Source organism: Balaenoptera musculus, chromosome 3, assembly GCF_009873245.2.
Source record: "Balaenoptera musculus isolate JJ_BM4_2016_0621 chromosome 3, mBalMus1.pri.v3, whole genome shotgun sequence".
Taxonomy (NCBI): Eukaryota; Metazoa; Chordata; class Mammalia; order Artiodactyla; family Balaenopteridae; genus Balaenoptera; species Balaenoptera musculus.
The window spans coordinates 60,794,828-60,916,723 of NC_045787.1; the positions used below are offsets into that span (position 1 = coordinate 60,794,828).

The following is a 121,896-nucleotide window of genomic DNA, read 5'->3' on the forward strand; positions in this document are numbered from 1 at the left end:
TGATGGACACATAGATTGCTTCCATATCTTAACTATTATAAATAATGCAGCTATAAACATTGGGGTGAACGTATGTTTTTGAAGTTCTGTTTTCATTTTCTTCAGATATATACCCAGTAATGGAATTGCTGAATCATATGGTAGTTCTATTTTTAGCTTTTTGAGGCACCTCCACATGTTTTAAATAGTGACTGTGCCAATTAAAATTCCCACCAACAGTGTACTAGGGTTCCCTTTCTCTACATACTCGCTAACATTTGTTATTTGTAGACTTTTTGATGATAGGTGTCACCTGTTCTGACAGGTGTGAGATGATAGTTCATTATGGTTTTGATGTGCATTTCTCTGATGATTAGTGATGTTGAGTATCTTTTCATGTGCCTGTTGGCCATCTGTGTAGTATATATTCTTTGGGAAAATGTCTATTCAGGTCTCCTGCCCATTTTTTACTTGGGTTGTTTGTTTTTCTGATATTGAGTTATATGAGCCATTTATATGTTTTGTATATTAACCTTTTGTCAGTCATATCATTTGCAAATATTTTCTCCCGTTCAGTAGGTTGTCTTTTTGTTTTGTCAATGGCTTCTTTTGCTGTGCAAAAACTTTTAATTAAGTCCCATTTGTTTACTTTTGCTTTTGTCTCTTTTGCCTTAGGACAGAGATTAAAAAAAAAATATTGCTACAATTTATGTCAAAGAGTGTTCTACCTATGTGCTTATCTAAGGGTTTTATGGTTTCAGATCTTACCTTTAGGTCTTTAATGCATTTTGAGTTTATTTTTGTATATGGTGTGAGAAAATGTTTAATTTCATTCTTTTACATGTAGTTTTCAGTTTTCCCAGCACCCCTTATTGACGAGATTGTCCTTTCTCCATTGTATATTCTTGCCTCCTTTCTTACCTAGATTAATTGACTGTAATTACGTTGAGTTTATTTCTGGGCTCTCTATTCTTTTCCATTGATTTATGTGTCTGTTTTTGTGCCAGTACCATGCCGTTTTGATTACTGTAGCTTTGTAGTATAGTCTGAAGTCAGGGAGTGTGATACCTCCAGCTTTGTTCTTTTTTCTCAAGATTGCTTTGGCAATTCAGGGTCTTTTGTGGTTCCATACACATTTTAGGATTATTTGTTCTGGTTCTGTGAAAACTATCATGGGCATTTTGATAAGGATTGCATTAAATCTGTAGATTGCTGTGGGTAGTATGGACATTTAAACAATATTAATTCTTCTAGTGCATGTACATGGGATATCTAGGAAACTACAGATAATTTGGACATTAATGATAATGACAATAACATACTTAAAACACATCAAAGTGGTTCCTATATTTAAAGGCCAATTTGTAGATATAAGTGCTTTTATCATTTAAAAGTTTTTTAAGATAAATAACTAGGCATTCATCTCAAGAATCCAGGAAAATAATTGCAAAATAAATGTAAAAAATAGAATTAATAAAAGATACAGACATTAATGAATTAGAAAGAAGAAAAACAATCTATAAGCTCCCTTTTAAAAGGTCATATGTTATGTTTTTGTTCTTCAAGATAGTCCTTTATGAAGACTAGTAAAATAGACATATTTTGGTCTAAGTCACTGTTTTGTAGATAAACTAGGCCATATCTAGGACTTTACATAGGCTACACTACTATAATTGCTCTTCTAACATAATAATGCTTAATATTCAATAGTTTCTATTTCATAACATTGTTGTTTCATTCACACAAATGTTGTTGGAATAAGCCATATAATATCAATGTGCCTGTATTTTCAGTCATCTCTAGGGTGGAGGTATGTTTATAAGCATTTCTATAGCAGAATCAATTAAATATTAATAGTATATTGTTGGAAAAGAAGTACTAATTGAAATAGAAAAACATATACATGTTCTTCACTCTAACTGGGGTTTCTGGACTTTGGACTCTGTACAACTAACTGAGCTTCTGGACAACTAAACCACAAGAGAATTCAACCAGCCAAGACTCAGCCAGACTATAATCACACCCCAGTGTAAATGGTGCCTTGGGAAAATTGTTGAAACTGGAAAACCATTTGGGATAGTGGTGAGCAGTTTCTACATTCTTGAACTCTGGAATTTGTCCTTGAATCTGGAACCTCTCTCTTCCTTGTTCTGGTTGTGGCTGCTTTGGTGAATTTTTAAAATAGTTTTGCTGTAGACAAGTACCTGGCCATTGTGCTTATGGATACACTGAACCAAATGCAGATATTTCTGATTTAAATATTAATTTTTGTTTAGCAGTAAAAATTGCATTATGTCTTTCTAGGATGAGGCCACTTCAGATTTAGGGGAAAAAATCTTTCTACTAATTCAAAGAGAATTGTTTTTGAGAGATGAGTGCCTTTCTATTCAGTTATTTCCTCACAGGAAATCATGAGACTAGGACCACACCAGTGGGGATGCATGGGTCTAATTTCCTCCTTTCTGCATACTGAAAGAAAGACTATGAAATGAAACTGCACTGGATATTTTTTTTTAGTTTTGTTTTTAATAATTTTTTTTATACAGCAGGTTCTTATTAGTTATCCATTTTATACATATTAGTGTATATATGTCAATCCCAATCTCCCAATTCATCATACCACCCCCCCCCCCCCCCCCCGCCACTTTCCCCGCTTGGTGTCCATACATTTGTTCTCTACATCTGTGTCTCTATTTCTGCCCCAAACTGCACTGGATTGTTGCAGCCTACCATGTACTGAATAATTAATGTCTCACATGAGGTACCATTTATAACTGAATGAGTCAGAGTTTGGGACGTGTACTTTGAACTACTGTACTTGTTTACTTTGTATAGGTTAAGGGGTCCAAAGGATCTGAAGTGAGGGTGGGGATGTCTCTCCTGAAGAAAATGGTGGACCCATTGTTAGTTTCCTGGAGAAAGAATAAAAATAGTCGTGGATTAAGGAAGGGAGGACTTTATCCTCTCTCCTGGTTGGAGGCAGTGGGATGTAACTCTGGTTAAGGAGGACATGATAGAGATAAATGACTGTGGAAGATAAGATGGCGTTGGCTACTTGTTTCATGCTACGGGCTAAAGAGGGAAATGGCTCAAGTGGATCCTCAGTGCAGAGCAATGGCTGATTGACTCTAGCACTAATATCGAAATTTCTATTTTACATTTTTTCTTTTGTTTGTTCTAAGTCTCCATTAATATTTTTCAGCCTTCACTAAAACTTCAAGTGCTACGGTCCAGTGTTATTCATGTTGTGGGGCATTAAGAATAAGTCTGTGTTCACTGCTGAAACAGAGTGGTGGAGGAATGTGAGTTTTCCCCCATTCTGCCCTCTCCTCTGAAGTCAGCTTGGTGGTAGTTGTCAGAAAATTGAATGGACCTCTTGACTGAGTAGAGAGTATTTGTCATACACCAGGCAATAGCTGAGTGCAAGTGGCCACTATATTACTAATGTAAGACATCTTCCCTGCTAATATTCCAAAAGGAGGAAGTTGGTCAGCGTTGGGAGATATTCTGATATCATATACATGAGACTATCTAGCCAGTAGATATTTTAGTTACAGTACGTCCATCACATAGATAAAGTCATTCATGCCAGTTAGGATATCTTGGCAATTAAGCTGTACCAGCTTGTGGTATTCAATAACTACCACAGAAAATTCAATGAAGAACTAAATTACTCATGGTTAATAATTAATAATAAAATAATGAGTTTATTACCTTCTCAAAAATGTCTCATGTTGAGAAAGAATATGACAAGAACAGAAAATTGATTTTATACCAAAAGAAAACCAGATTTAAAGTGAATGCAACCTGTTTCCCATAGGATTTTTTCCCTATAATCTCTTTGACTAGAATAAAGGAACATGTTGACCAAGACATGTGGACAAATGTCTATATGTTAAAGACAGATGTTGTTTGGCGTCTCTTTGTTTGTGGGCCAAAGGTATAAATTCTTCCTGTTTCCTAGGAAAATTCTAGAACACTCAAGATTGTTAATAACCCAGTGTTTTCTGTGCTTTTTTTTTTTCTTGTCAGGATTCCTATTATGCTGTTCTAAACACATGCTGAGGGGATAATTTGCTTACTACAATAGCACTGTGGGAAAGTTAGGTTGATTTACAAAGTATTATAGTTCTTCAAAAGCACAAACACTAAAAAAATCTAATTGGAGATGGGCAGCAAAGAGATGGGCACATACTAAAATCTATATATTATTTTGTTTTCAGCATCAGTTTTGTCACAAAAATGTTGCAGTTCAGTTACTCTGTGTATACATAAAATATCTGCAAATTTTGACAATTACAGATTTTACTTTGATTGGTAGAATATTGTACTTGTTTGGACACAATTATGCATCACAGCAAAACATATGTGCGGAACTTTTGTTGTACAGCTATTTTAATGAGCTAGAACAGGGGTTGGCAAACCCAAGGGCCAGTACAGTCACATCCATTTGTTTACATATTATCTTCATGCCTGGAGTTATTCAAACTGCAAAGTTTGAAGGCACAGCCCCTAAGGACTGCTCTCAGTTCTGATGCCAACTGAAAGTTTGAGAGGTTCCTAAAACCACCCTCTGGTTTGATAATTCATTAAAAGACTTCATAGAACTCACTGAAAGTTATTATACTCATGATTCTGGTTTATTACGGGAAATGACACATTAAAATCAGCCAAAGGAAGAGGCACATAGGTCACAGTTTGGGAGAGCTCCAAACACAAAGCTTTTGTTGTTCTCTCCCATGGAGTAATGACCCACTAACCTCCCAGCACTGATGTTTGTCAATATGCCGGGAGTATTACCAGGGAAGATCAGCTGAGCTTTTGTGTCCATAGTTTTAATGGAGTTTTATTCCACAGGCATAATTGACTGATTTCTTGCTTATGTGGTTGAACTCAGACAACTGATACCGTGTGACTCAAATCATGTGGTTCGTCTCTCTGGTATGGCCAGCTTACATCCTAAACAAAGACAATCCTATTAGTTATGACATAGATCACCTTCTAGAAGCATTTTTGTACCTGTTGATCAAAAATTAATTAATTAAAAATTTAAAATATAGTTAATGCCAGTATCAGTGTTTCATTCTAAGACATTCACAGGCAAATGATACTGTAACAAAAAGGATGATACATAGGGAGTCTCCTTGCTAAGGCTGGATTTAAACCTCTGAACATTGTTTTGTTTTGTTTTGCACCGAGTAGGGTGATTAAATTTTGGGAAAGAAGCAGGTAGTAGGGACTTACCATGCCGTGAATAAATGTTTATTGAGGGCCTCCTTTCGGCAAGGTAACTGCCAGGCATACAATTCCCCAATCTTTCACATATTTGTTCCAGACAATGCAGGAGAAAAAGGTGATTTTCTAACTAAGGCACAGAATTATTTGATTCAAAACGGTTTATTCTAGAGCTGTAAAGTCATTTTTTCAAATCTAAGCCCTGTGAAGATTTGGTGTTTTTTTTTTTACACAATCATTTAAGTTAAAACTAAGCCATATTCTTTCTCCTGTGCCTATTTTCAAGTTGTTAACATAATGGATGATCATTGAATAAATAGAAGGCAAAGTAGAAAAAGAAAACAAATAGTCCATTGTCTCATCTATCTTCTAATTTTAGGTTTTAAAAATGAAGTCGTAAAAAAAAAAAAAAAATGAAGTCGTATCTCTACTCTTTATATTCAGTATATCTTATCTTTCCCCCATTCATCATTATACTTGTTTTTTCAAGTTATTACACATTTTTAAAAAACATCATTTTGATGGTTATATAATAATTCTTGCATGGATTTAGCATTGTTGATTTTACCATTTGACTTTAGTTTTCTATATTTTTCTCAAATAATGTTTTTATTTCTTTGTTTGGTGGGATAATGCACTAGAATGCCACTTCAAACATTTTTTTTCAAATCTATGCAAACCATAGGCTAATCCAGAACCTTTCTTCTAATAGATATCAATTGCTTATATAATAAAACACATGTATTTACATATGAATTAAATTTAATAATCAAGTCAAATAAGCTTTCTTATTTATAATTTTCTTCACCTTGACAAAAGAAATATTTAATGCTATGTCTCATTTGTATGTTTAATCAAATCGAGTTTTCAGAAGATTTCCACATAAGGAAGGAACAAAAATCAATGTTGTCTAGTAAGGAGTGATTGTCTTGGGCAGTGTGGATTGGCCTGAGATGGGCAGTCACAAGGTTAGAGGGTAAGAGGGTGTTCTTTATGATTCTGCCACCCAGAAGGCAGGAAGTGGGGTTTCGACCTCAGCTCTGCCTCCTAGCTGTTGGCCTGGATACCTCCACCCTTCCTCTTGATGTACTACTTTTCTCTGTAGGTCATTCCATCATGACCTCCCTCTTCTTCCGCTTAGAAGTACATGACGTTGCGCCCCTGTTGCTCAGCCTAACGCCTTCTCTCCGTTCTCCCAATGTTGGCAAGGTTCTTGGTTCTGAAGTGAGGTTATTTCTTTCCTCACGCGACACAGAGCTATCTGTTCTCAGTGTCTTGCTGTGCTTCTAGTGATAATAGTTCTTTATTTAGCTTCCTCTCTATTACAGCTTTTCTCTCCCTAGGAATTTGGCATGAGTTTCCGAGGGCTGGATGGGAAGGCAATCAAGTGCTGCCTCTCATGCTGCACCCAGATTTGTCCTCCTTCTCAGACCTCAGCCCTATCCACTTAACAAGCCTGGTTCTCTCATTCCCTCCTCTGGGGTAGAACTCTTTCCCCACCAAGTACATTGCCTGTCAGAGGATAAAGGAAGAGTTTCTGCTCCCCAGTGGTTTCAGGGCCTCAGGCCTAGAGGTTGGCTGTCAGCATCTCCCACTGTTCTTCCCATGATTCTCCTTGGTCCTCTTAAAGTTGTGCTCTGGCGAGCCTGTCTACAGGCTACCCTGACATGTTTAGACCTGTCTGAGTTCTCAACTTCTCAACTTGAGCTAATGTTCTGGGACCCTCACTCCACTGATTTAGAAATTATTGGACTTGATTATTCCTTTGTTAACACTAATTTAAAAATCTCACATCACTAAATCTCCACCGAGTTTATTTTTCAAATTCATTTGTGTACCAAACTACAATTTAATCGGGAAACTGGTCTAATACCCTTGTGAAAATGTGATTAATTTCTTTGGAACCTTGCCTGACGAAGTAGATGTTTACTGTTTTTATTTTATGTTCACTCTTCTTCTCATGCCCTTTATGGTGAAAAGTGGGTGACAAAGCAGGCAAAAGAAGGGAAATAATTTTTTAAAATTTTTATGTAGAAATTTCATTGTTCTTAAAAAATCTTTTTAGAAACTTTTCCTACAGCTTTTATGTACTATGATAAAATGTAGCCTTTATGGCAAAGCTTCAGAAGGTATGGTAAAAACTACTATTAACAAAGCAAGTAATAAAAAGAGGTTAGAAAAGCTGTTAGGTGAGTGCAAATCTCATGTGAAAGAAACTTCTTTCTTAACTCCATCCATCCATCCATCCATCCATCCATCCATCTATCCATCCATCCATGCATGCAGTCAGTTAGTTTTCACATTATGCCAGATGCTGTGCTGGGTATCAAGGATATGAAAATGATCAAGATATGGTGTGTGCCCCAGAGAGATATATAATCTAAAGGGGGACAGAGATGTGTCAAGAGGTATTATAGACATTGTTGATGCCCCAGGTCACATTCCTTTGGCCACCTCTAACTTGAGCTGTGGTAGACAGTGCCATGTATGTTGAAGCCTTCTTTTTTGTTTTAAATTAATTAATTAATTAATTTTTGGCTTAGTCGGGTCTTAGTTGTGGCATGTGGGATCTTTCGTTGCAGCACACAGGTTTCTCTCTAGTTGTGGCGCATGGGCCCTGTAATTCCAGAGCGTGTGGGCCCTGTAATTGCGGCATGTGGGCTCTCTAGTTATGGCACATGGGCTCAGTTGCCCTGCGGCATGTGGGATCTTAGTTCCCCAACCAGGGATCGAACCTGCGTCCCCTGCATTGGAAGGCAGATACTTAACCACTGGGCCACCAGGGGTGTCCCATGAAGGCTTCTCACTACTAGTGTCAACTGAGTTTCTCAGCTTTACTGCCTCAGGGATCTCCCTGAAGCTACTCTCTGACTCTGTGTGTGTGTGTGTGTGTGTGTGTGTGTGCGCGCGCATGTGTGTGTGTGTGTGTGTGTGTGTGTGTGTGTGTGTTGGGATTGAGCCCTAACTACCCACAGTTGTAAACTGCTTAATAATTCCTCCTTTATTGGCTTTCCCTCTTTAGCTGTCTCATCCTTCCCTCTTCCTCACTCTGGCTTCCTGGGAACACCACCCAAATAGACTATGTGTACTCAAGCTTCTCATCACTTTCACTTTCCACATCCTGCTTTTGGTCAAACCCAATTCTTGTATTATTAATACAAAGTAATAATATCTGTAGATGATGAAGGTATAAACAGAGTTCTCTTGTTCTACAGAGGATGGAGCAACTAATTCTCTCGGTAGGAGTTGCCAGGAAAGACTATTTGCAGGAGCCAAAGAAAGGGAGAAATTCGAAATTGGTAGTTGAAAGATAAAGCTCTCCAATCTCTTTAACTATAGCTCAATATGAGATATATAGTTCTGGGATGATATAATAGAGGCTACTTTGCATATCTCCTGTTATTTGCGTGACTTATACATGCCTGAGCCTTTCTAGGCTTTCTGGAGGAGTGAATAATAAGGTGGAGCTAATGCCCAGTTCTCAGACTAAGTAGCTTTTAGTCTGTTCCTCAGAATAGGAACAGTTCTAGGCTTTGACCTTTGAAAACAACCCTGGACCAGGGAGGATGCTTCGAGGTAGGAGAATGTCAAGATATCCAGGCTTGGTCCAGGGATAATGGTTGTGGTCAGGGATGAAAGGACAGTTTGCTTGCAACACTGTGTGGTGGCTTTCTGTTGTCTTGTTACCAAGCTCCCAGGAGAATGTGTGTCAGGTTCCATGGGAGAAGGGCTGTAAAAATTTAAAGAGAAGGTCAAAAGGAAAAGTTGTGATTCATCAAATCATTGTAAAAAAACCCTAAAATTATGAGAACCTCCCTGGGGAAGACCCATCCCCCAGGAAAACCCAGTGCTTTGCCTGAGACCTCTGGAGAGTATGAGGTCTGAGCAGGTCCACACTGGTGTTGATGGGAGGAACAATGTATTCCCTCGGCTCTAGAGCCTCTAACCATGCCAAAAGGCAGGCAGAACCATCAAAGTTCCTGAGGCCACAAATGGCGGGAAGCCAACTGTGGCAGCTGCCCCATGAACTGGGCAGATGAAGGCAGTTATGCAGTGGGGGTTGGGTGAGAGTTCTGGTTCTCAGACTCAGAGACTATGAATATGGTTATCCACAACCCAGTCACCATTTCTCCCTGGTCATCTGGTAGCTGGACACTGGGCAAGCATGAGTTACCATGTCATGCTTAATGAACCAACAAGACTATGCCACTTCTTTAAAAAAAACCAACGTGGACTTCTCCATTTGGGCAATATAATAAAACCTAATGTAGAATGCAAGGACAAACAACACAAACCCCCAGCTTTAGGCCTCAATTTCTCAACATAATCTTAAATTAAAAAAAAAAGGGAAGTTGCAGAAGAGATGTATAATAAGGTCCAACATACATAAAAGACGTGTGTAAGAGTGTAAAGGCGTTGAAAGGGGACTGGAAGGGAGCCGTCTGTTTGTTGACAGTGATTACTTGCAGGGAGGCACTGGGAGCTGGGCGTGGGAGGGAATGGTAAAGGGGACTTTATGTTCTGTTCTGGATTATCTGAATCTTTTACATATTATTTATGTAACCAAATAAAAAGCACACAGTTAAAAAAATTACTTTCAGATTCACTCACTTCTCTGACTTTCCATTTTCTCATTTGTAAAATGGAAATAATAATACTTACCTCCCAAAGGTATGTTGCATATGAGAAAATGTCTGTTGAGCCTCCAGCATCTCAGTGCCTGACATATGCCAGGCATTCAAGAAATTTTAGCTGTCTCTACCTTCTCTTCTCATGAGGTAAGGACGAGAATAGCCATTTTAAATAAATCTGATTTCTTTCTTAAAATTCTCAACATTAAAGTAAAGGGAGAAACTGAAAGCAATCTTTCTTTCCTTAAAGGCCTAATAATCAGGTTTGGGGTATTTCTTTCAGGAGATCAGAAAATGGGCCATACCACCGTGAACATACCCAATCTCTTCTGATCTTGAAAGCTAAGCAGGGTCGGGCCTGGTTAGTACTTGGATGGGAGAAAATGGGTTAGATTGCTCTGATTATTTCCTCACTTATAAGAGTCCCCTGAAAATTTATGCCTAATTTTGCAATCTAAGAATTATAAACTGTCCTTACTTTGAAGACTTTTATGAAATTGCATAGATATTAGGTCATATCAAGTATGATTATATAATTCATGGTTCATGAAAAAAACAAAATCAGTTTTCTGAAAATGTACCTAGATAAAAACAACAGTAGTCTTCTTTCTGTCTGTTCACAGAAAAAACAAATAGTATATCCAAAAATGTCACAGGACTGTAATGCTTCTTTTACTATTTTACTACATTTATATGTTACTGTATATATTACTACATATACTATAATTGCTATATTTATATATTTTACTATTACTATATAATTTACCACATATTATAGTATACATTATATACCATACAATTTACTATATAATTTATATATTTCACTATAATACTGTTTTGCTTTTTTAAAAATAGTATTTTAAATATGATTATTGGTAAATGCCTCCTTAATATTAGGTATACGTATACATGTTGTGTGTTACATAATGTATATGTATGTGCAATAATGTCTTTCTGTCTTGCAAAATGAGGATAATTTCACCATAATGTTCTTATGCAGAATATTCTAGGTAATAAAATGAGCTTCACAGTTAGTTCTTACATCTCACTGGTCCATACCATTTGAAATATTCCACGGTCTTTCTATGAAGTCATTGTTTAGATTTTCAGACCAGAAGATTTTATCACAGTAGCTGCACAATTCTGTTTGTACTGACTACTAAAATGCTTACTCTTAATTTTATATTTGAACTTACTCTGATCAAAGATGTTAAGTGGCAATCTCTTTTATAAGCTAAGACATTTTAACAGTAAACACAATTATCTCTTGAGTACCTCCTTTGAACAAGATGCTGTGCTAGGCTCTGTAAATAATACAAAGATGAAATTTCTCCCTGCCTTTAGAAGCTCACATCATGGAGAGAGACAGATACATTCATTCACTCCAAATATTGAGAGCGTGCTGGGCATATACTAACAACTTTATACCCATAGGAGATGGTACATTGTGAGTTCTTTAACAAAGATACAGAATCGTTTAGATACTATGGGAAAGGAGAGACAAGTCTGGATTAGGGATAGCCAGTAAGGATTTATTCAAGGCATGTTATTTGAAATTGGCCATGAATGACTGATTGGACTTTGACAAGTGAGAACTGAGTGGGAGAAGGACATTCTTCATAGCAGGGACTGTATGTGCATGTATAGTCATAGGTAAACTGAGACTCAAAACATACATTTATTTTTGGTAAGTGTATTGTGTTTCCATACTACACAATACTTTTATCCAATGAATCATAAAAGAATGCCACTATGAAATAATTATCTGAAGGATACTCAGACCATCAGCCTCTTCAACAGCGTATAATCACAGGGGGAAAGGTGGTAAGAGATAGCTGGTTGGGCTGGGTTTAGCTTAGGTGGTGAGTTTGGAAGGCAGTGAGCTGGATAATGGGTGGCGCTGTGAATATGTTTATGGGTCTCATGAGGCTATAATCAAGGTGTCAGCGGGGCTGGGTTCCTTTTTGGACACTCTCAGGGAGAATTGTTTCCTTGCTCATTAGGTTGTTGGCAGAATTAGTCCTCATGATTTTAGGACTGATGTCTCCATTTCCTTGTTGGCTGTCAGCTGAGGGTTGTCCCCAGCTTCTAAAGGCCACTCACATGTCTTGGCTCATGAACACTTTCCTCCATATGCAAAACCAGCAACTCTTCTTCCTTCCCCTTCCACGTTTAAGGACTCATGTGATTCCACTGGGTTTACCTGGATAATCCAGTATAATCTCCCCATCTCAAAGTCCTTAACCTTAATCGTAAAGTCCCTTTTGCCATGTAAGGTGACATATTCACAGGTACCAGAGAGTAGAGTGTCAACATCTTTGGGGATCATTATTAGGCCTACCACACAGTGCCTTCAGCTGCTTGGATAACTCATGGAAGTGTAGCCAGTGGCAGAACAGAGGGCCACATATGTTCCTGTTAGTGTGTGGCGGGTATCAGTGGCAGCAGTCACAGCAGCATGGCTGGAGACCGTCTTCTGCAAGAGATGATGGATTTCAGTTTTAACCCATTAGTGAACCCAGAGTCCAGTGCAACTTTTGAGGGTAAGAAATATAACTTTCTAACTTGACGTTTTCTCAATACTCACCGGCTGTCAGTATAGAAACATAGAATTCAGATTACAGCCCTTGCCCAAAGGATTCACAAATTAAATTTGTCAGACTGAGGGAGAAGCAGCATGATGGTGGGGTGAGGCACACCCTAAGGAGAAAAAGAAACAGAGTTAGGGAGGGGTGGGTCACTGGCACAGATTAACAGAATGTTCTAGTTGTTTAAAGGACCCGAGATACCATTTAGCTATGTTCTGGGCCTTTTAGTAAGTTTCTTGGGAACAGAGCCTCCTCTTACAGCTTGTTCACTGCTTTATCCCCAACACCTAAAACAGTGTTCACCACTTTGTAGGTGCTCAGTAAATACTTGTTGACTGACTAGTGCGGAAACTCAGGTCAGAGAGGTGAACTGATATGATCAAGGTCACTCAGCTTGTTTATGGTAGAGCTGGATCTAGCAACTAGTTTTTTTTTTTTTTTTTTAAAGCTTCTTTTTAAAAAATTATTTATTTATTTATTTATTTATGGCTGTGTTGGGTCTTCGTTTCTGTGCGAGGGCTTTCTCCAGTTGCGGCAAGTGGGGGCCACTCTTCATCGCGGTGCGCGGGCCTCTCACTATCGTGGCCTCTCTTGTTACGGAGCACAGGCTCCAGACGCGCAGGCTCAGTAATTGTGGCTCACGGGCCCAGTTGCTCCGCGGCATGTGGGATCCTCCCAGACCAGGGCTCGAACCCGTGTCCCCTGCGTTGGCAGGCAGATTCTCAACCACTGCGCCACCAGGGAAGCCCCTAGCAACTAGTTTTGACTCTTCATTCTTTGCTCTATCAAATTTAAGAGGCAGCTCCTAAAAAATGAACTACTCCAGCCAATGAAGCCTCCTGTATGCTTTCTCTCTGCCTTGCACATAGCATTTCTTCTTCCTATATGAAATATTACCAACCAAATATATCAATTTAATGTCTGAAATGTGAGTTGAGAGACTCGAGTTCTGTTCCTAGTTCCTCCGTTCACTTCCTTTGTAACTGAGGCAAATGACTTAACCTGTTCAAACTCAGTTTCTTTTTTGGTCGTGAGAGGGGCTAAAGGTTCTTTCAGTTCTCCTGTCCTGTGATTCTAAATTTATGAAAGGTTCTAATAAGCTCACCTGTGGACTGTATGTCTGAATATCCTTATATCAGTGTCCTTGAAGTGTGGTCATTGCATCACCTCTATCAGAATCACCTGGGGTCCTTTAACTATGCTGATTTTGTAATTGTTAAAAAGAATAAATTAGACATGTAGTTGTTGATTTGGAGGGATTTCCATTAAGCTATGCTTCCTAACAGTTTCCACCTTTATAGTAATGGTACACATAAAAAGTGATAATATTTATGTGGTGTACTGGGGTAAGAAACTTTAGACTGTCTCTTTGTCAATTCCCCTCTCACTGAGAAACTACCACTGAGTGAGAAAAACAAGTTGCAAAAAAAGAAAAATGATCCCTTTTTTTTCAAGACAATACCAAAATTCTGTATGACTATGTATAAGCATGTCTGCATGAATATGTATTATATGTTTGTATATGATTATGTGAGTTAACATTATGTGCTTGTAGATATATAGTATTATAAGAATATTGAAAGGAACATACTGGGTTGTTAACATAGGGAAGAGAGGAAGGAGGACAAAAATAAAAAAATTTAAAAAGATGAAAACACTAGTGTGTTATGATATGAACCCATTTATGCATTTATGTAAAAGAATATATTCATATATAAAGACATTTAAAAATAGAATAAAAAATGCAGATCCATGGCCCCTACTGTAAAGTCAAATCTCAGGGATAGGAGATATGGAGAGGTGCATCATTAACAAATATTCCAAGTGATTCTGTAACAATGAAATCTGTAAATCTTTGCATTAAGTGCTAATATCATTAGCTGTAAACACAGCATGGTTGGAAATTTCCATCCTGCAATGCAGGCTCAGCTGATCTTCATTGTCTTGGAACATAGTAGATGCATAATAAATAGCTGATTATTTGAGTCATGTGGAGGACAGGTAGAGGGAGTGAGGGCCAAAGTGGTGGGAGAAGTCGATCAGCTGGGCAAGGTCAAGCTCAGGAGCCATGAGGAAAAACACATAAGAACAATGGACTGGGCTCCCTTGGCATTTTCAAACATTCAACAGTATTTGTTAGGCACTATATACATGCAGGACACTTTTCTCTATCTTACTTCATTTAATTCTTAAATAACCCTTTACAAACTCAGAGAGGTGACGTGGGTAGCACAACTAGTATCAAAATTGGGATATGAACCCCACGCATATTTTGAGCACTCAGCTATAAACTAGACTCCTGGCAGCTGCTGAGGATAGGAGGGCAAGCACAATAGATGGTTTGCTCTTTTTCATGTCCACAATCTTGCAGCTCGGCCACGATCATTCCAGTCTGTTGTCACTTATTAGTTGACAGTCCTAGTCGGCTGCCTAGAAGCAGCTTCTTTGTCATATATCCCAACCTGGATCCCACCAGAGAGATTACAGCAAATGTGCTTTTTTGTCTATCGTCACTAGCTAGTGTTTTCACAGTGGGGAGAAACTATTTCCCAGATGATTTTGAATAGTGCAAGAAGACCAAGAAGACTAGTTCCTTCCAATTCTTAGGTACGTATCAAGTGAAAATAATTCTGGCTTTTTATAGCTTTATCTGCTAAGTGTTTTGCTGTTAGAGCAAAAGGAAGGTGGCGGTGGGGGTGGGGGTGGGGGGAAAGAGATGCCCCCTCATTAAGTTCAAGGGGGGGGCAACGAATGGTACAAATAAATTCCACACACATACTCATTTTTTGGTAATCTCTGGTGTTGGGTAGTGGATAGGAAAAAATCAGAAGTGTATATTTTGCGCTTGAATGCTTGAAAGAAAACAAAAACGGCATCTTTTTTGTCATCCACTAACATTAACTTACGGGCCTTGATCTTTGGACCTGTGCCACCCCGCGATCATTTCTGGAGAAGTAGCCATTTTGCAGATTCTGGAGAATGGTACCAAGGGCCGGACCCTGGTACTGAATCTCTCTTTCCCAAACGTCTGCGGAGCCAGTCCGAATCGATGGCACCAAGGCTGGTCTCCGTGATTTAGCAGCAACCTAGAGTCGGAAAAAACCGGAAGACGGGAGGCAGGGATTCCCAGGTGGAATCAGGGGTGTGCGAAATTCATTAGTGAGGACAAGGCCCCAGCGGGCGTTATCTGTGGATACCGGTGCGGAGCTTCTCTAGGTCTCCGCGCCTCTGAGCCCAGTTAAGCTGCCACTCCTTCCCCAGGTGTGCAGCCTGCGTCCCAAGCTGCCTTCCCAACCTGGGGAAGTGGTCTCAGTGTACGTCTTTCTTGCCCACAAAGTGCCACCTCTCCCCTAAGTCATGCTCGGCCACACGGCGCCGATTTTAAATCGATAACACAACCAAGTCCAGCCAGACGCTCCGCTCTTCAAAATGCGCTTTGCACAGAACACCTCCGCGCTCCTCCCACCGTTCCCAGCTTCCTCCGCCCCTAGTTCCTCCTCGGTCGTACTTAAAGCCCGGAGTGCTGGAGTGCGGCCCGGAGGAACGGGATGGCGAACTAGGAGCGGCGCCGGCGTCCGGCAGCCCGTCGCACCGGGCATGCTCAGTGGCACGGCCGGCTGGGTGGCCTCGCGAGCTGCACCGGATCTGCTCGGCGGCGGCGGCGGGCTGCGGCGACGTGAGCGCGCAGGGGGGCGGCGGCCTCGCCTCCTCTCTCTCTCTCTCTCTGCGCCTGGGTCGGGTGGGTGACGCCGAGCGCGAGATGTCGGATTTTGATAGTAACCCGTTTGCAGACCCGGATCTCAACAACCCTTTCAAGGTGAGCGTTCGTCCCCAGCATTTCCCGCCACCGTGACGCGTCGTTGTTGTTAAACCGACAAGTTCCTTCGCGCCCGCCACTCGGCCCCCTCAGCCCCTTAGACAGGGGCTCGGGGCCGCCGCACCCCTCTGGGGGGTCGCGCTCGGGCCCAAGCGTCACTCCTTTTGGGGTCGGAGTGGAACCTACCAAGCTCCCCATACGGCCGGCCCTCCCCGCGTCCCGACTGGAGAGGGTCGTGCCCTGGCCCGGGAGTGAGGGTTCCTGGGGCTTCGGGGTTCCCGGCCCGCCTCTCGGGAGCGGGGAGAGTGAGAGCTTAGAGCAGGTGGAGTTGTCACCTCTCAGGTAAGTGTGGCGGCCGGGCAGGGGCGGGGGGCCAGGACGCGGCGGAGGGGGGCTTTACCCTCGGGAGGGGTTGTCATGGGGACCCGAGGCAGCGCTGGAGAGGAGCTGCGTGGGTGATGGCAGAGATGTGGAGGAGAGGTGAGGGAACCGAGTACGCTGCAATTAAAAATAAAAGGTTTTTGTTTTTATTTTTTAAACTTGTGTTGCGCCCAGGTGCCACCAGCGGCGCTGCCATCCCTCCTCCCCGCCATTTGCCTGAGGTTGAGGGTACTGATATCAAAGCATAAGTTAAATATAAATAAACACACCTGGAAACAATAGTGCACGTGGACGATCATCTTCCTTCCTAACCGCTCTTAGTAAGGTAAACGACGGGATATTTTCCAAGCTCCTTGTGCGTCAGCTGTTCTCTGGGCTGTATGAGGATACCATTTCCCACATGAGCTTCTTTCTTTCTTGGAGTCTACCTTTTGGATCCCAGCTTCGAGAGGGCTTGGCATAGAAACCGGCAAAGGAAGACGGCTAAGGTGTTCATTATCTGCGCCTAAATTAATGCAACGTCTATATAAATATCTTAAAAAGTACCACTCCAGGTTTCTTAATGAGTGCTGTTGTTTAGCACGTGTAATTTGTTTCTAGTGCTCGAAGTTGGTTAATTTCCCCTGGTTATGTACAATAGTAACTTTAATTCGTGGTCATACAAGGGTCACTTCTGGCTTGTTGAGTTTACATCTCTTCTTTTTACTCCTGGTTTTATCTCTTACTAAGAATTCTAGAAAAGGAAAAACATCCCTCTTCTGATTGTTCGCCTGTTAATTTCATGGAGGATTATCTTAACTAAATGATTCTGATTATTATTGACAGCTTGACTCACTGTAGAAATGTAGAATAGACTCAGTCAACTATTGCTTTGCCTCTAATATCACTTAAGAAAATTCTCTACACCTGGCCTGAAAGTTTCAGGTTTTAAAGATGATATGGTTATACTTTGAGTAGAATTTTTTCCCCCTCAGAAGTTTAATATTTAGTATTCCATCATCCCATGTTGTGGAAAATCGGATTATTCTTAAATCATAAACATTCTAAAGAGACATCTCATAACTTGCCAAACGGGTTTTATTTTAGAATATTTTGAGGTATAACATTAAGAACCTGTTAGCTCTTCCTAATTCAAATAATTCATTGATGCTGTTTATTCAGCATCTGACAGTTTGGCTATTTTCTGTTCTGTCATTCCATTTCCTGGCTTAATTTACATAGCTAGTTCTCTTGTTAGGGCAAGACATTGTCGGCTTCTCAGCCCAGACCGCTTTTTTGTGACATGTAATGTTGCCATGACACTTTCCTCTTCTGCTGTACATACGGTTGCTGTAATAATTCTAAACCCAAAAGTAGCTTTAAATATTCATTCATTGTGGCATAAAATTATAAACTTTTTTGTTCTTTATAAGTGGGTGCATTCAGAGGACAGTGATTATTTAGGTTCATAAAATGCCTCAAAGGATGGATAATTTAGGCCTAAAGAAGACTTCGTTGTACACGTTTCTGTTTATGATCTTTCCCTATTTTCGGTGACTGTCAGAGCATTGTGTATCTGACCTTTTTCTACTTAAATTCAGCTGCCCTTCCTCCTCTCAAAGTAAAGCTTACATTTATAGCATAGTCTTTCTTCTTTCTACTGTTGGTTTCCTTCTATGTAAATGTGATTTTTGAAATAGCATTTCTGGTCCTCTCTACTTAAATATAAAAAGTTCCCAGGTGCATCTTTGTGTTACCTTATCGTCATCTTTTTTTTTTCAAATCTGTTCTTATTTTCAATATTTGAAATATTTCAATATTCAAAAGTAAAGTTCATATTTTCAAAATATATATTTCACATTTGGCAACCATCCTAATTTCTTCTTCATTAAAAACTATTTGATTTCCATTGCTAACTTGCTAACTTGCCCATTGTCTTACATCGAAGTGTAGGTAGTGCAGAATTGGCATTGGAATTTAGATCACCTGATTCCTAGTCAATTGCTGATGGCACTATATATTCTCTCTGTTTGCATTTATTTCACCAAAATTCTTGTTTTGTGTTTGGAGCTTGGACTTGAGGCTCTCATGTAGTATTTAAAAGTTTTGGCTCAAGAGTTAAAAAAACAAACAAACAAAAAACCCAAAACTGCATTAATCTTGGCTTTGTCACTGACCAGCTGTGAAACCTTGGAAAGTTACTTAGCCCCTCTATACCTTTAGTTTACTATTATGTAGAATAGAATAATATCAATAGTACCTTCTGCATAGGATTGTTAATAGGATTAGGTGAACATACATTTAGTGTGTTATCAGTGCTCAGTGCATGGTGCCTTTAATTAGATAATAATAGGTAGTATTAATAGGAATTCAAGGAACTGTATTTAATTATAGTTGATGATATTGTTCTTAGCTTATTAATTTGGTGAAGTTCATGTTACCTTTGAATCTTCTAGAGTGCTAATAGTAGCTAGTAGTTTGGCGGGTCATAGTTGAGGAATCAAGGCTAAAAATAATTAAGTGGTTTGCCCTAGGTCACCCTACTAAGAGTAGACCCAGGTTGTCTGACTCCTAGTGCTTTGTCACTTCACATGCTTCCTCCCTAATAAAAGAACTCTATATTAAAATTGAGCAACTGTCCATTTTATTTTGGCCTCAAAAGTTATTTCTACTCTATTGAAATAATCTATTTAAAATGGCGTACAATTCAGTGTTCTTATTTATCTTTTTAGTTGCAGTAATATCAGTGGTATCCTAAGAGTTTAGTTGAAGTTGAAAATTGAAAACTTTGTCTTAAAAAGAGACCCATGGGCTTCCCTGGTGGTGCAGTGGTTAACAATCCACCTGCCAATGCAGGGGACACGGGTTCGAGCCCTGGTCTGGGAAGATCCCACATGCCACGGAGCAACTAAGCCTGTGCACACAACTACTGAGCCTATGCTCTAGAGCCCGCAAGCCACAACTACTGAAGCCCGCAGGCCTATAGTCCGTGCTCTGCAACAAGAGAAGCCACCGCAATGAGAAGCCTGCGCACCGCAACGAAGAGTGGCCCCCACTCGCTGCAACTAGAGAAAGCCCGCGCGCAGCAACGAAGACCCAACGCAGCCAAAAAAAAAAAGAGACCCATAATTCAAGGATGTTACCCATTTTGTTTTCATTTACAATAAAGTGGATGCCACTCTTCCCTTAGCCGTTTAAAATTTTAAGACTGGAGATTGGATAGCAACAGGAAAGGATTTTTTTCTTTATCTTTCAGCATTAATCTGGAACATAGCGGTAGTAATTTATGGTCTATGGTATTTTATGTCATGTGAACTGCATGAGTTCCCAGTCTCTTTTCCTCAGGTCGATATTTTAAAAAGGAGTCCATTGAGCTGCTGATTATATTTCATCAAATTAAGATGCATCATTATTTAATTTACCTCCGAGTTATCTATTGCTGTGTAACAAATACATGCAAAATCCGCAGATACGGAGGCCGACTGCATTACACCAGTTTATATAAGGGACTTAAGCATCTGAGGATTTTGGTATCCAAGGGGGCTCCTGGAACCAATACCCTGCTTATAGCAAGGGACGATTGACTGTAATCCCAAAATGTAGTGGCTTGAAACAAAAATTATTTGCTCAGTATTTTGTTATTTGAGCTACATTTAGCTGGACAGTTTGTTTTTAAATGTTATTGTCTAGAGTCACTCATGTGGCTTCAGTCATCTGGCAGCTTGACTAGGGTGGGATGGTTTAAGATGTCCTCGCTCAAGTACCTGGCAGTTACCTGGGGCTGTCAGCGGGGGCAGCGATTGGTGCTCTTTCATGTGGCCTTTCCTAGGAATAGCCTGGGCTTTTTACGTGGTAGCGGCAGTGTTCCAAGAGGACAAGAGTGAAAGCCACAAGGCTTCTTGAGTCAGTTCACTTCTGCTACATTCTTTTTGTCGAAACAAGCCACAAAACCAGCCCAGATTCAGAAAAGGAGTGGGAGGATTAGACTTCACATCTTGATGAAAGGAACTCTGTCCCTCTTGATATAGACCTAGGAACTGAAAAGATAAACCCAGTGTAAAATGGTGAGACAGGTACAGGATAACCTCAGTAGAACTCCCATCAAATGGAGGAGGAGTGGGAGGCACGTAGCAGTCGCTGGTACAAATAGCAGGTCTGAAATCCAGCCAGGCTCATTAGTCAGGGTCCCCTGCTTTGGGGGCAATGAGAGTTCTTTGATTAGGGCCCAGTTCTACTGCCTTGGAAGTCTTTTTCTAATCTTATTTTCTTCTGCTTTTGGCTCTACCCTCTGAGAAGTCTTTCTTTTCTGTAAATTACCGCAGTTTGTAACTGAGTAGTATTTTCAGTCTGCTTTCTTCCCATTGAAAATTGGGAGTCCAGAAACCTCTTTTCAATTTGAAATGTCTCTGTTTCTTTTAGTCCAGGCTGATACAACTCTCTTAACAATTTGTTAATCTTATCTGGGTTCAAACTATCGCTTAAAACACATCTGTAATTCTTTTTGAGACACTCTTCTTTATTTAGGGTATAGTGTCAGGGTGCTGTGGATCAATGCTCTTAAGATATGTGAAAACCTTTTGTCTAGATTGAGTATCTCCTAAGGCAGTGTAAGCTCCCAGGCAGGTACAATGGGAGGCTGCTAGTGTGGGCGGGGTACCTCTCACAAATGCTAAATGACAAACAAAACTAGTGTTTGAGCGTGTTTTATTTTGGTCCTTGGCTTTAACAATAATTGTAGCAGAAATGATGGTGAGTGTGAAAATTTTGAATATAAACTGTTCTTTTGCTGATCCCCACCCCCGCCACCAAAGGTTTTTTGGAGTGCAGTTAATATTTACTAGTGTCGAATGCAGATCCAGGAAACTTACTGGATATTTTCTTAATATGAATCACAGTGTTATGTAGTTCCTGAAAATATATATTGGATTAATGAAGTTAGTGACCAGTTCTTAAAAATGAATCTACAGTATTCTGTTCTTGTCCATCCAGTGAATATTGTCTTCAGTTCCAAGTGCGTATTTAAAGACTGGTTTGAACAAGATAGGTTGTTCCCAAGAAGAAGACAGAATGACCATGGGTCTGGAATCAAGTCCTAGGAAAATTAAGTTTACTCAATGGGTTTAGTTTACAGAAGGCTAAAGGGAAGTTTGAGATATACAGATGCTTGAAGGGTTCTTGGTTGGTTGAATGAATAAATTTGTTCTTGCTTCAGGAAAAAAAGGCCAATTGGCAGAGTTTATGTGAAAATAGATTTTGTCCTAACATAAAGATTTTTAAAAATCTATTAGAATAGCCTGACAATGCTCTTTTGGTATGGAGTTCCCCAGTACTTGAAGGAATTCAAACAGAATTTCAATGACCTGTCACAGATGCTAAGGCAGAGATTTGTGTCTCAAGTTTTTTTTCTACTTTAAAACTCTCTAATTGTTACATTTTTGTACCCTTGTGGATCATTTTGTGAATGCATAAATTCTCTCATGTTTTAATCTACTGGATATTGGAATTGAGTCTGATCATCTCAGGGAAGAGGGTTTATGTTCTAGGACGTTATGCTCTGAGCCCCAGCATCTATTGAGGGAGCAGCCTGAAGTGATTACTTACACATAGGTGATCATGTCCTTTACCGTGTGATGCTTGCCATGCTGGGCTTAGCTGACTGATCTTATCAAGCAGAAGCCAGTCTTTGAGCTGATCAGGAGCAGATAAGATCGATTGGTCCAAAAACTTTGCCCCAACAAGAACAGTGATAGTTAACTGAGCTATCTTTCTCAGGAACGTGAACTGAGAGCACAGAGAAAAAGTCAGGTAGTTGTAGTGGGAATAACCACGGAAAGACATGAGGAAAGAGCCAAATTATCTATCATGCAAATCATGAAGCACTGCAGTAGGAATCGTCTGACCAGGGCTTCTGAGGTCATTTTATAGAATTCCAGTCCCTTATTCGAGCTGCTCTTGAACTACAAGAGATATTGCCATGTTTTGAAGAATTCCAGCCTCTGTGAAACCTGGCATCCTTCTTTCTGTGTGCAGAGTCTGTTTCTTTCAACCAGAATTGCCTAAAGGTAAATGCAAAGTAATATCTTCTTGCCCAAATAGTGATAGAATCAAACCTGTAGGGACTTCCCTGGTGGCTCAGTGGTTAAGAATCTGCCTGCCAGTGCGGGGGATACCGGTTCGATCTGTGGTCGGCGAAGATCCCACATGCTGTGGAGCAACTATGTCCATGCACCACAACTACTGAGCCTGCGCTCTAGAGCCCACGAGCCACAACTACTGAAGCCCGCGCACCTAGAGCCCGTGCTCCACAACAAGAGAAGCCACCGCACTGAGAAGCCTGTGCAGCAGAGTAGCTCCCGCTCGCCACAACTAGAGAAAGCTGCGCACAGCAATGAAGACCCAATGCAGCCAAAAAAAAAAGAATCAAACCTGTATTTAGGGACTTCCCTGGTGGTGCAGTGGTTAAGAATCCACCTGCCAATGCAGGGGACACGAGTTTGAGCCCTGGTCCGGGAAGATCCCACATGCCACAGTGCAACTAAGTCTGGGCGCCACAACTACTGAGCCTGTGCTCTAGAGCCCGCGAACCACAACTACTGAGCCCACGTGCCACAACTACTGAAGTCTGTGCGCCTAGAGCCCGTGCTCCACATCAAAGACAAGCCACCACGAGAAGCCTGCGCACCACAACGAAGAGTAGCCCCTGCTCACTGCAACTAGAGAAGGCCTGCGCGCAGCAACGAAGACCCAACGCAGCCAAAAATAAATAAATAAATTTATGAAAAAAGAAAAAAACCTGTATTTAGACCGAATACAGATAAAAATGATAGAAGAGCTCTACATGATATAATTAAAGTTGTACTTAGTTTTTGGTGGTAATGAAAGTCCAGACGCTATGGGATGTTTTTAAATCACAAGGAAATTTCCCAACTTTTAATAGGTATGGGCATAAAAAACGATGTGGAGGTTGGTTGGATTTGACTTTGTACCAAGTTTCTTCCCTGTGCAAGAAATGCCACAAGAAATCCTTTTAACTGTGTATGCAGATAGCAATCTCAATAATCTCCTTCTCCCTGGCGTTTGGCATGGGGTGCTTATAAGAATTAGTAATGCCAGTTCATCAGTTGATGGACATTTGGGTTGTTTCCACCTTTTGACTATTATGAATAATGGTGCTATAAACATCTGTATACAAGTTTTTGTTTGAACACTTGTTTTAATTTCTGTTGGGTATATACCTAGGAGTAGAATCTCTGGGTCTTCTGGTAACAATGTTGAATCATTTGAGGAACTGCCAGACAGTTTTCCAAAGTGGCTGCACCATTTTATATTCCCGCCAGCAGTGTATGAGGGTTCCGCTTTCTCTACATCCTAGTCAACATTTGTTGTTACCTGTTAATAATTCTAGCCATCCTAGTGAGTGTGAAGTATCTAATTTTGGTTTTGATTTGCATTCCCCTGATGACTATGTGATGTTGAACATATTTTATGTGCTTATTGGCCATTTGTATATCATCTTTGGAGAGATGTCTATTCAGATCCTTTGCCCATTTTAAAATTGGGTTATTTGTCTTTTTATTATTGAGTTGTAAGTGATTTTTTTAATATATTTTGGATATAAGTCCTTTATCCAGATATACGATTTACAAATATTTGCTCCCATTTTGTCGATTACCTTTTTACTTTCTTGTTAATGTCCTTTGAAGCACAAAAGTTCTAAATTCTGATTAAGTTCAAATTATCTATATTTAGTGGCTTTTGTTTTGATATTGTATCTAAGAATCCTTTGCCAAACCTGAGGTAATGAACATTTATCCCTGTGTTTTCTTCCAAGAGCTTTATAGTTTTAGCTCTTACGTTTAGCTTTATGATTCATTTTGAGTTAATTTTTGTATAGGGTGTGAAGTAAGGTCGAACTTCATTCTTTTGAATGTGGATATCCAGTTGTTCCAACACCATTTGTTGAACAGACTGTTCTTTCTCCTTTGAATGATCTTGGCACCCTCGTTGAAAAATCTCTATTCTTAATCTGTGTTCTTGCAAAAGAAATGAAATATTTTAGTTAAAAAAGCCCTTCGTATTTCATGCAGAATGGCTCCCAAATACCTGCTGAAGTCCCTTGAGTATATTTATTAGCTTTCCCAGCTTCCCAAATTGCCAGAGCTAGTGTTGCAACTCCTTCTAATCTCTGCTTGTTCCAAACTTAAAAAAAAAAAAAAGTGTAATAGTGGGTTTTATACTTGTTTTTAGAATGTAATTCTAAATACATCAATATTACCAACTTGATACTTTTCTTTTTCTTTAAAAGAAACACTTCCATTTATTTTACAGAGTACAGATGAATTACTGAATTTTTTTTTGCATATCAGCAGAACTGTTGGAACCTCTTAAAAGAATAAAGCAAGGAATAAGTGTATATTATAAGGTGTAGTGCATTTTGAGTATTGGTGAGATCAAACTAGGAAGAAAGGATTTGTGATAGGTATGCATTATAATTCTAAATTGATTGTTAATAGAAGAAAAATAAATCAGACATTTGAATGCAAGTGATTTAGTATATGTAGCTATTAAAGATTTTTTCTTATCAAACACAGCCAAAACAATGCATATCATAGAAAAAACAATATGTACACAACAAATACTGGATGTTTCCACTTTGTTCAAGAGAAATAAGCAGGGCTTCCCTGGTGGCGCAGTGGTTGAGAATCTGCCTGCCAATGCAGGGGACACGGGTTCAAGCCCTGGTCTGGGAAGATCCCACATGCCACGGAGCAACTAGGCCCATGAGCCACAACTACTGAGCCTGCGCGTCTGGAGCCTGTGCTCCGCAACAGGAGAGGCCGCGATAGTGAGAGGCCCGCGCACCGCGATGAAGAGTGGCCCCCGCTCGCCGCAACTAGAGAGAGCCCTCGCACAGAAACGAAGACCCAACACAGCCAAAAATAAATGAACAAAAATAAATAAATAATTTAAAAAAAAAAAAAAAAAGAGAGAAATAAGCAAAGGCAGAGTTGTATATATGCTACTGGCAGTCATTTTATCTGTGGGAACCCTCCAATGGTGGTTAGAATTCTCATATAGTGATGTGGAATATATGTGGAAGGTGGTCGGTGATAGGAAAAAAGCATCAAGAATATGGGCCAGTCACGGCAGGGGCTGGTGTATTAGTGTAATTTTACTACCATTTAGCAATTTTCCTGAAGCTGTTGATGCTTCTTTTGGGTTGATTTAGCCAGTCTTGTGGTTTTATTTATGGCCTAGCATACCTAATTTTTGGCATCTCAAATAGTCATAAATTTTAGTGAATTGCTTACAAGTAAGTGGCATATTATAAAAATGTAAATTAATGTATTCCCTAAGCTTCAAAGAAGTATGCTTTTTCTACTTGATTAAAAAAAATTTTATGGAAATGTTTATATTTGAATCTCAGGGGAACTTAACCACCATTTACAGTTCAGTCCATAAGAAAATATTCCATGAGCTATATATATTGCAGACAAACATTTCTGTGTTCTTAGCCTGGTGCTGGGGACTTAGAGGAAGAAGTTAATGAAGTTTACAGAGGTGGCCCCGGGGAGTTGGTAAAAGGGTGGCTTTGGAACCAGGCAGCCTAGATTTACTTGTCCGCCTCCTAGCTAGGTGACCTTAGGCAAATTGCTTAATTTTTCTGCTTTCAGTATTTATTTTTTTATTTTTTTACATTTCTTATAGTTCCAGAAGTTTAGCTTTTGAATTAAGACAAAGATGGGAAGCTCTTAAAATAACAGATAAAGGAAATAAATTATGGTGCAAGATTATCTTTGGTTGCAACATGTGATTATTTATTCTTCTCGTTTATTTTATTCCTAAATTGCCTATGTTTCCTAAGGCAGACTCTAATTTTTATTACCTTTTAAACTTTTGCTATTAACAGAAATAGCAACAAAAACAAAACATAGAAATTACTGGTTGTCTTACAAAGTGTGGGGATTTTAGAAGCTATTATATATCACAACTTGAACTGAGGGTAATAATAATGAGAGCTCATTTTATTTTTATGACAAATCACCTTGTGATGTAAACTTTGTTTAAATGTTGGAAAGTTGTACACTTGGTTGTTTAATGTTGATGATTTTTGAAAAGGATATCTAGTGTTCTTTTTATTATATTTGAGTCTAATATTTTTTAAAGTTGTGATTATGATTACTTTTTGACATCATGGGAAGCTAGCAGGAGATGAATCCCTGGTGTCACAGTTGGAACTCTGAACATTTTCTCCTCATGGATATATTGTTGTAGATTTGGATTTGGTGGTATGATTTTAAGTACTGGTCTGAAGAGCTTAACCACTAAGTTAACAAGAGTAGGTCATTTAGCCAGAATTCATTTCATAAGAAAATGTTCTGGGGGCTTCCCTGGTGGCGCAGTGGTTAAGAATCTGCCTGTCAGTGCAGGGGACATGGGTTCGAGCCTTGGTCCGGGAAGATCCCACATGCCATGGAGCAACTAAGCCCGTGTGCCACAACTACTGAGCCTGTGCTCCGGAGCCCACGAGCCACAACCACTGAAGCCCGCGCCTAGAGCCCACGCAACAAGAGAAGCCACTGCAATGAGAAGCCTGTGCACCGTGATGAAGAGTAGCCCCCACTCTCTGCAACTAGAGAAAGCCCCTGCACACTACATTTAAAAGTTGACTGCCGCAGCTCATGCAGCTCAATATCAAAAAAACAAACAACCCAGTCCAAAAATGGGCAGAAGACTTAAATAGACATTTCTCCAAAATGTATTGTATTGGCAACAAACACATGAAAGAATGCTCAACATCACTAATCATTAGATAAATGCAAATCAAAACTACAATGACGTATCACCTCATACCCGTCAGAATGGCTATCGTCAAAAAATCTACAAACAATAAATGCTGGAGAGGGTGTGGAGAAAAGGGAACCCTCTTGCACTGCTGGTGGGAATGTAAATTGATACAACCACTATGGAGAACAGTATGGAGGTTCCTTAAAAAACTAAAAATAGAACTACCATATGACCCAGCAATCTCACTACTGGGCATATACCCTGAGAAAACCATAATTCAAAAAGAGTCATGTACCACAGTATTCACTGCAGCTCTGTTTACAGTAGCCAGGACATGGAAGCAACCTAAGTGTCCATCGACAGATGAATGGATAAAGAAGATGTGGCACATATATACAATGGAATATTACCAGCCATGAAAAGAAACGAAATTGAGTTATTTGTAGTGAAGTAGATGGACCTAGAGTCTGTCATAACAGAGTGAAGTAAGTCAGAGAAAAACAAATACTGTATGCTAATGCATATATATGGAATCTAAAAAAAAAAAAAAAAGTTCTGAAGAAGCTAGGGGCAAGACAGGAATAAAGATGCAGATGTAGAGAATGGACTTGAGGAAACGGGGAAGGGTAAGGGTAAGCTGGGACGAAGTGAGAGAGTGGCATGGACATATATACACTACCAAATGTAAAATAGATAGTGGGAAGCAGCTGCACAGCACAGGGAGATCAGCTCGGTGCCTTGTGTCCACCTAGAGGGGTGGGATAGGGAGGGTGGGAGGGAGACGCAAGAGGGAGGAGATATGGGGACATATGTATATGTATAGCTGATTCACTTTGTTATGCAGCAGAAACTAACACACCATTGTAAAGCAAATATACTCCAATAAAGATGTTAAAAAAAAAAAAAAGTTGACTGCCTTTAATATGACCAAAATACTGAGACGTCTAAAATTTTTTCACAGGTCTTTGCTTGCCACATTTAGCAGTAATTGTTTTGCTATTTCAGTATTTAATATGAATGACAGAAAACTCATTAATCTTGGTGGAGAACCACTATGTATGATAAAACAAACTTTTTGTTGCAAAAGTCTCTTGAGAGTTTATTGGAAATAAAGGATGTCCTCCCATCCTTAGGATATCAGTTCAGTGGCTCATTCATTAGTGGTCATTTGAGCTTGGCAGTCAGTTGAACAGACATATGACCAATATTTTCCTGTTCTTTGTGATCAGCCTTTTTCTTTTTATGTCTGTGCATTAGTATTGGGGCACCTAGCTCTTTTAGCTACCCAATTTCTCAAATTTCAGAAGAAATTTTCATGATTCCATATAATAGAATGCTAAAATAAAGTATCCAGTTTGTAAGTATTCAAACTCTGGTGTCAGTGTAGTCTCCGTTTGCCAATCCCCCTACCCCATCCCTTTTTACTTTCCTAATGAGCGTTTCTCTATTTAATGAGGGCAGTGAGTGATTTGGTACTTAGATTTTGAAGACATATGGATTTATAGCTGGTTGGCAACATTTCTTCCAAGAAATGTTACATCTGATTATCTTTTTAAAACACAACTTTGAGATATAATTTATATACCATACAGTTTACCAATTTAACGGGTACAGTTTAGTGATTTTTAGTATTTTCACAGTTGTGCAGTCATTACTACTATCAATTTTTGAACATTTTCATCACCCCAAAAAGAAACCCCATACCCTATAGCAGCCATTCCCCATTTCCCTCCCAACTTCTCCAGCACTAGGCAGACACTAATATTCTTTCTGGACATTTCATACAAATGGAATCATACAGTATGTAGTCTTTATGACTGGTAGCTTTCATATAGCATCATGTGTTTAAGGTTCATCCATATTACAGCATGTATCAGGACTTCATTTCTTTTTATTGTCAAATTATAATTCCATTGCATGGATATACTACATTTTATTTGTGCATTTGTCAGTTGATATAAATTTGGGTTGTTTCCAACTTGCTGTTAGGAATCATGCTGCTATGAATATTTGTACAAGTTTTTTTACAAGTGGACATATGGATATATACCTAGGAGTGGAATTGCTAGGTCATTTGGTAATTGCCAAAGTATTTTCCAAAATGGCTGTACCATTTTACATTCTTACCAGCAGAGTATAAGGATTCTAGTTTTTGGACATCCTTGCCAATACTATCTTTTTTATTATAGCTATTCTAGTAGTGTGAAGTGGTATCTCATTATGGTTTTGATTTGCATTTCCCTGATAGCTAGTGATGCTGAGTGTCTTTTCATGTGCTTAGTGGCCATTTGTACATTTTCTTTAGAGAAATGTCTATTCAGATCCTTTGCCCATTTAAAAATTGTTGTCTTTTTACTACTGAGATAAAGTTATTTTATATATATTCTAGATACAGGTCACTTATCAAATATATGTGAAAATTTTCTCCAGTTTTGTAGGTTGTCTTTTTACTTTTTTAAAAAAATATTTATTTATTTATTTATTTATTTTTGGCTGCGTTGGGTCTTAGTTGCTGCGTGCGGGCTTTCTCTAGTTGCGGCGAGCGGGGGTTACTCTTCGTCAGGGTGCACAGGCTTCTCATTGCGGTGGCTCCTCTTGTTGTGGAGCACGGGCTCTAGGTGCACAGGCTCAGCAGTTGTGGCGTGCAGGCTCTAGAGCGCAGTCTCAATAGTTGTGGCATACGGGCTTAGTTGCTCCCGGCATGTGGGATCTTCCTGGACCAGGGAACAAACCTGTGTCCCCTGCATTGGCAGGCAGATTCTTATCCACTGTGCCGCCAGGGAAGCCCTCTTTTTACTTTCTTGATGGTGTACTTTATAGCAGGAAAGTTTTAAATTTTGATGAAGTCCAACTATCTGTTTTTTCTTCTGTTGCTTGTGCTTTTGGTGTTATATCTAAGAAGACATTGTCTAACCCAAGGTCATGAAGAGCTACTCCTGTGTTTTCTTCTAAGAGTTTTATAATTTTATTGCATATATTTTGGGCTTTGATTCATTTTGAGTTAATTTTTGTATATGGTCAGAGGTGTCAGTTCTCTATTCAAAGTTACTTAACGTTTAAAATCTTTCTTAAGGATTTATTATAAATGTAGGACACTTTGATACTATCTTAATGTTCAGTTCTTTACCCTGTTGGTTTAAGAAGTCATTTGTTCAGGTTTCTAGCCACTGCTCTTATCTTTAGACATATTGTCTTTTTTTGTCTGGCTTTCATGTAGTTCATGTAGCTCAAAAATGGTGCCACATAATAAATATGCAATTTGGAATTGTAGGACCCCTTTACTTTAGTGATATCTTATGGCATTTGCTAATTCTTTTGCCAGTGGACTGTTTCCTGTTATTTTGGTTAGATGGTTAATGTGGATCCAGTGGCATAATTTGAAAAACAAGCCAAGCATATTCTCAGTCTTTATCACCATTATATTTAAACTGTAGTATTTGCCAGTTTGATAAGGTCTTTATAGTTAAAGTTTTTGTGTAATTGCTGTGATCGTATTAGAGATTAAACAGTTTCAAATTCAGTTGTCTTCAAGAGGTTATTATCATTGAAGATGGAACAAGAGTAGATTATTTATTTAGCCAAAAATCTATGGAGCACTGAAAGTGAATCAGACACTGTGATAGTCACTAGGAATAGAGAGATGAAGAAGTGCCTGATGTTAAGGATCCACACTTGAGTTGGGAGACATAATGTGCGATTAAGTGCTTTGAAGGAGAAAGAAGAATTGGTCAGTATTATAGCCTCAGTTCTCCTGAATGCAGAGTCTGAGGCAGAAAGGTTAGGTGTTGTTATAGTTTGCCTCCCTTATTTTATAGGTGGGAACATTCAGACACAGAGGTTAATAGTTCCAAGTTTAGTCAGGAATTACAAAACTTGGACGAAAACTATTCCATGAATGGCTTTAATAAGGATAGAGGGTTTCTTAAAGCAACTGCTCAGAGTGCTGTTGGCAATATAAAATAGAACATATATATACACAATATAATATAGAATAGAAAGCACCAGATCTCTTACTTTCATTCTGACTGTGGGCTAAGAAACTAGAGTTTCTTGCTTTCTATATTATTTAAGTCCCTTCCATAGATCATTAATTATCTGGGTGAAATTTTCACCAAATTATATTAATGTTCAGAAATTATGTTTTGTTTCCAAAGAATTCTTCCTTTAGAATGTAGAGGGGCTAGATAGTGAAATAATATTTTTTTTTGGCACTTAATGCTGGTGTTAACATGGACAAAAATTGCAATTTAAGGTATGGTTTGTTAACTTTTAAGTTGCACTTATGAGGTAAATCTGCTTGGGTGTGTTTGCTTCAGTTGTTTCTAATTTACTAAGGAGAGATTTGGTCCATAAAAAATTAGTTTTGAGTCTCTTTCAGGTTTGAGTTAAGATTGTCATGACTTGCAGTGAAAATGAATATCAATTTTTCAACATCATGATTTATTGAATAATTCCTAGTGATTATTAAGCACTCCTTATAATGAGTTATAGCAGTTTTGCTAAATGTTGTTTTAGAATCTTGCTGAGATTTTTAATGGCTTCTTGTAGTAGTTCCCCCTCCCCCCTTGAAATTCTTAGTGTCTTTTAAATTCATATGATTACAATAGCTTTGAGAAGTATAGAGTAGGAAAAAAATTTTATTCTCTGAAGGTAGCACCTCTCATAGCCCCTAGTTTGGGACTTTTCTCGTTTAATCAAGTTGCCTAGTCTAGTGTGTAGTATTGATTGGATTAAGCAGAGCTATTGAGTATTTTAATTAAGTTTTGTGGAGCAATGCAGCGTTTAATTCAGCCTTTTTCTTTTGAAGACATATTGTTTGAAACATAAATTTGTTTTGTTTATCAGATTTTCTTCTAAAAACTTGGTCTTTGGAATCAGATTTGAAATTGAATCTTGACCATGCCACTTGTTAACGATATGACTTTGGGCAAATTACTTAAATATCTCTGAGCTAGTATTCTCAGCAGTGAAAGAAAGGATATAGAATCTAAGTCATAGGGGTGCTCTGAGGATTACATGAGATAATTAAAAAATCTAGTATTGTGCTAAACTAGATGAATTTTCTCCTTCAGTCTGTCTTTGCTTTAGCTGTCTTCAATTTCCCATAGGTTTCCTTGATAGAATTGTAAATATTCATTTTTTTCTAAATTTTTAAAAATATTTAAATTATTGTCTTCTGGTATCCCGTGAAAAAGTGTGAGGAAAGTGAAAAAGTATGGTGAAAGTCTGCTACTGTGTTGTATAAAAACGTTGGCTTGGAAAACTTCTGATCAGGTCTCTTGTCATCTTTTGTAATTTTGAAAAACTTCGAGGGAATTTAGCTTTAAGTCTGAGTTTGTTTTCCTTTTTGTAACATACTGAATTTGCCCAAATGGATGAAAGTGAAATTATTAGCCATTCTTGAATAAATTATAATGACTAGATCAGCACTGTTGAATGCAAATATTTGTGCCACATGTAATTTAAAATTTTGCAGTAGCCATATGGAAAAAAATCAGGTGAAATTAATTTTAGTAATATATTTAACCCCGTATATACAAAATATCTTTCAACACATAATCAACATAACAGTTATTGATATTTCACATTGTTTTGTGCTTTGAAGTCAAAAACATGGTATGTTTTATACTTTCAGCACATTTCAGTTTGGACTAGATATATTTCAAGAGCTACATGTGGCTAGTGGCCACTACATTATATAGCAAAGGTCTATGTGAGTAAAATATAATATTACAGCAGTAGTGGGCTTTAGCTGTGTGTGATAAAAATGTCAATGGTTATCACTGGTTTAAAGCTTGTCTTCATGCCTTAGCAGTCACTTATGTGGATGGTAAGAATTTACCCATCTTTGCAATCTCTATCCCATAAGTGATTTTACTAGTTATTCATTGTCCATTACCAAAGATTTGTAAAGTTTCATAGGCCCAAAATATGCTCTTCGATTATTGAGAGCATAAACCAAACTTAATATATGTTTGTTCTCTTCACATTCATCAAATCTGTAGGTGTGACATGAGCAAGATTGTATTTTGAGAAGCTCATCCTGGATCACTGTGAAGAATACGTTGGGGAAGGGGTCAGAAGATGGGGGGGAACAGTAAGAAGGCCATTGCAGTTTACATGTGAGAAATACTGGCAGCTAATGGGAAGGGAGTGTGGGGTGGGAGTTGGAGAAGTGGAAAGAAAGAAGGGGGCTGATAGTAGCTTGAGAGTGACTGAAGGAATGCTTTTGTTTTTCTTTGCTTGTGTGCATTTTAAAGATGATTGAGACTTGAAATGTAGATGTGAGGCATCCTGTTGAGAGGAAGCAGTTGAACATATGAGAGAAAAGGGTAACTGATAGGGTAATCCTGAGAAAAGATGGGAAGAGATGAAACTTGTATATAAAGAGAGGTTTGTTGTTTTTTTTAAATAGGTTTTGTCAAGTTGGCTTAAACTTTAGAACTGTGGGGAATATCTATCACTAAGAAAAATAAAGGCTAAATTAGAGTTGTACTCTCCTCCCTCTCTTTTAAATTGGAAGGGAGAGAGAAGGTGAAATTAGAGTTAAATTAAGAAGTGATAGAGAACAGACTTGTGGTTGCAAAGGGGGAGGGGGTTGGGAGAGGGATGGAGTGGGAGTTTGGGATTAGCAGATGTAAGCTATTATATATGGAATGGATAAAAACAAGGTCCTACTGTATAGCACAGAGAACTATATTCAGAATCCTATGCTAAATCATAATGGAAAAGAATATTAAAAAAAGAATGTATATATATATATGGGTAACTAGATCACTTTGCTGTACAGAAATTGAAACATTGTAAATCAACTATACTTGAGTAAAACAAAAGTGATTTAGCAGCAGTTTTGGATCAATAAGTATGTTTGAGATCAGTATGTATACTAGGCATCAGTAAATATTTATACTTATTAAAATCTTTCTCACCCAGAAGATTTTATTTAAATATAGTTAATGGCAGTAAACTGTTTTTCCATAAAGTTTTAATGGAATACAAAATGGCAAAGAACATTGGTTCCACCTGTTCTGGTTTTAAGGCATGGAGATGCACTCTTGTTACCTCAGGTGATGGAGGTTTTTTTGTTTTGGATTCTTGGGGAGGGAAGGAAGCCCAACACAGTCGATCTCTGCAGTTGTGATGAAACAGTTTCTGAGAGCTAACAAGGTGTTTCCTCAATCCATAGCCCCTGCCCTTTACCTCCCTCCTGCCAAGCAGTGGAAACCATTTTCAGGGGAAATCAATATTTATAAAACATAAAAATTGAGCTTCACTGATTCAAGTGAAGGTTAGGGGGCCGATCTCTGCCAGCCTTTTCCCCCTCTTCTGCCCCTCTGACACTTCCTTCTCCTTTTCCCTTCTTCCCGAGGCCCTTCTGAGGGTCTATAGGAACATGTGTAAACTCCTCTAACACCAGTCATTCCTCATCAGCTAGAAGAGCAGTAACTCTCTTGGCCCTCTTTTTGCTTTGGTGACTCACTGGCAACTCCAGTAAATGCCATTCCCCTCAGGTGCTGAACCTCCTGCCGCTTTTCTGGTCACCTTCTTATGACTTAGCTTCTATTTGTCTGTCTTTATACCATGAACTAGTGTCATCTTCTGCTGCTGCTACTGATTATAGTACAACCTTTATGTCTCATATTCAAGTGCCTCAACAAATAGGCTCTAATTGGATTGACTAGTTATTATCCAATATAGAGTCACCTCTCTTGGGGCCTGCTAGGCTCCCTCATGTCCAGTTCTAAAAATGGCTGCCGTTGGCACAGAGGCCCATTCTTCATCCTTTCCCATGTAGCTAAGCTATTGGGGTCACATGACACAAGGCTGGGTGGAGAACTTCCCTCAGATTCCCTCAGAACTTCCTTGGATTGCTTCCCTTAGAAGGTGGCTGTGGTTGTTTTTTGGCCTATTCATTACATAGGATGCTCTATACGTTCTTGATACCTCAGCTAATCAAAAATGGACAGCTTTTTTTTGTTTGATCCTATTTTGTTGGTAATAATGATAACAGCCTTGGCTATCACTCAAGTGTTTTCCTTGTGCAGGAACTGTATTAAGCATTTTACATGTAGTAGCTCATGAGCTATGTGATGCATTTTACTGATGAAAAAACTGAGTCACGCTGAAATATGAAGTGCCTGTTCAACGTTTACAGCTTTTCATTAGTGGGGTGGGGAGGGTTGAATACAGGCAGTCACCTTTCCAAACAGTAAAAGACTTATAGTCTATAGCATAACATTTCAGAGCTGCAACTGACCAGGGCAATCATCTGTCATATTTCTCCTATTTTACATGTGAGACAATTGAGAGTTTAGGTGACTTGCTTAAGGTTGCAGAGGCCAGTCATTTCCAGCGAACCCAGAGTTTCTAATTCCTAGACTAGTCCTCTTTCTGCTTTAGAACGAGTACCTAAGACACAAAGTTTTGAATGTTAATCTTGAAACCCAAACCTATTAAGTGTTAGCAGATACAGTAAGTGGATACATAATGTATGGTTGTACACAATCATCCATGTAGGCTTTTTTTTTTTTAGCTTACTCTTTAGCTTGAGGATGGTATATATATATACAGAGAAGAGACTGGAGTTGATTATTCACAAGAAATATTTATTGAAGAAACTTATTATTTTTGGCTGAGCCAGGCGGCATTCGGGATCTTAGTTCCCTGCAGAAACTATTATTGAATTAACGTCCTCATGTCTAGCTGAAGGTGAAAGTACTTTCTTGCCAGGTTGGAATCTTCCTGTGAGGTTATATGTGGCAGTGATTGAGAAAGTCCAACATAAAGCATGATGGAGGAAATCAATTGAAATACAGTGAAGGTGCACAACCCTGGAGGGTTTGGTAAAGAAACTTGGATTAAAGATAGAAAAGAGCTAATTATGCTAGATGTAAAATATTTACTTATTCCCTTCTTTGAAAAAGCGTTTACTTTTGTAATGCATCTTGGTTTTTAATGAAACATGACCATGGAGTTAAGTTGCTTACTAAAGGGTTAGCAGAATAGCCCCGGCTTGACTAAATGACATAACTTTATGGGTAGTCAGGTCCAAAAAGGATATTTAAACTCTAAAGAATGTCTTGACTCTTGAAAGTTAGTAAAATACAGAAGCCTAGTACATTCCTCTAAGTCAATAAAATAAGACCAGCTCAGAATGTTTTCCTTGGTCGAAATGCAGATTCTCAGCCACCATCCTGCACATCAAGATACGTTCAGAGCGGGCCTCAGCAGTTTGGGTTTTAACAAGCGCTCCAGGTGATTCCAGTGCTTGCGAAGTTTGAGAACCACTGTCATAGAAGCAACCAACTTAACAGTTAAAACAATTTCATTTTGATTGTGTTGGAGAAGAAGTGAGATATTTTCCTGCTAAAGTTTTAGAATCAATAAACAACGAGCTCAACTAGTGTCTTCTCTGGATAAAGTTACGATTGTGGTAAACTGTTTTTCATATATCTGATGGAAAGAGTATATATAGGCATTGGAAGTCCTGGCTTCGTAGTTTATCTCAGATATATGCTAATTAACCTTGAGGAAGTTTCTTTTTTAAGGCCATAGCTGCTGCTTCTGAAAAATGGGACAATACCATCCACCAGGGAGGATCATAGAAAGGGTTGGAAATAATGTAAACAAGTGCTCAATACTTAATAGGCATTGAAAGTTCATTCATTATTACTTAAATCATCAGCTTGTTGTTTTTCTCCCAGTTTAGAGACTGTAGCTCCCTCAACACTGTTTACATTTATTAAAAAATAATTTGAAATGTTAATTATTTGATAATTCAGAGATATCAGTTCTTTATCTTCCTAAATCATCCTTGGCTAGATCATTCTTGGCATATAGTCTACTGCTTGGTCACCTAATACTATGTTAGGGGATATTCCAGACCAACTAGAATTGAACTCAGTTCACTTGAGACAGTGATTTTGGCAAACTGCCAGTTAACTTTCAGCCTGGATTAAACTTTTCTAGAATCTAAAAGGAAACAAGATCATTTAAATTATTGTAGTCACAAGTAGAAAATTGGAAGAATGATTTCATTCTAAGCCTCTTTAGAACTAAGTTATACCTTATGTAGGATTAAAAAAAAAGAATTTAATGTGAATTTGAATTTTAGGACACTTGATAATTGGATATACGTATTTGTAGAATGAAAGTTGGAACTCATTGTACTTAAGTAGCGTTGAGAGAATGACACTGATGGCATGAATGTTGGCTAAGCAGGATCCATCTTTCCGACCCTACATTTTGCCGCCCCCCCTTTTTTCTTTTTGAATTAATTTTCTTCTGTAATTGTGGAAAACATTTTTATGGTTCCAAAGGAAAAACTATAAAAGACGGTACATTCAGAGAAGTCTAGCTTCTAAGTTTATGCTGTCTGCTAACTGTTCTCTTCCTCTCCCTATAGGCAATCATTTTTGTTTGTTTTTGGTTTATTCTTTTTTAAAAATAAACACACATTCATTTTTATCTTCCTTTGTGGATAAAAGGCAACATTATATTTACACTGTTCTGCACTTTACTTTTTCACTATTCCGTAGCGTGTAGATCTTATACCGCTTTACAACTGCATAATACTCAGCTGCATAGTACTTTGTCATATAGATGTATTGTAGTTTATTCAACCATCTTCTATTGATAGACATTTAGTTTGCTTCCATTCTTTGCTATTACAAATAGTATTTTGCAGTATATCTTTGGAATAAATTCCTAGAAATGAGATTGTGGGTCATAGTTTAAATGCAGATGTAATTTTGCTAGCAGTTGCCAACTTTCCCTCCATAGAGGTTGTAACAGTTTCTGTTTCCATTAGGAATGTGTGAGAATCCTTATTTCCTTACAGCTTTGTCAACAGAGTATGTCAGACTTTTGGAGTTTTGCTAATCTGATACGTGAGAAATGATTACATCAGCATCCAGTTGACTCTTGAACAACACAGGTTTGAACATTGTGGGTCCACTTATATGTGGATTTTTTTCAATAGTAAATTTTACAGTACTACACGATCTGTTCTTGCTTGAATCTGTGAATGCAGAACCATGGATGTGGAGTATAGGGAGGGCCAACTATAATTTATACAAGGAGTTTTGACTGAGCCGAGGGTTGGTGCCCCTAACCCCCGTGTTGTTGAAGGGTCAGCCGTAGTTTTAATTAGTGTTTCTCTTCTTATGAGTGAGAGTAAACATTAATTAAACATCTTTTCACTTAAACTTTTTGAATTAACTTCATATTTATGTTTATTTTTTAAGGAAGTATTTCTTGGTTATTACTGCTGCTACTGTTGCGAATAATTATTCTGGATTTTCCCCCCCAGAGGTCGTAATAATAATCACTCAAGAAACAGTGTTACCTCACACGAATGATTAAATAAAAAAGACCTATTTACATATTTCTTGTATTCAGAGATGTCACAATCTAATTTGGGAAAAAAGACTTGCATGAAGATCATCATGGTTCAGTCAAATAAATGCTGATGGAGATAAATACCAAGTTCTGTGGGAGCACTGAGATTGGGATGGAGTGATTGGATATCAGGAAGGTATCAGGAAGATTATTGGTTAGCATATGAGGTAGTCTTTGGGTTGAGTCTTTAAGGAAGAGGAGGAGATTTCTAGGCTGACCCTGCCTGGAAGAGTATTACTGCCAGAGGAAGCAATGCCAAGGAAGAATGTGGTGTCTGAGCATTCACAGGTCACCTGGTTTTGTGGTGGGTTGTGGTGGGCTGGGCGTTGTGACGTGACTGCAGCTGGACCATCTGGATTTGCTAGGTCTCCACTTCTTGACCCTGAGCCCACTTCTAAATTTAAGCACAACAATGCCAACTTGGTTAAAAATTTGATTAAAATATTCATGTTTCTATTTTCTTAATTTCCCCCCTGAAGCATACATCCCCTCTTGATAATCTTCCTACTCATTTTTGAATAAACTGGGAAGGGTAACCCTGAGAGGAGGTAGAATGATTTCTTTGCCCCCTTCCCATTTTATTGTTGAGCAAGCCTAAAGACTTTATTTTTCATCTCTGCTGTACTTTTGATTTATACTTACTGCTTGCTTATTGCCAAGTTCGAGGCTCCTTATATAGTAGCTTGTTGTTTTTTTAAATTAATTAATTAATTAATTAATTAATTTTTGGCTGCATTGGGTCTTTGTTGCTGCACGTGGGCTTTCACTAGTTGTGGGAGCCGGGGCTACTTTTCGTTGCGGTGCGCGGCCTTCTCATTGTGGTGGCTTCTTTTGTTGTGGAGCAAGGGCTCTAGGCACGCGGGCTTCAGTAGTTGTGGCCTGCGAGCTCAGTAGTTGTGGCTCGTGGGCTCTAGAGTGCAGGTTCAGTAGTTGCGGCACACGGGCTTAGTTACTCTGTGGCATGTGGGATCTTCCTGGACTAGGGCTCGAACCCATGTCCCCTCATTGGCAGGCAGATTCTTATCCACTGAGCCACCAGGGAAGCCCAGTAGCTTGTTTTGTTTGCTTAAGGGAAAGGACTGGCAAGGTGTGAGGGTGGTTATAAGAGAGTTGATAAGGCTGGAAAGGTAGGCAGGGGCTAGTCGGAAACTTTGTATCTCATTTTGAGGAATGTGTATTTTATAGTTGAGTCTCTAAAAATCTGAAATGGATAAGGGGCAGGGGAGAGGGATTGGAGGAGGGGAATGACAAGATTAGCTTTACATTTTTGAAAGGTAACTTTGATGACTGTGTTGAGGAAGATGGACTGGACAGTGTACAGTGTAGACAAGGGGGCAATGGTCCCCAGACCAGCAGCATCACCTGGGAGCTTGTTAGAAATACAGATTCTCAGGTCCCACCCCGGACCTACTGAATCAGAAACTCTGGGAGTGGGGTGCAGCAATCTGTGTTTTATTTGATTCTGGCGAATGTGAAAGTTTGAGACTAGGGATATGAAGGCTAATGAGGCTGTATATTATGGTTTGCAAATGCCTTTCACATTAATTATGTAGTTGATTTTGTTGAGATGATCATTATATTTGTGTCTTACTTTCACAGTCAAAGAGAAATAGAATAACTAGGATTTTGTGATTTAGTTACTTATACGAAAGCCTAGTATTAAGATTTGAGAAGCTGGGATAATGTGGTAATATATTATACTTGGAAGAGGGAGACAGTCTAGGATCATGTGGAACAATAAATACAGTCATGGGGAAGTACTGTAGTAGAATAAAACAAGTAAGAGGTGCTTAATCTTGAATGCTCTAGATGTTACCTGTACATGACATTGATTTGTATCGTGGTACTTAAATCTGCGGTGGGGAAAACTGAAGATATTATTTTTTAAAAAAGGGGAACATGAACTCTTTGTGGAGCCCAGAGGGAAGGATGGGTTTACTCAAGATTTGCTGAGATGCCCTGTGCAATCGGTTCCACACAGCTGTTATGAGGTGGTCTATTTTCATTCTTTAAATAATAGCTAGCAGCTGATTTGCATCTAACCCAGTTTTCATTTGTTTTTCTTTGAGAGTGTGAGGGCTGTGGGTTTAAATTTCAACTTTCTGGAAGTGGGACTGAGTAAATCTGATAATCTTCTTTATTTTCCTCTGTTAGCTTTGCTGGGTGACCAAAAGGACAGATAAAGCAAATGCTTTGTAAATATCATAATTGTATCTTAAAGGATAAGTAATCTTTTTTTTCTCCTTCGAATTTTATTCCAGGACCCATCAGTTACACAAGTGACAAGAAATGTCCCACCAGGACTTGATGAATACAATCCATTCTCGGATTCTAGAACAGTAAGACTATTCTTAATTGGACTACTTTTAAATATTAAAATGGAAATTAAATAGGATTTGTATTTCAATTATGGTTTCTTTTTAGTTGATTGGTTAAACTTATATAAAATAAGCTGTTAGTGTTTTATTTAGAATTTAGCAAGTTTATTAAAACAGGAGGGAATATTTCTAGTAATTGGAAATTACCATGATGGTTCTACAAATTAAATTGCTAATAACCCCTCTAATATGTTAAAATTACTACAGTTCTTTAAACAGGAGAGGTTTTTTGGTATACATGTTAGTTTCATGGTAATACAGGGTGATGTTTTCTTACAAAGAGAGATGTTCGTCTGGAACTGTACCATGAATATTTGTATGACTGTCATTTGAATTAGGTGATTCTGAATAGGACTAGCTTTCTACTCTGGTAGACTAGAACCTCTGGAACCTGGCCTAGGAGCATATTCTTCTCAAAATGTAGTCTTGGTTTATAAAATGAAGGAGTATGGAAAAACCCTTAAAGGATAGGGTTCTCTACCCTGAGTGCATATTAGAAGCACCTGGAGAACTTTATTACAGTATCTGTTAGGGCTCTAATCTCTCACAGGGCGGTTTTGTTTTTTGTTTTTGCTATAGCGCTTTTGATGATTTTATTGTGAGCCAGTTTTGAGGCCTACTGAAGGTAGGTTCTGTTGTGAATTCTCCCTCAAAATTTCTCTGGCAAATAATTTTGTCTCCTGTGTTTGAGTTTTTAGCTCAAATATCACACTCATGAGGCCTCCAATTTTAAACACTGTTGGCTCTTGAACTGTTAGTCATCCTCTTAAAGATTATTAAAATTCTTCAGTTTTGTGCTTGGATTTACATGTCATTATAAGGATCCTTACTTGATCATCTCTTCCTGATGCATGTTTTTCATAGTCTAGAAAATAATTCTAGAAGATCGTGTAGGCTTTTGCTTGGAAATTTCTTCAAGATGTATTAACTTTTTAGTTTTAAGAAGAGCTTTGTACAAAGTAAAAGCACTAAAATAACAGTGAACTTTAAAATTTCACTTTATTTCAAAGCCCTCATTTATTTTAACAGCCTCTGTTTATGTGTAGCAGCTGCAACCCAGGCTGGGATCATCAAGTGTTCTTTGAGCATGTCAGTTTCAGATTGAACCCTGTGAAATGGCCAATAAGTTGACCAGTTTTGACATGTAAAGATGGCAGTGTCGTATGGCTCAACCTTATAGTAAACTGTGAAAATGTATGAGATTGCAACTTGGTAGGAGTTGAAAGGGAGAAAAAGAAAAGCCCGGTGTATTTTATTCCACTATATGTAGTTTGATAATTTCTGGGGGGGTGGAGATGGGAACAAGACTGTTAAAGTTTGTTGGTAAAGAATAAAGGGAGGTTTTTATATATTTTTTTGGAAGATTTTACTAGCAAAAAATATTTAACCTTTTTACAGTAGCAGCTTTAGATTATTCTTTTTGGAAGTAATAATGTTCTTCAACAAGTTGTCTACTCTGTGCCATGTGCTTTACCTGTATTATCTTATCGAATTCTTATAACAGCATTCAAAATGGATATTTTTTGTTTCCTTTTACTGATAAAGAATCTTAGACACAAGTCATCCAGCTAGTAAGTGGCAGAACTGGTTTATGTAACTCATCTTTTTTCTGTAAAGCTTTTGCCTTTTCCATTTTGTTAGTGCTGTCTTTAGAGACAGATGCCTAAGAAATAGAAGATAATGTCCCGGTCTATGGAAAATTTCTCACCTAATTGGGATTTTAAAAAATTACACGAATTGGATATATCCAGGAAGAATAAAACAAAAATGTAAATTATGGTATAAATGTTGAGACTTTACAGTCAAGGAAAGGTTTTCTGAAAGAGAGTAGCTAGGCAATAATGAAAAGCCAGCTTACAACGAAACACTTCTCTTAGATTTGATGAGTAAGATAGTGTCAGAACCAGGAAAAATATTGTTACAAGAGCACTTAGGCATTTTCCACTGAACTTTTTACATGATGGAAAATACAGATGCAATAATTTAAAAATTCAAAATTCTTTTGTTTCCTGTATGTATGATTTTAGAAATTTGTCCCACCACTCCCCCCTCCCCGCCTGTTTTTGCAGCTGTGACTATTTTCTAAGAGCAGACGTACTTGGATAATTGATGTAAGTGATATGTCAGAACTCAGTCCAGATACTATTTTAGTTGATTGTTGTTATCCATATTTGTCTTAGAAAAGTATTTGTGAAAATGAAGCTTCTAGATTGTTGCAGAAGGGTGTGGTGAGCTACTTGAGGTCAAGTAGGAAGATCCTTCAGCAGAATGAGCATATAAACTTAAGATTTTAGAAAGTTCCTGTCTTTTTCATTTTTTTATTAGGTTTCCTTTTATATTTAGTTTTCTGTTTGAATGGAAACTTTAAGGAAAGTAACAATTAAATATTTAAATAATTTTAATAATTTACATATTAATTCATTCTGTATTATAAATTCAGAGAAAAGGAATCCTCATAAAACACCACATAGTTTAGACTTAGTCTGTTGGTAGTATACTGGAAAGCTATTCAGCAGTCGAAATGTGGTGGTCTGAATTGAGATGTGCTATAAAATGGAGGGTAGTCTTTGGTTATGAAATAATTTTTTTCTGTTTGAACTCAAAATGCATTTTACCACTGGAATTATGTTGAGCTTGGTGGGTAGCTTCCCTGGCCTGCCCTCTAAAGCTTAATGCATAAATTACTAGAAGAATTAGCTCATTCTTGAGAACTGTTATGTATTTAGGGGGAATGTTTTCCTTTTAAATTAGGCAACAGTTTAAAATGCCTACTGCAGCTTGATTCTCACTCGTTTCAGCCACTGGTGATGGCATTCACGGCTTCAGACAGGATGTCTTCTGGCGGGTGTTGAAGTACAGGGATAGGGAGACCTATGTGTGTTGCGGGGGGAAGTGTGGTGCTGTTGATAAAATCCTTAGTGATGTTTCTCAGGGCCTAGTTTACTGTCATATTTTTTTTCTTCAGGAATAAGTTGCTTGATTCCTTTTCTGTTCTGCTAGTTGTTGACATATATGATTTCTGTCATATAAAGCAGCAAGATCTGCAGAAGAACCAAGAGAAGAAGATTCCAAGTACTGGCACGCTCATGTGGTCATTTCTGACCATAAAGGACATAGATAAATGATTTATGTAAGTAAGAACTGCCTCTGACTAAGTTAATTCAGGACATGGAGTAGACTGAGAGTCATAAGACCCGGATTCTAATCCAGGCCTTGCCACTAATTAGCTGGTACCTTTAGACAAGCCATCTAACCTCTCTGGGCATCTTTTTTTTTTTTCTTTTTTTCAATGTGTAACAGTGGAGGCAGAGAGGAAGATGTTGAGTTAAATAATTTCTGATGTCAGCTTTTGTTTTGAAAATGGATAAAACTTTTAGCTCCAGGCACTGACTGGATAGTACATAGTAGCTTGCCTATTTTTAATACCACAAAAGCAATTCCTGTACTGTAATATCTGTCTTTCTTTTCCCTTGGCACGCATTTCCTTTTTTCTTTCTCCTTTGCTTCTTGTCTTTCTTGGAGCTCGTTATCGGTCCCTTCCGAAACCAGTCTTCTTTGTTTCTTGTCTCATTTAATGATAACTATTGCCTTCTGTTCTTCTAGTGTCATTGGCTGGAAGTACCTGAGTCGTCTTTGGCTCAAACAGCTTCTTTTCCTACATCTAATCAGTAGCCATGTCCTGTCATTTATACCTCCAGGAGATATATTACCTGTCTGTCCTTTTCATTCCTACTAAACTGTCCTAATTCAGGAACTCATGTGAGATAATACAATGACCTGTCTACTTACCTGTCTCCAGTTTCTCTTCTTCAAATCAGTTTTTTGCACTATGACTAGAATTATTTTTTTAAGGCAAAGTTCAGATTAGGTCTTTTCTCCTTAGAAATGTGTGCATTGATTATGCATTGCCTACATAGTAGTGTGCCATGTGGGGCCTCCATGATTTGACTTAAGACTATCTTTTTTTATTTTTAATTTTGTATAGTCTTTATTTTTTAGAGCAGTTTGAGGTTTACAGAAAAATTGAGCAGAAAGTAGAGAGTCTCCATAGACTTCTTCCCCAGACTGTCTGTTTAATCTTATCGTCTAAGGTGCCATTTGCTCCAGCTAAAGTCATCTACTTTCTAACCCACAACCCCATTGAGACCACCTCTCTTAGGGCATTTATTGGTCATTGAATGGAGTAAAGAGACACTGTGTGTGGTCATAATGCCTGGCTTCCCTAGGTTATCCTTACCTCCTTTAATGGGCCAAGATGAACCTCTCATACTAGGTATATTCATTTTCTATTGCTGTGTAACAAATTACTAAAAATTTAGCAGCTTGAAAAAGCACACATTTATTATTTTATCATTTCTGTAGGTCAGGAGTTTGGGCACAGCTTAACTGGGTCATTTGTTCAGGGTTTCACAAGGTTGTGATCAAGGTGTGATCTGGGCTGCATTCTCATCCAGAGGCTGGACTGGGGAAGAATCTGTTTCCAAGCTCATTCAGGTTGTTGCCAGAATTAATACCCTTGTGATTGTATGACTGGGGGCCCCAGCTTTTGGCCAGCTATCAGCTGGAGGCCACCTTCAGGTCATCGATGCTGTCTACAGTTCCTAGAGGCTGCATGGTTTCTTGCCACACAGGCTTCAACATCATGGCCACTTATTTCAGAGAGTCTGCAGAGAGTCTCACACTTTGCTACTAAGATGGAGTCCCTATGTTACATAATGTAATCAAGGGAATGATATCCCATCACTGTTAACCGAATTCTGTCAATTAGAAGCATGTCACAGGTCCTGCATACACTCAAGGAGAGGGTATTATATTAAGACGTGAACACCAGGAGGGTAGAATCATTGAGATTCACCTTAGGGTTTGTATGCCACACTGGGAATAAGATGGCACATTAGGGTTAGGACTGTATAACTTCATATCTCTTCATGCCCATTTAAAAGGATCAAAGTGGAGCCTGCAGAACACTTATCCCTCCCTACCCTCAACACTTGACTGCCCTAAGTTTATCAGGACTAATCTCGTTATGCCTTTGATTCCTGTTTATGTCATTCTCTACGAGAAGCCCCAGACTCCTCCTCATCTCCCGGATTTTAATCCTCATGATGCATCTGCACATTTCTTATTCTGAGCCCTTCTATTTCCTTAATTCCTGAAACTTGTGCTTTCTGGAAGTCAGAGTCCAACTTCATCAAAATCCCCTATATCTTTATCTTTTTCTCTGAATGTTTTATCCTTTGCTCTGTGGAAACTGACCTTTCTGTGAGGACACTGCCTCCCCTGTAACCTTCTCCAAAACTAGCTGCTTTTTCTCTCACAGTTCTCAGACAACTGGGCATAAAATTGGAGTAGGTATTGTCTTTGTTTCTAGTTGCTGCTTCTAGACAGTCTTCCTCCTTCCTGTCTGAAAAAAATCCCATGTCATCATTTGAATCTCATGTCATCAGATTATAATTGGGTCCCAGGTCTCATTGTGGCTGTCATCTACTGATCTCTGAATTACTACACCTTATTTCTCTTTGTTTTCATTTCTTAATTTTAGTTCTTGGTTCACTATTACTCTTTCCAACACTATTCCTATTTTGTAATTTTTAAAAACATCTTTTCCCTACTCTATTTTCCCCATCCACCATTATGTATTTCTTTTTCTTTTTTTTGGCTGCGCTGCACGGCTTGTTGGATCTCAGTTCCCTGACCAGGGATTGAAGCTGGGCCATGGCAGTGAAAGCTCGGAATCCTAACCACTAGGTCACCAGGGAACTCCTCCTGAATGTCATAATTTTTTTTTTTTTTTTTTTTTGGCCACACCACGCAGCATGCGGAATCCTAGTTCCCTGACCAGAGGTCGAACCCATGCCCCCTGCAGTGGAAGCGTGGAGTTTTAACCACTGGACTGCCAAGGAAGTCCCCACTGTCCTATTTTGAATTCTTAGTGATGATCTTTCCAACACCCTGCCTGTCATTGCCTTGACCTCATCTCTTCCATTGATTTTTGCATTCCATGTTATCTCAAGTCACTCACTCCCATTTCTTATATCTTTTCGGTTACTCTTCTAGTTCCTCAATTTCAACACATCTTTCAATTCCACCAGGACCTCTGGTTTGTTGATCCTACTATGTCACTGCCCTTTATCTACATCTTACTCTCTTCTCTCAGCCTAAATTCCACATCCAGTTGTCATAATCACTCTCCATGTACTCTCAACTCCCTTGCCTTCCCCTCTCCCCCTTACTTTGACATAATCTTTTGGCTAGAAGCCAAGCCCTGGTTAAAGACAACTCTGTATACTCTCTGCCCTTACCTTGCAGCTAAATATGGAGAAACACATGTAAACATACTGAATGGCCTCATTTTTAGTTCATAACCAGCTCTAAGTTGTACTGAATGTCCTAGTTATTTAATTGTCCACTCTCTTCTTCTCTCTCCTCATCTTTAAAATCTGTCCTCCTATCCTCATTCTCAGTTGATGACCTTACTTCTTATTTCACTGAGAAAATTGAAGCAACCAGTAGAGAACATCCACAGACTTCCACCATCACGTCTACCTACCTACCAGCGTTTATACCCATGTGTTCTGTTTTCCTGCCTTTTGCTTATAGATGAACTGTCTGTGCTTCTATCTAAAGCCATTCCCTCTATTTGTGCAGTAGATTCCATGTACTTTCACTTAAGAACTTTGCTGAATTGCTCCTCTCCAACATCACTAGTTTTATCACTTTCTACTGGATCGTTCACATCATCATAAAAACATGTTTTCTTCTATGTTAGGAAAAAAAAAATCACAAATATTTATTATTCATTTAACAGCTTTATTAGATAATTAATATACCATACACCCATTTAAAGTATACAATTAAATGTTTTTAGTGTAGTAATAGAGTTGTACAACCATTACCACATTCTAATTTTAGAATATTTTTGTCTCTTCTACCCCTGAAAGAAACCCTGCATCCTTTATCAGTTACTTCACATTCCCCCCTCCCTCTCCAGCCATAGGCAAGTATTATTTACTTTCTGTCTCTATAGATTTGCCTATTCTGGACATTTCATATAAATGGAATCGTAAAATGTGTGGTCTTGTGCAACTGGTCCTTTTACTTAGCATAATGTTTTCAAGGTTCAACTGCGTTGTGGCATATATCAGTACTTCATTCCTTTTTTATGGGTTTTTATACCACATTTTATTTATGCATTCATCAGTTGATGGGCAGTTACATTGTTTCCAACTTTTGGCTGCTCTGAACCTTTGTGTACTAGTTTTTGTGTGGACATATGTTTCCATTTCTCTTGGATATATACATAGGAGTGGAATGGTAGGGTCATATGGTAATAATATGTTTAACTTTTTGAGGAACTACCAGGCTGTTTAACAAAGTGGCTGCACCACTTTATAATCTAATCAGCAGTGTAGAAGGGTTCCAATATCTTCACATCCTTGCCAAATTTGTTATTGTCTCACTTTTTGCTTACAGCCATCTTAGCGGATGTGCAGTGATATATCCTTGTGGTTTTGGTTTGCATTTCCCTGATGGCTAATGATGTTGAACATTTTTTTTTCATGTGCTTATTGGCCATTCGTATGTTATCTTTGGAGAAGTGTCCAGATTCTTTGCTCATTTTAAAATTGGATTTTCTTTTTGATATTGAATATGTGATATTGGATACAGGTCACTTACGAAATAAGTGATTTGCAGATACAGTTAACCCTTGGACAATGCAGGTTTGAACTATGGGGGTCCACATACACGTGAATTCCTTTCACTAAATAGTACAGTACTACACAATCAGTGGTTAATTGAATCCCCGATGCAGAACCTCGGATATGTAGGGCCGGCTCTAAAGTTATACGTGGATTTCTAGCTGTGCGGAGGATCAGTGCCTAACCCTTGCATTATTCAAGTATTTTCTCCGATTCTGTGGGGTGTCTTTTCACTTTCCTGATAGTGTGCTTTGACACACAGAAGTTTTAAATTTTGGTGTCACATTTATCTATTTTTTCTTTGGTTGCTTCTGTTTTTGGTGTCATATGTAAGAAGCCATTGCCTAACTCAAGGTCATAAAGATTTACTCCTAAGTTTTCTTCTAAGAGTTGTATAGTTTTAGTGCTTACATTTAGGTTTATGATCCATTTTGAATTAATTTTCATGAATGGTATGAGATAGGTTTACAGCTTCTTTCTTTTGCATGTGGATATCCACTAGTTCTAGCACCATTTATTGAAAAGACTCTTCTGCGTTGGATTATTTTGGCACTCTTGATGAAAATCAATTAATGGTTAATGTAAGGGTGTATTTTTGGACTCTAAATTCTACTCTGTTGATCTGTGTCTATCCCTATGCCAGTCTCACACTGTCCTGATTACTGTAACTTTGTAACAAAACCTTATGTTAACCTTGTTTCCCTTTCGAGTCTAATTCTCACATCTCTGCCATTGAAAAACTTTCTCTGCTCCCAGTTGCTGCAGAACTCCTCTGAAGAGCTGTCTACTTCTCTTTCCCCTCAGCCCTTTCTCCTGAAAGGTATTTCAGTAAGTCTTTTGCTCCCAACACTCCACCAAAACACACTCTTCAAGGTAGCCAGTGACTTACACGTTGCTAAATCCAGTGGTAAAATTGCAGTCTTACTCCATCTATCAACAGCACTGACAGTTGATCACTATCTCATTCTTAGAAAACTTTTTTCATATGGCTTTCAGAGCACTTAAGTTTTTCCTTCTCCATCTCCTTTGCTGATTTCTCTCCTTTCCCTGCCCCTTCAGTCCCAGTATTGGAGTGTGCCAGGAGTTAGGCTTTGCTTCTCTTCTCTATCTATGGCCACTCAAATGGTTATTTCATCCAGTCTTACAGCTTTAGATATCATCTACGTGCTGGTGACTCCCAAATTTACATCTCCAGCACAGAACTCTGCTCTGAACACCACACTCATGTATTCAGCTGCCTGCTAGGTATGTCTACCTTGGATGTCTTAGAAACTGCAAATTCAGCTTGTCCAGTACTGAACTGAGCCCCCTCCTTAGAAACCTGCCTGTTTTCAATCTTTCTTATTTCTATCCTGTTAGTTGCTTAGGCCAAAACCTTGGTGGTATTTCATTATTTCCATTTCCTTACACATCACATTTCTGTCGGGGAATCCTCTTGGCTCTCCCTTACAAATACATACAGATCTGATGCCCTATCTCCATAGCCACCACTTGGCTTGAGCTGCCATCATCCCTTGCCTGGATTACTGCAGTGGTGGTTTCCTGACTACTCTCTCTCTTTCCACTTTTAATCTATTTTCAGCTCAGTAGCCAGAGTGATACCTTGAAAAAAAAAGTTGATCATTTCAGTCTCCTGCTTAGAACTCTTCACTAGCTTTTGATTTTTTTCCACAGTAAAACCAAGAGTCCTTAAAATAGCATATAATCTGGTCTCTAATATCTCTCACTCTTATCTCCTCACTCCTTCTTTGTGTATTCTTTCCCAGCACCCTGGTCTTCCTTAGGCCAGGCATTCTCCTGACTTTGTATTGGCTATTCCTTCTGCCTTAAATGGTCTTCCCCCAGATATCTGCAAAGCTGACTTGTTCACTTCCATAAAGTTTTTGCTGAAATATTTGCTTTCTTAACCACCTTTGTAAAATTATCCCTACTCAGCTTATACTCACGACCCGTTTACCGTGTTCGTTTTTTTTGTTCCATAAAATTTACTGCCTTCTAAGATACTCTATAATGTATTTATTATATGTATTGTTTATCTTCCATTGCTAGATTGTAAGCTCCATGAGAGTAGGGATGTTTGCCTGTTGTGTTCATTAATGTCTCCCAAGTTTCTGTAATTGTTTGTGGCACATTGCAGTTGATCAATGAATGTTTGAACGTATGAATAAATATGTCTGGCTGCACCTCTCTTCCTTCATGTGTCTTTCTCTATTTGGGAACTCCCATTCTTGTATATCCCTTCTTTCCTCCTATTACGTACCTCCTCCCCCAGTTACTCTAATCTTTAAAAGCCTTGTTTTGAAATGGTCATCTATTCAGATAAAATTATTTCTACTTGTCCTGATTCTGACATTAGTATGTTTAATTTTCACCACCCTTAATAACAAGGGAATCTGTGTTAGGCAGAGCCAAAATCAGTTCTGTCTGCTCTATCAGAGACTGATAAGGTCAGTGGAAGCTGCAAAAAGTTTAAGGTTTCTTTTGGCAGTCTCTCCATTAGGTGAAAGAATAGACAGTGGTTTATAGAAACTGTAAACTTTGTTGCCTCAGAGGGGAGTTCTCAAATTTCAGGGTGTATAAGAATCACCCTGGAGAGCTTATTTAAAATGTGACCATCTTGAAAATGCAAACCCCTTCTCTTCAACCCCTGAGTTTTTGAATCAGTATGTCCACAGTGGGGCGTAGAGTTTGCATTTTCAGTAAGCACCAGGGCTTTCTGATGCAGGAGATCTATGAACACGTTAAGAAACATTGCTTTAGACCTGAGTATACTTAGAAACATTATGGGTTCACAGATGGAAGAGAAAGAGCCAGGAAAAGCAAGGAGAAGTTTTCTTGAATAGGTGTTTCGAATATGGAAGAAAACCAGGAAGGAGAACATATTTGTTGTATACGTGAGAAAGACAACTTGTGGACGTCTCATTCCTTGAAGGGATCTTATATGCTCATTTATTCAATAATGAAACACCTTTAGAACTTCAATGCAGAGAGCTCACTATATAACAGAAAAGTCTCTCCATAGTTGTATTTCTTTGATTGTTATAATGTTCTTAATTCTATTGAGTGAAAATATATCTTACTATAATTTTTAATCTGTTGATCCTGGTTGAGTTCTCCAAAGCCACACAGATAGGCAAACATAGTAATGTAATTTGTGTTAAAATATAAATAATTATAACCATGTAAAGTATAAAAGAATAACTTTTACAGAGATTTAAGAAATGTAGTCTGTTCCTAACTTGTGAAATTTCATCTGCCATGGGAGAAGGACATACAGCCTTGCTCTGGCCGGAGCTCTGCCCCCGAGGTCACTCTCCTATTCTCCTGGCTTCTCTAAAGTTTTTTCTCTGTCTCCATCTTTGCACCTTCTGTACGTTTCTAAATACTTTAAGTTTTTCCCAGGGGCTGCCATAGCAGTGACAGACACAGTTTCAGGATTGTCAGGAGAAGAGCCTATCTTACTCTAGTACATCTAGGTGCACTAGAGTACTCTTTTTTTCTACAGATAGGTTGACTTTCCTTCTGTATCTGCAGTTTTGATGAGTGTAAAATGAAGATGATATACTCAGGAGTGTCCAATGAGGCAGAAAGATACCACTTCTTACATCTCAAATATTTCTTCTGGTACTAGTTTTCCTGTTCCTAAAGTAGAAGTTCCTTTAGTGAGGGTCTGTTGGTAGTAACTCTTTTAATATTTATAAATATTTATTATTTCACCTTAGTTCTCAAAAGCTAATTTCACTGGATTCAGAGGTCAGCATTGACAGTTACTTTCTCTCATCAGTTTGGCACATTCTACTTGGGATCCCATTGTTGCTGTAGAGAAAATAGCTGTCAGTCTTACTGGCATTCCTTTGTATAGGTATTGTGTCTTTTTTTTTTTTTTTTCCTTTTTCTTCCAGTTTTATTGAGATATAATTGACATACGCCACTGTATAAATTTAAGGTGTGCAGCATAATTTGACTTACATAATTTGAATTCCCTGGTGGTCCAGTGGTTAGGACATTGCACTTCCAATGTAGGGGCACAGGTTCAATCCCTGGTCAGGGAACTAAGATCCCGCATGCGGTGTGGCCAAAAAAAAAAAAAAAAATTGACTTACATCATGCATTGATTAGCACATCAAGTTTAGTTAATATTCATCTCATATAGATACAAAATGAAATAAATAGAAAAAAATTTTTTCCTTGTGATGAGAACTCTTAGGATTTACTCTCAACAACTTTCATATATAGCATACAGCAGTGTTAATTATATTCATCATGTTGTGCATAACAGCCCTAGTGCTTATTTATCTTACAACTGGGAGTTTGTACCTTTTGACTACTTTGATCCAATTCCCCGTCCCCCACCCCCTGCCTCTGGTAACCACAAACCTGATCTCTTTTTCTGTGTGTTTGTTTTTGAAGTATAATTGACCTACAACACTATTTTAGTTCCTGTTATGCAACATAGTGATTCAGTATTAAATGATCACCACAATAAGTCTAGTTACCATCTGTCACCATGTAAAGATATTACATAGTTACTGATTATATTCCCCACACTGTACATTTCATACCTTGACTCATGTATTTTGTAGCTGGAAGTTTGGACCTCTTAATCTCCCTGACCTTTTTCTGTTTTCCCCCCTCCCTCCTCCCCTCTGGCAACTGCCTGTTTGTCCTCTGTATTCATGAGTCTGTTTCTATTTTATTATGTTTGTTCATTTGTTTTGTTCTCTAGATTCCGCATATAAATGAACTCATACTGTATTTGTCTTCCTCTGTCTGACTTATTTCACTTAGCATGCCAGCCTCTAGGTCCGTCCATTGTCACAAATGGCTAGATTTCATTCATTTTTATGGCTGAGTAATATTCCATTCTATATATGTACTGCATCTTCTCTGTCCATTCGACTGTTGATGGTTCTGGGCCTTCTGGTGGGCTGGGCTGTGTCCCATGGCAGCTGGCCTACTGGTGGGCAGGGCCAGGTCCTGGCACTAATAAGCTAGAGAGAAGATTCCAGAATGGTGCTTGCCAGCACCAGTGTCCTCGTGACAGAATGAGCTCCCCAAAACGGCTGCCACCAGCGTCTATTGATATGTCCCCAGAGTGAGTCCCAGCTGCCTCCTCCCTCTCTGGGAGGCTCTTCAAGAAGTAAGCGGGTCGACCCAGGCTCCTTTCAATGACTGCTTTTGCCCTGGGTCTCAGAGCAGGTGACATTTCGTGTGAGCCCTTTGAGAGAGGGGTCTCCGTTTCCTACAGTGCTCTGCCTCTCCTGAAAGCAAGCCCTGTTGGCCTTCAAAGCCAAGTGTTCTAGGGGGCTCGTCCTCCCAGGGCAGGACTCCCAGGGTGGGGAGCCTGAGGTGGGGCTTGGACACCTCACTGCTCGGGGAGAACCTCTGCACTGTGATTATCCTCCCGTTTGTGGGTTGCCTACACAGGGGTGTGGGTCTTGACTGTACTGCAACTCCGCCTGTGCTCCATGTCTTGCTGTGCCTCCTTCTTTATATCTTCAGTTGCAAAAGATCTTCTTTGCTGGTCTTCAGGTCGTTTCATCAATAGCTGCTCTGTAAATAGTTGTAATTTTGGTGAAGCTTATAGGAGGAGGTGAGCTGAAGGTCTTCCTACTCTCCCATCTTGGTCACACCCCCTTTCTCTTGATGGTTTTAAGATCTCTTATACTTAGGATTTGCTCTTTCACTATCGTGTGTCTAGGTGTTAACTTTTAAAACATCTGGTTTGGGTTTTTGGAGTTTGGAGTCTGAGAATTAGTGTCCTCACGTTCCCTTTGAACACTGACTCTCCCTCATTCTCTCTGTTTGCTTCCTGTGGAACTTTCAATTGTACCTTCTCACTCTATTCTCATTTCTCTTAAGCTCTCGTATTTTCCTTTTTTTTCGTCTTTCTGCTACATTCTATGCAGTTTCTTTTTTTTTTTTCTCCTTTTTTTTTTTTTAACATCTTTATTGGATTATAACAGCCCCACAATGTCACGCTAGTCTCTGCTGTACAACGGAGTGAATCAGCCACATGTATACATATATCCCCTCCTTCCTGAACCTCCCTCCCACTCTCCCCATCCCACCTCTTTAGGGGGTCACAAAGCACTGAGCTAATCTCCCTGTGCTATGCAGCAGCTTCCCACTAGCTATCTGTTTTACACATGGTAGTGTATATATGTCAGTGCTACTCTCTCACTTCTTCCCAGCCTCCCCTTACCCCCCGTGTCCTCAGGTACGTTCTCTACAACCTGTGTGGTTTCTTTAGACTCACTTCTGTTTCCCTAATTATCTCTTCATCTTTGTGTAGTCTGCTGTTTCACACTTGTCTATTAAATTTATAATTCTAATTTCATTTCTGTAAGTTCCGTTTGTATCATTTTAAAAGATATTTGGTCAGTTCTTAGAGTCTCTTGTTGCTTAGTCATGCTTTTATTACCTTCTTTTATTTCTTTATTAAGCATATCTATTTTATATTTTGCATCTGATAATTCCAGTATCTCTGATCTTACTTTGTAGTTTGTATGTCTGTGGATCCTTGCTCATGGTGGCTTGCTTCCTTCTGTGTTTAAGTCATGAGCCAATGTTACTTGGAACTTGAGCTGTGAAAATTCTTTGAAGCCTGTTTTTTTTTTTAAATTTTTATTTATTATTTTTGGCTGCGTTGGGTCTTCGTTGCTGCGCAGAGGCTTTCTCTAGTTGGGGCGAGCGGGGACTACCCTTCGTTGCGGTGCGCGGGCTTCTCATTGCGGTGGCTTCCCTTGTTGCGGAACACGGGCTCTGGAGTGCACGGGCTTCAGTAGATGCGGCGTGTGGGCTCAGTAGTTATGGCTTGTGGGCTCTAGAGTGCAGGCTCAGTAGTTGTGGCACACAGGCTTAGTTGCTCCGCGGCATGTGGGATCTTCCCGGACCAGGGCTCGAACCCGTGTGCCCTGCATTGGCAGGCGGATTCCTAACCACTGCGCCACCAGGGAAGCCCTGAAGCCTGGTTTTAAAGTGTGTTCCTCTACTTTTGCCAGGTACTTGAGGTCACTACCAACCTGGGATATCTGGAAATGAAAATTTCAACTTGGAATATTTTGTCTGTATTTTTAGTGTGAAACCTGGCCCCAAGTCTGCAAGGTGGTAGGTTTATGATTAGGAGTTCTCAGGGAAGATTTCTATTTTTTTTTTTTTTTTTTCTCCTTCCTTATCCAGAGTCAAGGGCAAGACAGGCAAGTATTCATACTGTTTCTTTCTGTGAAGCTGCTTTTCTGCTTATCCACTGAGAATGTTGCTTTTTAGGAAGTCCTGGCTTTATGGGGTGATCACAGATTGATTTTACCTTATACGGACTCCCAAGCTTTGTCTCCAGCTTATTGAATCCTGGTGATTTTGTTAATGGCATGGCATCAAGGCTCTTCTTTGGATTTGTGGCTTTTCCTACTTTCTGCCCTCTCAGGATTTCCTATCAGCTTAGTCATGTATTTACAATATTATTTAAATGAAATTTGATTCAGCATTTTTAGGTACTGCGTATCAGGGGTGTCACTACAGATGTGTGGTCTGCTGTGTTGCCATACATGGAAGTGTTTAGTGGATTGTTTTAATTTTCTTTTTGTTCATATGTGCAGAAGTGAAAAGTTGGAAAAGAATTTGGAGCCATCATTAGAATAGGTCTTTAATAATTATGACAAGAGCTATACTTGGCTTGAGGTGGCTAATCAAGCATGTTGTGGCTGATGAAAATACTGGGTTCCAGAGCTGGACAAAGATTTAGCTTGCATTGACAAATTAGAAGAAATTGTCAGCTGTCAGATTAATATCACTGGTATTAGAGATTTGTGCTTCTCCAATAATTCTCATCATTGCTATACCACAAGCAACTATTACCTCAAATATATCAAATACTAGCTCTAAACTAGCCTTCATTCTTATCTGGTAATTCTTTATACTTAATACTTCATTTGTTACTTAAAGCAGTAAAGAATTTATAGTATGGTTTCAACTGAGTGAATTCTTGAGTAATTTCTGTGTGCTTTTCCTGAAGTGTGCTGCCAGACTAACTTTGCCAGGCGTTTTATTCGGTCATTGTTTTGTTGTTGCTACTTATCTAAACCAAGGGAGTGATACTTTAGGGCCATAATTTTCTAGTTGGAGAATAGTTAGGATTGATCAGCTTCAGTTTTTCTGCCTATTAATATGAAATATTGGAGTGGGGGAACAGGCAATTGGAATAGAGAATTTACAGTTCTTTCGGTGATAAAAATTATAGTGGAGATAAAAATACAAGAAAAAGCTTTACATCCCACTATTCAGCAACAATCACTGTTAACATATTGATACATTTTAAAATAAAAAATTGGGATTATACCGTATATACAGTTTTGTTTTATGACTTATAATTTTTTAATGTATTTATTTTATTTTTGGTTCTTAATCACTGGACCACCAGGGAAGTCCCATAACTTATACCTGATACAAGCTTTCCCCATTTCATATTCTTTCAAAACTTTTAAATAGCTGCATAATATAGTCTCTTATGGGTGGATCATAATTTATCAATTTGTCTATATTTTATCTACTCTTGGACATTTGGGGGTATTTCTAACTTTTTTTTGCTTTTACAAATAATGCTGTAGGGAGTATTTTGGCATACACACATTTGTGCATACCTTGGATTATTTCTGTATTTTTTTTAAGAGTAGCTATTTATGGGGCTTCCCTGGTGGCGCAGTGGTTAAGAATCCGCCTGCCAATGCAGGGGACACGGGTTCGAGCCCTGGTCTGGGAAGATCCCACACGCTGTGGAGCAACTAAGCCCGTGTGCCACAACTACTGAGCCTGTGCTCTAGAGCCCGCAAGCCACAACTACTGAGCCCATGTGCCACAACTACTGAAGCCCGCATGTCCAGAGCCCGTGCTCCACAACAAGAGAAGCCAATGCAATGAGAAGCCCGTGCACAGCAACGAAGAGTAGCCCCCGCTTGCTGCAACTAGAGAAAGCCCACACACAGCAATGAACCCAATGCAGCCAAAAAAAAAAATATATATATATATTTATTAAAAAAAAGAGAAGAGTAGCTATTTATGGGTCATAGTGTATAAATACTTAAATGGCTCTTAAACATGATGTCAAATTGTGCTCCAGGATTATTATATGAACTAGTTTATATTCCCATTATCAGTGTGTGAGAAATACCCATTTTACCACATCTTTCCCAAAATGTGGTAGTAGTCTTATGGTAATAATCATTTAAAAAATAAATTAGGTGAAAGTTGTATTTCTTTGATTACTGGTGAGGTTGACATTTTGAATATATTTTTTGTTTCTATAAATTTTTTTATTAATTAATTTATTTTTGTCTGCGTTGGGTCTTCGTTGCTGTGTGTGGGCTTTCTTCTAGTTGCGGTGAGCGGGGGCTACTCTTCGTTGCAGTGCGCGGGCTTCTCATTGAGGTGGCTTCTCTTGTTGTGGAGCATGGGCTCTAGGCGCGCGGGCTTCAGTAGTTGTGGCATGCAGGCTCAGTATTTGTGGCTCACAGGCTCTAGAGTGCAGGCTCAGTAGTTGTGGCGCACGGGCTTAGTTGCTCCGCGGCAGGTGGGATCTTCCTGGACCAGGGCTCGAACCCATGTCCCCTGCATTGGCAGGCGGATTCTTAACCACTGCCCCACCAGGGAAGTCCAGTCGTCTATATTCTATGTACTGTATTATTTCTAATATCTTTATAGTTTCCTTGTTTTTTTCTTTTTGCATTGAACTTTAATCCATTTGGAATTTATTCTGATAAGATATGGGATCTGATTTTTTTTCTCCCAAACATTTAAATAATTGTCTCAGCACCATTTATTGATATCTTTTCTTTTCCCACTGATTTGAAAAACTATCTTGATCATATGCTTTAATTTTTATATACATCATCATTGTGTATATACAGTGATGAGTGATATGAGTGATATGTCACTGTTTTTTTATATTTCTTGATTACTAGTGAGGTTGAACCATTAGTTCATATGTTTATTGGCCATTCCTGTTTTCTTTGTTTTGCCTGTTCAGATATTTTGCCCATTTTCCTATTAGTAGTTTGTATTTTTATGGATTTGTAACAGTTCTTCCTGTATTCTGAGTAGCAATTTTTTTTGTTAAATCTATTATAACCAATTTTTCCCAGTCTGTGATTTGACTTTTCACTTTGACAAATTCAACTATACTGAAATTTAATAACAATCTTAACTTTATGGTTTATGTGCTTGCTAACCTTAATTTTACAAATACTTATTGATCATTTACTGTGTTCCAGGCACTGTTTTAGGTACTTGGGATACATCATAGATAGGATACACAAAGATTTCTATAGCTTATATTTGGGAAGCTCTCTGTACCCTGAGTTCATGAAAATATTCATATATATTTTTTTCCTAAAAGTGCTTAAATTTTGCTTTTTCACTTTTAAGTCATTCATCCACCTGGAATTTATTTTTGTATGTAATGCCAAGTAGGAAATCTAGTTTAATTGTTTCATCTGGTTAACCAGTTATCTCAGAACCATTTACTGACTAATACATTATTTCTCCACTGTTTTGTGGTGTGACCTCTCTTGGGTATCAAGTTTTGGGGGGTTTGTTTCTGTCTCCCTACTGTTTATTGGTATATTTCTTATCTTTGGCATCTGTACCACACTGTTTATTACTATATTAAGTCTTGATATTATAGGTCTGCCTACCTTACTCTTCTTCAGAATTGTTTGACCTATTCTTAGCTCTTGGCATTTCCATATGAATTTTAGAATCAGCTGTACTCCATTTATATCTTTGGTTGTGTCTGGCTTCCTTTTCAGGGCTGCTGTTTGCTGTGTCAGAATAAAATCAAGCTGCATTGGTGGTGTCTTCTGACTTTAATAGTTCTTCTGATCTTTGAACTTCCCTTTGCAGCTGCTTGCTTGTATGTTTTCTCTTTTTTTTTTTTTCTTTTCTTTTCCTTTCCCTTTCTTCTTGTCCTCTTTTTCTTATGGCCATTTTAAAGAATGCTTACAGTTATTTTCTAACTGAAAAAAAGTAGTATAATGGGGAGAGAAGGCAATTAATAGAGAAGTGTATAAAGCAAAAGGTGCAAATCCCTTTGATAGTTTGCTAAGACATCCCAGATATTTTTCTGGACATATACAAACGTGTGTTCATAAAAGAAAAAAATTTGGTCCTATGTGTGCTGTTCTGTAGTTGGCTTTATTTCATTTAGTATTTAAAAGGGCATTCTCCTGTAGAACTAACTAATTCCTTTTGATGACTGCATTGTATGTATATATAGTAATTTAACCAGTTCCCCTTTGATGGATTTGTAGATATCTACCTACTTTTTCCACTTGCAGCTACTTTCACGTACTGTTGATCGTCACTGGCAAAGTGGAGGTTGTGCAGTTTATTTTCCATCTCCCTAATGTCTCCCCTCTTATTCTTTTCAAGGAGTATTAGTGGGGTTCTGCCAGGACCTCTCCTATTTACTTTTTAAGGGCACTGGCACATAGCTTTGTTAGGTGGGAAGAGTTGACAGCCTAGTTGACAGTTAACCTTGGTGTAAATTCTTCAGTTTGGTGCTATCTGTATTTTACTAAAAAACATACTTGAAGGTTTTTTGTTTTCGTTGTGTTTTGTTTTGAATGCATAGTGTTCCGGAGGAGAGTGCTACCAGTGCCGTGTTAGAGGTAGCGGCCACATTGAAGAGTTAAGAAATGCGTGAGCTTGAGAAAATGGAGATGAAGAGCTTCACTAGCTCTTTACCACGCACTGGATTATGAGAATTCAGGGGAGGAAGTGAGGCCGTTCTTGCCATTTTGGTCTTTATTGGTGTTACACTTTTTGAAAGAAGTTGAAGTTGGATTTCTATGTTACGTAATTTGTCCTTTTCTTAACCTTCCTAGCCTCCACCGGGCAATGTGAAAATGCCTAACGTACCCAGTACACAACCAGCAATAATGAAACCAACAGAGGAACATCCGGCTTATACACAGATTGCAAAGGTTAGTTCATGTTACATGTGTAAATTCATATTGGAAATTACAATATCAATAACATTTGCTTTCAGAGCAAAATAATTCTTTGTATAGTGCATTCCTTATTGTTTAATTTTTAACTCACTTTTGAGTCTGGGTTAGCTAGCTTCTCAATCCTATAATACTCATACCTCTTTTTCAGCTTATAGCATTTGCTTTACTCCATTATTAGCAGTTATTGAATTCATACATCATCTTGGTGTATAATTTGTGTGGAGAAATTTTTATTGCTTTTGGTCTCACGTTTTAATGCACAGTTCCATTAAAGTAACAATGATATATCAATAGATATTATTGGAAGAGAGTTATGATGGCTAAGCAAAGCACAGTGGTAGGAAGTAGGAGGTGGCAGAAATACCAAGAAAAAAGGAGATGAATAGGATGCCTGGTATTACGTAAAGTCAGATGGAGTTATAAACCAGAATTTCTTAACCATATCCTCCTTTCACTTCATTATCTTATAAAATATAAGATATTATATAATATTCCTGCATTGGGAACCTTATGTACCATTTAACCCAGTTCATAAGAGCCAATTCAGTTGCCCTTTTCTCCATCTGTCTCTTTTCCTCAGCTGTTCTCTTTGTCTCAGTCCCTCACTCTCGTTTAGGCACAGAGTTCACCTTAATTTCATTTTCCCAATTACCTTATGATTTTTTTTTAACATCTTTATTGGAGTATAATTGCTTTACAATGGTGTGTTAGTTTCTGCTGTATAACAAAGTGAATCAGCTATACATATACATATATCCCCATATCTCCTCCCTCTTGCGTCTCCCTCCCACCCTCCCTATCCCACCCCTCTAGGTGGTCACAAAGCACCGAGCTGATCTCCCTGTGCTATGCGGCTGCTTCCCAGTAGCTATCTAGTTTACATTTGGTGGTATATATGTCTATGCCACTCTCTCACTTCATCCCAGCTTCCCCTTCCACCTCCCTGTGTCCTCAAGTCCTACCTTAGGATTTTTTTTTTTTTCTCACCCAATTATTCTTTTTTTTTTTTTTAACATCTTCATTGGAGTATAATTGCTTTACAATGGTGTGTTAGTTTCTGCTTTATAACAAAGTGAATCAGTTATACATATGTTCCCATATCTCTTCCCTCTTGCATCTCCCTCCCTCCCACCCTCCCTATCCCACCCCTCTAGGTGGTCACAAAGCACCGAGCTGATCTCCCTGTGCTATGCGGCTGCTTCCCACTAGCTATCTATTTTACGTTTCTACCTTAGGATTTTAACTGCTTTTACTGAGAGAATTTTTTCTTGTCCTAATGGGCCCAACATTTCTACTGTGGGTTTTCATAACCAAAAGGCCAAAATGGGCCAGATATTTCCATAGTGTTTTCTGAAACTGTAATCTTTAGTGAATTCCTATATTGTGGAAAGAGCATTTGAATTAGGTTTCTAGCATAGTAGAGAAGTAGGAGTATAGTAGAAGTAGAAGTAGAAATGTTACTGTATTTTATACTACTGACAACGTATTCCCTTATTTTTTTGTTTAGGAGCATGCCTTGGCCCAAGCTGAACTTCTTAAACGCCAGGAAGAACTAGAAAGAAAAGCAGCAGAATTAGATCGTCGAGAACGAGAAATGCAAAATCTCAGTCAACACGGTAATATCCAAAGAAGTTTCAAATAAAAATAACTTTAAAATTCTTTAAAATAGGCCTGCACTAGCTCTAGATCATTTGGTTTGTGGATAAAACTCTGCCCTGTTATTCTAGCAAGGAGGTCAGACATGGCAGATTTCCTACCTGATGTTCTGTGGCTCTCTGATCTTGACTGATTTACATAGTGTTTTGATAGATTAGAACAGTGTTAGCCTCTGAATGCAAATATGGTGATTTTGGTTTATTGTAAGGTGAGGAGTCTTTGATTCTGCTCTTGGGCCTTTACCTCGGTCTGTTAAAGCTTTATGAGTACGTGGGAGTGTGCCCTATGCTTGACTGCATTTAACTCTTAACTTCTGGTTTATTCAGACCAGCTTCAAATTAATCTGCCCCTGTCCTCACAAGTATATCCGTATATGTCAAACCATGTTAAAAAAAAAAACAAAAACAAAAAGCATCTGTGGTGAGGTGACTCTAGGAAGCCTGGGGTATTCTGATGATGCCAAAGAAATAAGTAAGTGGTGAGTTTTGATTATGTCCTATGAAATTCATTCACGCTGTGACTATCAAAGGTCACTTCAAGGGAGTAGCTTAGGGAAAGCTAGCAAGTCTCTGGGTAAGAAGGGATGAGAGAACTAGACAAGTCATTGTGAGTATGTCTGGATAGTGATGGAGTGACAGTGTTAGGACAGTGATAACATTCAGTGATACTGAACTATTTCTTCCTTATCCTGGAATGTGTAAGTCTAGGGCCTCATGAGGACACATTTATCCTGGGCCATTTTCTTGCTTGCAACATCAGAGACAGCATCTGTGAAAGGAGAAACTAGAGGTTTAATTGAGATCAATGTTTCTAAAATACATGTAACGAAAATCTGTCCTGTTCCCTTAGCTTTGACTAATACAAATTACTTCTGTGAGAGATGTTTTAGTAAATGAAGTAGTTACGAAGTGTGGTAAATTAGGAGACTTGCCGTATGTTATACACTTAAGTACTTTTCATCTGTTAGCTCATTTCATCCTCAGTACAATTCTGTGAAGGGTGGTGAGTTCTTCTCACTTTACAGATGTGGAAGCAAAGTCTACAGCAGGTTGAATAAGTTGCCCAAGGCCTCCTAGCCAGTAAGTGTCTAGGTGCTTCTATTGATAGTTTCAGAGCCTTTGTTCTTTACTACTCTTCTCTGCTTCTCGAGTAGTATGAGACTTGTATGAGAAATGAAAGAACAACATGTAGTTTGAAAAGAATGATAAAACAGTGGAGACATGTTGGGAAGAATCAGGAATAGAGGACGCTTTTTTCCCACTATGAAGAATTTCCTGGCCTATGAAAAAGTATGTAAAATCTAATCTTTGAAAGTGTGGGATATAATATCTAAAATGAGAAAATGGCCTTTAGGTGCTATTTTTACTCTCTGTTTTCAATGTTTTGACTTCTTCTTTAATTTATTTTTTTATTTCCCCACACCACTTTCCAAGCCTTATTTTCAGTCTAGTTTCTTTAAATAGACACATTTTCTCTCCTTACAGTTGGAATTTGTTTTTTCTCTAGGTTTTTGAAGGTGCTATAATTCCTCAGCTTCTTTCTCATGACTGTTTTGTGTTTTCACATAGTTTTATGCTTTCCTTACATGTGTCTTTTGGACGTTATTTTTTTCAGACTTGGAGATTTCCAAATTTGATTCTTTGGTACTGGTTATCTTATGTCTCTTTATGGAGTTAACAGGAGAAAACTTGAAAGATTCAGAAGCTGGTCTTCCCTCTCCACATGCGTTAGGAGTTATATTTAAAGATTGAAGACTTGGAGGAGGAAATTTTTAGAGACTTAAAAACTTCATGGCCTTCATGTGAGAGCCAGAGTCTTGGGACTTTGAAATAAATCTCTTTTTAGGGCAGAGTCACAGGATACGTCCCTGTGCTCTTTTTTCTTTTCTTGTTTCAACTTACATAAGTGGTATGACACTGGAAAATTATTTTACCATGTAATGAGTTCTAACTTGATATTCTGGGAAAATTTTTAAAAATAAAAATCTTGGTTTTCAGAGTTGTAGGAATGTAGAGATACGGTGTTATGTTTTTGAAACACCTATTAAAAGAATAGATAATATTCTTCTTTATTATGAAACAAATAATTACATGTAAAAAGAATAGCACATATTTGTCCTTATATAAATAACTTTGTTTTTTTATTTGCAGGCAGAAAAAACAATTGGCCACCTCTTCCTGACAATTTTCCTGTGGGACCTTGTTTCTATCAGGATTTTTCTGTAGACATTCCTGTAGAATTCCAAAAGACAGTAAAGATTATGTACTACTTATGGATGTGTGAGTATAGAACAAATTATATATTTATTTGAAAAAGTTTATATTTTATTTTCAAAATCCACTTTTTTAAAACTCATGTAAGGGTAGTATCATAAATTGGTCTTTTCCTATAGATATTTTAATTTTGAGTGAATCATGTCATATTTAGGTATGTCAAAATTGTATACTATGTGACAATCTAAGTTCTTAGCTGAGGAAGACCTATATATTGAGAACTGGTATTCTTTTGAGGAAGGGACTTCCCTATCATACAGTAGACTTTTCAATGATCCTTTCTCCCTGCAAAATGTTATTGAGGCAATATTTGCTTTGAAAAAATTACTCATATGATTTTTATGCAAATGGAGGCTATTAAAGCATTATGACTTTTTAAAAGGGGGCATAAAATATTGAAATATTATAAACTATTTTTCTTAGAGCTTTGAGCACAATTTACTTTTCATTTTTGAGTGGTGAGGAATACTTTTATTACTGAAAGTGCCTAATTAATATAGGATGTTTCATTAAATAGAACGTTAGGACATACATTTTAGGCTGTGATGTTCACATTGCTTTGAATATAATTATGACACATGGAATATTAAAACTAAATGTCCAGCTGTTACCAGTTTTTTGTATGTATGCAGAATTCCCACTTATTCTGTTGCATTTTTATTCCAAACAGCAGTCTCAGCCCCATTTAACGTCACTGTGTCCGTAGGAGAGGTAGCTGTCATGACTTCTCATCTGCACAGTTGCTGGGTTAATGGACACATCGTGGAGTAAACTCTTGTTGGAGGAAATTTGTGTGTTCTTACTGTATGATTAGGGAGCCTCCCTCCACCAAGTATATGAGATCATTTTCCTCAAAATCTTTTAGGAGTATTCTTCACATTTGTGAAGCTGCTTTGGAAAATGAGAAGTGATTCCTTATGGATAGTACATTTTTAACTCTTAGTTTCTTTTGAGTTATGTTGTTAATCTGATTTCTTTGGTTAATCCTGAGTGTCAGTGGTATTACATATTTTTATTTTTAAAGGTTTTGATTCCATATATGTCCATACTAAACAACTCATATTTTATTTAATCAATATATCATAAAATATCTGCAGATTATAAAATAATTAATTTCTTAATGAGCAGAAATGGGCCTCACATTTTAAGTATAAGTTCTTTGACTTTAGTGAAAAAACATATTTTAAATGGGGGAGATGGGTGTTGGAAGAAAATTCTATAAGGAATTTAGTAAATAGAGATTGAATGGGGAAGATGATTAATTTGAACTGAATGGTTAACTGCTTTACCAATGCTGATTGTTTCAAAATAGGTCTGTTTTGTCTTAGAAATATATAACTTTCTGAGGTTCTTAGAAATCATATAATTGCCTATAGTTTTTCCTAGCCCTATTCAGTTGGCAGATCTGTTAACTGTATTCAAAGAGGGCTCAAGATTCCATCCAGTTAAGGTTCCAATTTGAAGAAGCATTACCTGGAATAAAGTAAGATCTAGTGCTAGTTCAGAACTATCTCTAAATTTCATAAAATATGGGTTGTTTTAATAAATTATTTTCAAGAAGTGTCATCTTGTTACTGATTTTGGAGTTGACTAATGCTCTCACATTGTACTAATAATTATAACAAGAGATAATATTTATGGAGGATTTATCAATACTTTGTATCAGGCACAGATCTAATCACTTTATATACATTATGTTATTAAATCTTAACCATGTTATGAAGCAGCTACTATATTATCTAGTTTTATAGATTGGGAAACTAAAGCTTAGAGAATTTGAAGTAACTTGTCCAAGATTACACAGCAAGTAAGGTTGGGGTTGGATAGCTTGACTCTAGATCCCAGAGTCTAGATTTCCATGTTATACCACCTACGAAGTACCAAAATAAAGAAGTAATTTACATTTTAAACCCAAATATATGGTTTCAAAGATACCTTACCTGAAGCAAATAATTTTTACTCTAAAGGAACTGAAGCAATTAGAAATACTGCTATGAAATGAATCTCAACCTCTTTGAGTATACTCTTGAATTTAAAGAGAAAGAAAAAAATCCAGCTACATTAAAGACCACTTAGTGAGGAAGATAATATATTGTCCTAAATTTGTTTATTTTAGGTATCTATATTGTAATGCAGAACTTAGCAAGAAGAGTGATAGTTGCAAATTTAGATTCTAGTGATAGTTGGAAATTTAGGTCTGCTAATACCAGATTTGAGTGCTTAATAAAGCAAATTGAAATTTTATAAGAAGGAGGTTCATTCAACTTGGAAATCATGTAAACGAAATGGCCTAAAATTTTCTTTAGTGTTTTACCTACACTTGGAATCCACCAAGTGGATTGGAATTGGATTGAAATTAGCAACGTAGAATCATGCATTTCATATTACCTTGCCTTTCTATGTGTTTTTTGATCTCTGTGTAAGTGGACTGATTGTTTAGTAAGTAACCCTAGACGTTTACTCTTCATTGGGGTACAAATAAATGACCTATTATTGATCATGGTTGTTGGTTACTATGAAAACACATATAGAAAAAATTTTAATAGATTACACAAAATTTAATTGATATTTTTATCTATACTTGGAAGAATTTTTGTGAACTTTAAAATACACATACCGATATAGTCTGTCTTCTTTTTCTTAAGCAGATTAGGAGATAAACCTTGAAAAGTTATTTCTTTGGAGGTTGAAATTTGAGTTAGAATGTTCTGAACATTTAAAACTTTTTTAGGCAATTGGATGCCATTTAATATTACAGAATAATATCTCACAATCTCTTGAATTCTGTTTTTAAGCCCTTAACAGAACTACTTTTATTTCTAGGCAAAGGATTTTGAGTAAATTTATTAGTAAGCTAGCTTTCATGAGTTAGAAATCCTAATGGGAATAAGTAAGAGTCTTTCCTGTGTAGTAGAATGGGGTGGAATTTTAAAGCTGGAAGAGCTCCTGCATTTCTCCCGTTGAAAAATTGAAATGCACAGAGGTTGATTAGCTCGATATTATGTCACTATAACCCAGGTGTTTTCATTCCTCCTCTGGAGCTCTTTCTCTTTCTGTAGAGTTTGTGTGTTTATCTGGTTGTTATATGAGAGCAAATTTAGAGGCATCCTAGAATGTGTTTATACCTTGTTTCATTAAGTATTAATTTTATTTGATTAATAATTTAAAGAGATTTTAAAGGTTTTTTTAATGTATGTTGATTTTTAAAATTTACATTCACTAGGTTTTCCCTTTGTTATTTTTAATTAAAGTAGTAGCTTGTTGGTATATTTTTACTGTATCGGTAGTTTACATTAAACAGTATTTTAACTTTTGAAATAATTTATTTCTTGTAATAAATTCAGCCTGTGAATAAATTAAAAAAAATTCTTTAAAAAGTTATTAATTATAATGGGTAAATGTTGTTCTTTAGGATCATAGTGTCCTTAGATGTTACTCAGATTTTTGGGTTTTAGTCTGTCAGGGAAAGTAATTACTAACAATATAGGAAGAATTTGCCAAGATCTATTTGTGTTAACGAAAAGAAAGATCTGCCACAGCAGGTAAAGTGCATCATAGGAAACTTTTTTTTTTTTTTTAAATAAGTGTAATCCTCTACCAGAACATTGTTTTTAATCCCAGGACCTTAAATAGTGGACAGCTTTATGAAGATGAGTTAATAATCCTTATAGTTTGACTGTATAGTCACTGGAAGTTTCTGCTGTGTTAGTATGTTTAGTCCAATGATTCTAATTAATTTTGTTGCTTAAAAATGTTACAGTGAGATTGTGCAGGGCACTTCTCTATTTTCTCTTCTCTTGTGTAGTTCACACTGCGAGGAGCCTGCAGCCCCATTCTGTAAAAATTATAGTCCTGAGTGTGGATCTTTTTCCTCTAAGTCCTGGTTCTTTTCCTGGCAGCCACTATTTTTCTGCTTGGGCCTTGAATCAAGAGACACGACACATGTCATCACATGTTTCCTTCCCAGGGGAGAATCCCTTAAGGTTGTGCGTCTCTGGTTTAGCTGTGTAATTGCCCATTAGGGGAGGGCCAAAAGAATTTTGCCAAACAGTGCATGTATTAGGACTCTTCTACCTGTGAATACTCTGTTTTCAAATCAAATGTGTAAGAAATAGCAACAATGTTTTGAAAAATACTAAATGGAAACATGAGGTAGAATACACTTGCTCTTAGGAAGTATTTTTTCATTTATAATTCTTGTTGAATGAACACATAAATTGAATGTAAACATTTCTTTTCTATTTTGTTTTTTGATTCCACAGTCCATGCTGTAACACTGTTTCTAAATATCTTCGGATGCTTGGCTTGGTTTTGTGTTGATCCTCCAAGAGGGGTTGATTTTGGATTGAGTATCCTGTGGTTCTTGCTTTTTACTCCTTGTTCATTTGTCTGTTGGTACAGACCGCTTTACGGAGCTTTCAGGTAAAATGTGTGTACTTTAAAATATGCTCTTTAAAACCTGTGAAGTAAATAATTTGTAGTACACCTTAAAGGGAAAAGTGACATATTTTCATTTTTCAGATTTTTTATTATTGTATAATATACCTTCAGAAAAGTCCTTATATAACATCTCTGTGTATTAAGTCTGTATATAACATGCTCGTGTATTCATTTGACTTTGTAACAAATAATATCCCATTCTTTTCTCCCACTTGAGAAAAAGATCAAACATGAAAATGAATGAGGGAAAAATGAGAACAATCTTAGGTCTTAATATTTGTAAAAGATTCTATTCCATATGATACACTTGACTTTAAAGAAAATTTTACTTTTTATTCTCCCCTTCAGAAAAAATCAGAAGTGGTGATTACAGCCTAATTTTTAAATGAACCTAGGTAGCCTAGGTAAGGTGAATATACATGTGATATTTAAAGTGAGTCACTTTTCACCTAGCAACTTGGTAATTATTTTCTGTGTAAATTCATTTTTGGTTTTTCAAAATTCAGTAACGTTTTAAAACTGTTTAGACTATAAGATTAACTATACTACTTTGCATGGTATATTTTAATCAATGGTTAGGATTAACATTTCTTACATGCGTGTTCTGTGGGGTATTACTAGGTGTTGTAGAAAAAAAAGTTCATTAGCTTAAGTCTGGGAACAGTGGGGATAATAAAATTAAATAAGGTTCTTCATTTCAGAATTTCTTAGACTTCTTTAAGAGCCTTGTGTGCTTTGTGATATGACCATGAAACCATTATTTGTGCGTGTGTGTTGAGTACCTTGTTGGACTCTTGCTTTAGGAAATAAACATTGGGAAATGCTGATTTAGATGATAGCCCTAGATGAGTCCATGTATTCAATTGTTTATCAACTTATTTGAGTAAACTCATTTATGAATAACAAACCTCTTTCAACTCTCGTGTATGAGGAGCAGCATTACTAGGAAATAGGCATGTATTGTGCAGATGATATATTAGGGAAATTAGAGGGCCACGTTCAGTTGTTTAACTTTCTTTTTTCTATTTGAACAAAAAATTTCTTTGATTATTCAGAATGTGTATCACCACCCCCATCTCCCAAAGCCCTGCCAAATGAAATGAGAAATGCAGATATGTAAACAGAAAACAAAATAGAAGGAAAAGGGGGAAGATTAGGGAATTTGGAGAAAAAAGATGTCATTCAACAGAAAACTAAATTGGTTAGAAATGGAATGAAGGGAAGAAAATAGATGGGAGGAGGGAAAGGGAGGAAAATCTTTGGATCTAATGGAACGTGAGAGGTTGGTTGTCAAGGAATGGGGAGGAGCACCCCTATAGATGTAGGTTGGAGAAGAATAAAAGGGACCTATTTACTCCTTGCGTGAACAGGAGAGTTACTGCTGCTCTTTTCCTTGTTATCTAAGTCTGGCTCACAAAGTTTTTTAATTTTTAATTTTTTGACATGTGGCCTCTGCTTGCCTACTTCCATCATGTTACCAGTGTATCTGTAATGATGCTTGTGGGTGGGAATGGGGATGTCTTTGAGACTTTGAAAATGACCTGAAACTAGAGACTTTGAATTTTAAGCCTTCTGTGACAAATGTAGCCAGAACAAACTATAAAAAGCCAGTTTTCTGCCATTTATTACTTGAAGTCACTTGGTTCCTTTTATTCCCTTTCTTTGCCAGTGGAAATAAAAATGCTTTGTGGAACATTTTTACTTCTGGCATTATTAACCCCTGGGCTAAATTCTTAGCTGCATCTCAACCCTTTAGAGTATATGTATCACAAATATGTTAATTATCTGGGCTTTACTGTTTGGAGCAGAACTGAGAGGAATAGTTTTTTTAGGGGAAAGTTGAAAGTATTTTAAATCATTAATTAATATACCTTCTCAGTGTATAACTTCGGCATTTTCTTCACCCAGATTGCCAGTGGTTTCTTCTGAAATATCTGGTAAAGTTTTTTAAACATTTACTGATGACAGATTTCTCCCTTAAATATGGAGATCTTAAACCAGATACATTGGATATGATTATTTATATTAAATACAGGGTTTTAAATAGACTTTACGTATTCACATAAGTGCTTTATTTGAGATCGATTTTGACAGGGATTACTGCCTTTTGAGAAGGGGCAGAGTCACAGGATGTGCAAGTGTTTCATATTCTGTTTCAAGACTGATGATTAAGAAATGAAACACAAGCATCTGAACATATTACGTAAGTCAGTAGAAAATGGGTAACTAAAATCTTTTAGGCCAGATTCACGTATTTCTTAAAAGAAGGTGTTATTGAAAGCATTTAGTTTTTATTAATCAGACTCTGGAGTGAAACTAAAGTGCTTTTTAAAAGTTTTTCAAGTTTTATTCTTCTCTGGCTAATGATGTATTTGCCTCTATTGCCATATTTAAATACCTACTGTGAACTTGATTTCTTCAGGTTTCCCTAGAAGTGAAGAAAAGAATGGTAAGCAATAAGAAAAACATGGCAGGGATTGATTTTAGAATAAACCAGTCATTGCAAGCATACAAGTTAGAGGGACATTAGATCTGAGAATGTGATCAGATTTTTTTTTTAGTTGTCCGGTGAATTTTTTTTTCCCCTCCTTGTAGATAGGTGGTAATTCCAAGTTTCTAGAATAGCTGTTAGCTTTGTCGTGGGGTGCTGAAAATAACTAGAGGGCATATTAGGAAGTCTTTATTCTAGAATGATCAGTTCTTTGTTCTTTGTCCCTTAGTCAGTTGAAGTTGCATTTTTAATTGCCATATATAGTTTATCTCCTTCTTTGCCTCCCTGTTGACCCATAGTCTAAAAGTAAATCCTTTTTAAAGGTTAATAGTTAACTTTGTTATCAAGAATTTGTTGTAGTTTGCTTAATAACATGATGGCTGAGTAAACCTTCTTTGTATATTAACTCTTAAGCTGGGAAGAAAAATATAATTGTTTTAACTGAATTATAAAATGCCTTTAGATAGAGTTAAAGTATTTGCTAATAGCTTTAGAGCCTACTGAAAAAATTTAAATCTGCATTTAAGTGATTATAATCAATAATCTCATATACTAAATCATACTGATAATTACATTTAATGATTTTAAAATGTGATAAAGGTTGATTTCTCTTTAGGACTAATCATTTTAAAATTAGTTATCATGCATGAGAAGTTGGTTTTCCAGTGTCATCTGAGTTTCTGTTTTAGTATTTCATTTGCAAGTTTGTTATTGAGTTCACTTGATGCTCTTAGGGAGATGTTAAAATAACTAACTTATGATTGCAAAGCAGTTAGAAAATAAGTACCTAAGGTTAAATTAATCACTCACTGAATACAGACAGTATATATTAGGCTGGAGATACAAAGAAGACATGGTACTTGCCCTGTAGAAACATATAATATATAAATGAGTTTAAAAGTAGGCATTACTGAAACTTTGGCTAGTAGAATTTATACATTAAAACAGAGTAATATTCAAACACCCCCAAAATTTGAAATACAGAGTAATTTAATACTGATATCATACCTGTGATATATCTCTAAATAGAAGATTAGTTATTTTCAAGTGAGTCTTCTTGGATTATCTTTTTGAGGATTTAAGTTTTTAATAAACATTCTTCTCTGAATTCAGAAAAAACCCCCAAAAACCTTGTTTTTACTAGAACCATTGAAATATCAGAATGTCCATGAAAAAGATGAGTTTTAAACTGTATAAAATACTGTCCTATATGAATATGACTTCTCTTAGTGTTACTGAACCAAACTTGGGTCCACTCACCTGTGTGCAGTAAAGCCAATCTACTGACACCGGGTTGTGGTGAAGGAAAGTGCAGCATTTATTGTAAAGGTACCCTACAAGGAGAACGGGTGGCTCATGCTCAGAAACCCCTGAACTCCCTGAAGTGTTGCAGCAAAACATTTTGAAAGGCAAGGTGAGGGAAGGATGTCCCAGGGTATGTGATCAGCTCATACACAATTCTCTGACTGGTTGTTGGTGACACAACAGGGGTTAACGTTATCAATCCTTAGGCGCCAGTAGGTCTGGGGCCTACATGCTCATGCTTGTCGAGTAGTTAATTTCTTCTATTTGGTGGTAGTTTTAGCATCTATAAAACAACCCCAGAAGTGTGCATCAGATATTATTATCTAGGTACTTCAGAGAGGAGCTATAGTGGAGGATATGAGGGAATGAATGGTCTGCCCCAGGAAGGCCCCATAGGGTCCTGCTCAGTTACATTAGTTTTCAACCAAGAAGCTCCTTTTACTGATATATGCAAAGGACTTTGACCTCCCTGAATTAATCCCATTGCCTGAATCTGAAGGAGAATTTTATAGAGAAGTTTCAAGCATATGTGCTTTTAAAAGTTAAGTTTATTAGGTATCAGAATTAAACTTAGAGTTGTCATTTTGTCATTTACATATTTTTAAAAAGACTAACTTTGTTCTTAATTTTATGCTTCCACAAATCACCAAGCATTATGTAAATACTTTAAAATATTAGGTAATTATTAATGAAGCAGTGTTTTGTTGAAAAAGTATGATTATTGGAAACAGACTGAGAAAGGGTTAGAATTCTGGCTTCCCCACTTAAAAGCTGTGTGCTGTTATGAAAATGCAGTAAAACCTCTCAGTGCCTCAGTTTTTTGAGTGTAAATTGGGCATAACATTTGCAGAGTTGATAAGAAGATTAGAGATAATCTGTGCAAAATATTTGTCTTTAAAGGTGGTCAACAATTGGTACCTGGAATGTTTTATTTTTTTGTTTTTGTTAGGTTTTATCATTTACTTTTGATGATCCATAAAACCGTTACTTGTTATGTTTTGCTGCTTTTAGTTCATTGTTCTTTGGTACCCCAGCCTAACCTGGAGGAAATCATAATGTACACTAAAGTGTATGTAGGTTCTTTGTATTGCTTGATAAAAATAAACTTAAAAAAATGTTGTCTGGAGCAGAAGCAAGAAAAACTACAGTCCTGCAGCCTGTGGAACAAAAACCACATTCACAGAAAGATAGACAAGATAAAAAGGGACAGGGCTATGTACCAGATGAAGGAACAAGATAAAACCCCAGAAAAACAACTAAATGAAGTGGAGATAGGCAACCTTCCAGAAAAAGAATTCAGAATAATGATAGTGAAGATGATCCAGGACCTCGGAAAAAGAATGGAGGCAAAGATCGAGAAGATGCAAGAAATGTTTAACAAAGACCTAGAAGAATTAAAGAACAAACAAACAGAGATGACCAATACAATAACTGAAATGAAAACTACACTAGAAGGAATCAATAGCAGAATAACTGAGGCAGAAGAACGGATAAGTGACCTGGAAGACAGAATGTTGGAATTCACTGCTGTGGAACAGACTAAAGAAAAAAGAATGAAAAGAAATGAAGACAGCCTAAGAGACCTCTGGGACAACATTAAATGCAACAACATTTGCATTATAGGGGTCCCACAAGGAGAAGAGAGAGAGAAAGGACCCGAGAAAATATTTGAAGAGACTATAGTCGAAAACTTCCCTAACATGGGAAAGGAAATAGCCACCCAACTCCAGGAAGCGCGGAGAGTCCCATACAGGATAAACCCAAGGAGAAACACGCTGAGACACATGGTAATCAAACTGGCAAAAGTTAAAGACAAAGAAAAATTATTGAAAGCAGCAAGGGAAAAATGACAAATAACATACAAGGGAACTCCCATAAGGTTAACAGCTGATTTCTCAGCAGAAGCTCTACAAGCCAGAAGGGAGTGGCACGATATACTTAAAGTGATGAAAGGGAAGAACCTACAGTCAAGATTACTGTACCCGACAACGATCTCATTCAGATTCGATGGAGAAATCAAAAGCTTTACAGACAAGCAAAAGCTGAGAGAATTCAGCACCACCAAACCAGCTCTACAACAAATGCTAAAGGAACTTCTCTAAGTGGGAAACACAAGAGAAGGAAAGGACCTGCAAAAACAAACCCAAAACAATTAATAACTGGGTCATAGGAACATACATATCGATATTACCTTAAACGTGAATGGATTAATGCTCCAACCAAAGACACAGGCTTGCTGAATGGACACAAAACAAGACCCATATATATGCTGTCTGCAAGAGACCCACTTCAGACCTAGGGACACATACAGACTGAAAGTGAGGGGATGGAAAAGATATTCCATGCAAATGGAAATCAAAGAAAGCTGGGGTAGCAATACTCTTATCAGATAAAATAGACTTTAAAATAAAAAATGTTACAAGAGACAGGGAAGGACACTACATAATGATCAGGGATCAATCCAAGAAGAAGAGGTTAACAGTTATAAATATATATGTACCCAGCATAGGAGCACCTCAATACATAGGCAACTGCTAACAGCTATAAAAGAGGAAATCGACAGTAACACAATAATAGTGGGGGACTTTAACACCTCACTTACACCAGTGGACAGAACATCCAAACAGAAAATTAATAAGGAAACACAAGCTTTAATGACACAATAGACCAGATAGATTTAATTGATATTTATAGGACATTGCAATCCAAAAACAGCAGATTACACTTCTCAAGTGCATGGAACATTCTCCAGATAGATTGCATCTTGGTCACAAATCAAGCCTCAGTAAATTTAAGAAAACTGAAATCATATCAAGCATCTTTTCTGACCACAACACTATGAGATTAGAAATCAGTTACAGGGGAAAAAACATAAAAAACACAAACACATGGAGGCTAAACAATACGTTACTAAATAACCAGAGATCACTGAAGCAATCAAGGGGAAGTCAGAAAATACCTAGAGACAATGACAATGAAAACACGATGATCCAAAACCTATGGGATGCAACAAAGCAGGGTCTAGGAGGGAAGTTATAGCTTACAAGCCTACATCAGAAACAAGAAAAACTCTACATTACACCTAAAGGAACTAGAGAAAGAAGAACAAACAAAACCCAAAGTTAACAGAAGGAAAGAAATCATAAAGATCAGAACAGAAATAAATGAAATAGAAACAAAGAAAACCATAACAAAGATCAATAAAACTAAAAGCTGGTTCTTTGAGAGTAAACAAAATTGATAGGCCTTTAGCCAGACTCATCAAGAAAAAGAGGGAGAGGACCCAAATCAATAAAATTAGAAGTGAAAAAGGAGAAGTTACAAGAGACACAGCAGAAATACAAACCATCCTAAGAGACTACTACAAGCAACTCTATGCCAATAAAATGGACAACCTGGAAGAAATGGACAAATTCTTAGAAAGGTATAACCTTCCAAGACTGAACCAGGAAGAAATAGAAAATATGAACAGACCAATCACAAGTAATGAAACTGTGATTAAAAATCTTCCAACAAACAAAAGTCCAGGACCAGATGGTTTCACAGGTGAATTCTATCAAACGTTTAGGGAAGAGCTAACACCCATCCTTCTCAAACTCTTCCAAAAAGTTGTGGAGGAAGGAACACTCCGAAACTCATTCTATGAGGCCAACATCACCTTGATAGCAAAACCAGACAAAGATACTACAAAAATAGAAAATTACAGACCAATATCACTGATAAATATAGATGCAAAAATCCTCAACAAAATACTAGCAAACAGAATCCAACAACACATTAAAAGGATCATACACCATGATGAAGTGGGATTTATCCCAGGGATGCAAGGATTCTTCAATACACTCAAATCAATGTGATACACCATATTAACAAATTGAAGAATAAAAACCATATGATCATCTCAAGATGCAGAAAAAGATTTTGACAAAATTCAACACCCATTTATGATAAAAACTCTCCAGAAAGTGGGCCTAGAGGGAACTTACCTCAACATAATAAAGGCCATATACGACAAACCCACAGCAAACATCATTCTCAATGGTGAAAAACTGAAAGCACTTCCTCTAAGATCAGGAACAAGACGAGGATGTCCTCTCTCACCACTGTTATTCAACATAGTTTTGGAAGTCCTAGCCATGGCAGTCAGAGAAGAAAAAGAAAAGGAATACCAATTGGAAAAGAAGAAGTAAAACTGTCACTGTTTGCAGATGACATGATACTATACATAGAGAATCCTAAAACTGCCACCAGAAAACTACTAGAGCTAATCAATGAATTTGGTAAAGTTGTGGGATACAAAATTAAGGCACAGAAATCTCTTGCATTCCTATACACTAATGATGAAAAATCTGAAAGAGAAATTAAGGAAACACTCGCATTTACCAGTGCAACAAAAAGAATAAAATACCTAGGAATAAACCTACCTAGGGAGACAAAAGACCAGTATGTAGAAAACTATAAGACACTGATGAAAGAAATTAAAGATGATACTAACAGATGGAGAGATATACCATGTTCTTGGATTGGAAGAATCAATATTGTGAAAATGACTGTACTACCCAAAGCAATCTACAGATTCAATGCAATCCCTATCAAATTACCAATGGCATTTTTTACGGAACTAGAACAAAAAATCTTAATATTTGTATGGAGACACAAAAGACCCCGAAAGCAGTCTTGAGGGGAAAAAACGGAGCTGGAGGAATCAGACTCCCTGACTTCAGACTATACTACAAAGCTACAGTAATCAAGAGAATATGGTACTGGCACAAAAACAGAAACATAGATCAATGGAACAAGATAGAAAGCCCAGAGATAAACCCACGCACCTATGGTCAACTAATCTATGACAAAGGAGGCAAAGATATACAATGGAGATAAGACAGTCTCTTCAATAAGTGTTGCTGGGAAAACTGGGCAGCTACATGAAAAGAATGAAATTAGAACACTCCCTAACACCATACACAAAAATAAACTCAAAATGGATTAGAGACCTAAATGTAAGACCGGACACTATAAAACTCTTAGAGGAAAACTTAGGAAGAACACTCTTTGACCTAAATCACAGCAAGATCTTTTTTGATCCACCTCGTAGAGTAATGGAAATAAAAACAAAAATAAACAGATGGGACGTAATGAAACTTCAAAGCTTTTGCATAGCAAAGGAAACCATAAACAAGATGAAAAGACAACCCTCAGAATGGGAGAAAATATTTGCAAACGAATCAACAGACAAAGGATTAATCTCCAAAATATATAAACAGCTCATGCGGCTCAGTATTAAAAAACAAACAACCCAATCCAAAAATGGGCAGAAGACCTAAATAGACATTTCTCCAAAGAAGACATACAGATGGCCAAGAAGCACATGAAAAGCTGCTCAACATCACTAATTATTAGAGAAATGCAAATGAAAACTACAATGAGGTATCACCTCACACCAGTTAGAATGGGCATCATCAGAAAATCTGCAAACAACAAATGCTAGAGAGGGTGTGGAGAAAAGGGAACTCTTTTGCACTGTTGGTGGGAATGTAAATTGATACAGCCACTATGGAGAACAGTATGGAGGTTCCTTAAAAAACTAAAAATAGAATTACCATAAGACCCAGCAATCCCACTACTGGGCATATACCCAGAGAAAACCATAATTCAAAAAGACACATGCACCCCAATGTTCACTGCAGCAGTATTTACAATAGCCGGGTCATGGAAGCCACCTAAATGCCCATCGACAGATGAATGTATAAAGAAGATGTGGTACATATATACAATGGAGTATTACTCAGCCATGAAAAGGAACGAAATTGGGTCATTTTTTGAGACGTGCATGAATCTAGAGAGTGTCATACAGAGTGAAGTAAGTCAGAAAGAGAAAAACAAATATTGTATGTTAATGCATATATGTGGAACCTAGAAAAATGGTACAGATGAACTGGTTTGCAGGGCAGAAATTGAGACACAGTTGTAGAGAACAAACGTATGGATACCAAGGGGGGAAAGCGGCAGGGGGTGGTAGTGGTGGTGTGATGAATTGGGCGATTGGGATTGACATGTATACACTGATGTGTATAAAATTGATGACTAACAAGAACCTGCTATATAAAAAAAAAAGTTGACTGAAATGATATTTGCATTTCTGTACATGGTTATGTGCATGTGATCAATGGGAAGAAATATACAAAAATACAGCTAATAAAGGGAGTTGTAAAAAAAAAGTCTGATAATCTAGTCTTTTAAGTGGAGTTTTTTGTCTATTTATGTTTGATGTAATTACACTTATGTAATTACATTAAAATTATATGTAATTTAGTTACATTTTTGTTTATCTTTAATGATGTACATGGATTTATATCTAATATTTATAGCTACTACTTACCATATATAAAGCATATCTGTTAAATACCTTTTTCTTTCTTTACCTTTTAGATTAATAAAGTATTATTCTATTTTTCATATATTCTTTTTATCATTTTCTCTTTTATTATAGGTCTACAGACAATGAATTCCCTCAAATTTTGTTTGAAAACGTTTTCATTTCACCTTCATTTTTTAGCTTTATTGAGGTATAACTGACAAAATTGTAATATATATAAGGTATGCAACATGGTGCTTTGATATTCATACACATTGTGAGAGCATTACCACAATTGAGTTAACACATCCATCACTTCACATTATTTACCTTTTCTTTCCTTACAATGTACTCTTCTAGCAAATTTCAATTATACAATACAGTATTATCTACTATAGTCACTAGGTTCTGCATTAGATACTTAGACCTTATTCATCTTAAAAGTTTGTATCCTTTTACCAACTTCTCCCCATTCACTCCAGCCCCTGGTAATCACCATTCTACTCTGTGTTTCTGTGAGTTCTACTTTGTTTTTTAAAAATTCTGCATATAAGTGATACCATGCACTATTTATCTTTGTCTGTCTGGCTTACTTCACTTAGTGTAGTGCCCTCAGGTTCATTCATGTTGTTGGAAATGGCAGGATTTCCTTCTTTTATTAAGGCTGAATAATATTCCGTTTTATATATATACACACTACACACACTACACACACACACACACACACACACACACACACACACACACACACACTACATTTCCTTTATCCATTCTTGCATCAGTGGATCCTTAGGTTGTTTCCCTACCTTGGCTATTATGAAGAATGCTGCAATGAAAATGGGATTACAAATATCTCTTCCAGATAATGATTTCATTTCCTTCAGATAAATACCCAGAAGTGGAATTGCTGGATCATATGGTAGTTCTATTTTTAATTTTTTGAAGAACCTCCATACCCTTTTCCACAGTGGCTGCACCAGTTTACATTTCCATCAACAGTGCCCAGGCATTCCCTTTTCTCATCTTCCTCACCAACACTTCTTATTTCTTGTCTTTTTGGTAATAGCTGTTCTAACAGACATGAGGTGATATCTCATTGTGGTTTTGATTTGCATTTATCTGATGATTAGTGATGTTAAGCATCTTTTTGTGTATCTGTTGGCCATCTGTGTGTCTTCGTTTGAGAAATATCTATTCAGATTTTCTGCCCACTTTTTAATTGGATTGTTAGGGGTTTTTCTGCTATTGAGTTTTTTAATATATTTTGGATATTAACCCCATATTATTATATGATTTGCAAATATTTTCTCCCATTTGGTAGATTTCATTTTGTTGACGATTTCTTGTGCTGTACAGAACTTTTTTTTTTTTTTAAGATTTCTTTTAAAGGTCAGGTCTTTTATTTATTTACTTATTTTTGGCTGTGTTGGGTCTTCATTGCTGCGCGTGGGCTCTCTAGTTGCGATGAGCGGGGGCTACACTTCATTTGCAGTGTGCGAGCTTCTCATTGCGGTGGCTTCTCTTGTTGAGGAGCATGGGCTGTAGGTGCACGGGCTTCAGTAGTTGTGGCACTTGGGCTCAGTAGTTGTAGCTTGCAGGCTCTAGAGTTTAGGCTCAGTAGTTGTGGCGCACAGGCTTAGTTGCTCCATGGTATGTGGGATCTTCCTGGACCAGGGATTGAACCTGTGTCCCCTGCATTGGCAGGCAGATTCTTAACCACTGCCTCACCAGGGAAGTCCTGAGAAGATTTTTATTTGATGTAATTCTACTTGTTGATTTTTGCTTTTGGTGTCAAGTCCAAAAAATCATTGCCAAGACTGATGTTGAGGAGCTTACCACCTGTGTTTTCTTCTAGGAGTTTTATGGTTTCAGGTCTTATGGTCATGTTTTTAATCCATTTTGAGTTAATTTTTGTGTATGGTTTAAAATAGTGGTCCAGTTTCATTCTTTTGTATGTGGCTGTCCAGTTTTCCCAACACCATTTATGGAAGAGACTGTCCTTTCCCCCATTATATATTCTTGGCTCCTTTGTAGAATGTTAATTAACCATATATGTGTGGGTTTATTTCTGGGCTCTCTATTCTGTTCCATTGATCTATGTGTGTGTCTTTGTGCCAGTACCATACTGTTTTGATTACTATAGCTTTGAAATATAGTTTTTTTTTTTTTTTTAATTTTTATTTATTTATTTATTTATGGCTGTGTTGGGTCTTCGTTTCTGTGCGAGGGCTTTCTCTAGTTGAGGCAAGCGGGGGCCACTCCTCATCGCGGTGCGCAGGCCTCTCACCATCGCGGCCTCTCTTGTTGCGGAGCACAGGCTCCAGACGCGCAGGCTCAGTAATTGTGGCTCACGGGCCCAGTCGCTCCGCGGCATGTGGGATCTTCCCAGACCAGGGCTCGAACCCGTGTCCCCTGCATTGGCAGGCAGACTCTCAACCACTGCGCCACCAGGGAAGCCCTGAAATATAGTTTGAAGTCAGGGAGCAGTATACCTCCAGCTTTGTTCTTCTTTCTCAAAGTTGCTTTGGCTACTCAGGATCTGTTTAAGTTTCATACAAATTTTATAATTGTTTGTTCTATTTCTGTGAATCTGAAAAATGCTATTGGTATTTTGTTAGGAATTGCATTGAATCTGTAGATTGTCTTGGGTAGTATGGTCATTTTACAATACTAATTCTTCAAATCCGTGAGTGTGGAATATCTTTCCATTTATTTATGTCTTCAGTTTGTTTCATCAGTGTCTTATAGTTTTCATTGTGTATATCTTTTAGCTCCTTGGCTAAATTTTTTCCTAGGCATTTTATTATTATTCTCTTTTTGGTGCAATTGTAAATGAGATTTTTTTCTTAATTTCTCTTTCTGTTAGTTCATTTTTTGTGTATAGAAACACAACAGATATTTGTATATTGATTTTGTGCCCTCTAACTTTACTGAATTTGTTTATTGGTCCTAACAGTTTTTTGGTGGAGTCTTTAGGGTTTTCTATGTAAATATCATTTCATCTGCAAATAGTGACTATTTCACTTCTTCCTTTCTGATTTGGATTTTTTTTTTTCCTTAGCTAATTGCTCTGGGTAGGACTTCCAATACTATGTTGAATAAGAGTGGTGAGAGAGGGCATCCCTGTCTTTTTCATGATCTTAGAGGAAAAGCTTTTAGCTTCTCACCATTGAGTATGATGTTAGCTGTGGGCTTGTCATATATGACCTTTATTATGTTGAGGTATGTTCCCTGTATATCCTCTTTGTTGAGAGTTTTTATCATAAATCAATGTTGAATTTTGCAAATGCTTTTTATGCATCTATTGAGATGATCATATGATACTCATCCTTCATTTATTTTGTTAATGTGGTGTATCATATTGATTGATTTGTGGATGTGGAACCGTCCTTGCATCCCTGGAATATATCCCACTTAATTGTGTTTTATGATCCTTTTCATGTGTTGTTGAATTTGGCTTGCTAGTATTTTATTGAAGGTTTTTGCCTGTATGTTCATTAGGAACAATGGCTTGTAATTTTCTTTTTTTGTAGTGTACTTGTCTGGTTTTGGCATCAGGGTAATGCTGGCCTTGTAAAATGAGTTTAGAAGTGTTCCCTTCTCTTCTGTGTTTTTTGAAAGAGCTTGAGAAAGATTGTTATTAATTTTTCTTTAAATGTTCGGTAGAATTCACCAATGAAGCCATGTGGTCTTGGACTTTTGTTTTTGGGAGGTTTTGGTTACTGATTCAATCTCCTTACTAGTAATCGATCTGTTCAGATTTTCTATTTCCTCATGATTCAGACTTGGCAGGTTGTATGTTTCTAGGAATTTATCCCAGTATAAACTCATGTATTGAATTCTTTTTTTTTTTTTTTAAACATCTTTATTGGAGTATAATTGCTTTACAATGGTGTGTTAGTTTCTGCTTTATAACAAAGTGAATCAGTTATACATATACATATGTTCCCATATGAATTCTTAATTTCAGTAGTTTCTTTCACTTTTGCCATGTGTACTTGAACATTTTTTAAAGATTTTATTCTCTTATGAAATTTTGTTAATGTCTTTGTGTGCACACTTCAGTATCTAGAATGCTCTGTGAATTTGTTTTGTGTTGTCCATATTTTTCTCTTGGTATTTAATCATATGGTGCATCTCTTGGTATACTTAGCAAGACTTGATTGAATCTGGACATGGTGAATAAAGAATTGTGGAGGCTTCTGATGATGTTCAGTTGTTTCAGAGCAAGTTCACCTTTGCCGTGCTTGTCAGCTAGGTGTAAGTCAGGGGCTAAGCTGAGTTAAGGCTGAGTTGCAGTTTTGTTTAATTTCTGTCTGTGTCTGGTTCTGCCCCAGTCATAGAGGTTAATCCTCTAGGTTTTGTTTTTTTGTTTTTTTTTTTTTAATACAGAAGTACTCATTTAGTTTTTTTTTTTTTTTTTTTTAATTTATTTTTGGCTGTGTTGGGTCTTCGCCTCTGTGCGAGGGCTTTTTCCAGCTGCGGCAAGTGGGGCCACTCTTCATCGCGGTGCGCGGGCCTCTCACTATCGCGGCCTCTCTTGTTGCGGAGCACAGGCTCCAGACGCGCAGGCTCAGTAATTGTGGCTCACGGGCCCAGTTGCTCCGCGGCATGTGGGATCCTCCCAGACCAGGGCTCGAACCTGTGTCCCCTGCATTGGCAGGCAGACTCTCAACCACTGCACCACCAGGGAAGCCCAGTCCTCTAGGTTTTTAATTGAGAACCTGATATGTTCACTTGGGCTCCTCCCTCAGCAAGTCCTGGACTCACACAGTATAGTCCTGTGATCCCTAGAGGGGAGAAGGGAGGGAGGACAACATCCTTTTAGAGGGTCCATGACATGAAAACTATTTCATGATAACATTAAGATGTTGTTCTCTTACAAGTATACAGTGGAGTTTTCCAGAGGCTTACATGACTTGCAAAGAGTTTGAATGTAGAAACAGAAAAGAGAATGCAGCTATCTTCTATTAAACCAGACGTTAAAGAGGTTTGCAAAAATATAAAGTAATGCTACTCTTTTTGCTGTTTTTTTTTTCAGTTTTCATGAAAATGTTATTTTATTGTAAGCAATTTGTTATCTAAAAAATTAGTTAAATGCTTTAAATATTTCTCAATTTTAATTTCTCATTTGGTAAAGCAAGAGCTACAACCCACATAAGCAAATGTTCCTTGAGATGCTCAATAATAAAGATGTCCTGAGACCAGAAGTTTCAGAATTGCTGTTCTAGTCCTTTTCCCATTAGGGAACACTGCAGAAAAGTCTACTCTGCTTTCAGAGGCTCTGCTTATCTCTTTAGCTTCTGTATTTGGTACATGCCTTGAGAGAAAAGTTGGCTGCATGTTTGGGCCAGTTTTATGCTTCTCACTTCTCATTTCTCATCAGTATTTTGTTACAGTGCATCCTCAGTTTTGTGTCGCGAGTCCTGTGAATCTGCCATATCTCAGTTGGTTTGTCTGTTCCCTGGCAGCAGCGCTCTCTGCAGGCAGAATCTGAATTTTCAACTTACTGTCTTGCATTCAGGAAAAATGAATTGAGGCCGTAGAAACTCAGCTTACATTTCTGTAGTTCTCTTCCACTCCAGAATCATGGTCTCTCTATTCCTGGATGCTTCAGCAGATATAAGCAGATTTTTTTTTTTCCCCATTTTATCCTACTGTTCTAGTTGCTCTTGGTAGGGATGTGTTTGACACCAGCTTTTCTGTCATATTTGGAACCGTAAAAATAAAATTAATTTATTTGGTGCTTAGAATTTCCATCTCTGCTTACATTGCTAATCTGTTCTTGCATACTGTCTAGTTTATCCATTAGAACCTGTAGCATATTAATCATAGTTGTACATTCCTGATCTGGTAATTCCAACATCCTAGTCATATCTGACTGTGGTTCTGACGCTTGTTCTATCTCTTCAAACTGTTTTTTGCATTTTAGTATGTCTTGTAATTTTTACTTGATAGCTGGACATGATGTACTAGGTAAAAGGAACTGCTGTAAATAGACCTTTAGTAATGTGATGGTAAGGTGTGGGGGAGGGGACGCGTTCTGTAGGCCTGTGATTAGGTCTCGGTCTTTTAGTTGGCCTGAGCCTCTGGACTGTGAACTGCACCAGTGCTTCTCAGTCCTTCCTTCTCCTCAGGTGGGACAGGCTGGCCTACAGTGGGCTGGAGTTGGGTATTTCTGTTTCCTTATGTAGGTTAGGCTCTAATAAAACCGCAGTAGGTTGGACTCTGGTTAGTTTCTCCTGAGGGCAGTCCTTGTTAAGAACAGAGTGCTCTAGAGTATTTGCAGATGGTTCCGTTTCCCCACCTCCTCCCGGAAGCATGAGGGGATTTTTTTCTCTAAAGAATTCACTCTGAGAACCAGATTGAGCTGTCGTTGGTAAAATTCACAAATGTGTGGGATTCCCTGTATGACTAGGTCTCCCTGGAGTTTTTAACTCTTCAGAGTTGTCCACTCTGAGCCTCTTGTCAATTACAGTTCGGAATTCCTCCCCTGGCAATGGTTGCTGCAGAGGTTTCTGCTTATGGGTTTTTGCTCTAATAACTTTTGATTCTCTGTATTCATCTATCTGTCTCCCAGTTTTGGGGTTGCAGTTTGCCCTCTGGCTTCACTTCTCTTTCAGATCTAAGAAGAGTTGTTGACTTTTCAGTTTGTTCAGCTTTTTACTTGTAGTTAGGATGGTTTGCTACCTCTAAGCTTCTTCCAGGTATTTAAGATTTATTTTTTATTTATTTATTTATTTTATGTTTGGTTGCGTTGGGTCTCTTAGTTGCGGCACGCAGGCTCTTTCATTGTGGTGCGCAGGCTCTTCATTGCAGTGTGCAGGCTTCTCTCTAGTTGTGGTGTGCAGGCTCCAGGACGCGCGGGCTCTGTAGTTGTGGTGCGTGGGCTCCAGAGCGCATGGGCTCTGTAGTTTGTGGCATGCAGCCTCTCTAGTTGAGGCGTGCAAGCTCAGTAGTTGTGGCGCGCGGGCTTAGTTTTCCCGTGGCATTGTGGGATCTTAGTTCCCTGCCCAGGGATGGAACCTGCATCCCCTGCATTATAAGGTGGATTCTTTACCACTGGACCACCAGGGAAGTCCCTCAGGTATACTTTTTAAAAGTAAGCTATCTCTGCGCAGTAGACAGTATATTTTTGATCCTGTTTCTTTAGAACATACTTAGTCATATCTGACTAACATCCGTAGGGATGTTGCACCTTTTATGTTGGAATATTTTGCTAATTGAAATTAAAAATTAAATATAATTGAACTATAACACTATTTTAACATCTTGAAAAGTGTTATACTAGTGTATGAACCAGAAAGTCAATCAAATTTTTTCTGTAAAAAGATACTTTATATTTGATTTTAAGTGTAAAAACATTCAAAGCTCAGGAATTGATATTAGTTCATTTTTATGTTGTTTAAATAGTCTTTCAAGTTAGTTTAATGTAAGTTAAAATACTGCCTCTTGTAATTAACTTGACTCTATTTCATCCTGTTTGTATAACCAGAAAAAGAGAATTTTTCTTTTTTGATTCCAAAGCAAAGTCTCAAATTAAATTTATCTTAAGGAAGGATAATATTCTTTCTATACCTGCAAGAGGAACCTACTGTTTAGTTTCTTACATGTGTATATAAATATATAGTGCTTTAGAGTCTACAAGTCTTGTTCAGTACTTTGTATTGTTTAATGTTTAGAATCTTTCTAGTGGATCATTAGTTGCTGAGATTTTCACCTAGGCCTTCAGACTGGAAATTTAGGGCTCCTGTTTTCCTTTCTACTTTATTATGTTTACATTATTATTTAATTTGCAGAGAATCTAGGTAACTCAATGATCTCTGTTCAGTGGGTTAATTAATCTTAGAATACAGTTGAACCTTGAACAAATGGGTTTGAACTGCTTGGGTCCACTTATATGTGGATTTTATTCAATAAATACTACTACAGTACTACATGGTCCATAGTTGGTTGAATCTGTGGATGTGGAACGATGGTTACAGAGGGCTGACTGTAAAGTTCTATACGGATTTTCGACTGGGGTGGGGGTGGGGTCCGTACGCCTAACCCGTTGTTCAAAGGTCGGCTATATTTACTGGCAATGTTTATTTCTTGAATAGTTCTTTAACCACAGTAGTTAAGAGCTTACTATTCATTACAAAGTTCTGTACCAGCTGGGTGTTGAGAGTGAGGAGAAGGAAAATGGCCTGTTAATTTTTATGTGGCTTATTTTATAATAGTTTTTCTAGTGTGATGGAAAGACCCTTGGTATTCTCCTTTCAGAGAGCTTAAGGTTCTCCCTTTTCTAACTATATATCTGTGTAAAGCTGATTTTCTTAATTTTCAACCATAATGATATATAATAGATTGAGGGCAGAAGCTGATATGAAAATCCATAGAGAATGTAGCAGTGCTGGGGATTTAAAAACTCTGAAACTGACACCTCCTTCTGTGTGCACTTGAAAGAATATATATTCTGCTTTGGTTGGATGAAATGTTCTGTTAATATCAGTGTGGTCAAAATGGTTGATAGTGTTGTTCAGGTCTTCTGTATTCATACTGATTTTTTGTCCGCTTGTTTTGTCAGTTCCTGAGAATTGACAAAATGTTGAAATTTCCAACTTTAATTATGGATTTTTCTCTTTCTTCTTTTAGTTTTACCTTCATGTAGTTGGACATTCTTGTTAAGTAGATATATATTTATGATATGTTTTCTTTGTGCTTTGAATTCTTTATCATTATGTAGTTTCCCTCATTATCCCTGGTATACTAATCCTTTTTTGTCATCTATTTTATCTGATATTATGACAACTATTCCAGCTTTCTTTTAATTTATCTTTTCATATTATATCTTTTTCTATTCTTTTACCTTCAGCCTACTAATGTTTTTATATTTATAGTGACGTTTTTTGGTAGGCAATCTTTATTTGGGTCTTGCTTTTGCATCCAAGTTGGCAGTCTATCTATATTAATTGTGCATTTATGCCATTTACATTTATTGATCTGATTAGATTAGAATCTGTCTTTTTACAGACTATTTTCTGTTTGTTCCAACTGTTGTTTCTTTTTTATTCCTTTTTGTCTTCTTCTGGATCAATTGAGTATTTGTAAATAATTTTATGTTCTCCTATATCTTCATTATTTCTGCCTCTTATCAAAATCTTTTTTAGTGATGCCTGAGTTTTTATAGTATACATTTTTAATTAATCTTGGTCTGTGTCCAAATTATAATATTCCTATTCATGTGTACTGTAAGGACCTCCCAAAAGATTACTCCCATTTTCTTCCCCAATTGTTTGTGCTATTTTTGTTAGGTATTTTATTTTTACATACACTAGAAATACACAATGCATTGCAATTACTTTTGCTTCAGACAGTTGTCTCTTATAAAAATTAAAAATAGAGAGAAATGAATTTTATAATGGACTTCATTAAAGCCATTTCAGCACTTTTCATTTTCTTATTTAGACCCATGTTTCTGTCTCATATCATAATTGTTTTGCCAGAAGAATTTTGTTAAATATTTCTTTTAGTACATGTCTGCTGGTAACCAGTCCTTTAGTTTATCATTTTTTTTTTTTTTTTTTTTTTTTTTTTAATTATTTATTTTTTTTTTTTCTTTTTTTTTTCTTCGTTTCTGTGCGAGGGCTTTCTCCAGTTGTGGCAAGCGGGGGCCACTCTTCATCGCGGTGCGCGGGCCTCTCACCGTCGCGGTCTCTCTTGTTGCGGAGCACAGGCTCCAGATGCGCAGGCTCAGTAATCGTGGCTCACGGGCCTAGCCGCTCCGCGGCATGTGGGATCTTCCCAGACCAGGGCTCGAACCCGTGTCTCCTGCATTGGCAGGCGGACTCTCAACCACTGCGCCACCAGGGAAGCCAAGTTTATCATTTTTGAAAGATATTTTTATTGGGTATAAAATTCTGAGTTCAGGTTTTTGTTTTTTTTTTTTTTCCTTTCTGTATTTTAAACACATCACTTTGATGTATTCTGGCTTGCAGAGGTTTTGATGAGATGTCTGCTATAATTCTTGTTCTGTTTTTAAAGTATTTTTTTCTCTTTCTGCCTTCAAGTTTTTTTCCTTATTTCTGATTTTGGGCATTTTGATTATGATGTGCATGTTTGTGTATTCATTTGTGTGTGTTTTGGTGTGTATCTTTAGTGTTCTCTAATGTTCTTGGATTTGTCATTTGGAGTATTTAGTTAATTTTGGAAAATTCTCAGTCATTATCTGTTCAGGTAATTCTTCTGCCACTTTTTCTTTTTTTTTTTTTTTTTTCTGAAATTCCTGTTATACGTATGTCAGGCTGCTTGATATTGTCCTTCAGCTCTTAAGATGCTCTGTTCTTGTTTTGTCCACTCTTTTTTTTTATCCTTGCATTTCAGTTTGTATAGTTTCTATCTTCAAGTTCACCCTCAGCTGTACTGAGTGTATTGATGAGCTTGTCCAAGGTATTCTTCATGTCTATTACCATGGTTTTCATTTCTACCATAGTCATTTGGTTATTTTCTATAGCTTACTTATATGCTGAGAGTCCTCTTCATTCATGGTATCTACCTTTTTGACTGGAGTCTTGAACATATTAATCATAGTTATTTTAAATTTCTTATAGTGCTAGATACCTCAAAACTCAAGCTGTATTATTGTTCAGTGTTCTTTGTTGACAGAAGTGTCTTAGAGGCATATTTGTAGGAAAAAAATGTATGTTCTTAAGTTTTCTCTTTGATAAGAGCATAACCTTGTGTAATATGATGAAAACAGTTTAATTGTGACCTAGAGTCTAACCAATGTTAACTTGACTTCTATTTTGCTTTAAATTAATTAGTTTTGCTGTTCAAAGGTAATTTGAAAATGGTTGGCTATTGGCTGAGTTTAGCTGTTTAATGCTTTCTAAATTGAATGGCAATTCAACTGTGAGATTTTAGTTGTCACTCAAGAAAATCTTTGACTAATCAAGTAAAAGTTTTAGTAAATTTTAGTCCTTATTTTCTTATTAGCTGCAAAATACTATTCTGTCTATTGTATCCTCCCTGACTTTTTCTAAAAGGAAGTATTTTAAAGAACCTAAATTATTACAAATGAAAAAATTTATAATCTTCTCATATAAGAAAGACTGAGTATTTGGGATTAATTTAATGTAAATAGTGGTATTCTATTGATTGATGATTAGCTTTCTTGGACAAGATGGAATTAAAATAATATCCTAGAGATAGTTTTATCACATGGTTAAAAACATCAGGATACACAGACAGGTCTCAGCATTTCTGTTACTAGCTCTGTTTTTGGATCATTTAACCTCTCTAAATCTGTTTATTCATCAGTAAAATGGAGTCAGTATTAGTGTCTACCTCATGGGGGTAATGTAAGCATTAAATGGGTAATGCATGTGTTTGCTATGGTTCCTGGCACATAATGTTGAACAAATGTTAACTTACTCCCTATTTTGTAATATCAGCTAAGTATGGAAGATCCAAAGCTTGAACCCAGGTTGTGGACTAGGTTTAAAATTGTCCAAGTTTAAAATTTCATTACATACAAACTTTATATTATGCCCCCTGCTTTTAGCAGAACACAGATGGAAAGAAGACAAAGTCTAGGGTCCCTTCCACCCTAGTTCTATGCATTTTAGTTTAGGCTAGTGAGTGTTCTTAATAGATTTTGTATCACAGACTCCACTGTGAATCTAAAATTTGTGACTCCTCTTCCTAAAAAGATACAAACATGCAAAATATTATGCACAATTTGGGTGGGTTCGTGGTGCTGCCTTTTAAAGCCTACTTGTGGAACCCTGTTCTTGGGGAAAGAATTGATTTTGGCACAAAAGCATTAGGGGGAGAATGAGGCTGGTTTAGATAGCCTTGCATCTCAAAGTGACTAAGACAAGGAAAGCAGCTGTATTTCTTAGGTTCCTTTTTATTCTATTGCCTTTACATCATCTGCATCATCAGGAATTTTATGTATTACTTGATTCTGGTAGTAATGAAGTTACCAACCATGTCCCAGAAATTTTCAAGATTTTATCAGAAGCCAAATGTCACTTCTGTAAGCAGAATATTACTTCTGTGAGCAAAATTGTTTGCAGTGCAGTACTGTACTGGTGTAAGAGAGGTATCAACAAGTAACATTTATTGATTGTTTCCTATGTGCCTGTACATCCCCCACTAAGCACTTTACATGTATTATTTCATCCATATAAAGGTAGATTCCACTGTTATTCCTATTTTGCAAATAGAAAATCTCAGATTTAGGCCTAAATTTTCTTTGAAGTTACACAACTTTAACTGGAGGAGTCAGGATTCAAACTCAAATCTTTCTCTAAAGCTACATGCTCTTAACTACTATGGTGAGTTACCAAAGGTAAAACGTTTAGTACTTAAGTTGTACCCATTTATTGTGGTTAAGTGTAAAATTTCTGTTCTCCCTTTTAAAATAATGAAATACTTTGTCTTCCCTGATTCCTCAAACTGTAGTTGTGATTAATCTCTGTTATTGATATGTACTGTGAAATAAAAGATTTATGTGATCTTTATACAGTTTTTCTGAGATTTTTAATAATAATTTAGGGAAGGACATTTTTATGAAAGGTGTACTATAACTTGTCAGTATGTTATTTGAAGACAATTAAACCAAAAACAACTGGCTTATTTGAGATTAAGTTTTCCAATAGGCTTTGATCTGGAAGAGCCAGGATGGCAAGCAATAGGAAGCTTTTATTATTTAGTTATTTATTCTGATGAAGAAATTGGTTACATAGTTGGATCTATTATGAATAAATATTCAAAATACCACAAGTACTTCACTGTAAACTGAGGTGGATTACAATTTAAAACTACTTAGCTTAAATCAATTGATAGTGTTTTTCTAACTGTAGTTCTACTCTTTCTTCTTCGGATTAAAATGGCTGTGTACAAGCTGGGTTGTTTAAACAGTCTGCTTCGTAACCTCTTTCTATATACAAGACCCATTGCCTTTGCTTTTGGATGCCAATAGACATTGTCTACACCCGCAATGATGTTTTTTCTTCTGGACCTTTTCTGATTCTGGCTCTGGTACAGCCCTCCACTTGAGGGGTGGGGAGTGGTTATCTGGCCCTGTAAGAGCTTCACAGCCTTACCTGGCTCTTAAAGCAACTCAAATGAACTTGAAATTCATGTGATGATTGTATTGTTTAAGTTTACATTTTACAGAGTTTTCTACTATTTTGTATATGGGAAATTATTTATACTTAATGTGCTTTCTAGCATTATGACTACCTCAGTTTTTTTGCATATGTCTTTAATAAATTTTAGGCTTTTGGCAGGGAATTGCAACCTGGTATTGTAAAATCGTTTTCACAGGGGAGTCAGATTCACTTTTTTATATTGTTTTGATGTGAAGAACTATATTTTCAGTGACTGCTTGTGTAGTTAAAAACAAAGTAACCTTTTAAAAATTTGAATTTGATTTTACATTTGTAATAATTTGGACAGATTAGATAGAGGAAGATTTGTGCACTCTTGGAAGAGTCCAGATAGTTGAGTAAGTGCTGGCACATAGAGTTTAAATCTCAGAGAAAGTTGAAGTATTTTTAAAATAATCATTTATATTAGCATGGTAAATGTACACAAAATGAATTTTACTGTCTCCTTGTCCAGAAACAGGAAAGTTGGTTGATAAAATGAGGTAAACAAAGTCTTTTGAGAAAGATATTTAGCCTCCTTCAATAGTAAAAGTAGAAAAAATGAGTTTTAAAGACTCTGAGGTTTCCATTTCATCAACTTAGTATACTAGCTGTGCTTTTATAGGTACTAACTGTACCTATAAAAGAGGAAGGCGAACCAATTTTTACATTCCTCCATTTGTATTTGAGAGCAATGTTTTAGAAGTAGTTCCTTTTTAGTAGGACAGCTTAAGTTTTAAAACATATTCTGTACCTTGTAATAGATTTCTTAGAGGTTGTTATTAGGCATTTTCAGCTTCTAGACTATATCTGTGAGCTTGGAACTAAGTAGAAAGATCCCTCTTAGGTAACTGAAATAGCTGTTGTGAAGCCTTTAGAATTAGTCTATTTATGAAGCCCTTATTCAGAGAATGTATTACATATATAATTTTAACCATTCTGATATTCTGGTTTCTTGGTACATAGATAATAAAGCAAGATAATAATTAACAAGAAAAAAGAAAATATCTATGAACCATGCTCATGTAAACAAATGATAAATAAATGAAGTGGAAGGGACAAATCTTCTCTAATGAAGACTTCCAGAAATGTGTTTTGGGGTTGGAATAGTCACTGGGATGAACAGGAATGGAGTAAACTTAGGACATTTGAAAATCTTGCCAAACAAATCAAATTCAACAGTATGTTTAAAGATACTGTGTTATGATCAAGTGGGTGCAGCTTATTCTTGGAATTCAAGGTTGGTTTAATATTAGAAAATTAGTTATTGTAATTCACCATATTACAAACTAAAATAGAAAAACCATATGATCATCTTAATTGATGCAGAAAAAGCATTTGACAAAATCTAACAACAATCACTTTGATGATAAAAACAATAAACTGGGAATAAAAGGTAGCTTTCTCAACTTGATAAAGGGCATCTATAAAAAACTGTAACAGCTAACATCATACTTAATGGTGAAAGACTGAAAGGGGTTTCTGCTTAAGATCAAGAACAAGACACGGATGTTCATTCTCACCACTTATATTCAAATTGAAATGGAAGTTCTAGCCAGTATAAACAGGCTGGAAAACCAAGTAACAGGCATCAAATTAGAAAGGAAAAAGTAAAACTGTCTTTATTCACAGATTACATAATCATCTATGCAGAAAATATAAATGGAGAGATAATATCTTGTTAATGGATTGGAAGACTCAACATTATGATGATGTGAATTCTCTCAAAATGGATCTATAGATGCAATGCAATCCCAATAAAAATCCCTGCATGTTGTTTTACAGAAATGAACAAGGTGATTCTAAAATGTATATAGAAATGTAATAGTCTAGAATAGCCAAAACAACTGCGAAAAAGGACAACAAATTTGGAAGATTAACACTACAAATTTGAAGACTTATTAGAAAACCCAGGTAATCGTATTGACATAAATGTTGAAATATAGAACAGTGAGACAGAATAGAGTGTCCAGAAATAAATGCACCCATATATAGATTACTGATTTTTTAGAAAGGTACAAAAGTAATGGCAGTATAGAAAGGACAGTCTTTTTAAGAAATTATGCTGGAATAATTGCATACCTGTATGCAAAAAAGAACTTTAATCCATACCTCATACTATATTTTAAAAATTAACTAAAAAAGGGACATAGACTTAAATGTAAAACCAAAAAATATAAAACTTCTGGAGAAAGACAAGAAAAAGAACTTTGTGTCCTTGTCTTTGGCACAGATTTCTTAGATACAGCAATAAAATCAAGATCCATAAAAGAACAAATTGATAAGTTTTGTCTTTTTATGAACTCCAATTTTTCTTCTTTAAAAGACACTCTTGGGATTTCCCTGGTGGCACAGTGGTTAAGAATCTGCCTGCCAATGAAGGGGACACGGGTTTGAGCCCTGGTCCGGGAAGATCCCACATGCTGCGGAGCAACTAAGCCCCACTCACCACAACTACTGAGCCTGCTCTCTAAAGCCCGTGTGCCACAACTACTGAAGCCCGCATGCCACAACTACTGAAGCCCATGAGCCTAGAGCCCGTGCTCTGCAACGAGAGAAGCCACTGCAGTGAGAATCCCACGCACTGCAACGAAGAGTAGCCCCCGCTCGCCGCAACTAGAGAAAGCCCACACGCAGCAACGAAGACCCAACACAGCCAAAAATATAATTAATTAATTTAAAAAAAAAAGTTAAACTTACACCTATGTGTTCTAGCCATTCCACTTCTAGATAGTTACCCAGGAGAAAAAGAAATATATGTTCACATGTAGACATATGCATGAATGTCCATGGCAGCTTTATTTATAGAAGTAAAAAACTAGAAACAATCCAACTGATCATCAACAGGTGAATGAATAAACAAACTGTGGTGTACTGTACAATGGAATACTACTCAGCAATGAAAAAGAATGGACTTTTGTTGCATGTAGCAACATGAGTGAATCTGAAAATGTGCTGAATGAAAGAAGGCAGACAAGAAAAAAGTGTATACTGTATGATCCCATTTAAATAAAACTCTTAAAATATGAAACTGTAGTGACTGAAAGCAGTGGGTGGGGAGGGAGGGATTAACCAGGAACACAAGGAAAATTTTGGAATATGTTCACTGTTTTGATTAGAGAAGGTTCATAGTTATATACTTATGTCAAACCTTACCGAATTGTATATTTTAAATACTTGCAGTTTATTGTATGTTAATTATAATTCAGTGAAGCTATTTAATAAAAAATAAAAGGAAAACAAAATAATTTTTCTTTTCCCAAGATGTTTTGTTGGGCAGTTGGAAATTGAAAGGACAAAGTGAGGCTGGAATAATAATAACAACATTGTCTAGTATTTGGATAAATGGTTCACATACATTATTATGTTATTATTTTAATTTCAAGTCTCAGGTAGTTGCCACTGATATTTTTAAAAATATTTTTTAATGTTTGAATGTCAGTCTACAAGTGAATGTAAAGGCATTGAGAACAATGACATTTTCCCCTTTCTTTTTCTCCCTACTCTCTTTCTTTTTAAAAACAGGAGTGACAGTTCATTCAGATTCTTTGTATTCTTTTTCGTCTATATTTGTCAGTTTGCTGTGCATGTACTCCAGGCTGCAGGATTTCATAATTGGGGTAACTGGTAAGTCATTTACTTTAATTACTCTAGTTATAATCTGTTCATCTAGTATCTTAATATAATTTTTGGATTCCTAAAAATATTTGACATAGAAAAACCAGATTAGCAAAAGTATACAAATAATAAAAAATGCAATTTTAAAGTTTCCTAAGGAATAACCTTTGAAGGAATTTAAGAAAAGGGTACCTGTTATGTGTAAAGCGCTATTTTAGGTATACAAACATATTTTCATACACACACAAATGCATGTGCGCACACATACACACACATCTTTGAAAAGTGGAGTCACTGCATGCACATATATGGATGTATCTTTAAACAAATAGAATCGTTCTTAGCATGGCAAAATGCTCACTCAGTGGGGGACCCTTAGAAACTGAGACTATTTGGACACAGGTTAGAAGGTCATAGATTTATATCTTTCTTCAGACACTCTGGAGCAAACATTCCTTGAATGTAATGGTGCATAGAAGAGTACCTATGTATAAGATCATCCCTCCCTCTCTTCTTTCTCTTACAACCATTGCGTACAGTTGAATTTTTATAAGCTAAAAGCATGTGCGAGGCAACTTTGCTGCGCTACGTACATAAACTGAAATGATCATGTAACTAGAGTGTATTTGAAGACTTACATTTAGTATGCTACTACTGAATTAGTCACTGGAAGTCAGACAACTGTTGATAGCTTTGCAGATCTAACGGGCATATATACATGCAGAGAATTTATTTGGGTATTTTAAATCAGTTCTAGGAAAGAGTAGCATTCATTATGATTTTAAAAAGTGTTTAGCCTTTAGCATTTGAGAGAAAGAAAATGTTTTAAATGTTTAATTTAAAACATACACTGCTTATGTTAACAGCACTTTTTGTATTCTAATGAAACGTAAATAATTTCTTTTGCTTTTTTTTTTTTAAATAAGTTTATTTATTTTTGGCTGCATTGGGTCTTTGTTGCTGTGTGCAGGCTTTCTCTAGTTGCGGTGAGTGGGGGCTGCTCTTCGTTCTGGTGCACGGGCTTCTCATTGCGGTGGCTTCTCTTGTTGTGGAGCACAGGCTCTAGGTGCACGGGCTCCAGTAGTTGTAGCACGCGGGCTCAGTAGTTGTGGCTTGCAGGCTCTAGAGCGCAGGCTCAGTATTTGTGGCGCACAGGCTTAGTTGCTCCGCGGCATGTGGGATCTTCCCAGACCAGGGCTCTAACCCGTGTCCCCTGCATTGGCAGGTGGATTCTGAACCACTGCGCCACCAAGGAAGCCCGTCTTTTGCTTTTTAGAACAGACTTAGAAAAAAGTGTTAAAATTGAGCACAGCAGCATGTGAGGTGACTAAATAGCACAGGAATCTGCTAATGAGGGTGCGTACAAGGTGACCTGTTGTAAGGTAGACCTCATGTAATTTAGCAGACTTTAAAAAATTAGACTCTTTATTTTGAGATAATTGTAGAGTCACAGACAGTTATAAGAAATAATGCAGAGAGATCCCAGGTATCCTTTATCCAGTTTTCCCCAGTGGTAACATATTGTAAAACTATGGTATAATATAAAAATCAGGATATTGACATTGATACAGTGAAGACACAGGACATTCCCATCACCAAAGGATCCTTTATGCTGCCCTTTATAGCCACACTCACTTCCCTCCTTAACCCCAGCAATCACTAATCTGCTTGTCATTTCAAGAACGTTACATAAATGGAATCATACAGTTTGTAAACTTTAGCTTTTTTCGCTAAGCATAGTGCTCTGGAGATTCATCCAGGTTGTTGTGTCTCAGTAGTTCATCCCTTTTTATTCCTGAGCAGCATCCATGGTATGGATGGACCACAGTTTGTTTAACCATTCACCAGTTGAGGGACCTTGGACTGTTCCTGGTTTGGGGCTATTCTGCTAAAAACATTCGTGAACAAGTTTTTGTGTGAACATAAGTTTTCATTTCTCTGTGATAAATACCCAAGAGAAGAGTGTAATTGTTGGTTCATATGGAAGTTGCATGTTTAGTGTTTTTAAATTTTTATTTATTTATTTATTTATTTTTAGATGATTTTTTTTTTTTTTTGGCTGCACACTACAACCTGTGGGATCTTAGTTCCCTGACCAGGGATTGAACCCGGGCCCTTGGTAATGAGAGCCAAGGGAGTCCTAACCACTGGGCCCGCTAGGGAATTCCCTGTTCAGTGTTTTTAAAAAACTGACAGTATTTTCCAGAATGGCTGTACCATTTTACAGTCCCAACTACAACATATGAGTGATTCAGCCTCCACATCCTCACCAGCCTCTGGTGTTGCCAGTACTTTTTTTTTAAGTTGTTCTGATAGGTGTGTAGTGGTATCTCGCTGTGGTTTTAATATTTATTTCCTTAATGACTCATGATGTTTTATCTTTTCACATGCTTATTTGTCATCTATATATCCTCTTGGTGAAATGTCTCTTCATGTCTTTGCCCATTTTCTTTTTTTTTGGTTGCGCTGGTCTTCATTGATGCTCATGGGCTTTTCTCTAGTTGCGGCAAGTGGGGGGTTACTCTTCGTTGCGGTGCGCGGCCTTCTCGTCGTGGTGGTGGCTTCTCTTGTTGTGGAGCGCGGGCTCTAGGTGCGCAGGCTTCAGTAGTTGCAGCACGCAGGCTCAGTAGTTGCGGCACTCGGGCTCCAGAGTGCGTGGGCTTCAGTAGTTGTGGTGCGCAGGTTCTAGAGTGCGTGGGCTTCAGTAGTTGTGGCATGTAGGCTCAGTCGTTGTGGTGCAGGGCTTAGTTGCCCTGCGGCATGTGGGATCTTCCCGGACCAGGGATCGAACCCGTGTCCCCTGCATTGGCAGGTGGATTCTTAACCACTGACCACCAGGGAAGTCCTTTGCCCATTTTCTAATTGAAACTTTTTAATTTTAAGAATTTATTTTTACTGTTGAGCTTTGAAGTTTCTTTATATATTTTGGATACTAGCCCTTTGTTGAATATGTGGTTCTCAAATATTATTTTACATAATTCAGCAGAATTTAAAATGAACTTTAAAAAATAATAGTGAAATCATAGGCTTAAAAAATGTAGAATCTCGTGGTACACACTTAAGGCTCTGGATTTTGGTGTTTAGGTTTGAATTCAGACTGTGCTGTTTTTATTAGCTGTGTGACCTTGGGCAAGTTACTGAATAATCTTGGTGACTCAGTTTCTTATCCTTCAAATAGGGATTAAAAATAGCATATATCATAGTGGGTTGTTGTGAGAATTAAATGAGTTAATACACGTAAAGAACTTGGATGTTGCCTGGATCATAAGTGCTGAAAATGTGTTAGTTATTATGCTGTTTTTAAAAATTGTGCATTAACTTATTTGCCTAATTTTAGTTTTCTTCTTTTAATTTCATAGCGGTTGGATTTCATCCCTTACTGGTCTCAACAAAAGTATTCCTGTTGGAATCATGATGATAATCATAGCAGCACTTTTCACAGCATCAGCAGTCATCTCACTAGTTATGTTTAAAAAGGTAAGTGAAATTTTATGTCTGTAAATTTTTTTAGTGAACCTGATATTCAGTTCTCATTTTCCCATTTTGCTCTTTATTTAGTGTAACCTCAAGCCATTTGGTTGTTGTTCTTATGCAGGTTTGCTCTCTGAGGATTACTTTTTACAATTAAAAGTTATGCATAGATAAATTTTAGAGAATTGCATCACATTTAATGTTTCCTGTAGATAGGGAATATTTTTAAATTCTGTTAACTGAAGGCTTCTTTTATCAATTGAAGAGTCAATCTCATTTTTAAAATTTGTACCTTTTTATATATTCTGATTTCTTTTTTTGAATATGAAACATAGTAGACCGATTAGTAAATAGAAGTAAAACTCTTGTGTGGTATGTGCATTTTATTTGTACTTAAAATTTAAAGACACTAAATTATTTTATCTAAGAGTATAAAGTGAGCTGGTAACAGATTCAGGCTGGATTATGGACTGAATTTTATTTTTAGTAACTGCCCAATTATCTTAGCTATACAGTTGGCCCTCTATATCCACATGTTCCACATCCTCTAATTTGAGCAACTGTGGATTGAAAATACTAGGGGAAAAAAAAATTCCAGGAAGTTCCAAAAAGCAAAACTTGAATTTGCCACACAATGGCAACTATTTACATAGTATTTACATTGTTTTTACAACTATTTATATAACATTTACATTATATTAGGTTTTATAAGTAATCTAGAGACGATTTCAAGTGTACGTATGGGACAGATGTGGGGAGGATGTGCGCAGGTTATTTGCAAATACTACGCCACTTTGTATAAGGGACTTGAACACCCTCAGATTTTGGTACCCATGGGCGTGGGGATGAGGGTATCATGGAACCAATACCCACAGATGCTGAGAGATGACTGCGCCTCCTCCTGTAGAATTCCCATGGCTGTTTTCACTGCCTTAAAGAAAATCATTCCATAGGGTAGGAGAAAGGTCAGGTTTTTTTATATATAAAGTTTTATCATGCCTTGGGTATGTGTTTTTGATATTCTGCACATGTTCCAACATAATATAGAGACCCTGTGAATAACACCTATGTTTTAAAATAATACTTTTTGGTGGGTCTCACATTAAGGAAAATAAGTCCTTAAAACATTTTTTCTTTGTTTTTTTTTTTACTCTATGGCAACTTGAGAATATGTACAAGGATTGCACAGAAATAACTGTACCTTATATTTAAGAAAACTGCGTTCTTGAAATATTTTGCTTGTACATTTGTCTTTAATCCTTCTCAAAACTCTGTGAAACCTAGGCTATGTTCTTTCTGTCCATATTTTGCTACTCATTTTCCCTCTTAAAAGCTTTTACTTCTTTTTAGAAATACCCATATATAACTATTGAAACTCCACTTTCTAAAGTTACTAGATCCTATACCAGCCTTTTTTTCCGTTTTCCTCCTCCTTGGACTCTGAAGCCTTCTATTCTACAGGTGGCCCCTCCTCCTCAGCCTTTATGGTTATGTTCTGATTCTCCTGCCTCTGAGGCTAGTCTTTCTCCTTCATTTCTTTGTTCAGCTCTTAAGTAAAAGTCTTCTTAAATGCAGTCAGGTCTCTGCTCTTTGTGCTTGCTCTACAGTATTTTTACCTTGGGAATTTCAACCTCCCTCATTGTTTCAGTTTCTTCCCTACATGCATGAACTAGAATGTTGGAGTTGAAAGACAATGCTTTACACAAACATTTAGTTGCATCTTCAGGTGGCTGTTTATATCTCCAGTTGATTGGTATCATTATCTCACAGTAATGCATCATAAACTCATTCTTTTCTCAGAACCAGCACTGCTTCCAGAAGTTCTGATTCATATTCAAGAAACATTTATTAACACCACATATTGTATGATTCCACTTATATGAAATGTCCAAAATAGATAAATCTATACAGACAGAAAGTAGATTCGTGGTTGCCTATAACCAGGGGTGGGGTAGAGGGTGACTGCAAATGGTTATAGAATTTCTTTTTTGGGGTGATGATGAAAAAGGTCTATGAATATACTAAAAACCATTGAATTGTACACTTTACAAGGGTAAATTGTATAGTGTACAACATTTATCTCAATGAAGCTGTGTTTTAAAAAGGAAATTTATTAAGTACCTTTTATAAATGAGTGGTTCTAAGTACTTTTTCATGTGATTCCATTTAAAACTTGTCAGTACTTTGTCAGTGCTTCCATTACTTTTTTACTCACTTTCCTAGATACTTTCTTAGTGTCTGTTCCATCTTTCTCTTCCTTTCCATTTCCAACCTCAGCTAACCCAGAGATCTGTTTACAGGTCGCTCATACCCCACTCCCACTTCCTTCAGTTCACTTTATGTATAGTTACTATTTTAATCTAAAAAAAATCCCAAACAAACCCAGCACTCTGAAGATTTTTTTTTAATTAATTAATTTAATTTATTTATTTTTGTCTGCATTGGGTCTTTGTTGCTGTGGGCGGGCTTTCTCTAGTTGCTGTGAGCGGGGGCTACTCTTCGTTGCGGTGCGCGGGCTTCTCATTGCAGTGGCTTCTCCCGTTGCGGAGCAGGGGCTCCAGGCGCACGGGCTTCAGTAGTTGTGGCTCATGGGCCTAGTTGCTCCGTGGCATGTGTGTGGGATCCTCCTGGAACAGGGCTCAAACCCGTGTCCCCTGCATTGGCAGGCAGATTCTTAACCACTGTGCCACCAGGGAAGCCCTGAAGTTTTTTGAAGTGGACTTCAGGTTGGGGAATGGGATTGTGGTGGTAGTGGTAGTAGGGCTGGCGGTGACCTTTCACAACTCCCGGATCCAGACTTTAAACTCCATTCAAAGTTACTGCTTGGTTTCTTTAAATACATCACGTACATTCCTTTGTCTCAGTTTTTGTTCATGGTATGCTTCTTGACCTCTGGGTTACTGTATCTTCTCTGCCAGTTGAAGACTTACAAGTCCTCTTTCAAGACCTAGTTCCAGTCTCATATTCTTTGTCTGTGAAATAAGGAATTTAGATGAGATGATTTTATGAAGTACAATAAATGGAGATAATATAAACTAAAATGTAGTTTGAGCCAGCTTTCATATTTGTAACGGCAAGGATTTCTTTTAATTTGATAGAAATTGAGATCCAATGAAAACACCTGATTTTTCTTTTTATTTTCTTTTCCATACTTGCTCAAAACTTGCTGTTTTTTTCTTCCCTTCCAATTTCATTGAGATATAATTGACATACAGCACTGTATAAGTTTAAGGTGTACAGCATAATGATTTGACTTACATACGTCATGAAATGATTTTTAATAAGTATAGCAAACATTCATCATCTCATATAGATACAAAATTAAAATTTTTAAAACGTTTTTCCTTGTGACGAGAACTCTTAGGATTTACTCTCGTAACAATTTTCATATATAACATACAGCACTGCTAATTATATTTATCATGTTGTGCATTACATCTCTAGTACTTATTTATCTTGTAACTGGAAGTTTGTACCTTTTTCTCTCTTTTTTTTTTTTTTTTTTTTTTTTTTTATAGCTACTTTTATTTTTATTTATTTATTTATTTTTGGCTGTGCTGGGTCTTCGGTTCTTGCGAGGGCTTTCTCTAGTTGCGGCAAGTGGGGGCCACTCTTCGTCGCGGTGCGGGGACCGCTCTTCATCGCGGTGCGCGGGCCTTTCGCTATCGCGGCCCCTCCCGTTGCGGGGCACAGGCTCCAGACGCGCAGGCTCAGTAGTTGTGGCTCACGGGCCCAGCCGCTCCGTGGCATGTGGGATCTTCCCAGACCAGGGCTCGAACCCGTGTCCCCTGCATTAGCAGGCAGACTCTCAACCACTGCGCCACCAGGGAAGCCCTGTACCTTTTTGACTATCTTTATCCAATTCCCCTTCTCCCACCCCCTGCCTCTCATAACTACAAATCTGATCTCTTTTTCTATGAGTTTATTTGTTTTTGAAGTATAATTGACCTACAACACTGTGTTAGTTTCTGGTACACAACATAGTGATCTGATATTTCTGTATGTTTCAAAATGATCATCACAGTAAGTCTAGTTACCATCTGTCATCATATAACGGTATTCTATTATTGACTATATTCCCCACACTGTACATTTTAAAAGAAAAAAGTCCTTTGGGGCTATGTAGCCATAGTTTATAACCACTAGGAGTCAGGCTTTCCATAAGCAGTTAATGCCCTCTAAAAGTTATCTGTGCACACTGTTTTGGCTCTAGAATAGTTGCTTTTTATTAGGCTATTCTGTGTCTCCGGTACCAGCTAAACGGTGCTCTGTGGTATATATTTATTTCGATGGCAATGAATACAATTTTGAGAATTTTGTTGACATTCTGAAGTCCTGCATAATTTGGAGTTAGCTAATCACTGGTGTCTAAAGTGCCCAGTATGAGCACTATGGTATCTTTGTTTTCCCCATAGTGTCATCTTATAATCCAAATTTAAAATAATTGAAATGCAAGAATATCTGTCTCTTGTACCTCTTCATAGATAAGGGAATAGTTTAATCCTTACCTTTCGCAGATAGATTTTTAAAATTTTCTTTTAGATTATTCCCAAACAATATTTTTTTACAGGCCCATCTTTTTATAGTAAGCTATTAGAAAGAATTAAATAATAGTTTTGGGCTAAGGGAGAGGTATTATAAATGGGTCAAATAACAAATGAATGAGCCATAGGAGATTATATATCAGGGGAATACAAAATTTCCCGCATCCTTTATTTGATATAAGAGCTAGAATAACTTAGTATGGTAGAGATAAATAGATAATACATAATTTGTATTTCCTTTGGGACCTAGTTTTGAATGGTTATTTTTCTATGAAATTAAAAAAATTGTTAATAGACTTTGTCCACATTAATAAAATAATTGTTAGTAGTGATTTTTTTGCACTTCAGAAGAATTTTAGAAAAAAGTTATTTCACTTCTTTAAAAAACAAGTTTTTAAAGTACTTAAAAATTTTTTTCTATACCAAAATATCTGTTTTGCAAATAATGTTTTATTTTGTGTGAGAGTATAGAATTGGGGTATATGATCCACAATAATGAAAAGTCTCATTTATTAGTTAAATTGGTGTTTTACAGTAAATGCTTTGTGAAGCTATCCTACTGTATATAAAGTGATAGTCTTCTTAGATTAAAAGTGAATTTCACTTTCTTTGAAAGCATTGTAGTTGTTCATTACCCTCCCTCCCCTTTTCTTTCTGATTTATTTTGGATCTAGGACAGAATGCTGATAACTTTACTGTAATATGTTTCTGTACTATCACAAACAGGTATGCTGCTTCTCTCTCTTCCTCTCTCTGAATCGTCCAACACTGAGGTCTTTTCTGATTAGGTATCAATTTCAGATGATTCACTTTGCCTATTAAAACGCTAGTCCGCATGCTGCTTATCTTCATCCAGGGGACACAGAGTAGGTACAGTAATACTTTTGAATCCCTAGAAAAATTGGCACTCTGAGCAGGTTGTTTATATCTGTCATCAGTTGGTATCCTTAGTATGTTCACTTTTTTTTTTTGATTGCCCAAATCTTAATTTTGTTATCCTTTTCTGTAAATACTAGGCTAGTTACTTATTAGATCCCAAAACTCAGTTAATATAACTAAATTATTGTGAATTATCTTTACCTAGGCATCTTCAAATTCGGTGGATCTGCTAGTTTATAATGCTGTACATATGATATTTTCATCCAAATAATCTTTATATGCATATTTTAATAGCTTTATTACTGAGGTGTAACTCACATATCATGCAGTTTACCCATTTAAGTTGTGTAATTCAATGCTTTTTGGTATATTACATTATTTTTAAAAATTGGTGGCTCTACATAAAACATAAAATTTGCTATTTTAATAATTTTTAAGTGTACGATTTAGTGGCATTAATTACATTCACAATGTTGTGTAACCATTTCCACTATTTCCATTTTTCATCACCCCAACAGGAATTCTGTGGTCATTAAGCAGTAACTCTTCAATTCCCCCTGCCACCAGCCCTTCATAACCTCTAGTCTATTTTCTGGCTCAATGAATTTGCCTATTCTAGATATTTCATATAATTGGAATCAAACAATATTTTCCTTTTGTGTCTGGCTCATTTCACTTAACATAAAGGTTTATCCATGTTGTAGCATGTGTCAGAATTTCATTCTTTTTTGTGACTGAATAATATTCCACTCTATGTATATACTACATTGTGTTTATTAGTTTGTTGATGGACACTTAGATTGTTTCCACCTTTTTTCTACTGTGAATAGTAGTGCTACTATGAATATTGGTGTACAAGTATCGCTTTGTCTCTGCTTTCAGTTCTTATGGGTATATACCTAGGAGTGGAATTGCTTGGTGGTCATATGGTAATTCTATGTTTAGCTTTTTGAGGAGCCATCAAACTGTTTTCTGCAGTGACTGCACTGTTTTACATTCCTGCCAGCAATGTGCAAGGGTTCCAATTTCTCTACATCCTCGCCAACATTTATTTTCCATTTTCTGATTATAGCCATCCTAGTAGGTGTCAAATAGTATGTTCACTTTTAAAACAATTAACCGCTGAGGTAATTGCAAACTAATAAGCATTTTACGTTGTAACACAGGTATAGTCTGCTAGAGTAGTACTGAACTTATTTGGTAACTTTTTTTAAATAATGAGGATGATTTGGAGCCATTTGTTTAATCCATAGGAGATATAGAAACAAATAATTGTTCAGTGACTTCTACCACAAGTTACTATGTGTTCTGGGGGTATAACTATGAGTGGAAATTGCCACTTCCCCTCAAGGAACTTAAAAAGCATGTAGGATATAAGACATGTGAATAAACCCTGCAAAAGAAGAGTCACAATATACATCCCTAAAAGTCTTGGAAGTGCTGGCAAAAGGGAGAGCCACAGCTAGTTCAGGCAGAAGGAGGACAGCAATATTTAAGATAGACCTCAAAGGATGAGTGGAATTTCAATAGTGTGAATCTAGAGTAGTAGTTAAAGAGGTTACAGAAAGGGTATCTGACCCAGATCTATGGGCAGGAGGGTTCATAGAGAGTTTCTAAGAAATGTTTAATTGAAAAAATTAGGCTTCGAGGTCCAGAAGTTTTTTCAAAAACTCAAAATGAGAATGAAACAATTTTCAAAAACTCATTTTTCCCAGCTTTAAAAAATGTTGAAATCATTTTGGTGTGACAGGGATCTTAAAAGCATGATTTCTTTTTTTTTCTTCCAGTTTTATTGAGATATAATTGACATACAGCACTGTATAAGTTTAAGGTGTACAGCATAATGGTTTGACTTACATACATCATGAAATGATTATCACAGTGAGTTTAGTGAACATCCGTCGTCTCATATAGATACGAAATGAAAGAAATAGAAAAATATTTTTCCTTGTGATGAGAAGTCTTAGGATTTACTCTCTTAAGAACTTTTGTATATAACATACTGCAGTGTTACTTATATTCATCATGTTGTACATTGCATCCCTAGTACTTATTTGTCTTATAACTGGAAGTTTGTGCCTTTTGTGCCTACTTTTATCCAGTTCCCCCTCCCTCCACCCTCTGTTTCTCATAACCACAAATCTGTTCTCCTTGTCTATGAATTTGTTTCTTTTTGAAGTATAATTGATCTCTAACACCATTAGTTCCTGTTATACAACATAGTGATTTGCTATTTCTGTACATTTCAAAATGATCACCACAATAAGTCTAGCTACCAACTGTCACCATACAAAGATATTACATAATTATTGACTATATTCCCCACACTGTACATGTCATACCTATGACTCATTTATTTTGCAACTAGAAATTTCTAATCTTCATCTCCTCAGCTATTACTCTCCTCCCTCCACCCTCTCCCCTCTAGCAACCACCTGTTTGTTCTCTGTATCTATGATTCTGTTCCTGTTCAGCTATGTTTGTTCAGTCGTTTTGTTTTTTAGATTCCACATGTAAGTGGAATCATACAGTATTTCACTTAGAATAATACCCTCTAGGTCCATCCATGTTGTCACAAATGGCAAGATATCATTCTTTTTTATAGCTGAGTAGTATTCCATTGTGTGTGCATATGTGTGTGTGTGTGAGTGTGTGGGTGTGTGTATGCCACATCTTCTTTCTCCATCTATTGATGTGCACTTAGGTTGCTTCCATATCTTGGCTATTGTAAATAATACTGCAATGAGTATATATCTTTTCACATTAGTGTTTTCATTTTCTTCAGATAAATACCTAGGAGTGGGTTTGCTGGCTCTTTTGGCAGTTCTCTTTTTAATTTTTTGAGGAATCTCCATACTGTCTTTGATAGTGGCTGCTTCAATTTATATTCCCACAAACAGTGCACAAGGGTTTCCTTTTCTCCACATCCTTGCCAACACTTGTAATTTGTTGTCTTTTTTTTTTTTTTAAACATCTTTATTGAAGTATAATTGCTTCACAATGGTGTGTTAGTTTCTGCTTTATAACAAAGTGAATCAGCTACACATATACACACGTTCCCATATCTCCTCCCTCCCACATCTCCCTCCCTCACACCCTCCCCATCCCACCCCCCCAGGCGGTCACAAAGCACCGAGCTGATCTCCCTGTGCTATGCGGCTGCTTCCCACTAGCTATCTATTTTACATTTGGTAGTGTACATATGTCCATGACACACTCTCACCCTGTCACATCTCACCCCTCCCCCTCCCCATATCCTCAAGTCCATTCTTTAGTAGGTCTGTGTCTTTATTCCCATCTTGCCACTAGGTTCTTCTGTTGTCTTTTTGATAATAGCCATTCTGATAGGTGTGAGGTGACATCTCATTGTGGTTTTGAATTACATTTCCCTGATGATGAGTAATGCTGAGCATGTATTCATGTGCTTGTTGGCCATTTGTTTGTTTTCTTTGGAAAATGTCTATTTAGGTCTTCTGCCCATTTTTAAGTGAGGTTGTTTGTTTTTTTGATGTTGAGTTGTATGGCTTCTTTGTATATTTTGGATATTAACCTCTTGTCAGATAATATTGTTTGGAATATCTTCTCCCATACAGTAGGCTGCCTTTTTGTTTTGTTGATGGTTTCCTTCACTGTGCAAAAGCTTTTTAGTTTGATGTAGTCCCATTTGTTCATTTTTGCTTCTGTTTCCCCTGCCTGAGGAGACATATCCAAAAAATATTGCTAAGATTGATGTCGAAGAGTGTACTGCCTATGTTTTCTTTCAGGAGTTTTGTGGTTTCCAGTCTTACATTTAGGTATTCATTTTGCGTTTATTTTTGTTTATGGTGTTAGAGAATGTTCTAATGTCATTCTTTTACTAGTAGGTGTCCAGTTTTCCCAGCACCACTTATTGAAGAGACTGTCTTTTCTCCATTGTATGTTCTTGCCTCCTTTGTCATAGATTAATTGACCATTAGTACATGGGTTTATTTCTGGACTCTATTCTGTTCTATTGATCTATGTGTCTGTTTTGGTGTCAGTACCATAGTGTTTTGATTACTGTAGCTTTGTAGTATAGTCTGAAGTCGGGGACTGTGATTCTTCCAGTTCTGTTCTTCTTTCTCAAAATTGTTTTGGCTATTTGAGGTCTTTTGTGTTCCCATACAAATTTTTAAATTACTTGTTCTAGTTCTGTGAAGAATGCTATTGGTATTTTGATAGGGATTGCATTGAATATTAAGATTGCCTTGGGTAGTATGGTCATTTTAGCAATATTAATTGTTCCAATACACGAACACAGTATATGTTTCCATCTGTTTGTGTCGTCTTCAGTTTCTTTCATCAGCGTCTTATAGTTTTCCAAGTACAGACGTTTTACCTCCTTAGGTAGGTATATGCCTAGATATTTTATTATTTTTGATGCAGTTGTAAATGGGACTGTTTCCTTAATTTCTCTTTCTGATAGTTAATTATAAGTGTATAGAAATGCAATAGATTTTTGTATATTAATTTTGTATCCTGCAACTTTACTGAATTCATTGATGAGTTCTAGTAGTTTTTTGGTGGCATCTTTATGATTTTCTATGCAGAGTATCATGTCATCTGCAAACAGTGACAGTTTTATTTGTTTCTAATTTGGATTCCTTTTATTTCTTTTTCTTGTCTGATTGCTATGTGTATTGCTTCCAATACTATGTTGACTAAAAGTAGAGAGGCTGGGCATCTTTGTCTTGCTCCTTGTTCTTAGAAGAAATGCTTTCAGCTTTTCAACACTGAGTTTGATGTTAACTGTGGGCTTGTGATTTGTGGCCTTTGTTATGTTGAGGTATGTTCCCTCTGTACCCACTTTGTAGAGTTGTTATTATAAATGGATGTTGAATTTTATCAAAAGCTTTTTCTGCATCTATTGAGATGATCATATTATTTTTTTTCTAAAATTTGTTAATATGGTCACGTTGATTCATTTGCAGATATTGAACCATACTTACACCCCTGGGATAAATCCTACATTATGATGGTGTATGATTCTTTTAATGTATTGTTGGATTTGTTAATATTTCGTTGAGGTTTTTTGCATCTATGTTCAGCAGTAATATTGGCCTGTAATTTTATTTTTCTGTGATATCTTTGTCTGGTTTTGGTATCAGGGTGATGCTGGCCTCATAGAATGAGTTCAGAAACATTTTTTCTCTGCAGTTTTTGGAATAGCTGAGAGGGATTGGTGTTAACTCTTCTTTAAATGTTGGTGGAATTCACCTGTGCAGCCATCTGGTCCTGGACTTTGGTTTGCTGTGAGATTTTTTTAAATTACTGATTTAATTTAATTCTTGGTAGTTGGTCTGTTCCTATTTCTTCCTGATTTAGTCTTTGGAGATTGTACATGTCTAGGAACTTATTTGTTTCTTCTAGGTTGTCCATTTTATTGGCATATAATTGTTCATAGCAACCTATTATGATCCATTATATATCTGTGGTGTCAGTTATCACTTCTTTTTCATTTCTGATTTTACTGATGTGGACCCTCTTTCTTTTTTTCTTGATGAGTCTGGCTAATGGCTTATCAATTTTGTTTACCTTTTCAAAGAACCAACTCTTAGTTTCATTGAACTTTTCTATTTTTTTAGTCTCTATTTCATTTATATCTACTCTGTTCTTTATGATTTCTGTTAACTTTGGGTCTTGTTTGTTCTTTTTACAGTTACTTTAGGTGTAAGGTTTGGTTGTTTATTTGAGATTTTTCATTTCCTGAGGTTGACTTGTATCACTCTAAACTTTACTCTTAGAAACTGCTTTTGCTGCTTCCCATAGATTTTGGATCATTGTGTTTTTGTTTTCCTTTTTCTCCAAGTAATTTTTTAAATTTCCTCTGATTTCTTCAGTGGCCCATTGTTTGTTTAGTAGCATATTGTTTAGTCTCCATGTGTTTGTGTTTTTTACATTTTTTTTCTTGTAGTTGATGTCTAGTCTCACAGTGTTGTGGTCAGAAAAGATGCTTGATATGATTCCAGTTTTCTTGAGTTTACTGTGACTTGTTTTGTGGCCTGCCATGTGATCTATCCTGGAGAATGTTCCTAGTGCACTTGGAAAGAACGTGATTCTGCTACTTTTGGATGAAATGCTCTCTATCTGTTAACTTCATTTGGTCTATTGTGTCATTTAAGGCCAGTGTTACCTTATTGATTTTCTGTCTGAATGATCTGTCCATTGATGTAAGTAGGGTGTTAAAGTGTGCTAGTATTATTGGGTTTCTGTCAGTTTCTCCCTTTATGTGTGTTAGTATAGTAATTCCCCTACATACAAACGAGTTCCATTCCAAGAGCGCGTTTGTAAGTCCAGTTTGTTCATAAGTCCGACAAAGTTAGCCTAGGTACCCAACTAACACAATCAGCTATATAGTACTGTACTGTAATAGGTTTATAATACTTTTCACACAAATAATACATAAAAAAACAAACAAATGCAAAAAATAAAGAAAACATTTTTAATCTTATAGTACAGTACCTTGAAAAGTACAGCAGTACAGTACAATAGCTGGCATACAGAGGTTGGCATCAAGTGAACAGGCAAGAAAAGTTACTGACTGGAGGAGGGAGAAGGGGTGGGAGATGGTAGAGCTGACGGATCATCAGCAATAGGAGATGGAGGGTAAGCTGCGGTTTCACTCATGCCTAACATTGATGGAACGCATCTTTGAAAGTTCACAACTTGAAGGTTCGTATGTAGGGGACTTACTGTATGTAGTCTGTATATTTAGGTGCTCCTATGTTGGGTGCGTATATATTTACAACTGTTATACCTTTTTCTGGATTGATCCCTTGATCATTATTTAATGTCCTTCTTTGTCTCTTGTTACTGTTTGTTTTAACATCTATTCTGTCTGGTATAGGTATTGCTACTCCAGCTTTCTTTTCTGTTTCTGTTTGCATGGAATACCTTTTTCCATCCCCTCACTTTCAGTCCGTGTGTGTTACTTCAGATCTAAAGTGAGTCTTTTGTAGACAGCATATATATGAGTCTTGTTTTTGTATTCATTTAGCTACTCTATGTCTTTTGATTGGAGCATTTAGTCCATTTACATTTAAAGTAATGACTGTTAGGTATGTATTTATTGGCATTTTGCTAATTGTTTTTTGGGTTATTTTTGTAGTTCTTTTTTCTTTCTTTTGCTCTCTCCCTTGTGATTTGATGACTATCTTTAGTGTTATGTTTGGATTCCTTTCTTTTGTGTGTGTGTATCAATTATAGACTTTTGGTTTGTTGTTACCATGAGGTTTATATATAGCAGTCTGTGTGTGTGTGTGTGTGTGTGTATGATTATTTTAAGTTGCTGATCTCTTAAGTTTGAACACATTTTAACAACCCTGCATTTTTGCTCCACCCTGCCACATTTACAGTTTTTGACATCATATTTTACATCTTATTTTGAGTATCCCTTAGCTACTTATTGTGGATATAGATAATTTTTCTACCTTTTATTATTACTATTATTATTATTTTAAAAATATTTATTTATTTGGTTGCACCAGGTCTTAGTTGCGGCAGGCAGGCTCCCTAGTTGCGGCTCACAGGCTGCCTAGTTGCGGCTCGCCGGCTCCTTTTAGTTGCGGCTCGCCGGCTCCTTTTAGTTGCGGCTCGCCGGCTCCTTTTAGTTGCGGCTCGCCGGCTCCTTTTAGTTGTGGCATGTGGGCTCCTTAGTTCGGCAGGCAGGCTCCCCAGTTACGGCTTGCCGGCTCCTTAGTTGTGGCATGCATGTGGGATCTAGTTCCCCAACCAGGGATCGAACCCAGGCCCCCTGCATTGGGAGCACAGAGTCCCAACTACTGTGCCATCAGTGAAGTCCACATTTTCCTACTTTTGTCTTTTAAGCTTTCTACTAGCTTTATAAGTGGTTAATTTACTACCTTTACTGTTTGTTTGCCTTTGCCAATGAGATTTTTCCTTTTGTAATTTTCATATTTCTAGTAGTAGCCTTTTCTTTTCTGATTTGAGAAGTCTCTTTAACATTTCTTATGAATCTGGTTTTGTGGTGCTGAACTCTTTTAGCTTTTGCATGTCTGTAAAACTTTTGATCTTTCCTTCAAACTGGAAGGAAAGCCTTGCTGAGTAGTCTTCTTGGTTGTAGGTTTTTTTTCCATTCATCACTTTAAATATATTGTGCCACTCCCTCTGGCCTGCAGAGTTTCTCCTGAAAAGTCAGGTAATAGCCTTATGGGAGTTTCCTTATGTGTAACTTGTTTCTTTTCCCTTGCTGCTTTTAATATTCTCTCTTTATCTTTAACTTTTGCTATTTTAATTACAGTGTGGTCCTCTTTGGGTTGATCCTGTTTGGAGCTCTCTGTACTTCCTTGACCTGGATGTCTATTTCCTTTCCCAGGTTAGGGACGTTTTCAGCTATTATGTCTTCAAATACGTTCTCTGTCCCTTTTTCTCTCTTCTCCTTCTGGGACCTCTATAAAGTGAATGTTAGTACACTTGATGTTGTTTTGGAGGTCTCTTAAACTGTCCTCATTTTTAAAAATTCTTTTTTCTGTTCAGTTTGAGTGATTCCACTGCTCTCTCTTCCTGTTCTCTGATTTGTTCCTCTGTATCATCTAGCCTACTGTTGATCCTTCTAGTGTGGTTTTAATTTCAGTTATTGTATTCTTCAACTCTGTTTGGTTCTTCTTTGTATTTTCTGACTCTTTGTTCATCTTCTCACTATGTTCATCCATTCTTCTCCTGAGTTCTTTAAGCATCCTTATCATCGTTACCTTAAATTCTTTATTGTGTAGATTGCCTACTTCCACTTCACTTAGTTCTTCCTTTGGGGTTTTATCTTGTTCCTTTGTTTGGAACATATTCCTCTGTCACCTCATTTTGGCTAATTCACTGTTTTCATTTTTCTGTATTTGGTAGCTTGTTACGTTTCCTGATCTTGGAGAAGTGGCCTTATGTAGGAAATGTCCTGTGTGTCCCAGTAGTGCACTCCCCTCTGGTCACCAGAGCTATATGCTCTGGGGTTGCCCCATAGGTAGGTTGCATGGGCCCTTTTGTTGTGGTATGCTGACTACTGTGGGCAATCTGGTAGGCATGGCTAGCCCCCGGTCTGGTTGGTTGCTATGCCCTGCCTTGTGTAGAGGCTGCCAGCCACTGATGGGCCAGGCCGTGTCACGAGGTGGCTGGTTACAGAGCCCCAGGGGGTCCCAGGGCTAGTTCTGGCCCATTGCTGGGTGGAGCTGGGTCTCATGTTGGCTGGTTTGTATGCTAGGTGTCCCAGATCCCATGTTGGCCTACTGGTGGGTGGGGCCAGTTCCTGACATAACTGTCTGCCATGTCCATGGTGTGTTGAAGCTGGTGTTGGCTTTCTTTTGGGTGTGATTGGAGCCCAAGGGGTCCCAGGGCTAGTGCTGGCTCACTGGTGGGTGGACCCAGGTTCTGGGGTCTCTGGCTGCATGGCCCTGGAGATCTGGGGATTGATGTTGGCCAGTGGTTTGTGGGGCTGGGTCCTGGGTTAGCTGGGGGCTCTGGGGATCCTAAGGCTGCTGGTCTGCTGGTGGGTCAGGCTGTGTCCACCTGTTAGTAGCTTCGCCTGAGGTGTCCCAGTTCTGGTGCTGACAGGTTGGTGGGTGGGACCAGGTCCCGGCCCTGGTAAGGATTCCAAAATGGCGCTTTCTATCACCAGTGCCCTTGTGGTGGCATGAGCTCCCCAAATTGGCTGCCACCAGCATCTGTGTCCCCAAGGTGAGTTCCAGTTGCCTCCTGTGTCTCCAGGAGGCTGTTCAAGTGGGTCTGACCCAGGCTTCTTTCAAATTACTGCTTCTGCCCTGTGTCTCAGAGCAGGTGGCATTTTGTGCACGCCCTTTAAAAGTGAAGTCTCTGTTTCCTACAGCCCTCTGACCAAGCCTTGCTGGTCTTCAAAGCCAGATATTCTGGGGGCGCACCTTCCCAGTGGAGGAGCCCAGTGTGGGGCTCGGACACCTCACTTCTCAGGGAGAATCTCTGCAATTCTAATTATCCTTCCGTTTGTGGATCACCCACCCAGGGGTTTAGGCCTTGACCGTACCGCATCTCTGCCCCTACTACCTGTCTTATTGTGCTTCCTTCTGTATAACTTCAGTTTTAGTAGATCTTTTCTGCTAGTCTTCAGGTCTTTCTCATCAATAGTTGCTCTGTAAATAGCTGTAAGTTTGGGTGCCCGTGGGAGGAGGTGAGCTCAGGGTCTTCCTACTCTGCCATCCAAAAGCATGATTTCTTGATAATGGTGTTCTGGAAGCATTAATGGAAACAGTACATTTGGATTATTTTGTTTAAATAAAGTACCATGGTTTTTAATTTCCATAGTATACAATATTTTGTGTGTCATTCAACCACATTGTACACTAAGATATTTTTGAAGATACATTAAGGAAGCAGGATTCTTTTCTGGAGTTGTGTCTTGGCTGTGACCTTTTGCAGATATTTTAAAGTTAATTTTAATTTTTATTAGTCTAACACATTTACATAATTCTCATTTGATCCTCAGGAAAACTCTGAGAGACAAATAGGACAAGAAATATTCTTGTTGTATGAGAAGTAAACTTGAGGTTTTGAGTGGTGTCCTGCCCTGCAGAAAGTAGTGGAATCAGTAGGTACCAAATCTAGTGTCCTTTCTGTGGTACTCCTAGGACTAAATATGTAGGTTAGTGCAATTCTCATAAGTAGAAGAGATAGCAAGTATTTAAGTTGTTTAGTTTTTGCTTTTTAATTACACTGTTTTATCTTAAAACTATCTCCCTGATTTCTTAAGGAGTGTGTTATCAATAGATATCAGCAGATATCACTGAAACATAACAGGGAAATGGTAAGCTTTTTGAGATGTTGATCCTTGTAAGTAGCCCATCATCTTGCTGGGACACTGAAATGAAGAATCACCCCTTTCACATGGATATCGTGGATCTAATGTAGTATTTGAGCATTGTGCACTGAATACATATGCAGTCTTTTCCCTCTAGGTGGCTCTCTGGGTTTATATAGACACAGACTATTGAGAAATGTGTTATTCCTACCTTTATTTTACCTCTCTGTTCTGTGGGGCTATGAATTACATTTTAAGTAATTAAACCATGAAGTTCATGAATACATAACATCAGCCACCCAATTTAATACAAATTTGAAAAAAGGAATAAATTAGAACAGATGTTTGTTAATTACATGCCCATAAATTGGGGTGGGGGGAAGGGGGAGAGACAGACAATTTAACCTGTAATTACTTTGCACTGTGACTAGGTCTAGTAAGTAAAGAAGGTTTATTAGATTTCTATAATACACTTAATTTGTAGGATCTAATCATATGTACTCATTGTGAGATAAATTTCTTGAACATAGGCGTAGTAATTTATCTGTATCTTTAATTTTTTATTTTAAAAACTTGGTTTGGAAAGGGAATAAAAATATTTTATACTTCTGGTAGTGCTGTGGTACTAAAAGAATTTTAAGGTTCACCAGTATATGTACTTGTCAATGCTCTCTTTTTCTCCCTGACCCTTTTTTTCTCCTTTTTTTTTTTTTAAATTTGCGCTTTATTTATTTATTTATTTTAAATTTTTGGCTGTGTTGGGTCTTTGTTGCTGCACGTGGGCTTTCTCTAGTTGTGGTGAGCAGGGACTACTCTTCATTGCAGTGCGTGGGCATCTCATTGCGGTGGCTTCTCTTTGTTGTGGAGCACAGGCTCTAGGCACACAGGCTTTAGTAGTTGTGGCACGTGGGCTCAGTAGTTGTGGTTCACAGGCTCTAGAGCACAGCAGGCTCAGTAGTTGTGGTGCATGGGCTTAGCTGCTCCGTGGCATGTGGGATCTTCCCGGACCAGGGCTTGAACCCGTGTCCCCTGCATTGGCAGATGGATTCTTAACCACTGCACCACCAGGGAAGTCCCTCTCCCTGACCCTTTTTTTTAAAATTATTTATTTATTTGGCTGCACCGGGTCTTAGTTGCGGCACACAAGATCTTTACTTGTGGCATGTGGGATCTTTTAGTTGTGGCAGGCAGGATCTTTAGTTGTGGCATGTGGGATCTTTAGTTGCGGCATGTGGATCTTTTAGTTGCAGCATGCAGGATCTTTGTAGCGGCATGCAGGATCTTTAGTTGCAGCATGCAGGATCTTTTAGTTGTGGCATGTGGGATCTTTAGTTGAGGCATGTGGGATCTGATTCCCTGACCAGGGACTGAACTTGGGACCCCTGCATTGGGAGCATGGAGTCTTAACCATTGGAACACCAGGGAAGTCCCTCTCCTTGACCCTTTAATACTTTGATCCATAGTAATACGGCATTTGCTTTTGCTACTGTGTATCAGAAGAACTTGGGACTTAGACCCCTTATTTTCCCTGATAGCTCTTCATTCCTTAACTGCTTTCTTCCCTTGGCATCTGTGAAAAGGTCCCTGGTTTTACTCATTCCTCTCTTAATTTCTTGTTGCTATGGGTACCTCTTAAATATTGGTGTCTAAACTTAAGGCTTTGGTACTTGATTTTCTTCTCTTTCTACTTTATGTGTTATCTCTCCATGGACAGTTTCATTACGTCAGAGTTGTAGCTACCATTATGTGCCATTGGTTTCCAAGTCCATGTCTCTAGCCCATTCCTCTCTACCTCCAAACCAAATTTTCACCTGCCTGCTGGGGCAGGCTTAGAGTAGGTATTCAATAAACATTTGTGCAATGGATGAATGTTTAGAACTTAGCGTCTACTCTCCCCCCAAACCAGCGTATCCTCTGTATTCTCTCTTTGTGAAACAACTTCCCAGTATCTCAACTTGACTTGAAAGTACTTGACTCCTTCTACCTTTCCTCACTCCACACTTAACTCCACAGTTACTAGTTTCTATGTATTTAGGTTTGGGAAAAAGGCTGACTTGGGTGTACTGCCCCCATCCTCCAAACCTGCTTTGATGACATTCTAGTCAGGCTTCTAATTTAGACCTAATCACAATGCAGTGTAATTACAGGTTCACTTTTCTGTCTCATCTTTCCTCCTCATCTTTTCTCCTCATCTTTCATACCCCCAAGTTTGTAGGTACATAATAAATAAATATCAATATTTGTCTTAATGTGCCTTGTTATTTCCTTTCTCAAATTTGTATTAGATGGAGTGGCTGATGTTACGGATTGATATCCTTCATAGTTAATGCATCTTCGAGAGAGATGCTAACAGAAAGAGTATTTTTGAACCCTGCTTGTAAAAATCTAAGATTTGAGTGATGAATCAGTATGGACAGATAGCGCTCAGAAGTGTTTGTTCTTAAATCCTTTAGGACTTGACCATACACAAAAACTTAAATAGTATTCAGAGTGAATTATCTTTAAGGACACACATATTGCTCGCTACATTAAATGATAAAACGATACCATTTGATACAATAGGGGCAGTGGTATATATGTAGCCAACATAGAAATAGGTAAGGTATTATTTTTTTTGGAATTGTCTAGGGTAGTAAATTAATGTATTTAAGTCAGAATGTCTCCTGTTATGTTTAAACCATTCTTTTGTAAGGCTGTAATATCTTAATTAGGTACAGTGGAAAACATAGCTTTTTGCATTTGGTTAAGAAGTCGTTTTTTATATTATTTTTGGTTTGGCATAGGCATAAATTATCTCTTCTGCATTGGGGATAAAAGGGAAAAATATACACACAGTGTGCCACTGTGTGGCTGATGTTCTTGTTCTTAGGAATCCTGCCTAGAATCTAGTCTTTTTATCTCTGAGTCATGTTGGGATTAATTGAAGAGCTATTGATAATGAACGCGTAGATTACCACTCATCTTCTCCCACTTTTCTGTGCCTCCGTAGGTACATGGACTGTATCGCACAACAGGTGCTAGTTTTGAGAAGGCCCAACAAGAGTTTGCAACAGGTGTGATGTCCAACAAAACTGTCCAGACTGCAGCTGCAAATGCAGCTTCAACCGCAGCAACTAGTGCAGCTCAGAATGCTTTCAAGGGTAACCAAATTTAGAGTCTTCAAACAATACATTGTTACCTTCTGACTGTACTTTTTTCTCCAGTTACTGTATTCTATAAATATTTTTTTTGTTCAAAACACACAGTACACACAGCACGTATATTTCCTAATCACTTGTGCATGGGCTAAAACCAGAAAAACTTCCTTGTCTTATTATTTACCTGATAGTTTCTTAATATTTCAGTGCCCCTTGCAAAAAAAAAAATTACATGCGAAATAAATATTCTCCATATTTTTTGGGGGATGAATGTTCAGCGAATTATTTCAGTGGTGACACACTGAAATTAACATGGCACTTATGATTAAAAATGCACTTAGTACTTGCTGCAGTCATTCTTTCAAGAGTCAGACGTAAGGATTACACATTGGAGCAGTAAAGCAATGCTTCATTCCTTTTCCTTATTTATATTGAAAGAAATAGGACATCAGAGACTTAGGGATTTTTTAATTGGCTTGCTTTTTAGCAGTTTCACTCACCAGTGAAGAGCCTGTGTACATTTCATGGTAGATAATGTAAATTTTATCTTTTTATTTTCTTTTTTTAGAGTAGTTGATATTTTGATAATCAAGCTCTGATCTTGCATGGTCACCATGTTTCTTAAAAGAATTAGTATTTTGGGTTATGCACTGCTTATGGTTGCAGGATTGGGGAGTTGTTTATAGAATCATAGAAATGATTTTCTGTAATACTTTCTTTTAAATAAAAATTCACTGGGATGCAATACAAGGATATAATATAATATGCAGTGCATTATCCAAAAGAAAAGGTAGATAATTGATGGAATAGAATGTAGTGATGATAATACCTTTTTGTTTTTAATTTTCAGTATTCATATCATAGTAAAATATTACTGTATGGAAACTTTGGTATATTCTTGTGGCTACTCTTTTTAATTGAACTGAGATTGTGTTTGGCAGCTCTTTTCTGGGGTATGTGTGTGTAATTTTTAACAGAGGTATTAAAGTCTAGCCTAACTCCATGTCCAAAAAGAACATAACAGTATTTAAGAAATTTTTCTTTTAGCCTCTCATGTCTAGTTGGCATTAAAAATAAAAAGACCCTGGCACTTCACATATACTTGAATCCCTAACGCACCTCAGTCTTTGAATTTTTGAGACAGACTGAATACATTAAAATTTGTAGCAACAGAAAAAATAAAACATTTAACTTGCATCAAGCAAGAAAATACATATACAGTTGAATGCATTAATTATGGATATAATCATGTTAAAATCATTACTATGCAGCACAGGACTTCATTCTTATAGTATACTTGGGTTGAAACTTTGAGTCATTTTTAATAACTGATTAAATGACTTAAAGACATTTGTAAAGTCACGATACTGTTGTTTTGGAAGTCATTAGCTAACCTAAAAGATTGCAGAATAATAAGTATTCAACTTGATTTTGAAAAGTAAGGGTACTCTATTAGATTATATTATTTGAGACTAAAAAATTGGCTGGGTGTAAATGGTTAAATCACCTTTATTCTTTGCCCCAAATCTGGAGTTAAAATGAGTTTCATGCTGGGGGTAGGATGGTGAGTTCTCACTATTTATGAAAGAAGCTTTGTGTGATACTAGATATAACACGGATCCATCCAGATGGTGTTTACATTTGATTTATTTGGGACTTCGTTGAAGTAATATACTTGGAAGATATTTCTTTTATTCTGATGAAAGTAGGATTCAGAGTATGAATTTAAAGCTGTTTTTATGAATATTTCTGATCAGTGATAATCTCTACCTACTTTCTCAACCAAATAAGCCAGTTCAAGTTTTTTAGAGTCTATAATCTTACTGAAAATCTGTCTCATCAGTATGCTTTGTTGAGTGTGGATTTTACAAACATTCAAAACATTACCCACAAAATACAGCAAAAGTACTTATGTCTGTCATTAATTCATCTCTCAAGTTCCTTTTGTTTTTCTTTAAACTGCAAAATGAAAACTTTATCATAGATACTTTCAAAAAATACTGAGATACTTTCCTTTAAGAATTAGGAATGCTTCTCTCTATTCTGTAGAAATCCTCTATTGCTAAATAGCAAAAGAATAATTACAGCCAACTGTACCTTTTTTTGTTTGGATGGGGGAAATGTTGTTTTAAATTCCAGTTATTTGGGTTAATACAAGCTTATAAGAGAAAAATGTTTTTTTAAAAACATAAATGTGCATTAAAATGATGGCACTGCTTAACAGTTTAATAAGGTAGAGGGGTTTTTAAATCTTATAATCTCTATTCTCTTAACAATAATTATTAGTAAATAGTCACATTTGCACTCAGTAAAAGATTGGCACTTGTTAGTGTTTTATATTTAATATTAGCATTACCCAGTGTCGCAATCATGAAATGGTCTTCACATTGTAAGGATCCATGTCATTTTTCAGTTGGTAATATTAAGTTTTGGCTATTTTATTTCAAACTAAAGTTTGAACACTGGAAAATCATTGCTCAGTGGTTTTTAATTTGGGACTTGGATTATTTATCTAGGGATGTTTGTATATTTTGTCAACGAGTAATATTGCGCTGCCATTACGGTGACTGTCATGGTTCTATATAAATGCCCTCCATCTGTCCCTCTAATGTTGCATGTTTTCAGTGGTTTGGAAGTTTTGTATATTTATTGTATTAACACAGAGTGTCATAAAATAAAATGCTGTTTACTGGATGTTTGTTTGTATAGTTTTAAGTACTGTATTAGCACTTCAGAGGCAGAAATTATGCTGAGGGCCTAATGTATATAGAAATAACCACATTTAATTTTTTAAAAATAATTTGTGTATAATTCAATCACGTGCTACTAAACAAAATAAGTAATATAAAAGACTTAGTTAAAAACTCTCAGCAACATAAAATGACAATTTTTCTGTTGCTTTAGACCTTTGTAGG

At 37.3% G+C, this 121,896-nt stretch overlaps 1 protein-coding gene and 1 non-coding gene across 3 annotated transcripts; both read left to right on the forward strand.

Moving 5' to 3' along the window:
* Positions 1-15,967: 15,967 nt before the first annotated feature.
* Positions 15,968-121,675, forward strand: SCAMP1 (secretory carrier membrane protein 1). 2 transcript variants are annotated; one of them, XM_036845804.1, is made up of 9 exons: positions 15,968-16,250; positions 41,060-41,137; positions 60,756-60,854; positions 62,389-62,497; positions 64,688-64,816; positions 69,073-69,232; positions 96,066-96,167; positions 99,518-99,635; positions 118,834-121,675. In XM_036845804.1, exons 1-9 carry the CDS (start codon positions 16,194-16,196, stop codon positions 118,996-118,998), a joined length of 1,017 nt encoding a protein of 338 aa, XP_036701699.1. In that variant the 5' UTR covers positions 15,968-16,193; the 3' UTR covers positions 118,999-121,675. The 2 variants fall into 2 exon arrangements, with proteins under 2 accessions (XP_036701699.1, XP_036701701.1); XM_036845806.1 differs by lacking the exon at positions 15,968-16,250 and adding an exon at positions 44,209-44,306 and having other exon boundaries at positions 118,834-119,192.
* Positions 52,857-52,928, forward strand: TRNAG-UCC. The gene has a single exon. It is a non-coding gene; the product is annotated as a tRNA-Gly (tRNA).
* Positions 121,676-121,896: the final 221 nt, after the last annotated feature.

Coding starts and splice junctions, on each gene's coding strand:
- SCAMP1 (XM_036845804.1), top strand. CDS start 16,194: ATGTCGGATTTTGATAGTAACCCGTTTGCAGACCCGGATCTCAACAAC. Junction 41,138..60,755: donor CATTCTCGGATTCTAGAACA/GTAAGACTATTC, acceptor TAACCTTCCTAG/CCTCCACCGGGCAATGTGAA. Junction 99,636..118,833: donor CACTAGTTATGTTTAAAAAG/GTAAGTGAAATT, acceptor GTGCCTCCGTAG/GTACATGGACTGTATCGCAC.